Here is a 108654-nt window from a genome sequence, read left to right on the forward strand (position 1 = left end):
ATACAACTGTGAACACACACCACAGCCCTGCTATGTGCACATGTCCACACGGGTATCCTGTACACACAGCCCACATGCATGAGTCACCCACACACCTCGGTGCTGGATCAGCTGCATGTAATCCACACAGACACATGCATCATTTACACAGAACCAGGATATCCACACTACCTGTTCCCTATCCACTTCCTGCGCACGTGTCATTCACACATGGCCAGTGTACACACCCTCCTTAACCTGTGTCCAGGTTATTACACACACCCAGCACGTGTCACTCACGTACCTGTTCCTCTTTCTGCCTCGCACAGGCAGCTTGGGAGACCCAGGCCAGCCTAAGGTCTCTAAGTGGGTCTGGAGGGGTGGAGGCCAGAGATGCAGGACCTGGACCCCCATCGCAGAGGAGAAAAGGTGGCCTCTGGCTTCACGGCTGGTGGCCAGGAAATTATAGTCGACACCAAACCAAAGCGGCCCCTTCTCGGGCCAGGTAATCAGGCCTTTCCCGGATTCGGCCTGACAGCTTAAATGTTCTAATTCCGCTGCCAGGGGCCCAGCTCCCCACTCCGTCCACGGCTCGGGCCTCGGCCCTCCACCATAATTGGACCCATGTTTTCATTACCCTGAGATTAGACAGGTCCCCTCCGGGGCCTGGGGGGACGCCTGCAGCTGCACGGGAACCATCCCCTGCACGAACGCATTTACCTGATTATGAAGTTTATTTTACAACAATTGTCCAGAGTGCTGGAGGCCCCTTCCCCCCGCCCCCTGCTCCCTGGGCTCCAGAGGCCTCTACCAACCCCGGACAAGTGGTTTCTGCCTAATGTACTGAAGCCGCCTCCCCCCCAGCCCTTCGATCCTGGGGGCCCTGCTGGCCCCCGGCATGGATTGGGTCCCTTTTAAAAAAATCATTTAAGAAACCTGGATGGGTGGGGGAAGGGAAGAACATTCCAAGAATCTTCTCCTGGGGTACATATGGGGGTGGGATCCTCCCTCCAGAGCTGTGTTTCATTTATTCATTCAGCAAGCACGTATTCAGTCCCCGAGTTAGTGGCAACACCATTGATGGGTGAGGAGGTTCATTCATTCACACAAACTGGATGCCAGAGAAGAATGTGCACATGGTCACTGCTTTCCCAGACATCACAGCCAGCAGAGGAGACTGGCAGTTCTCCTGTCATGTGACTTCTGCTTAGGTGAGGCTGTAAGACTTATAGGATGAAACAATTAAGAAAGGGTGTTTGTAAGGGGGACATTTCAGGCAGAAGATACAGCAAGTGCAACAGCCTGCAGAGAGAGAGAGCCCAGTGTGTATGAGGAACTGAAAAAAGCTGATGAAGCTAAAGTTTAGGGTATGCAGGGTCTGCCCTGAGGCTGGAGTTAGGGCTCCAATCACAGAGGGCCTCCCTCGAAATTGCTTGCCCTTTACCCTGAGGACATGGGAGCCATGGGAGGGTTTGGAGCAGGGGAGGGACCCACTGTATAGCATGTGTGAGCGCTCACGTGTTCCAGGCATGGTTCTGAATACTTTGTGTGTAGTAACTGATCTTATCCACACGTCAGCCCCGTGAGGCAAACACTCCAGGCCCACAATCCCTTCTCCACAATGTTGACATCCTACAACTTTCAGTGATCAAAAGATTTTACATAGGTTTGGCGACCTGAACTAAGGAGAAACTATTTTGGTCTTCATTTCACTACCTGGTATGAATATTCACACATTTTGTTGAAAAAAAAATGTGAATAAATTTCATCATAAGAAATGCCCCAGACCCCATGGGGAGGTTGTACAGTATATGGGGGTGTGTTCTGTAATAGACTTTAGAATCAGAAAAGCTTTGAAACCCTCCGACTTCACAGGTTTTAGATAAGGGCTTCTGGGCTTCTGGTATAATCTTTATTTTATAGATGAGGAAACTACAGAACTAGGTGAAGTATTCAAGTGCACCTTGCAAGAAAGAGGCAGGCAGTCTGGCTTCAGAGTCTGACCACAGCAGCACACACCCTGTCTTTTGGCTTTTGATGCTCTGAATTGGGGGTCTGGGGCTGCTCTAGGGGTTGGGGGCCCTGGGGAGGGGGTCAGCAGCTGACATGGCTCAGCACTTCCTCTGCACCTGGCCCTGTGCTAGCTGTGCCCGTGTCTCTGACCTGCAGCTGCACTCAGCTTGTGGGCACAGTTACTCCCATTTCACAGGTGGAGAAAGTAAGGAACAGAAAGGGGAGGCATCTCAGCCAAGGCCCTGCAACAAGAGGGTAGCAGAGCCGGGAAGGGGGCTCGGGTCTGGAGTAGTCAGAAACCTGCCCTTCCCACTCTCTCGGGACTAGCAAGAGGAGGGCCCAGCCGGGCCAAGTGGGACCAAGGACACGGACTCCAGTAGAAAGCAGATCCCGGTCAAGAGCCCCATGCTGTCCGGTAGCAGAGCCCCTGTGCTCTAGTGTCACCCCTGTGTCAGCATGCCCACACCCCCAGCAGGGCCACCTCAGTCTCACTTCTGGGCCATGACTCTTGCCTCTGTGCTCAGCTCCTTCCAGGAAGTCTTCCCTGATTCACTGGCACCAAGCATCTATTTTCTGGATATCTGGGCCCTCCGATTATGCCTTCTTTACTCTCCTTCACTAACCAAACGTGTTTTTAAGCCTTTTTATTCACCTGGCCTCACCAGGCAAGAGATTGTAGGGGGCGGTCCTTCCTTTGGAAGGGGCCTAGGGACCAGCTTCGGAGGCAGACTAAGCCACAGTTCAAATCCTGGTGGGGACTTGATACAGCCACTATGGAGAACAGTATGGAGGTTCCTTAAAGAACTAAAAATAGAATTACCATATGACCCAACAATCCCGCTACTGGACATATACCCTGAGAAAACCATAATTCAAAAAGAGTCCTGTTCCACAATGTTCATTGCAGCTCTATTTACAATAGCCAGGACATGGAAGCAACCTAAGTGCCCATCGACAGACAAATGGATAAAGAAGATGTGGTACATATATACAATGGAATATTACTCAGCCATAAAAAGGAACGAAATTGGGTTATTTGTAGTGAGGTGGAGACTGTCATACAGAGTGAAGTAAGTCAGAAAGAGAAAAACAAATATCGTATATTAACGCATATATGTGGAACCTTGAAAATGGTACAGATGAACTGGTTTGCAGGGCAGAAGTTGAGACACAGAAGTAGAGAAAAAACGTATGGACACCAAGGGGGAGAAGCAGCGGGGGTGGGGGTGGGGGGGCAGGTGATGAATTGGGAGATTGGGATTGACATGTATACACTGATGTGTATAAAATGGATGACTAATAAGAAAATAAATAAATAAATAAACATTAAAAAAAAAGAAAGTTAGGGCTTCAACATATGAATTTTGAGGGGACCCAGTTCAGTTCATAGCAAGGAGTATTAAAAAAAAAAAATCCTGGCGGGGACAATTGTTAGCTGTGTGACCCAGGAAAGTCACTTCTCCAGGTCTCAATTTCCTCATCTGTAAAGTGGGAATAATAATAGCATCTCCTTCACAGGGGTGTTGTGAAGATTAAATGAGCTGATGCTTGTAAATGCTTCAGCCCAGGGCCTCTACTCCTGACAGCTGCTGCTACAGTTACTCTTAGCTGCCTGGTGCATCACTGACTCTCAGCAAGTTCCTTATCCTCTGACCATTCCCGTCCCTGCTACCTGACACTTCCCTTTGGGGTTTTGGACTTTGCATCCGTACTGAGCACTCATGGCTCCCTGGTCCCTCTCCAAGACCTCTTACCTCCATGCCCTTGCCTGTGCCATTCCTGACACCTGGCATTCCCTCCCCACACCCCACTTATACAGGTCTCAATTCTACTATTCATTTGTTATTTACACATTTGTTTTTTCACAACAAATGCTTTAGCACGTGTCTACTTTGTGCCCAGCTCTGGATCAGGTACTTTCACATAAATTATAAGTCCTCATGCCAGCCTTGCAAGGGAAGGAGTGTTATCTGCATTTTATGGAGGAAGACACCGGACTCAGAGAGGTTAAGTCGCTTGCTTGAGACAACCCAGCTGGCAGGTGGCAGAGCTGGGATTTGGCACCGACCTGCCAGCCTCTGGAGCCCAGCCTTTTCCTCTCTGCCCTGCATGTACCGAGGCACAGAGTCAGAAAGCAGGTCCATCAGAGGAAAGCACTCCTCTGTGCCTGGGTGAGACAGAGGTGAGCAGGGAAAAGTGGCAAGGTGGGTACAAACCAGATTTCCACTGGGTTGGTGGACCAGGTACATTCTGCCAGGAGGACCTGGAGGGAAGATGGGTAGTCATGGAGCTTCCACGGGGGGGGCCCACCAGAGACGGCAGCTGAAAGTTGGGGGCCTGGATAGGATGACCCCCACCTGACTGCGGAATCAATGGGAGCCCTCTTCAACACTGCCTAGCCCACCTCCCAGCCCCCTCTCCCAGGCTGGCGTGAGAATAGCTCTGTGATGAAAGAAGGATGGCTGCTTTCCTGCTGTCCTTGCCTGGGAGAGAAAATGAATGGCCCAGTGCTGGCCACTGCAGGAAGGCCCCAAAGAGTTCAGACACCACCACCCTCCCCCAACCTCCTCCTTCCAGGGACCACAGATCTCAGGGGGACAGCCCAGGGGGTCTCAGATCTTCCAACCCCAGACAGAGGCCAGCTCTGGTCACACAGCAGCTGAGAGCAAGGAGCAGATGTGGCCTGGCAAAGGGACCTGGCAGTCAGATGTAGAGAGATGGGAAGAGGGATGGGGGCAGAGAGAGAAAGGGGAGGAAGGGACATAGAGACAGACTCAAGGATGAAGACAGAGAGAGACAGGGAAAAAATGCACACAGAGATGCAAACAGAAAGAAGAGCCTGGGGAGACTGAAAAGCAGCAGACGGCAGATGGACAGGCAGTGAGGGGTGGATCCATTCAGCTGGGAAGAAGGGCCCTTCGTGACTGTGCACAGGACAGAATGGCAAGGGACTGGTCCTCAGGAGCAGCCAGAGGGAGCAGGGAAGCAGTCTCAGACCGTGTCAGGAGGCTCTGGCTTCATGCTGTGTGGCTCTTTGCCTGACCTTCCCCTCTCTGGACCTCAGTGGTCCCACCAGCAACATGGGAGCAGTACAGGGCTCCCCTGCTTCTGTTCAGACTCCTGGATCTCTCTAACCCCACTCTGGGGAGTAGAGGGCAGTGATAGGCAAGGGCCTGAGCCTGGGGCTGTGGTAGCACAGATGTGTCCCATCCATGCCCACGGGTGTGGCTCTGGCTCTATCCACTTCGAGGTTCCATCGTGTCCATGAGGAAGACTGAAGCTTGGGTCACATCCCTGATGGGATGGGAACCCGACCACTTGTGCATCCACATGCCTCTCTCTGGGTCCCTGATCGTACACTGTCTGTGCCATGTCTGTGTACATGGGAGCTTTGAAAAAAGAACCTGCCTGAAGGAAGTTAGGTTTGAGATGCACAGACCCCTGTCCTGGCCGACCCTCAGGCCCGAACATCCTGTTCCCTTCCTGCTTCTCCCCTACCCCCAGCCCGCTCCCTGAGAGGTGCACAGCTGTTGGCCCTGGGTCCCCTGACCACACACAGAGCTTAATCCCCACGTTACCCTCCAGCCTCATGCCTGGTGTTGAGTCCAGGCCTGGACTATGAACCCTGACAGCCACCAGGAGCATCTGGAGGACAGACCTGGTAGGAGGCTGGAGGCTACCTCCTGGGAGGAGACACTGCAGGAATTGAGAAGCCCAGCCCTAGAAAAGGTGACTCAGCAGAGCACAGTCCGCACTGTAGACCTCAGGGGGTGCCACGGGTCAGAGAGAGGAGGGAGCAGAGGTGGGCTGTGGGCCCAGGGTACGGGGTCAGGTTCACCTGGTCAGCAAGGAGCTGAGAAAGCTGGACCAGGCTTGCTGCAGGCAGGGAGCTCCTCAGCCCCAGGGGAGAACAAGCACAGGCTGCCAGATGCGTCCACAGGCAGGTGGTGGAAAGGATTCCATCACCAGATAAGGGAGAGACTGGGAGCCTTCCCAGGCCCAATTCCGAGAATATCCTGCCCCTTCACCCAAAAGAGAAGGAGAGAAATCAAGGAAGTGAGGCAAGGGCAGCTGCCCCAGGCTCCCAAGTTTCCTGTGTGCCTTTTTTAGACTTTTGCTGATCGCCCGCCCGCAGGGCAATAGCTCGAGGCCTCCAGGAGAAATGATGATGATGACTATGAGGATACTATGACAACCAGCAACAGCAGCGGCCTTCGTCGGGTCAGAGCTGACATTCAGCTGGAATGCACTGTTAAGGTCCTGCCAGTTGTAAAAATATTGAAACACGTCCACACCAGTGGTCAAGTAGACACCTCCCCAAGCATCCTGAGGGCACGCCTCCCCGCCCAGACGCCAGGCCTGAAGCTCCACATTCCATTCTTTGCCCGGCTCTGAGCATCCCAGTGCCTCAGTTTACCTGCAGGAACATCATCCGAAGGGGGTGCCCCGCCTTGGCCGCGGCGGCATCCCCTCCCCCCAGGCCCCTTTCCCAAACCTGAGCCATCCCAGCTCCCTCCCGGCTCCCTCCCGGTCTGGTGTGAGTGCCCCGCCTCCTGCAGGCCCCTCTCCGCGGCTGCAAACCCAGCTCATTTGCATGTGGATCGTGCCTGCCACCATGGGTGCTGGGGTCAATTGAAACTCAAGAAAAGAGAAGAAATTTATGCAAAACTGTTGATTGCATTTGTATGTAATGAAATCATCCAATATTCATCTGACTATAGAATCTAATCTGAGAAGAGAACTGAAGGACATGAGTGTCACTGCAAAACCGTAATGAGCCACTGTAGTGATTAAAAAAGCTCTTGAGCCTTCTGAAAATCCAGGCAGAAATAGCGTCTAATCAACTCTGAATATAGGAGGCGAGATTGGGCTGCCGCGTTGCGCACGGCCCGCCGCGGGGCTGGCGTGCGCGGTAAACCCTGGCGGCCGCGGTCTGTGGGTGTCAATCGCCTGGCCACAATCAGCCAAGTCCTTGGTGCACAAAGCAATCGCCACCTCTCGCCATGCAGAAAGAGCCCAATCATGGCTGTTGTGAAGAGCAGCTCTGGGCTTCCACACCCGCCTCAAAACCTTGGCCAAAGTCCTCTTCTGGGTTCCTTTTGCTTCCGCCCTTGGGAGGCAGGGAGGGTTTGGGGATCTGGGACTGTCATGCCTGGACACACCTAGGGCCCAGCCTGACCAAGGGAGGCAGAGGCTCTGTGTTTCTCAGGAGCCCTGGCTCAGCACTGAAATGTCACCTCCTCCATGCAGCATTCCCTGACTACCCCATCGAAACTGGCAACCTCCCACCAAACCTACACACTGAGTGCTTTCCCCTTACCCCTGCTTTATTCCCCTTCATAGCACTTATGCCTGGCCTTGTGTTACTTCTTTATCTCTCTAATGTCTGCCTCTTCCAAGTAGACTGTAAGCTCCATGAGGGCAGGGACTTTGTGGTGGTTTATTCACCACTGTGGGGTGTGGAGAACCATGCTTGACACGTAGTAGATGCTCAATAAATATTTGTTGAATAAATAAATCAATTTCAACAAAGAGCCAAATCTACTTTTTCAATCATTCATCAAATACTTATTGAGGACACAGCGTGTGCCAGGCTTTGTTCCGGCACTAAGCCGGGGCTGGTGAATAAGACAGACCCTGCCCACTCGGAACTCACAGTCTGGGCAGAATATAGGCATTGAAGATGTTAGGTATAATCAAATGGGATGGTGCAGTGCTGGGGACAGACGACTGGCTGTGGGGAACCGCCAACGGAGAGTATGAATCCCATCTGGGGAGGTCAGGGAAGGCTGTCTGGAAGCGGAGACATTAGGTTGAGATCTAAAGGATGTATAGGAGTGAGCCAGGTGGCGCAGGGTCTGGAGTGCCCCAGGCAGGAGGAATGGCATGTCCCTGAAGCCACAGGCACGTGTGGGCACCTGAGAGAAGTCACAGCCAGGGCCAGCTGGAGCCAGAGGAAGGGAGAGCCTGCTGTGAGGTGGGATTGGAAAGACGGTCCAAGTCAAACCTTGCAGTTAAGACCTGGGGGTGAGAATCTGGGGCTTTTGTCTGGAGGTTATAGGGAGCTGTGAAGGGGAGCAGCATGATCTGCATTTTGAACAGGTCACTCTACGGACAACGGGTCGGAGGGGCCTCCACCGTAATGAAGGAACGAAGGAGGTGATTCAGTTATCCAGGCAATGGGGAGCTATCCAGCTCTTGAGCAGGGCCACGTCATGGCAAAGGCTGGTTTAAGATGATTAATCTGACAGAGGAAGGAAAACCAGGCGGGAGGCAGAAATCAGCCTGGCAGCCATTCATTCATTCATTCATTCATTCATGTATTCAGCATTTAACAGATATCTCGGTGTGGACGATGCTCTCCTCCACATTCTAGTTTATAATTTCCAAGCTGCTCCGGGTTTGGCTACCAAGGTACCGATTATTAAAGTGGGCTTTAAAGTTGGGGTCAATATGTTCTGAGAACCCAAGGGACTCCGTGGGTCAGGAGGCTGGTTTCTTTGGCCTGGACTTCCTGACATCAAAGAGGTCCTGTGAGTCACTTGCCTTCCTTCGGCCTTAAATTCCTTATCACGACAAAGAGGGAATCAAACAAGATGATCTCCAAGGTCCCTCCCTCCTCCCCCAAACCCTACAGTTTTATGTCCCATGAAGGCATAATGACACTGCCAAGCCCAGTGGATTAAAAATCCTGCTATAGGGCTTCCCTGGTGGTGCAGTGGTTGAGAATCTGCCTGCCAGTGCAGGGGACATGGGTTCGATCCCTGGTCTGGGAAGATCCCACATGCCGCGGAGCAACTAGGCCTGTGAACCACAACTACTGAGCCTGCGCATCTGGAGCCTGTGCTCCGCAACAAGAGAGGCCACGACAGTGAGAGGCCCGCGCACCGCGATGAAGAGTGGCCCCTGCTCGCCGCGACTAGAGAAAGCCCTCACACAGAAACGAAGACCCAACACAGCCAAAAATCAATCAATCAATCAATAAATTAAAAAAAAATCCTGCTATATGGTAGACTCCACTGGGCAGCCTGGGGCAGGTGAGCGGGTAAGCGGTCGCAAAATCTGGAATCAAGTCCCAGCTCTGGCATTCACTTATGCTGTTAATGCATGAGTTCTTCCCTCTCTGGGCCTCAGTATTCCCTTATACAATGTATCCCTTATACAATGTATACAATCCCTTATACAATGTATCCCTTATACAATGAGGGAGCTGCCTAGAAGTAAGGAGCCCTGCCACCCAGACACGAGACTGGAGTCTCAGCTCTAACCCTTACTGCCATCCTGTGACCTTGAGCAAGTCAGCCTTTCTAAGGTCTCTCCTGTAAAACAGGGGTTACTGTGAGAATTAAATTAGATAATGTAGCTCGGAATAGAGGAATCGCTCAGTAAATGGCGCTGCTGTGATGGATGGGCCCATGTCTGCCCGGGTGAGTGGTCCAGGACTGGGCCTTCCTGCCACCTCCACAATGGCTCCATTTTACCAGCAACTGGGATTCACTGGGTTGAATTCAGGGGCTTAGTGGGTAGATTTGGGTAGAAGGAGCCAATGCGTTTATGCCCCACTGGGGATGTAGGGGGGACTCTGCTGGGACTCTAGCTTGAGGCTCTGTTAGCAATGGTGCCACAGTCAGCTGACCAGGGTGGGAAGATTTTCTGGTCACAGTAAACGAGACCTCCTCCTTCCTCCGTGAACATTTTTGAATGGCAGCTGCTCCCCTCCCTAGATCCACATTCTGGAAGCCATGTTTTGACTTTCAGGACCCCCCTCCCCCACCAACACCAACTGTGTGTTGGGTCTAAGATGTGAGCAGAGCTTGGTGGGCTGCCTCCTATAGCAGTGGGAAGGAGAGTGAGTTTCAGTCTCACAGGCATCCCTGGGCACTACCTCCGCGCCGGCCTTGTGCTGACAGGAGCCCGGTGCAGAAGACAGTCCATGGGAAACACAGTCACAAAGGGAAACACAAGAGGGAAAGTGCTGTGAGCCTTGAGAGTTTGGCACCGGGGCAAAGGGAGACCACATCTGATTGGGAGGTGAGTTCCTGGAAGGCTTCCTGCAGGAGGTGGCATTGAGCTGGGTCTGGAGGATGGCCAGGATGTCTCTGTCTCTGTCTCTCTCAAAAAAAATTTTTTAAGTATAGAAAAAAAAAAAAGATAGAGAAGAAGGTAACAACCACTTCTATATTCACAACCCCAAGTTACCATACTGTCAAGTGTTCAGCTATATTTATATATGTGAGATGACATTAAGTATCCTTTAAGCCATCCCCCCACCCTCCAGTAGCAATCTACCATTATGAATTTGGAAAGTATCCCTTCACAACCCTCCCTTTAAAAAGACAATTTTATAATGCAAAATAAAGACAGGCATAGTTTAAAAAAGAACTGCTTTGTGCTCCAGTCATTCTAATTTACATAAGTGGTGTCACACTGTTTATATGACCCCATTTGCTTTTTCCACTGCCCGTTAGAATATGTTTCGGGAGCCCTCTTCTTATTGAAACATATGGCCCTGACTCATCATTGTATTGGATGGATGCACCACATTTATTTATCCCTGGAATGGGTAGGGTTTCCAAGGATGCGGATAATCAAGGGATAACACTCGAGGTAGAGAGAGCAACAGCAGCAGAAGCATGGGATACGGAGGCTGGGGCCACCTCTGGGGGCTGGCAGGGGTCCAGGGTGGGGGAGCACAGGGCACTTGGGGGGGAGCTGGGGGGGGTCCCATGCCTCAGGCTGGGAATCTGCAGTTGGCATGCTGGACATCTGGGACTGTGGGGACAGGCCCCCCCCTTAGAACCACCCGCTCGGCCTTCACAATAACTCCACTTATCCACTCTCCAAGTCCTCCCTGGGGAGGCCTCTGTTACGCTTTCCATTAATTGTCTCATTAATGACCCACTGAAGTCAAGTACCCATTGTTCTCCCGGGCCTGGGGCAGCCTCCCTGGCTTTCTCCCCCCCGGGGGTTTGTAAACGTCTTTCCTTCCCCTGCTTTCTTCTGGCGGGCGTCCTTATCTGGTCCCTGCAGCCCTGGCCCGGCTGGTGCTGCCTCTTCCTCCACCCACACCCTGCGCTGCAAACCTGGGACCCCCGCACGGCAAAGCCGCCCGCCTGGCTCACTCTCTCCCCGTCTCTGTCTCTGTCTGCCTTGCTTAGCCTGCGTCTAGGTGTGTGTCTCTTTCCATTTCTCTTTTCTTTCTTTCCTTTTTATTTTTTTTAAACCATCTCTCTGTGTTTCTCTCCCTGGCTTTCTGTCGCCTTCTCTCTTTGTGTGTATTCCTCTAGCTCCCTGTGTGTCTCTCTCTGCCTATCCAGTGTCTCTTTTTAGGAATACTTGTTAATGGTCTCATTGTCACCGTGTGTTGCTGTTTCTGTGACCGTCTCTATCTGTCTCTACCTGCCGATCCCTGTGCTGTACACGTGCACGTGTGCACGCGGGCGTGCGTGTCTTTGTCTCTGATTCTGCCCCTCTCCCTCCCTCCCTCTGGCCCTGCGTGCATCTCTCTGTCTCTCCCTGTCTGTCTCTGTTTCCCTCTCTCCTCTCTCTGACTCACCTCTCCCTGCTCATCCGTCCTCCCTGGAGGGTCTCTGAACCCTGCTGATTGACTATTGTCCTGTGCTAACCCCTGCCTCACTGCCACTGCTTGCTCACCCACCGGGTCCCTGACACCCACAAAGGTCAAACCGCCTCCCTCCCTCGCTTCTCTCCCAGGTTACAGCTAGGGCTTCCCTGGGATGACAGCCTCGGGGGTATCAGCTCTAGGAGTAGGCGGGAGGTCCCACAGCTCCCAGACTTTGGAATTCATGCATCGGTATTGTTAAAAAAAAAAAAAAAATGGAGGGGACCAACAGAAGGTGACCAACTGTTGAGTTTTCTAAGCGAGGATTTTTTTTTTTAGTATTACCAACTTCTTACCATTCCATTAGAGAAAGAATATTTTAACACCAAAAACAAAAGTAGGAAGAGCAAGATGTAAGAATACAGAATAGTCCTTTAAGTTAAATAAATTTAACTTCATGGAAACATTTGCTACATTGCCTTTGTCTTACTTATTTTGCCTCAAATGGGTGCAAATGTTGTCAGGGGGCAGCAGCGGTTCTCTGGCTGAGGTGGAAACCACTGATCTTGTCCAAGCCCTTCCTTGGTACCCATAGGGAAGTGGCAGGACCTTTACTGACGGTGGAAAGGGCAAAACTGGGACAGCCCACGAGCTCTCACTGGCCACTTCAGCACCTCACAAGGTCCTTTCTAGCCCCTCTGGTCTCTTACTTAAAATAATGTATTGAGGCGGGCAGACACCAGACTCCCTGTGTTCTAAGTCTTCCTCTGGTCTGTGTGTCTTTGAACAAGTAACTTAAGCTCTCTGTGCTTCATGTTTCCTCATTTCTAAAATGAGCAAACTAATAATCTCTAGAGTTGCCTAATACATAGCAAAAATCCAGGACTTGTTATTCTTAACAGCAAAGAGGGGGTGATTTCAGCTGATCCCGAGGGCAGCCTGGGATTAGGGAAAGAAACTTCTCCCCCTTTCTTCAGAGACCCCACCTAACATGCTCAGGCATCCCAAGCCCGGGAGCCAGCACTCTTGTCACTGAAGCTGACACTCCCAGTAGGAGCACAGGCGAGCCCGATACAGTGGCATTCGTGGCCACAGGCGCCAGCAAGGCTAGCCTGGGCGGGAGAGGAGTATGGTGGGTGCCGGGGATCCTGGACGCTTGGGAGGAAGCCGTTAGGAGATGCCCAGAGACTCCCGAGGCCTACAGAGCAGACGAGGCTGGAGGGCTCAGCAAGCAGGTGAGAGTAATTAGAGAAACTTTGGGTTACTGATATAAACTCACTTCATTTGTATTCAAGGCCTGGCAGGCCCGTTACAACTGGACAAACATCTCCTTAACACCTGCTCTGCGCCCAGCACTGTGCTAGTCAGGGGACCGAAGGTTAAAAATCAGGGCACTTCCCTTCAGGGGACTTACACAAGGCTCATCTAGTGCCAGCGGTGCTCTCAGAGGCAGGGCCAGAGACCCCAGCAAGGCCCGCCTGGGACACGTGCCACATCTGTTCCCGGGGTCGCCCCACTCAAGGGTGGTTCACACCACTCAAGGGTGCACCCAGAAAGGAAAGCAGAGCGCTTTGCAGCCAGAACTGACAGGACCTGGTGACTTAACTGGATGAGGGGGTGAGGGCCGGGGAGCACAGGTGGCTCCTGACGTCCCGGCTCGGCACCTGGGTGGAGGTGATGCCACTCCGAGGAAACGCAGGACAGGGAGCAAGCCTGGGGGCACGTGCCATCCAGGCAGGGCCGGCGGAGTTCGGGTGCATAAGGCCCATCCAAGTGGAGATGCTCAATATGCATACGTAGGTGTCAGGATGAGGAGGAATAGTTAAAGAAATGGATGGGTTGGTGCAAGGAAGGACGTGGGACCAAGGCCTTTAAAGGTTAGATAGAGGGCTTCCCTGGTGGCGCAGTGGTTGAGAGTCCGCCTGCCGATGCAGGGGACACGGGTTCGTGCCCCGATCCCGGAAGATCCCACATGCCGCGGAGCGGCTGGGCCCGTGAGCCATGGCCGCTGAGCCTGTGCGTCCGGAGCCTGTGCTCCGCAACGGGAGAGGCCACAACAGTGAGAGGCCCGCGTACAGCAAAAAAAAAAAAAAAAAAAAAAAAAAAAAATAAAGGTTAGATAGAAATTTTGCCTACTGGGTTGGGCAGGGATTTAAAGGAGCACACACCAGGCAAAGAAGGCACTAGCTGTATGAATAGAGTAGTCGTGGGAGGTGTATCACAGCTAAAGAGAGAGACCGCAGAAGTTACTGAATGCCAGGGAGAAGAGTTTGGACATAATTCAGCAGGCAATGGGGAGCCATGGAAGGTTCTGGGGTAGAAGAGTCACATCATAAAGGCTATGTTTCAGGTTGATCTAACCTAACAGCACAGGACGGATTAACACAGAGACCAGGGACTTCCCTGGTGGCGCAGTGGTTAAGAATCCGCCTGCCAATGCAGGGGACACGGGTTCGAGCCCTGGTCTGGGAAGATCCCACATGCCGTGGAGCAACTAAGCCCGTGCGCCACAACTACTGAGCCTGCGCTCTAGAGCCCGCAAGCCACCAACTACTGTGCCCGCATGCCACAACTACTGAAGCCTACGCACCTAGAGCCCGTGCTCCACAAGAGAGGCCACCGCAATGAGGAGCCTGCGCACCGCAACGAAGAGCAGCTCCCATTCGCCACAATTAGAGAAAGCCTGTGAGCAGAAACAAAGACCCAATGCAGCCAAAAATAAATTTTTAAAAAACCCCAAAAAACAGAGACCAGAAGAAAGGAATATAACAGACAAGGATCATCACTGCTGTATTCATTCAACAAACAGTAACTTCCTCTCTGCAGAAGCAACCCTTCTCAACCTAATGCTAATATGTATAAAATAGATAACTAATAAGAACCTGCTGTATATTAAAAAAAACTAAATAAAAAAAGCAAAAAACCCCCACCAAGTCACCTAGTGTTAATATTGCACAGAAAGAAAGAGTAAATGGGTTCTACTAAACATATCAGTATTATCAGTAAATATAAACGGGTTGAAGTCACCTATTGAAAGGAGTCTCATATATACAGACAATAGAACATTTTTCAGCATTAAAAAGGAAGGATAGGGGCTTCCCTGGTGGTGCAGTGGTTGAGAGTCTGCCTGCCGATGCAGGAGATACAGGTTTGTGCCCTGGTCCGGGAAGATCCCACATGCCGCGGAGCGGCTGGGCCCGTGAGCCATGGCCGCTGAGCCTGCGCGTCCGGAGCCTGTGCTCCGCAATGGGAGAGGCCGCAACAGTGAGAGGTCCGCGTACCGCAAAAAAAAAAAAAAAGGAAGGATATTCTGACACATGCTACAACATTATGCTAAGTGAAATAAGCCAGTCACAACAAGACAAATACTGTGTGATTCTATTTATATGAGGTACTTAGAGCAGTTAAATTCATAGAGACAGAAGATGGAATGGTGGTTGCCAGGGGCTGGAGGAGGAGGAATGGGAGTTGTTTAATGGGTTCAGAGCTTCAGTTCTACAAGGTGAAAAGAGTTCTGGAAATTGGCTGCCCAACAATGTGAATGTACTTAACACTCTTAACTGTATACTTTAAAATGGTTAAAATTGGCAAATTTTATGTAATGTGTATTTTACAATTAAAAATAAAGATAAAAATAAGAAAGGAGTTTTAGAATGGTTGATAGAACAAAACCCAACTCTACAAAAGAAATACACCTGAAACACTGATTCAAAAAAGCTAAAAAGAAAGGAATGGGAAAGATACACCAAGCAAACTTAAACAAACCGAAAGCAAGGGCTGTGATCTTGATATATGACAAGACAGAACTCAGACTCCTGGCACTGAATGGGGTGAAGAAGGTAAGAGTCAGACTATCTCTGCAGCACCACAACACACCAGCGCTTTCACAGAGCAGAAATGATAGGAAATGCAAGAAGAAATAGAGATGCTCGTTAACAGAAGGCTAAAACATACCACTTTCAGTCCAAGTCTCATCCGGGGTCAAAAAATCAGTAAAAATACAGAAAATCCAAACAACATAATCTATAAGATACATTCCCTGTAGATGTAACAAAACTTGTACTCCCCTACCAAAATAGAGAATACACCTTTTCATACACATCATGAAAACTGACCATTATTAGAGCGAAAGAAATTGCAAAGCTTCGTCCAATGGTTTCTATGGGATAAAGGATGTAGAAGAACTTTGAAAATGAAAAAGCACCTAGCCAACATTGGTTACTGATGCTGTCAATACGATTATTGTTGTTATTATTATTATTCACTGCTGGGTGGTCGTTCCGCGTTCTCCCTGGTTCTATGACACGTTCTAGAGGAGTCTGTCAAACAGGGGAGGTATAAATGTGTAATCTTTACTGGCTCCATAAGAGCTACCATTTCTTCATTGTTTACTATGTGCCAGCCACTGTACTGTTTTACATGCAGTCCTTTACTAGAAAGAGCTTTCTGTTTTATCAAAGCGAGCTTTCTGCTTCTCTTATATCACCTTCAGGGCCCAGAAGAGTGCTGGGTGCATTCTGAGTAAGTGCTCAGTGAAGACTTACAAACCGAAGCACACTGATCAGGAGCCCACTTTGAAGTCAGATCTGAGTCTCAAACTTCACTTTGGCACTTACTGTGTGACCTTGGGCAAGTTAAATACCCTTTCTGAACCTCAGTTTTCCAATATGTAAACACAGATAGGAGTAATACCTACACCAGCTAGGATTGTTCTGAAGTTTAAATGTAGTGATGCATGTAAAGTGTTCAGCATGGTACCTGGTCCACAGAGACACTTAATATACATTAGTCTGAGGCTGACTAGAATCTAGCAAAGAGATAAAGAGCAGAACTTACCAAAGAGATAAACTTAGACTAGGGGTTCTTTTTCCTCAAAAAAAAAAAAAATTTCTTTTTAAAGTAGAAACATCTTCCAATGCATGTGAAATTATTTTTTAAAATATCATATGAGTGATAGTAAAATAAGTTACAGTACATCCTTATTGTGGAATACCATAGGAACACTGTATTACAATGAAAAAGGATGAATTTTATCTACTTGTTCACACACGGCTATGATATGGCCATGATATGTTGGGGGAAAAAAAAAGCAAGCTTCAAAATAGGAACAGAATAATTCCCATCCTTGTTTTTTTAAAATTATACATGCATAGAGAAAGGTCTGGAAGTATACACATCTAATTGTTAAAAGGGAGTACGATTCAGGACTTGTGATAAGTGTCTCTTTTAACTTCTCACATACCTTTCTTTTGTAATTTTAACACACACACGTAGAAGAAAGAAGAAAAAAATAAACAGAAAAAAAAAGTTCTCAAATTCTCTTTGGCCTGTATTTTTCATGGGACTTTGAAAGCCGTTGAACTGAATAGAGGAGGTGGTTTGAACTGAATAGAGGAGGTGGTTAATTCTTCTGGCAAGTGTGAGAATTTCCATAGCCAGCTTTCCTTTTTGAAAGAGAGAGACTGAAGGAGGGAGAATGAATTGCTCCAGCATTACTCATTCCTCAGCCCATCGAAACAGGTAGTCTCACTCTTGTCCCTGCCACCACTGCAGGCCTGACACACAGAGTAGCAGAGAAACTCTCTGATAAATGTCAACTGAAATAGAGCAATCAGCTGAAAGCCATTTGCTGAGCTGTCTGACTGCCCTGGGCTCCAGGTTTTCCTTTATTCATTTATCATGATATACGGCTTTGGCCAACATACACACAGGAGAGAAATTGTTGACATGTGGAACCCAAGTACAGAAAATCTTTCATTCCCGCCTCCTCCCACCCCCTTACCCCCCTCCCCGGTCTGTTCACCAAATAAGTTTTTGTTTATTTAAAGACTACAGAGGATTTGGCTGTTAAGAACCAAATGCCTTTGGAGTGGAGTTACAACATAATTTATCATTTCCTCTGTTTATTAAAAAATCCTGCATCTTTGAGAAGCACATTTGCAGTGATTGGGGGATTTCGGCCACTCACAAAAGACTGCTGCAAAGCCCCGGCCATGTGGCTTACTCCAAAAAAGGCTCCTTGATTGCTATTTCTATCCCTGTCCCTCCCCCAGCTGACTTCCGATCGTGTGATGGCTGCTCAGGGCGGGTGAATGGGGTTGGACTGAGGACAGGTAAGAGGGGCAGGAGATTATGGTTCGCTTCTTTCATCTTTGACCTAATTCTGACCTTGAATCCCGCTGGCTGTCCTGCAGCTGCTCTGCCAGTACAAGCAGAGAGAGAAGTGCAATCCTTATTACCTCGCGCACAGGACAGAGTCTGAGAGGAGTCAAACAGCAATGATATCTTGGATGCTGCTTCGAAGGAAGGCAGCCGGGCCCTGCTGCTGCCAGAGTGGGTTCCTTTCTCAAGGCAGACATCTGGCAGAACTGGAATAAACTTCCTACCTTCCACCCAAGACATCATAGACAGCAGCTCAGGCCAGTGACCATGCACCTCTCAAAGACAGGGGTCAGGGTCACATCTCACCCATCTTTGCATTCCCAGCACAGAGCACAGTACCTGGCACAAAGCTGGTGCTCACCGTTTGGGACAGCAGGACGAAGTGGGAGGAGAACGACTGAGATCAGGCCTCAGTGTGACCCCAGGTCTGCCAGCTGCTAGCTGTGGAACCCCAAGCAAAAAAAACGTAACCTCTCTGAGCTCTCCCCTCTCTGTAGAATGAGACTGACGATGAATCATGAAACCCTCTAACACTGTGGGCAAGTTATGTAATATTGTCAAGTCTTAGTTTTCCTATTTGTAAAATGGAGATAATACGCATCTTGTGAGTTTACTGTGAAGATTAAAAATATTACCTAGGGGCTTCCCTGGTGGCGCAGTGGTTGAGAGTCTGCCTGCCGATGCAGGGGACACGGGTTCGTGCCCCAGTCCGGGAGGATCCCACATGCCGCAGAGCGGCTGGGCCCATGAGCCATGGCCGCTGAGCCTGCGCGCCCGGAGCCTGTGCTCCGCAACGGGAGAGGCCACAACAGTGAGAGGCCCGCGTACGGCCAAAAAAAAAAAAAAAATTACCTAGAACTGTATCTAGCTCATGATGGCTATATTATGAATGAATGAATGAACAAAAGAACAAAGGAAAAAAAATGACTGGGGGGGAGAAACTAACTTAACCTAGTACCCAAAGATGAGCCACAATAAACCACTTGTCCATCAATAACAGGTAGGCCCTGGGGACAGGGATCTCATTACCAAGTAAATGTTTAGGACAAAGGAAAGAGTAGAAAATGACAGAATAACTGTGTTAAGACCAGAAAGAAAGGAAGAGAAGCCAGCATTTGTTGAGTAGCTACTATGTGCAATTCATTCACAGCACATTTGAATGCCTACTATGTTCCAGGCATTATGCTAACTTCTAAGGAAACTAAAAGTATACAGACTGATTATCAAAAAGAACAATTAAGGTTCAGATAAAAGCAGTGGACAGTGCTAGAAGAGCCAATAACAGGCGTCCTAGGTTGGGGGAAAAATGAAGACTTCCTCAAGGAAGTGCTATCCAAGCTGAGAGCCAAGGATGAACAGGACCAGCCAGGTGAGGAGTGGGAGAACGGTCCAGGCAGAGAAAAGAGCGTGTGTGATGACTCAGAGGCAAAAGTACTGCTCTGGATGCTTTACACACAGGTACTCAGAGATCAGTAATTCAGACTGATGCCATCCTTTCCTTTGCGGTTGTTATTCTTTCCAATCAATTTATTTAGATTTTATTGTTTGGTGAAAATGGGCCTCTAGCAAAGGTATCCAGGCACAGGTGAAGGCCCACATTGGCCCAAGCAGAGTTCAAAGGTGGGGACAGGGCCTGACTAATTGTTTGAAAAGGAGGCTACCAAGATGAGGAGCAGGCAGGGCTAAGCCTGCCAATGGTCCTGACAGCTCGGTGACGTCACAGTCAAGGCAAATGGCCCAAGTAAAGACCCTCTGTCAGCAACAGAGACTCTCTGAGGGCCACCAAGGCCAGAAGGTCCAGAGCAGATGGGGTGGACAGGGGACAGGAGGAAGAGAATCAACAGTGTCCCACTGGAAGGCTGGGCCTTCCAAGGACTGACAAGTGCATGGTGACGGCCTTCCGTGTGGATGGGGTAGAGAGGTGCCAATTTGCCACCCATGGGATCCACTAGAAACTGGGCTTGGGAGCACTGCTGGCCCCTGGGGGATTTTCATCCAAGGAGTTCTTTGGTTTTCACTGCCAGATGTCTGTCCAGCTCTGCAACTGTGTCGTCGGCCATTTGGCTGATCTGCAGAAACACAAAATGAGACAACCTGATAACTGGGGCTGAGAAGGGGAGGGGAAGAGATATTCCAGAACTATGAAAGGTTATCTGGGGAATAATAGTGGTGACAAAAGCTCACATGAATTGCCTCCCAGCCAGGCACTGTACTAAGAACTTTGTATACATACTCTTATTGACTCCTAATGGCAAGACATAGATACCATGAGATAGTATTATCATTCCCATTTCACAGATGAGGAAACTGAGGCAGTTAAAATCACTTGTTCAGGATACACAGCTAGAACGCAGCAATGACAGACTTTAATCCCAGGCAGTCTGACTGCACAGCCCAAAATAGTTAACTATTATTACAGAGTGCAGAGAAGCCAGTCTTATCTGTCCCTTAATGAACATCTAGAATTTCCTACACCTCAGACACTCTGCTATATAAAGCCCTCATACCAATTAATAAGGAGAATATTAAGATCCCAATAGACAAGCAGAAAAAAAGTACTGAAAAAAGATGAAGTACCTCTGGTTAACAAACATGGAAAATTCAATAGACACTGAAGAAATGCAAATTAAAACAAGATATAATTTAGTTATCATAGTTAACAAAATTTGATGTTGTGGTTTTTAATTATAATATTCAATGCCAGAGCTATGGTGAAATGGATAAACTCACATATCACCGAAAGGAATTCAAATTGATGCAAATGTTCTTATTACCATTTTTTAACCCCAAACTCTCTCAACTGGGAAATTACCACATAAATGGAATCCGAGAAAATGTTCTTAAGTTCTATATGCAAAGATATATACCAAAGCTTATAATCATAAATCAGAAAATTTAAAATGACAGCACATGTAATTGAATACATAAACCCTTAAAAAGGGTTAAGACTGTCTATTTCTCATGGAGAGGGTATAAATATAAATAACATTCCAGTATATACCTCTGAAATGTCTGTTTTATAACAAGCCTGGATTGCTTTTGTAATCAGAGAAAAAGAAATAATGTTTCAAGATATTATTTATAATATCATGGAAACACACTCATGTTACCCTTGAATTAAAGAAAAAGCAGAATATAAAATGTGCATATACATAGTAGAAATGATCTCAAATACGTTAAAAATACACATATTTTTTAAACTAAAAGAAAATGTGTCAAAATGTTAATAGTGATTATCTTTTAGTGATGGGAAAACAGGAAATGTATTATTCATGTCGGTATCTGTCACATTTAGCATAAAACTTAGTACATAGCAAGTGCTCAGGAAATATTTGCTAAATGAATAATTATTAGTTTTCTGTGCTTTTCTATATTCTCCACATTTTCTGCAATAAACATATACTCCCTCAAAGAATGAAAAACAAAACACAGTACAAAATTTAGTGAGTGTTGCAGCCTCCCTCTCATGTCTAAAGGGACCTCAGGCAGGAAGCCTCAGGCAGGAAGCTTTGAAGGGGGCTGCGTGGTGCCCAGGATCTGTGTGCTCAGCAGCACAGCGGCTGTGTGACATCTTTATTTGCAGATCACAGGCCCTGGCCAGGAACTGGGAAATAAATGCACTGGAAAGGATTTGGAGCAATTGGTTCCAGGCAGGGAGACAGCCAGGTTCTTGCCATAGCAGCAGCTGCATATTTTGTAGTGGGGAGAGCAAGGCTTTCCACTGGGGCTGCTGGGCACTCCAGAACAGGACCAGCTTGAAACAGCCGCTTGGGCCTCCTCACTCAGCCGACACAAACCCTTGGCAGGCTTCTTGTGCCCCCACCCCAGCAGCCGCCTTGCATGGGGTGTGGCGTGGTGCCCAGCAGTACTTCAGCCCCTGCCGGATGGCAGCCTGGGATGGCCAGGAACAAGGGCTGCAAGCCTCCTCTGGAAAAATGGTGTTTGGGGACAGAGACTGGGACTGGGGGGAGGAAGAGTACCTACAGGAACAATCTGATAACATGCGTCATGGGTTAAATCCTCAGTGGGGTGACAATGTGCAAGTTCCCACTCTGAGTCTCAGTTTCCTCATCTCTCAAATGGGGATGCTAGTCCCTTCCTCAGAGAGTAACTGTGAGGGTTAAACAAAATCATGAATATACAAGTATGTTTAAACTGGTTATTTGCTATGCAAATGTTGCTTGTGTTACTCTGATTTTTACTATCACTTTCTGACTTCTTTTCAAATTAATCCATTGATGAAAATAGTGACTAACCCTCTGCCATATTATAGGCACAAAGTGCCCTTGGGACAGTCCACCTGCAAGTTCATCTTTTCCATCTTACAATAAGGATGATTAACAACAACAAGGACACGAACAACAGCATCTATTTACTAGGAGCCACACAATGGGCTAAAAACTTTACATGCATTATTTCACATAATCCTCAAAATGTATGAAATATTATTATTCTCTCCCTTTAATATACTGTGAATATTAATGATTTCACCTGACAGCTGCACAGTAGTAGTTCACACTATGCAGAAATGTTTTGTCCTCTGTTACTTCGTTCAAATCCAACAACGTTACATACCTATACTATAAGGAAGGTGGGACAGGTATTATCCCCATTTTACAGAGGAGTAGATCGAGGCATAAGATGTTAACTAACCTGCCCAAGATCACATAAGAAGTCAGTGGTGTGACTGAGCCGAGAACTCACCTACCCCTGATTGCCAGTTTAATGCTGCTGCTCCCTTTGGGGAGCCCACAGAACCTGGCCTAGTCCTTTCTCATTCAAGGGAGGCTGTGCCAGACTCATTAAAGCAGTTAATCCCATTCCCATATTCAAAGCCATAAGGCTGAGAGAGAGAGGAGGAGGATGGACAAAGAGGGCAATTACTGAAGACCAGCAACCATACTAGCTGCTTTAAAGTATGTTGTGTCATTTGGTCCTCTTACCAATCCTGTGAGATAGGCATTACTTCTCCCACTTTACAGATGAGGAAACAGGCCCAGAAAGGTGAAGCCATTTGCTGACCTTAACAGCTGAGAAGTGAAAGAGCTAGAATTCGAACACAGCCCAGTCTGAGTCCAGAGCAAGAGCCCTTTCCATTACAACATGCTGCCTCATAAAGATGACAATGTCACCATCAACATCATCATCACCGTCATGGTCATGATCATCATCATCATCACGCTGGCTCCTTATATGTTCAGGAAAATGAAAGGCAGAGACAGAAAAGGGAGACCGTTAAGAGCACACAGTGCACCCCTGGGGCAGGCCTGGGTAGCAAAGCTCAGAACGCCCACAGTGCCAGGGGGTGCTGCTCCCACCCACTGCCTCCCTCAGTCCAGCCTTCCTGCCTGCCTGCCTGCACAGTCTGCTAGGAGCCCTTCAGCCCCACTAGCACCCAGCTTCACTTCAGAGCAGCTCTGTTTCTCAGAAAAAAGCGGCAGTGAAAGGATCTTGGCCAGATTTACTGGTGGTTTCTGCCAAGTGCTTTAATGTTCAGCAGACCCATTTATAGCAAACCAAAGTGAAGGTGAAACAGCAGGCTGACAGATGTCAGAGTCCCAAGTGGGAAGACCCCGGTCCTTCTTCAGCAGAGCTGGCCTGGGCTGGGGGTTGGGAAGGCTGTAGAGGAGAGGTGGGGATCAGACATGACTGCAGGAATAGGACCTGCAACTGAATCCTTTTATTCTTATATACCAAAGATGAAACACTTTTATAATACAGTTTAAAAATATCTGACTCAAAAGAATTTTGGAAATTAAAAGAAAAAGAAAATTTCACAAAGAATAAAATTACAATTGTTCATAATCCAAATGACCACCATTAACATTTTTTTTTTTTCCGGGTATGCGGGCCTCTCACTGACGTGGCCTCTCCCATTGCGGAGCACAGGCTCCAGACGCGCAGGCCCAGTGGCCATGGCTCACGGGCCCAGCCGCTCCGCGCATGCGGGATCTTCCCGGACCGGGGCACGAACCCGCATCCCCTGCATCGGCAGGCGGACTCTTAACCACTGCGCCACCAGGGAAGCCCCACCATTAACATTTTGAAGTAAATAAGCTGCCAGCTTTTTCACATACATGATACTTTTTCATTATAAAAATGGGATAGTATAGTGTAACCTACCTTAAAAAAATACATTCCAAAAGCATTTACTGTATCTGTAAAGTATAACTGTCTATATATAGAGATTCCAGCAAATGGATGTAAAACAAGCTATTTTCCTACTATCAGAAATTTAGACAGTTTCCAGTTTTCTATTATACATAATACATCAATGGACACTGCTGTAGATAAGATTCTCGATAACTTATTTTAAATAAATCCCTAAGTCAACGAATCAGAAATTGTATGGGTTTTGGTATATACCACCATATTATCCTCTAGAAAGGTTATGGATTTATAGAAAGAATAATTAAATCTTTTCTGCAGAGTGTGGAAGTAAAAACAATACTTCTAAGATGAGTAACATTTTAAGTTCACATTAAAAATTCTAGGTTCAAATGTTAGGGATTAGAAAGGCAAAAAATTTTTTAAATACACATATTCTAAACACCCTGCAAGTGATTTAGACAGCATGTATCAAGAACCTTAAAAATATGCGTTCCCTTTATGCCATAATTCCACACATGAGACTCTACCCTAGGGAAGTCATTTCAACAAAGATTTATCTATAAAAATATTCACTGCAACCTTATTTATAACAAAAAATGTTTAAACAAACTAAACGTTCAACAGGAGGGCTTATGAAAGTGAATTATGGTATAACCACAAGATGGACTGTTTTGCAACCATCAGAATGCGGCTGTTTACAAAGAGTTTTTTGAAGGAAAAGAAAATGCTAATAGTCAATGCTAAACAGAAAATAAAAAGCTGGATACAAAATTGTATGTAAACTATAAGTTTTCAATCATGTTAAAAACTATGTAGTTAAGAAAGGGGGGGGAAGGAGAAATATCCCCAAATGTGGGACTATGGGGTGAATTTTTCTCTATTTTTAAGAACAGTCTTTTGAATTCTCTACATTTTCTACAATGAGCCTACACTGCTCAGAAACAAAGTAAACAAATACATTTTAAAAAACTTTTTGATAAAGCAACAATCAGCAACAATCAGCCCCTGCCTTGCTTATTTAAAAAAAATAATAAATAAAAAAACAAAAAAAAATCACACCCAAAACTCCAGATTGGTGCCTTCTGTTGGGGAAAAAGAACAAAATGAAGTGCACAAAAAGACAATTAATATTTACTTTACTCAAGCTTTTCTGTAAGAAGTTAAACAAAATGATCCCCATTTGAAGGCATTACCAAAAATGTTAACATTGTTTCACATACCCCTTCAGTGTGGGATGAAGAAAACACTTATCTGAATGAAAGAATAAGAATGACCATCATTAGAGTGGCTTTACTCAGATACGTGGAGAAAAAAAATCCATAAAGGTTAGGCATAAAACAGTAATAGTATTTCCTCCCTCCCTCCCTCCCTCCCTCCCTCCTTCCTTCCTTCCTTCCTTCCTTCCTTCCTCCCTTCCTCCCTTCCTCCCTCCCTCCCCCCCTCCCTCTCTCTTCCCTTCCTTTCTTGGCCACACCACATGGCTTGCAGGATTTTAGTTCCCCGACCAGGGATCGAACCTGGAACCTATAAGTGAAAGTGTCGAGTCCTAACCATGGACCCCCAGGAAGTCCCAACTGAGTATTTTCTCGTGCAAACTTTTAACTATATGATAGTAAGTAAAGTTATTAACAACAATGGTAAGAACTAATATTTAAGTGATAATATCTTAAATAATAAAGATTATTGCACTGGATATATCATGTAATATATATAGTATGATCCTTTTTCTTGTAATATTACATATGTGTTTACAGAGATAACTTGAAGGCCTGCAAGAAAATGTTAACAAGGGTCATCTCTGGGTGATGAGATTGCAATTACTTTCTTCTTAATTTTTTAATGTACACTAAACATCTATTAGTTTAGTATAAGAAAAAAACTAATAAAGTTGTTTTCATTTTGGAAAATAATAATCATCAACAGTAATAAGCACGGAATAAAAAAGTCTAATCTGAAGAGGAAGGTGAAAAGGCAGGTGCTAATGAGTGAAGGCTTTCGGCGAGACCTTTGTCAAGTAGGTTTTATGAAGAGTGCTGGTATAGGGGCTTCCCTGGTGGCTCCGTGGTTAGAAATCCGCCTGCCAATGCAGGGGACACAGGTTTGAGCCCTGGTCCGGGAGGATCCCACATGCCGCAGAACAACTGAGCCTGTGCGCCACAACTACTGAGCTTGCGCTCTGGGGCCCACGAGCCACAACTACTGAAGCCCGCGTGCCTAGAGCCCGTTCTCCACAACTGGAGAGGCCACCCAACGAGAGGCCTGCGCACTGCAACGAACAGGAGCCCCCGCTCGCCGCAGGTAAAGAAAAGCCCGTGCGCAGCAGCGAAGACCCAACGCAGACAAAAATAAAAATAAATAAATTTAAAGAAAAAAAAAAGAGTGCTGGTGTAAAAAAATAATAAAACTAAAAACCCAAAAAACAAAATCAGCGAACAAATCAAACAAAACAAAAACAAGCACACAGATAAAGAGAATGGATTTAGTAGTTACCAGAGGGAAGCGGGGTGGGGGAGGACAAAATGGGTAAAGGGGGTCAACTGTACGGTGATGGGTGGAAACTAAACTTTTGGTGGTGACCACACTGTAGTGTGCACAGAAGCCGAAATATAATGTTGTATACATGAAACGTATAGTATTATAAATCAATGTTACCTCAATCATTTTTTAAAAAGTACAAGAAGACAGATTACAAAAAAAAGAAAAAGGAGACTGCTGGATATCTGATCATTCTTCCTTTTTTCAAGGAGCGTGGGCTCTGGTCCCTGAGGCAGATGCCCAGACTTGCTGAGTGAGGAGTGCCTGACAGGGCCCAGAGGTCCACAGGCTCACCACCAGGAAGCAACACAAAGGCCAAGTGTCAACTGCAGCGATGGAATCCCCTGGGAGACAGACAAGGAGCTGCCCCAGCTAGACTCTTACAAGGCCTGGGCAGTGCTCAGAAAAGGCCGGGCTAGTCTCTGAACCTCTGTGAGCTAATGCAGGCAAAGAGGTGGGAACAAAGAGGTCAGGAAGGGCGCTCCGAGGGGCTAGGTGTCACCTACTCTAATGGTGCTTCTAGCATCCCAGGGCAACCCTTCAAGGGAAGAATTACGAATCCCTTTGTACAGAACAGACTCCAAGGAGTCAAGTAACTTCTCCAAGGTTATAAGACATCAGTGTGGAACCCCCTCTTTCTAACACTGGTGCCATTACAGGGGTATGCTGCAATGCTTCCAGGTCACTACCTTTCCTGTCTGCTTTCACGTATCTGGGAGTTCTTTAAAAATGCACATTCCTAGGCAGATCTACTGAATCAGAAAATGCAGGAGCGGGCCGGGCATCCATCTAAAATTCTCCCCTGGGTGACTGCTGGGCCTAGTCGACGACTAGCATTCTAAGTGCGAGTCTAAGAGAAGGGAGTAGTTAGCCAGTTTACGGCCTCCTCCTGATGAGCCCCGAGTGGCTCTCCTAGCCTCCCGCATCTTCCCTTGTTACTCCCCATCCTGCCCACACTCCTCTTCAATCTTCCTAAGATAATGCTTTTATTGTGGACGAGGAGGCTTTGGGAAAGCCCTTTATATTATGCTAAACATTAAAAATTCTATCTCCTCGGGCTTCCCTGGTGGCGCAGTGGTTGAAAGTCCTCCTGCCAATGCAGGGGACACGGGTTCGTGCCCCGGTCTGGGAGGATCCCACGTGCTGTGGAGCAGCTGGGCCCGTGAGCCATGGCCGCTGAGCCTGTGCGTCAGGAGCCTGTGCTCCACAACGGGAGAGGCCACAGCAGTGAGAGGTCCGCGTACCGCAAAAAAAAAAAAAAAAAAAAAAAAAATTCGATCTCCTCAAGACTGGTAAATTCATCTTCCTGTCTTAATTCCACTGGTACCACTCAAGTTCAGGCCACCATCATTTCCTGGTTGGATTTCTGCAACAGCCTCCGGGCCTCCGGTCTTGCCCTTTACCATCCGTTTTCCACCCAGCCACCGCAGTCATCTTTTGAACACAAGTGTGAGGTCCCACTGTCTGAAAAAATAATTGTTCAAGGGAGCTCCTGTTTCAGAATTACCTGGGGAGCATTTTAAAAGGCATACCCCTAGGCCCCACCCCAGAATCACTGACTCAGTCTCTGGGAGTGGAGGGGGAGGGGAGGGGAGGATATACATATTTTTATTAGCTCCTCAAGTGACTGGAATGCTGTGATGATAGATTAGATTAGATTATTGTTCAACAAGTATTCACTGCTTCCCCCGGACCTCCATGAACATACTTCCCTGCCCCAGTGGTGCTGGGCTTGGCCCGTGAGATCTGCTTGGCCTGTGGGTTGTGACAAGAGCAGGTGCTTAAAATGTACTCGAGGAGCCGGGCTTATGCTCTTGGCATCTGCTGTTGCCATGAAAAGATGCCCTGGGAAGCTTGTTGACTCCAGAAGATTGGAGAGATGTACAGCAGACTTGAGCCCCATCCAAGATCTGAAGGCAGGTACACTGAGCCCAGCCTAGAACAGCTACATCCCAGCTGACCCACAGAAACAAGAATAAGAAATGATGCTTGATATATAAATCACTGAGTTTTGAGGTACTTTGCTACATGGCATTCTTGTGGCCACTGTGTCTTCTCTGTCCATTCCCAGCGTCATCCCGGGTCCAAGCCTCGGTTATCTAACTGAATGGTGTTCTTTTCCATCACCATACCTTTACACATGCTGTTCAACATTTCCCCCTCGCCTCTCACTATTTTACTCCAGTAGCTCCTTTAAGACGTGTTGAGGTGCCACTACTCAGCACACTAAGAACAGTGCCAAGTCCCGAACTCTCCACACCCAGACAACCAAGCATAGACAGGAGAGCATCAGAGTATAGCCTCTGAGATCAGTCTGCTGGGTTTGGATCCCACTGCTGCCATTTACCAGCAGTGTGACCTTGGGCAAGTTATCTACCTTCTGTGGACCTCCGTTTCCTCTCCACCCACCTCACAGCTTTGTAGTGACGAGGATGAATGAAGTGCTGTAAAGCGTTCAGCTTAGAGCGTGGAACACAGTGGAAGGTCAGCAGCTTCCTCTCCTCCTCCTTAATCCCAGGGTCCAGTGAAGGGCCAGGCCCAGAACAGAGACTCAGCCAATACCGACCACATCAGTGAAAGAACTAGGAGTATTCCATTTTCATTCTCCTCACTTCAGACATGAACGAGGGATCTTCTGGGTCAGATACATAAGCACTACATCTGTTGGCAACAGTACCTGTTTCTCTATGAGCCTAATGGTGTCCTCCGAGGCCTTGTCCTTTGATTTCTTCAGCTTATTCATTGCGTTGGTACGAACCTTCCGTAAAGAGTCTTTGGCCTTGTTGGTGTTCTGTTTAGCCAGTTTCACCAGCATTTCCCTGTGCTCCCTGGTTACTCTGATAAAAGAAAAAAGAACGTTCAACAAAATCATCCCACATGTTAACAGCCAGCCAAGAATTCAACATCACTTTGCCCACTAGCTCAGCAGTTTGTAACTTTACTCTCTGCCGGTGGAGGGTCTTCACGTTCCTGACACATGCCCATGGGGATGCTCAAGGTCAAGGAAAATTCCTGCTGAGATAGCTGATAACAGCCAGTAAGAAGAGTGTTGCTTAAAAGCATGAGCCAGGGAGTCTAGGCAGGTCTGAAGTCAAATCGTGGCCATGTCCCTTACCAGATGCATAGCTGACTTCCCCTCCTCAGAGTTCCCATCTGTACAATGGGGATAGTCAGTACCTGACTTAAATGGGTGGTGTGAAGATTGATTATGCGATGATGTGTGTATATTGTTTAGCACTGACCTTGGCACATTTTAAGTGCTCAATAAAAGGAAGTAACTATTAGCTATAATTCCACCCCTTTGTCTCCAGCTAAAGAAAGCGGTGCCAATGGATGATGATGCTACAGAAATAGCATCATCTCTATACCTCTAAATCACCCAAAACAAATAAGCAGCAACCTTCAGAATCTTAACTATTATTATAGCAAATTACTTGTGAATCACCTCAACACTGACCCAGACACAACATGTGAGAACCACTGCACCCGTTAACTTCCATAAAGTACCCATGAGAGTGTCTGGCACATTAAAAATGCTTTATGTCAGTTATTTTTACTGTTAATATCCTCATCATAATAACAAAGAGCACATTGAAGGCCTATTATAAACACCTGCGACAGGCACTTTATAAGTTTTTGTAAGTTGACCCTTACAACAACTGTATGAAGCAGTTATTATTCCTATTTCACATTTAATCATCACAACAAGCCAGCAAAGTAGTCTAGCATGTTTGTCCTGCCTTCATTTCTTGGTCGTGTACGCACTGAGCGCCTGCTACCTGTCAGAGTGTTGGTTGTACAGAGTGTGCTACGATGAAGGTGACAGACCTCTGTCCTGTTCTGAGGGAGCTTAGCTAGGGAGAGAGTTAAGTAAACAGACCTTTACAATAGAGCGTGTCTGAGTTCGGGAAGGGGTCAGTTTGGAGAGGGAAGACTTTCCTGAGGAAATAATATCTAAGCATGGCAGTCATTAGGTTTGTTCACTAATATCCTGGTTCTTATTCCTTCCAGTAGGAATGCACTTCCCCATCCCCTCTGAAGTTCGGTGTGGCTGTGCAACTTGCTTTGGCCAATGAGATGTGAGCAGAATGGCTGTTGCCTCAGGGAAGAAGGTTTATAAGCCAGCGTGCACTGCACCACATTTGTTTCTGCTGGCTGCAGTGCAAGTTGGGAGGGAGCTTCCATCAGCTTAGGCCCCAGAGAGACTAAGATGAACAGTGCCCCATGCATCATGAGCAAGAAATAAATTTCTGTTGTTTTAGCCATGGAGATTTGGGGGTTGCTTGTTACTATAGCACTGCCCATCCTATTCTGACTAATATACCACAAGGATCTAAAGAATGAGGGCAAAGTTGCCAGTACAGGTAGGGATCTCCAGGGGGAAGAAAGAGCATTGTACAAAGGCTTTAAGTTACCACGAAATCACGTTCATGTGAGGAACTGACTGGAGCACAGATAACAGAGAAGGGAGTAACAAGAAAAGAGGCTGGAGAGCTGTATCACAGAGGGTCTTGTAAGATCATGAACTCCATTTTATGGATGAAGAAAATAAGGTCCAAAGAAGTTTGGTTATCTTACACAAAGTCAAACCTAGGCTGGCCTGTCTCAAAAGCCAATGGTCTTGGGCTTCCCTGGTGGCGCAGTGGTTGAGAGTCTGCCAGCCGATGCAGGGGACGTGGGTTCGTGCCCTGGTCCGGGAAGATCCCACATGCTGCGGAGCGGCTGGGCCCATGAGCCATGGCCGCTGAGCCTGTGCGTCCAGAGCCTGTGCTCCGCAACGGAAGAGGCCACAACAGTGAGAGGCCTGCGTACCGCAAAAAAAAAAAAAGAAAAAAAAAAAAAGCCGATGGTCTTAGTATGAAAAAAATTCCCCTGCCTCCTGGGTCCTGAATTGGAGATCACTGGCATATGGTTCCTGATCCTCATATCTACGTGGTTTTGGTTTAGTAAGGATAATCGCAAGTTCTGGGTATATGTTCCGTGTGAAACAGTGACAAACAGGTGTTAAAGATTTAGTGGCATTTACCTGGTATTTTTTTCCTGATAGGATGAGAAAAAAAATTAAAGAATTTTGAGAAAGAATAAGCTCTGAGGACAAAGTGGACAGCTATATGATAAATAAATCCTTCTGGATCCAGCTGTTTGAATTCTCAAAATTCTCAAATTCTTAAAGCATTCTCAAAATAAAAATAATCCTGATTACTACCATTACTGAGCCCCTCAATGCCAGATGAGCACTTTACCTCACTGAGCCTCACAACTTATCAAACTAGATTCTAAAACCCCCATTTTCCAACGAGGAAATGGAGGTACACAGATGGGCTTGAGTGACAGAACTGGGATTCAAATCCAGACTTTTCTAGCCTGTATTCTTCCCACTACTCCATGCTGCCTGCGCCTTGCAATCTATTTCAAATAAATTATGCGCTGTTGCCGTAACTTCTGCTTCCAGGCACAAAGCTTTTTTCAAAGTCAGTAATACGAATCTTGGGACTGAAAAGGACAAAACCACCATGTCAGGAGTTTAGGGATTTGGATCAGATCTTGTTACTTTTATGGTTTTTAATTCATTGAACAAAAATCATGCTGACATGTTTAGGTCTCTTTTTTGTTCTGCCAAAGCATATGTCAGTATAAGGAAGGAACAGGAAAATTAAAACTTGATCCACTGATTCAAAAAACTTAATCCTGCTGAAATACTAGGAGAGGCAGAAAATAAATGCATCTAAGTCTGTAAGAAACCTTTTAACTTCTCTACAGAGAAGTATTTCAATCTTATATTTCATATGTAACTTGAAATAGGTAGCCTGCTTTTTAGATAATCTTTAATAAAATAAAAAAATTATCCACCAACTTCTTTTTCAATACATTGTTATATTTATATTTTACATGGAGAAAAAAAAATCACACATTCAAAAATACATAAACTGGGGGCTTCCCTGGTGGCGCAGTGGTTGAGAGTCTGCCTGCCGATGCAGGGGACACAGGTTCGTGCCCCGGTCCGGGAAGATCCCACATGCCGCGGAGCGACTGGGCCCATGAGCCACGGCCGCTGAGCCTGCGCATCTGGAGCCTGTGCTCCGCAGCGGGAGAGGCCACAGCAGTGAGAGGCCCGCGTACCGCAAAAAAAAAAAAAAAAACCACATAAACTGGGACTCAAAAAACCCTTAAGAATAAATGGCTATATAAAGAAAACAAATTCATAATATAAGTAATTTGGCCTTAATAAAGTGTATTTTTTATATTTATTAATGTAAATGTGACCTCACTACACTATTAACACCAGTTTCCATATATAATAGTATTCAATTATTGACACTGACAAAAATATTTCAGTTTCAGGATGCAAATACAGAGGCAATATTCTAAGGAAATGGAGAGGGGAGTGCAGTAGCGGGTGGGGGGGGGACGGCGGGGGGGAGGAGGGGGAGGGGACGCCAGGCACAGGAAGGGCTGAGAAGAAGAGAGGCATCTCTGCATGCAGGTTCCGGGTGTTGAGCTGAAGGTGTCCAAATTACAAGATCAGAAGCGGTCAGGATGATGGAAAGGCACTGGTTCTGAAGTCAAGACAGACATTTTATTCCTGTATCTATCACTCAGAAGCTGACTATCCCTGGGCAAGCTAATTAATCTCTCTGAGCCTCAGTTTCTTCATCTCTAAAATGAAGATAATAAAAGCACCTTACAGGGTGATTGGGAGATGCACACACACAACATTATATAAAGTACCAACGATAAAGGTAGCAGCATATAGTAGCCTTGAATAAATTTGATCGTGTTTATGAATGTTTTAATCAAACACACTTAATTACTTCCTCATGAAGCAATGAGGGCACATCTGTTTTAGAAAAGAAACATACTATATTACGGAAATATTTTAATTCCTTTCCAAACCAGTGATTAATACATCTGATCGTCTCCCTCTCGCACTCACAGGGTTCTGTGAGTACAGGTTAGCTGTATTCCAGGCTCTGGGCTCAGCCGGTTGGTTCTGAGCACCGGCTCTGCACTTGGCATGCATTCACTCATCAAGCACTGGCTGAGGCCCCGGAGTTCCCTGCCAGATCCCGGGCTGGGCTGAGGAGCACCAGAGACGAGGCAGGCCTGGTCCAACTTCTCCAGAGGCTCAGTCCAGCAGTGTAGACAAACTTGTCAACCTCTACTTAGGAAGAGCACGACTGCTGCTAGGACGTATGGACAGGCCTTCAGCAGGAGGAGCATGCAGAGAGTACAGCTCATTCTGTCTCAAGGTTTGGAAAATGTCCCAGAGACGCAGAATAACTCATGAGCTGCAGAAGAAAGGAAAGGGCACTCCAGGCAGAAGCACAGTGGGAGATGTAATGGCAGGAAGGCATGAGGCTGAAAAAAGTGCATCAGGGTCAAATTTGTTCTGTAGACCTGGAGTTTCCAAATTCTTCTTTAGCCACAAAACCGTGACTTCAAAGAAAACCAAGGCAGACGCCCCATTTATAAAACAGATAAAAAGCTCTTTCAGTTAATGAGGGGAAGGGCACTAGGGGAGGGGATGGTGCTCCATCCCACCCTGATGCCCCTCCACTTCTGCACCTGCCACTTACTGGCTGAGTGACCTTAAGCAAGCGATTTAAACTCTCTGAGCCTTGGTCCTCTCATCTGGAAATAGAAATTGACAATAAACAAACAAAACCCCCAGCATCTACCTTTCAGAGATCTTGTGGGGATTAGGTGAGATAATATATGGAAAGTACACAGTACAAAGCCTGATAGAAACAATCAGAAAATGTAAGCTGCCTCTGCTGCTATTCTTGTTTATGTTTTGGCAACTGTGGAGGCATCTTCAAATAATGAACAGTTTATTCATGGAAGTTTTTATCAACAGAGAGATGACAGGGCAAACAATCTGTGCTCCAGCAAGATGACTTTTTGAGATCTGACTAGTAATTTAACATCTTGTGTACATTTAAAAATCCAAATGTTCCCAGCGTATAGCCATGAATTTTTCTCTTTCTGGTATTAATTCATTCACTTCGTTTGTAGTTTCATTCAGCAGCTATTTACTGGGCACCTACTGCAGTCCAGTCACTATGTCAGAGTGAGTTTACAGTCTGGCATGGAAGGCAGTCATTAAACAAACACATGCACAATTAATCAATAAGTTACAGTGGTAAGAAACCTAATAAAGACATGTTGAGCTCTATGAAAATAAGCAGGGGAAAGGAGGCTAAGCAAGCTCTCCTGTGGGACTCCAGAAGAAAATGTGAAGATACTTAAGTTAAGGGATATTCAAGTTAAGATGAAGAAGAGTGGAGAAGCCAGGGAAGATCATTCCCACTAGAAGGAATGGCCCGTGTAAAACGAAGGCCTCTTTCCAGGTAAAGTTCTGGGGGAACTGAAGAAAGGCAGCATGGCCGCAGCACAGAAAGCAGAGGAGAAAGACTGTGCCCAGTGAGGAGGCCGGCAGGGCTGGCAAGGGCGAGACTAGTACGCAGGCCCTTCAATGCCGTATTCAGGCTTAGTAGATCCACTGATGGATGAATGGACACATAAATGGGGTAGGTACACACAGTGGACTACGATTCAGACTTAAAAAGGCAGGAAATTCTGGTACATGCTACATCATGGATAAACCTTGAAAAGATTATGCTAAGTGAAATAAGCTAGAATCAAAAGGACAAATACTATATGATTCTGCTTATATGACGTACCTGGTATAGTCAAATTCATGGAGACAGAAAGTAAAATAGCGATTATCCCGGACCTCGGGGATCGGGGAACAGGAAGTTGTTGTTTAATGGGTACAGAGTTACCGTTTTGCAAGACGAAAAGACTTCTGGAGATTGGCTGCACAACAATGTGAATGTACTTAATACCACTGAACTGTACATTTAGAAATAACTGAAACGGTAGATTTTTAATGTATATCTCACCACAATAAAAAGAAAAGAAAAAAAGGAGAGAAAAAGAAAGAGTCTTAGTAGATTGTTTCTAAGAACAACGTGGGATATCACAGACGTCTGAGTGAGGCAGAGGAAATGTGATCAGACTTGTATTTTGTGCAGAAACCAATGTACAAACCAGATCTAAGGATATGGCGAAAGTCTGCCCAGAAGCCTCTAGGCCCGCGAGTGGGGAGCTCAGGGCCTAGCCTGTAGCGGCTTCTCGGCTGGGTGATGAAGACAGTAGCCTTTTCCGCCAGGGTCAGAGAGCCTCCCCGCATAAGGCAGGGGTTTTGGCTGAGCTGGGAGGGTCACACTTTGTTTGTACAAACTCCACCAGGCGGGTCTTCCAGTAACATCCTGGATGGGGGCTTCTTGTAAGATTCCTTGAGCATGTTCCCGTGAACAATAAGCCGAGGGGCATGCCCCTCTGGTAACTCACAAAGCAGAGAGTCCCCCGACTGAAATGATACTTCCTATGGCTTCAATGAGAATGGGACATGTGCAAAGCCATGCATCAGGCATACATCAGAGGAAGCTATGCTCAGCGTGGCAAGTGCAGTAAAAACCAGTTATTGGGCTTTGCCAAAAAGTTTGGTTGGGTTTTCGTTAACATCTTACCGAAAAACCCAAACGAACTTTTTGGCCAGCCCAATATAATATGTCAGACTTCAAAAGGATCTTTGGTCACTTAAAGGGGACTTAAAAAGGTAGAAAGGACACGTGTTAGAGCCAGGAAGACCTAAGTTGGCATCTCTGTTCTGCCACTTGTTAGCTTCAGACCCGTGAGCGTGCTGTTCAACTTCCCCTGACTCAGTCTCCTCATGTGTAAAACAGAAGTAAGAATGTTACTAAGAGGGTGGAAGCAAGGATTACATGACATGATGGTGGCAAGGGCTCGGCACATGGCCAGTGCGTATGCACTGCAGCAGCTCAGTGCGGGGTGGCCACTTTCCTTACTACAGAATCTCCAAGGCTGGGGGACGACAGGATGCGAGCGTTCGGGGAGAAGGCAGTCAAAATGGATTCAGTCACTAGGAACTTAGGCTACTGAGTGGCTGGTGGGCAGCGGGGGGCAGAACAGGAAGAGTGAGGGCAGGCATGGGGGCCACGGGAGGCAGGAGGCTGAGGGAGAAGGGTGCCTCACTTCCAGGGAACAAACAGCCTGTGGAAGCGCATCTCTGACAGCTCCACCAAGAGAAAGGCTGCTGCCCACCTCCGCGCTGGGCTGCTGGGAGACTCCCTGCCAACAGCGCATCGGCCTGCAATCAGCAGCAGACACATGCCCTGCTTTATTGTTTGCTGGTGGGCGCTGCCCAGTGCCTTGGGGCCGCTGGCCCCGAAGGAAATGTTTTTGTTTGTGTAGCCCAGCCAGACTTCCTATGCTCCTAGGGACACAATTCTCCCTCCCCTCTTTCCTCACCACCCCCCATCCCCACCCTACCCCACCCCCCCAGCTCACCAGCCTGTCTTACATGTCTCATAAAGACACGAGATGTCCTTCTAGCCCAAAGGAAATCATACACACACTTTGGAAGGACTTCTACCATCAGCAGTACCTTCGGTTTTCTCTGGGGACACAAGTGGGCACCACCTGCTTTCAAAGGCCTGTCCTGTGACTGAGGCCTGGCTAAACCAGACATGCCATCCTGAAATACAGCCCAGCATGATGGAAAGAGAGATGAGGTTGAGGTCAGGGGTCACAGCTCCACATTCCCAGCTGAGTGACCTTGATGAAGTCACTCATGTTCTCCTTCCCTGTCACCACAGAAGGCTGGAAACCCAAGTCCAGGGATATGTGGAGGTAACTCTTACCTCAGCTCTCGTGTACAGGACAAAGAGCACAGGTTTGGTGGTCAAGGCAGACTTGACTTCCACTCCCAGCTCTGCCACTTAGAGGCTGGGTAACTGTGGACAATTAACTTATCCTCCCTAGATCACAAAGAAGGGTGTTTACTGAAGTGTTTAGGAGAACAGTCTCTGAAGCTAGACTGACAGGGTTTGAGGCCCAGATCTATCATTGCTTAGACAATGGGCAAGTACTTTTACCTCTTTGCCTCAGTGTTCCCATCTGTCAAATGTGTATAATACCACTAAGTTAATGGGATTGTTGTAAGGATTAAAGGAGTTACTAAATGTGCCGGTCATGGTGATGCGCTCAAGAAACACTATCTGTTATTGTTTGCTCACCTGTAAATGGGGGCGGGGGGGAGTAATAAAAATGTTACCTTTCTTCTTCCACAGTTCGTGTTAAGAGCGAATGACAGATGCTGGTTAAAGAATTCTGCATGTGTAGGTACTATTTTAAAAGCTGTCAATCAGATCAGTAATAAAAATAACAGTGAAGTCTCCCACTGGAGAGAGAGGGCAGAGCAGAGTGGCTACAGGCCCAGGCTCTGAGCCTGTCCTTCCCCTTACTAACCGAGTAACACTGGGCACGAAGAACCCCCCTCCCCTGTGACTCAGCGTCTTCATCTGTAAATCGGGGTAATGACATACCTACCTCAAAAGATTGTTATGAATAGAGCAGTCAGTATACCAATAGCACCTGGAACCGCAGTGGGCACACTGACCGCAGTACTGTCCTCACTACGCACTAGCTCCTGTTTCAGGGTCTAGGGATACAGCGATGAACCAAACTGACGAAGCTCCACCTACTCACATTCATTTTTTTTGTTGTTTCACAAACACACACTGTATTTTTTTTTAACAAGAGATAAATAAACTTGCCTAGTCGCATTCTAGTGAAGGAGAGAAAGAGTACACGTAAGTCTATAAGCCAACACATAAGTGCTATGAAGAAAATAAAGCAAGATAGGGAGAGAAGGAGGAAACATTATGATCGCAGCAAGGGCCCGCGGGTAACTGCCTAGTCCTCTAGCCCCAGTGCCATCCGCTCCCCTTCAATCAGATTAACAGTGACTAACATTTGCAGAGCTCTTCCCACGTGCCAGGCTCTGAGGTGACGCACACTTTGTGCATTAGCTGAGTGAACCTTCACATCATTCCTATGACATGAGTGGTCTTATGACCTGGTGTTTGCAGATTAGAAAAGGAAGGCTCAGACACACCAAGTAACCTGCCCAAGGCCACACAACAAGTTCCTGGTAGACCTGGGATCTGAGGCCAGTGCAGCCTGACTCGTGAATTCCAGGTCTCCCTGCTGGTGCTAGACAAATCTAAGCAGCTAATCTTACTAGCTGCAGTGACGGGGAGAGCACTGCTCGTTCACTAAGGCCTGCTTAGACACACAGTTCACTGCTACTCCGCCAGCTTCCTTACAAGTCTAAGCACAGCGGGGAGAAAGGAGAAAGCGAGTCCCTACAGGTGAGCAGTAGAACAGTGAGCTGATCTCCAGCGGCCAACCGCCAGGTTCTGTAAGTAGGTGCAGGACACAAAGGGTGACAACAGAAGAGGGGCAGGGGGAGGAGGAGCCTGTCCTTTTGGGCGCAGCTTCTGCACAGGTGTTGATGACAACTTTCTCCACAGCCCATGCTCCACTCTTGATTCCTGATTGCACTTTCTTGTGTGTTTCAAACAGAACATCTGTGCACGGAGGGGGCCCTCATTCCACACACTTGGGACCTGAACAGTAGGAAGCTCTCCTAAAAAGCCACAGGCTGGGTGAAGAGAAAGCAGCCATCCTAAAACTGCACGGAGGCTCGCCAGGCTTGGAAGTCGAGAGAAACAATGTACTGTGCTGGAAGTCCTCCAGCAGAATGAATGAATGAACGGTCCTGGAAAGCAGCGATGGCGAACAGGCAGCGGGCATGGAAAGGGCTGGAAAAGCAGCTACAGATGCTCAAACGCAGTTGGTGGCTGCCCCAGCCCAAATGAGGTCATTGGGCGGTCTCCTCTGATTTTTTTTTCTTTCACCATGGCTAAAGGTTTATATGTATGCGACTTATGGAAGAAAAGGGTATTATCAATATTTCCTAGAATGTGCACCTTATACACACTATCCCTGGTACGAGATCCACAGAGCGATACAGCAGCTAGACAAAGAGGCCACTGAGCTAGGAGGAGGGAGGTTCCAGGTCAGCAGCCCGAAAAGCAATGTGATAGTGTGGCAGGAACGTGGGCTTTGGAAACAGATTCGATTTGAATAATGACGCCTCTGCTTTCTAATCTGTGACCCTGAACAAAGTACTTAACTTTCTGAACCCCAGTTTCCTCATCTGTATTATACCCATGTCAAAACGGTACTTCTCTGCAGGCACAAAAACAGTGAGATCGCCATGAAAAGATGCATAGAAGATTCTGTTAAGACAAAAAAAGCAAGTTGTGGTACTGCAGATACTTAATCCCATTTATGTAAATTAAATATGTGTGTGTGTGTGTGTGTCTGTGTGTGTGTGCATCTTTTCAAATCTGGAAGGATATATATTAAACTTACCGACAGTTACTTCTGGGAAGAATATTTGGGGAACAATAAAATAACTTTTTATTTTTCTGTAGGATTTGAATTTTTGCAATAAATGTGTATTATTTTTTATGATTAAAGAGATGAAAATCATATATCTGATAAGAGTCTAGTATCCAGAACATATAAAGATCTCCTACACCTCGACAACAAAAGTACAAACAACCCAATTTAAAAAGTGCGCGAAGGACTTGAATAGACATTTTTCTAAAGATGTACAAATGGCAAACGAGCACATGAAAAGATACTCAACATCATGAACATTAGGGAAATGCAAGTCAAAACTACAGTGAGATACCACTTCATAGCCACTAGCCTGGTAATAATAATAACAATAACAGTAACAACCAGAAGTACTGGCAAGGAGATGGGGAAATTAGAATCCTTAAAGATTACGGGTAGGAATGTAAAACGTGTGGTCCCTGTGAAACAGTTTGGCAGATCCTCAGAAAGTCAGACTTATCACATGACCCAGCAATTCCACTCGTATGTATATACCCAGGAGAACTGAAAGCATGTTCACAGCAGCATTATACCTAATAGCCAAAAAGTGGAAACAACTCAAATATTCATCAGCTTATGAAACGATAAATAAAATGTGGGCTTTTAACTGTCATCTGGTGAAACTGCCTGGTCCGATCCCAAGGAGAATTCTCCTCCATGCTGTCACCTTGGGACAAAGTCTGAGGGCAGGAGCCTGGCCTAGGCATAAGGTCTATCATCACGGACAATGCCTGAAGGAAAAGTGGGAGCCAATGATGGCAATTATCCAACAATGGTGAGGCCTTGGGGAGCAGTTCAGTGGGCTGAGGGTGTCAAGAAGAGCCAAGGTCCCTTGGCCTTTCCAGAAATACTATGCAAACCTCACACCACAGGCAGGACTAGTCAGGGGATTTGCTTCTTTGGGATATATCTTCCAGGAGGTCTTGGTCACCGTAATTCATATTCAAAGAACAAACCAAGTACTCATTAACAAACAAACTACAGTGTGTTCCTGAGCAACTTAAATTCCAAGATAATTACAACATAATGACTCAACTCCTCCCACCCCTAAAAATGGAGGAAAAGATAGAAAAAATGAACATGGGGCTGGGGGAGGGTGTTAGTGAGGAAGAGAGGGAAAGAGAGCGTTAAGGACTGAAAGAGCAGTCAGCAAACAGAAAGAAAATATCGTTGGTTTTACTCCCAAATAATCAGAAAAAGAATGTTTCCAAGAACTCCTTAACCAGGAGAATTACATAATAACAAATACTATAAGAAAAAGGAATTAAAGTTTATGACACACCAGGCCTCACACTAGGAGTATCACATATAACATCCCATTATTCTTCAAAAGAATCATAGAAATAATGCCCATTTTACAGATAAGGAGGCTGAAGCTTCCAAAATTTACTGACTTGCCCAAGGTCACCACAGTGAGCACATTCCCCAGGCCACTGTCAGCCAATGGCCACTCGTGGCACAGGGACTCCTTTGATGGGCAATCTTCGCTCAGGAACGCCCCATCAGCCCGGCTGACCTTCTCAGAAATGCACTGCAGTGTGAGGCGTCTTCTACCCAGTCCTCCTCTTTTCCTTTCTTCACCAGTGGCAGACCCGCACCCTGTCTCTTTCACAGGCCTTTCTGCCCATAAATCTCTTGAACATCTAATTCTGTCCTGGCATCTGTTTTCAAAGGACCCAAGCTGATATACCCAGAGAATGAGAGAATGGGGATTTGAACCTAGGTCTGTCTAACCCCAAAGCCCTTGTGCTTTCCTTTATACCCAGAGATTAACTGATAAATAAATCATGTTGCTAAATCCAATGATCAATTCTTAGACCTTCTCTTCCTTGACCCGTCAGCAATATCTGGTGTAGCTGATGAGTCCTTCCCCTTTAAAACAATTCCTTTGTTTCCAGGACCCCACACTCTCCTAGTTCTCTGGCCACTTATTCTCAGTCTCTCTTGCTGGTTCCTCCTTATCACCCTGACCCATAAACCTTGATGTGGACTGTCCAAGGCTCAGTTCCCAAACCCTTCTCTTTGTTATCAGTATTTACTCTCTAAAATAATATCATCTAATTTCATGGCTTCTTCTACATGTTCATGCTTCCCAGATTTCTCTCTTGAGCCCACACCTGTCACCAGAACTCTAAACTTACATAGCTAACAGCCTACTTGACCTCTCCACTTGAATGTCTAGTAGAATCTCAAAATAAATATGGACAAAACCTGCTCTTCCCTCACACCCAGCCTGTCCTCCCACATCTGCCCTATCTCAGTAAATGGCAACTCCATCCTTCCAGTTGCTCAGGCCAAAAACCTTGAAGTCATCTTTGAGTTCCTTCTTCCTAAATTTACAACCAATCTGTCAGCAAATCCTGGCAGCTTTTCCTTTAAAATGTACCCAGAATCTGACCACTTCTAACCAACACCATCACCACACTAGTCCAGGCACCATACCTAGATTACTACAATAGCTCCTAACCAGTCCCTGCTTTCACCCTCGCCTTCCTACAGTATAATTCTCAAAATATCAGGCAGAATGACCCTTTCAAAACCTAAATCAGATCATGTCCCTCCTCAGCTCAAAATCCTCCAGTGACTTCCCATTTCACTCCAAGTAGAAGCCAAAATCCTTTTAAGGGTCTATTAGGACTATGATGGTTAATTTTATATGTCACAAGTGTGCCTAGATATTTGGTCAAACACTATTCTGGGTGTTTCTATGAGGGTGTTTTGGATGGGGTGAACATTGAAATCAATATACTGAGTAAAGCAGACTGCCCTCCCCAATATAGGTGGGCCTTGTTCAATCAGTTGAAGGCCTGCATTAAAACAAAAATAATAGGGAATTCCCCTGAATAAGAAGGAATTCCTCCTGCCTGACTGCCTTCAAGCTGGAACAATGGTTTTTCCCTGCCTTCGACTCAAACTGAAACATCAGCACTTCCTGGGTCTCAAGCCTCCTGGCCTTTAGACTGGAACTACACCATCAGCTCTCCTGGCTCTCAGGCACTTCAGGCTCAGATCAGACCCACACCATCAGCTCTCCTGAGTCCCCAGTTTGTCTCCCAAGACCGCAGATCTTGGGACTTGTCAGCCTCCATATTCACATGAGCCAATTCTTTATAATAAATCTCTTTATGCACACATACACACACACATATACATCCATCCATCTATCTATCTACATATATGTATGTATATATGTGTGTGTGTGTATGGATATATATATATATCCTGTTGGTTCTTTTTCTCTGGAGAACACTGACTAATAGAAAGACTTTACATGATATTGGCCTCTCCATTTCACTCTGACCTCATCTCCTGTTTCTCTCCCCTCCCTTGCTCTGCTACAGACACGAGTGTTCTCACTATTCCCTGAACACCCTAGGTGGACTCTCACCTCAGGGCTTCTGCACTTGCTGCTTCCTCTGCCTTAGTGCTGAGTATAAGCCTAGTCTGCTCTCTCATGTCCTCAGTTCTCTGCTCAGTTATCACCTTCCCCCGAAGCCTTCCATGAACACACTACTTAAAACTGCACCAGCTCACTACCCCCATCTATGACATCCTTTATTTTTTTTCACTGCCTTATTTTTCTCCACAGAGAGAAAACTATGGCCAGCTGACACACACACTGCATGTGTGTGTTACTGTCCATTTCCCCAGTAGAAGTTCCACAAAGGCAGAGGCTTTGTCTAGCTTATTCACTGCTGTGTCCTCCCTGTCTAGAACTATGCCTGACACATAGTAGGTGCTAATAAATATCTGCTGAATAAATTTACAAATACCCTAGAAGTTTCACATTTCAGCATAAAAACTTTATATTCTCATAAACACAGTTAAGTGGTCACCTGGGGCCAGAGGACTTGCAAAGGGTCATGGGGAACTTTCAGGACGACCGAACTGGTCTATATCTTGACTGAGATGGTGGTTACAGTCAAGATATATATTTGACCTATATTTGTCAAAATTTATCATCATGTACACTTGAAATGGGTTCATTTTTTATATGTAAGTTACACCTCAATAAAGTTAACTAAAAAAAAAAAAAAAAAAAAAACAAATACTTTATATTCCAGAGTGCTTCTCACACCAAAAAGTGGCACATAAATTTACTTCAGATTATGCATCCTGATTTGAGCTTTGGCAATTTATGCTCCACATGCTTTGGGTTGGTATATAATTAAATTTTAAAGTACCAATTACTGCCCCTTATTACAAAAAGAAAAAGTGCTCTCAGAGGTCCACAGACGTTAAGAATAGACTTTGATGTCAAGCAGACCCATATTTAAATCCTGCACAACTCTATCCTTACTAGCTAAATGAACTTGAACAAGTTATTTAACCTCTCTCAGGCTTACTTAGCTCATGTATAAAAAATAGGGAATAACAGAATGACTTAAATAATATAGCATAAGGCCTAGAATATAGTTTGCACTCAGTAAGTAGTCACTTTGTTTAATATTATTATTGCCATGCAGTGAGCCAGGAAGGCCCTTCAAATATCAATGGGGTTTCCTAAGAGACTGACGTCAAGTTTGGCTCTGAGGACCACTGGAGGGGTCACTCAGGTGTGCTGCAGATGGTTGTCTGGCCCTGAAGTGTCCATGCCTCCAAGAAGCTCAGCAATATGCAGCACACTGGTGCAAACAAGCACTGAGACAATCAAGGAACAAAAGCTACACCAAGGCCCCCCACATTCCATTCACTTCTTCCCCAGTTATGGTCCTGCCTCTACCACTTCCCACTCCCAGCAGAAGAACAGGAAGATCCTTAGGAGATCATTATGACACTGTTAGTAAAAGAGAAAAAAATTTAAACAACCAAGATATTCAACAATTGAGAACGATTTAATGTTATACGTAACATGCAAGCACTACGTATCCCTTAAAAAGAGTAAGGAAGAACTCTCCTCAGAGAGAGCAATGACGCATTAAGTTAAAAAAAGGAACTGCAGGGACTTCCCTGGTGGCACTGTGGTTAAGAATCTGCCTGCCAATGCAGGGGACACGGGTTCGAGCCCTGGTCCGGGAAGACCCCACATGCCGTGGAGCAACTAAGCCCGTGCGCCACAACTACTGAGCCCACGTGCCGCAACTACTGAAGCCCAGGTGCTTAGAGCCCATGCCCTGCAGCAGGAGAAGCCAGTGCGATGAGAAGCCCATGCACCGCAACGAAGAGTAACCCCTGTTCACTGCAACTAGAAGAAAGCCTGCGTGCAGCAACGAAGACCCAACACAGCCAAAAATAAATAAATAAATAAGTTTTTTAAAAAAGAAAAGCAACTGCATAAGAGTGCATGTAATATAATCCCATACCATTATAAGAAAGATGGAGAAGGAGATTTACACATGTCTGAAGTTGCACAGAAAAAAACCTGGAAAATCACGGTGCTAAAAGTAGTACCCTATGGAGAATAGGATGGAGGTACTTTTTTATTTAATCCTACTTAAAGTAAAACCAACGCAGACACTGACGAGAAATAATGAAAGAGGAGGACAATCCAGGAAGGATGCAACTTCACTGGGGAATGAGCCAGTCTTAAGCACTTTCATTTCTTTGGTGAATTCATGATTCCTTACAGCTTTCTTTAAAGCCAGACATGAACCCTCATTCTACTTTGTGTGGTTTTCTCATCGATACTTGGTAAAACAGTAAGTAAGGGAGTATTTGTTTGTTTGTTTGTGGGCATAATAAAGATGTGAATGGGGTGGGGCCTCTGATCAAAATAAACTGCTCAAAACGTTTCAGGGTCCCTGATTAAGAAGTGCAAGACTGATATACCAGAAAAAGCTGCTATCCGGAGAAAAGAACAGGGAAAAAGGCAGTAAATAAGACCTGAGTTCCATCATGCTTCTTCCCCTTGGTAGCCCTATGACAGCGGGCACTGACTCCTGGGAGCTTCAGGTCTTCCATCAGGCAAGTAGGCAAAAGAGCAGTCTCCCAGCCTCAGAGCGGTGGTGTGAGAATTCAGGGAGAAACCCTCAAGCATTCAGCACAGTACCTCCAGGCATTATACCTGCAGCGCAGGAGGTTTGTAAATAGGACCCAGAACTTGATTACATAAATAAGAAAGAAAAATAGAAGAAACTATTTCAGTGAATCTTGATTAACAGGAATGTTCAAAGAATCCGTCCAGTTGACGGACTGCTCTAAATGGAAGAACACTGGCCAGAGAAGAAAACAAAAGCTATGTACAGTGTCACTGCGGATGAATGTAACCCAGAGCCTGTAAGGTCCAATGTCATTTTACTGAGGACAGCCAGGAGAAAAACTTGCACACAGCCCCACACACAGCTGGATTTGCAGAGGCTTTGAAAAGAAGGCTTGGTGATATGCACCACCCAGGCTCCAAGTTTGACCTGTTACGGCTTTAGGATTTATTCTCCGCCTACCTCCCAAAATGATCAGAGGCAGATTATAGGAAGAGTCACGTACTCAGTAGACTCATTTAAATAAGAATATAAGAATCAGAGGAGTGTGATGAGGGTGAGGTACCAGCTGAGATCTGTTGCAACTGAAAATACAACTTAGCTCTGGGCATCATCCAGAGTGAAGGCAAAAAAGCAAACTTGCAGACTATCATTAGGCAGAGGAAGAATCACAATCAACCAGGAAAGGTAAATTTTTTTTTTTTAGATGTTGGGGGTAGGAGTTTTTATTAATTAATTAATTTATTTTTGCTGTGTTGCGTCTTCATTTCTGTGTGAGGGCTTTCTCTAGTTGTGGCAAGCGGGGGCCACTCTTCAATCGCGGTGCGCGGGCCTCTCACTATCACGGCCTCTCTTGTTGCGGAGCACAGGCTCCAGACGCGCAGGCTCAGTAGTTGTGGCTCACGGGCCCAGTTGCTCCAGGGCATGTGGGATCCTCCCAGACCAGGGCTCGAATCCGTGTCCCCTGCATTAGCAGGCAGATTCTCAACCACTGCGCCACCAGGGAAGCCCAGGAAGGGTAAATTTTTATAGAACTAAACTTGAAATTTTAGCATCAGAAACTGATCATGGGAATTTATGTTTCTGATTCCCTCCCACCTCCCAAACTCCTAACATAAGCTTTAGTGTGTTATTTTCCTCCTTGCAGCTTTGCCAATTACCAGCTGCGTGACCTGGAGCCAATGCCTTACCTCTTGGAATCTCAGTTTCCCCATCCTTTGAAGGGAGGGATGCACCTATCTATTTATGAAAAGGAATGAAGGAACATTTGCTAGCATTAACTGGGTGCTTGCTAAACATCAAAAGCTTTGTGCACATTATCTCACTGGAATCTCCCAATAACTATATAAGGCCAGTCCCATAAATATTTTACAGAAGAGCTCTCTGAGATTCAGAGAGGTAGAGACAGTTGCCATTGTCACACAGCTAAAAAGCAGAAGAGTCAGAACTCAATTTCATGCTTTTGTGATACAAGGCACAAATTTAACCGTTAGACTTTTCCACTTTTCCTGTATATGTCAAGCACCTAACAGTTCCTGGCACATAGTAGGTACTCAACATATCCGTCCCCTTCCTCACTCCTTCCTTTTCTCCTAAAGTCAAATTATGTATATATGGAAAAATTTGTCTACTGAGATAGTATTAGTATCTTACATTTATATAGCTTCTTTCCTCTAAGGAGATCACGCTACTTAATCTATTTTCTCTGCTAATCTCACCAAAGCTCTAGCTATCATTATGTATTATTTCATTTATTTTACAAATAAGGAGCTAGAAGGCAGCAAGCTGTTAGGGTGACGTGCCCAGAGTCATATGGAAGTTACTGCCAAAACCAAATAAAAACCTTGGTCCCCTTTACATCTAAATCAGCCTTTATCCTCTCACATGACACAGCCTCCATAATAAAGAACAGATCATTCATTTTTTATCTGGAAAACTACCAAACGTATAATTCAGTGAGGGGCCTCATGACCTTACCACCTTGTCAAAGGGAAGAAAGTATATAAAAAATGAGGTTTGCAGGAGCAGGCGGTTTTGGTCCGTCAACTTTCTCTTGGATTACACCCATTAACCAACATAAAATAATGCAAAATATAATGTAACAGATCCCCGTGTCTTTGGAAATTCAAGTTAAATTCACTGATCTTTCAAACTTATATACAATGCACAAGGGCAATCATTAACTCATGTGGGGCTGCAGAGGTGCACGTTATATCAACGAGCTCTTTGAAAGAAACATATGATCTACAATGGGCCACTCTAAGAAGAATCCAAGTCAGCAACGAGCATTTAGTGGCATAAATTCACAGCATCACAGCATTCTGGAGCTCCAGAAGGGACCTGGCAGACCACTGAGAACAACCCCTCCATCCTGTGCATCAGGAACCCGAGGCTCAGGGAGGTTAAGTGGCTTTTCCAAGATTTCACAGACAGGAGAGCAAGAACGAAAAAATAAAGCTGCTGACTACTATCCATTCCACTTGCAAGTCTTGCTTCTGATGTCCATGAGTACACTTGGCACTTTCCAGAATTACCCATCTATATATAGAGAGTGCAGGAGAAAGAGCCTGGACTTGGTAACAGAAAAACTCAGGATTCAAATCCTGACTGCTACTAACTGGCCATGTGATCTTCAGCAAGTCTCTTAACTTCTCTGAATTTCAATTTGTTCATCTATAAACTATGGGTAACAGTAAAGTCCACAAGTAAGCTGCCGGTAATATAAACGAGCGGCCCGGCACAGCCTTGAATTCCACAAAGGCAAACATCAGGTCCACGTACATCCCCAGCACCCAGCACAGAGGCTGGAACATTACACATTTGTAGAAAATTTGCTAAGCAAATCAATGAACTAACCAAGCAAACAGGTACTGGACTTGAACTCAGGTTTATCTGCTTCTTAAACACTAGGTTATATTGCTCCCAAATAACATGATTTCAAAGCAGAGTGTTAATTCTGACTTACAGAGTACCGAGTACACAATGGAATAAGGAGGCCATTTTCTGGCCATAAAGCAAGAAACAAGTTCAGTGGGAAAGTTCCTGGGCTCTCAGTGTTGGTATTAATTCTTGTTGCTAGCACGGGTACATCATGAGGCGTTAGAATCAACTAAACCTGCATTTAGGCCTAGCTTCAGCATAAGCTGTGTGACCTCAGAGATATTACTTTACCTCTCTGAGCCTAAATTTCCACACCTGGGGAAAAACCTACTTTACAGAGACTGCGTGACAAATGAGGCAATCTATATAAAGGAGTACGGGATGATGTGTGGCACACAATGACTCAACAAGTGTCACACTCCACTTCTAGTTATTTGGAAGCTTCATTCATTCATTTCACTTAGGTCTCTGCTCCAACGTCACTTCCTTCCTGAACCTTCCTGCCTACAATAAAACCCCCAACTCTCTCTATCCCCTTAGCCTTATTTTTCTTCATAGTCCTTATCATCACCTGACATTACATTACGTAGTTATTTGTTTTTCTTTTTACTGTGCCTACTCGACAATAAAGAAAGCCCTGGGAGGATGGGGACTTCTTGTTGTTTGTTTACTGCCCTATCTCAACAACTAGGAAAGGGCCTGGCATGTAGTTAGTGCTTAATAAATATTTGTTGAGTGACTGAATGAATGAATTCAACACTTATTTGGGACTTGCTAGATGTGGGGCACTGTGTAGGAACAGGGGTTTAGAAACAATTAAGAAATGAGATTACAGAAGGAGAAACTGATTCTGCCTGCTATGGAACGTGAGAAGATTTGTATCTCACCTGGACTACTGCAGTGGCCTCCCGACTATGCTCCCTGCGTCTGCCCTGTCTCCCTACATTCCACTTGTTAATTGGCAGCCAGAGAGACCTCTGAAAAGTCAACATCAGATCATATCACTCCTCTGCTTAAGTGCTTCCAATGGCTTCCCACTACAATGAGAGCACAGCCCACACTCCTCACCACAGCCTGTAACGCGTGAAGCACCGTCCGCTCACCAGCCCATCACCCCCAGCCCCACTCTTTCCCTCCCTCACTGTGTTTCAGACACAATGGCTTTCTCTTCATCAAATATACCAAGGTCTTATCATTTCTTTTTTAATTTAAAAATAAACGTACATTTGATGCATTTGAAACTCTAAGTTCTATATATTTACGTAATTAACAATATTCTGTTCTTATGCCTAAAATTCTTCAACAAGTGAGGATTAATGGGAAAATGACTCTTCAAGGAACTTGGGTTAGAGATTACAAGTGTCGAGATCTTTCGGACTCCGGGCCTTTGGGCTATCTGTTCACTCTGCCTGGAAAGCTCTTCCCCTAGGCTGGCTCTTCCTCATTATTCAACTGTCAGTAAAAATGTGACTTCCCTTAGAGTCCTCCCCAGCTAAAGCTGTCCCTGCCACCATCACTCTCATCAAGGCACTCTCTACTGGATCACATTGCCTTTTCTCTCCTCACAGCATTTCATTATTTGGAATGACTTTCTCTATTTATGTGTCCTATCTTCCCAATCAGAATGTAAAGTACATGAGGACAAGAACTTTGTCAGATTCACTGCTGCATCTGAATAAGTAAACCGGATCTCAAAAGATGCTGGAGTCTGCCAGGATGAGACGTACAGGTAAAGTACGCTATCAGTCTAAAGGATCATGGAGTGTTGGTTTCCTTCCAAAGACAACTGCCCCATTACGTCAAAATATGTGAATTTCAGCCAGACGTACTTGGGAATGGGTACCCGAATTAGCGTCTCTTCCACTTCTGGGTTCAGATTCATTCCACTTTCTCTTATAGCCTTGATAGCTGCAGCTGTACACTGAAAACCAGATCAAAAGGTAAACAGAATTAGTAAATAATTATTACCAGATGCAAGCCCTCCATCGATAACTGGCAACCCATCTTGGCAGAACATGGAAACATTTAGTTCTGTTACCAGTAAGATCAGGAAGTTACATTGGTGTAGAGTGCTTTGATCAAGCTGAATAGCAAACTATGTCCACTCCTGGTACTAGTGTACTGCGGGAGGGAAAAAGCAAAGAAAAAGAAAAAGAAAACAGCTCTGCTTCTTTGAAAAGATTTCAATGGTTTGAGGCAACACAAATCAAAACCACAATAAATCCTCAAGGGAGGAGGGCTGATCTGTGCAAAGACTGGTGTAAAGACAGCTGAAAGATTTTATACATTAAAAATTCCAGTTGACATTTTACACTCAAAATATACCAGTGCCGATTTGAAATGAGTAAATAAATTTAACTCATTCGCATCTATGCTCACACCAACCTCACTCATGTTTTGGCATGAGCAATGAATCTCTGCTGGTGTGTGCACCAAGAAAGGTAGCGTGAAAGATCTCAGCTCAAATTCCAGCTCTGCTAACCATGTGACCCTGGGCAACAAGCTTGACTTCTCTGAGCCTCCATGTTGTAATCTGAGACCCTGCGGTACTGTACCTCAAAGAGGAATAAATGAGGTAACGTGAGCCATGCATCTTGTTCTGTGCCTGGGTGCCTGTAACACCCAGGCAAGGGGCGCTATTATATAAACGTATTCAATAAATGAAGAACGCACAAAACCCCCAAATAACGACGAGCTGATATCATCACTTAGCTGATGCACTGCTATCTTTTTTTTTTTTTTTTGGTGACTGCACCACGAGGCATGCGGGATGCAGGATCTCAGTTCTCCGAACAGGAATCAAACCCATGCCCCCTGCAGTGGAAGCGCAGAGTCTTAACCACTGCACCACCAGGGAAGTCCCTCTTTTTTTTTTTTTAATTTATTTTATTGAAGTATAGTTGTTTTACAATGTTGTGTTAACTTCTGCTGTACAGCAAAGTGATTCAGTCATACATATTCTTTTTCATATTCTTTTCCATTATGGCTTATTTCAGAATACTGAATATTATTCCCTGATGCACTGCTGTCCTGACATCCTCCAGGGTCTCTCTGACACAGCCTTGCTCTCTAACGTGCCAGGTGGCACACTGGTACACTGATTTCCCCCAAGTGCCTCATCTCACCTCAAGCAACATTATAACCACACCTGGCTTGCAATCCTAAAGCATAAAAGAAAGCAGTGTGGAAGACAGATAATTTCACTGGCATGACAATGTGGAATTCATGAAAACAAGGCCTCTGACATTTTCAAAAGAATTTTAGGTTTGACAAGAGCCAATCCACATTGCTTGGATTCACAGAGCCAATTCCCAGCCTTGAGCTCCTCCCTAGACTTTCTGGTTTAAATAAATGGGGTTTGCTGCACACCTATTTTACTTTTCCAGGTTTTGTTTTGTTTTTTAAGGGAGTGCCTAAAAACCACATCCATTTCATTTTTAAATGACCTGAATTCTACAGGGACATGACATGTTATCATAAGGGCAAAAAGACAAACCGGCATTCCACATGCAGACAAATCATCCCCTCGGGCTACAGAATTTAATAGTGTGTCCACTGCTTAAAACTGTAAATTCTTTTTTGCGGTATGTGGGCCTCTCACTGTTGTGGCCTCTCTCGCTGCGAAGCACAGGCTCCAGACACGCAGGCTCAGCGGCCATGGCTCACGGGCCTAGCCGCTCCGCGGCATGTGGGATCCTCCCGGACCGGGGCACGAACCCACGTCCCCTGCATCGGCAGGCGGACTCCCAACCACTGCGCCACCAGGGAAGCCCAAAACTGTAAATTCTTAAAATGTACCTCTGACCATAGACTACTGGAGCTGGAAGGGACCTTGGACATAACCAGGTACAGTCCCTTCCTTACGAATGCAGAGACCTGCTGGTAAAGGTCACATCCCTCATACAAGAGATACAGTCCCTGAAAACCAAGAGCAAGGGAGTGAAGACCTCGCCCATCATGCCTCCAGTTACCTCTCCATCCAGTGATGTTACTTTCTTTGTCTCTGTTACCTTCCAGATCCCCTAGTTCAATGTATTCAGTAATTGTGGCACAGGGAATTTGATTTTTTTCTAATAGCCAGAAAGAATTTGGAACTAGGTCTGGTGTATAAAGGGTATGGCCAAGGTAAATAAAAGAGCTGGATGAAGAAATGAAATTTTCCTCTGCAAGAAAACTGCCATCTTCCATAATAAAATGAAACACAGATTTCTAAAGTTAACAATAAAAGGAGAATGACCACTTTGAAGGAGCGGCCTGATTTCAAGTCTCCTAATCTTCCTTTTCTGAAGCTTCTCACTGGCTGACTGATAACTCAGCTGGATCATCCCACCACCACCACCCTCCTTTCACCCTCTGACCCAAGTGTTGCCACACAGCCTTCCCAGGCAAGCAAGGGAGTACCCACTGCTGCTTCCAAGCTGGGCAGGAACTATGTCTCAGTATTTACATATTCCCAGTCCAAGGCTCAGGGCCTAGTGTGTGGTAAGTGCTCAGTAAAAGCTTGTTGAGTAAGTACATTAATGCACTGACTCAGACCTGCTAGAAAAGCTCATCTCCTTACTTTTACTTCATGTTTATAACCCCCCCACACACAAAAAAACCCTTATTTTATACTATTTTATACATGTTCTGTGTCCTTTCACATGCATAAAAAATGTGAACCAAGAGAGGTTTCATTTGCAAAGAAATCTACTAAAAGAGGTAGTTCTAAAATACTCTAAACATGTATATTTTAGTTTGATATGGAAGGATACAGAAACTCAGGGAATTACAGTCATTTTCCCAACATGACTTCTGAACTACTCGTGGTTCAGACAAAAAGGCATATACTTCTATCGCATTTCCCTCTCCTAGCTTTTATCCCCTCACTGAAGGGATGCCCACAAGTAGGCTGTTCTCCAGTGATCACACTGACTCACTGGTTGCAGCTGCTTGGAGTACTGGGTCGAGAAAGATCACAGACCCCACCTGGGGTCAGGCAGGCAAGCGTGCTGCGATCAATTAGCAATGTCTGCTATTACTGTTCTTAAACTAATAAATCTAACTCATTCGCGTCTATGTGCTTGTCTACGCTACAGGACAAAAGACGATGAAACTTTTGTAGACAGCTGAACAAATCCTTGACAATCTGGGTTCCAGTCAACAGCTGACTTGCAGGGACTCAAAAAATATTTGTGGAATTAACCAATGGATGGTGAAAGGAGCACAGCCTTTAGAGTCCAACAGACCCATGCTCAAATCTTGGCTCTACCACAACAGCGTGAACCTGCAGAAGAGGTTCTACTTCTCTGAGCCTCAGTTCCCTCATCTATAAAATGGAATAAACTTTAATTTTAAAGAGTATCCGTAAAAGCTTTTGTACAGCAAAGGAAACCATAAACAAGACGGAAAGACAACCCTCAGAATGGGAGAAAATATTTGCAAATGAAGCAACTGACAAAGGATTAATCTCCAAAATTTACAAGCAGCTCATGCAGCTCAATATCAAAAAAAACAAACAACCCAATCCAAAAATGGGCAGAAGACCTAAATAGACATTTCTCCAAAGAACATATACAGATTGCCAACAAACACATGAAAGAATGCTCAACATCATTAATCATTAGAGAAATGCAAACCAAAACTACAGTGAGATATCACCTCACACCAGTCAGAACGGCCATCCTCAAAAAATCTACAAATAAATGCTGGAGAGGGTGTGGAGAAAAGGGAACCCTCTTGCACTGTTGGTGGGAATGTGAATTGGTACAGCCACTATGGAGAACAGTATGGAGGTTCCTTAAAAAACTACAAATAGAACTACCATATGACCCAGCAATCCCACTACTGGGCACATACGCTGAGAAAACCATAATTCAAAAAGAGTCATGTACCACAGTGTTCATCGCAGCTCTATTTACAACAGCCAGGAAATGGAAGCAACTTAAGTGTCCATCAACAGATGAATGGATAAAGAAGATGTGGCACATATATACAATGGAATATTACTCAGCCATAAAAGGAAACGAAATTGAGTTATTTGTAGTGAGGTGGATGGACCTGTCATACAGAGTGAAGTAAGTCAGAAAGAGAAAAACAAATACCGTATGCTAACACATATATATGGAATCTAAAAAAAATAAAATGGTCATGAAGAACCTAGGGGCAGGATGGGAATAAGGACGCAGACCTACTAGAGAATAGACCTGAGGACACAGGGAAGGGGAAGGGGAAGCTGGGACAAAGTGAGGGAGTGGCATGGACATGTATACACTACCAAATATAAAATAGACAGCTAGGGGGAAGCAGCTGCATAGCACAGGGAGATCAGCTCGGTGCTTGGTGACCACCTAGAGGGGTGGGATAGGGAGGGTGGGAGGGAGGGAGACGCAAGAGGGAAGAGATATGGGAATATATGTATATTTATAGCTGATTCACTTTGTTATAAAGCAGAAACTAACACACCATTGTAAAGCAATTATACTCCAGTAAAGATGTTAAAAAATAAATAAATAAATTAAATAAATAAAACCACTTTTTAATGATAAAGATAATAATAATAAAAAAATAAAGAGTATCCGTGTTGATCACATGAAGCAAAACATGAGAAAGCAGTGCCTGGTCACACCGTAGACGCTCAGCACACATTTGCTTTCTTACTGCCACAAGAGCAATAAGGGAGTCTGCAGAATTTTTTTTTTTCATTTGCCTTTTCAAATTATGCTGTGGTTTTTTTACTCCCTTCTTTTTTTCCAATCATTAACTCTAGCTGCAGGCAAGTTTATGGAAGGCAGCAACTGCATCATTTATCAAGCAGGACACATGCTTAACAAATGCAACGCAGTTTTCTGTCCTTGATGCATCTGAAAAGATTCTGCATGTAAATCTTCATCATGTCTCTAGGGCATGACACAGAAATGCTCAGGTTTGAGAAGAAAGCCAACCACATATGAAACAGAAAGGAATTATATAAACACAGTGAGGATTAGCTCAGCATTTTGAAGCTATAAACCTGGGTACTGCATGGACAGCTTCTAAACTGGAGGAAGGAAATGTTTAGTTGGAGCTATTTGTTTAATATATACACCAGATGAGATAAAGGAATTCAAAAGACAATGTAACTCACACTTCCTCACTCTGGCCTTGGAAAGAACCTCTCTAGTGAGATGACTGTAAATGTTTTTTTTCAAAACCCACAGAATTTCAACTTGGAGAAATGGCAAAGATGCTTTGCTTGAAAAATGAAGATATACTCCAACTTCCTAAGAAAAAATTAAGCTGTTAATACCTCCTCCTGCCTCATAAGATGCTCTGGTGGCCAATCAGGTGCTTCTTCTGTGAATGCCATTTGCTATTTAATAACAGAAGTGGCTGGCTCTGAAAAGCAATCTGCCTGATGAGGTCTTCAAACTGTGTAATTAGGAGGCTATTCCCTAAATTGGCCCGCAGTGCCTGTGGGATTAGATGAACAAGGCAGAGAGGCCTCAGTGGTTCAGAGGGGCCAGAAAGGGAAAGAGCTGACAGTTCCCTTTTTGTCCATTACTCTGTTCCTGGGTGACACCAGGAATGAGTGTCTCCCTTCCATCAACCTAATGACACATATTCATCCATTTGAGGAAAATTTACTGAGTGCATCCCTGTGTCAGGCACAGTGCTAGGCGTAAGTTAGAGCAAGTTAGATATGAGTCCTACATTCCAAGCTTACAATCTAGTGAAAGTGAGCTGGAAAATTAAGATGTAAATAACGGTATAACTATTGATAATGACAAGTACAATGAAGAAAAAGAACTGTGCTGTGTAAAAGTGGTGAATGTGGAGGAATAATTGAGATTGGGTAGATTAGGGAAGACTTCCCTGAGAAAGTAATATGTAAGCTCTGATCCAAAATATGAGTGGCAATTAGCCAGACAAGAGCGTTCCGAGCAAAGGAAAGAGCATATGCAAAGGCCCTGAGGATGCAAAGGGTTTGAGGAGTTGAAAGGCTAGTGTGGCTAGAGCCGTGTGCAAGGGTGGCAGTGGCACAAGACTGGAGGATCTGCAGAGACAGGCAGGGGCCATGTCATGCAAAGCCTTCTAGGCCACAGTCATCTTTTACTTAAAGATTACTTGAAGCCACTGATAAACTCGGTGCCTGGGAAGGACATAATCTGAGAGACATCTTTACAAGTTCGCTCAGGCTGCCGTATAGAGAACAGATTGGTGGAGTAGTGAGTAATACCCCTCACAAATGTGCCCAGCACATCAGCTACAAGAGCCCTTGTATTTGAAACAGCCTGCTCATAGCAAGGGCTTTCTCTTACTCATGTCTCTAACCCAGTTTGTCAAATCCAGCAGTTTCAACTTTGGTCTCTGTCTTTGGGCTAGAACTACTGAAACAGACCGTCGGAATAGGGAGAGACTTCAGATTCCTTTACCTCATATTAACAGATGAGGAAATGGGAGACCCAGAAAGTGATGCAACCTACACAAGGTCAAACAGCCAGCTGGCGGGACAGGTGGGACCCGATTCCAGGTCCTCAAGGATTCCCAATCCAGGTCAATTCTTACTGGACCAATAAGGAAAAACCCATTTACCTTCCTCAACCAGACTTAACATCATAGCCTCCAGGTTGCAATGATCTAATGCAACCCACCTTCCAGCCTTGGAAGCACTGTGCTCTGTGCAATATTCTGCAGTGGTCAGTCCAGTTTGAAAGGAATGTGAATTCCTGGAAAGGTGTGCTCCAAATACTAATGCAAAAGTCACAGACTGGTGGCCCACAGAACAAACGTGGCCCATTAGGTTTTGTCATAGTCTTAAAACAAAACACACAAAAAAGGGAATTAGTTATCAACATTTAACAAAGATCTTATATAAAAATTGGGGTTACTGGCTTCTTCTGTAAACAAACATCTTAACGCCTGGTAATATCTAATTACCAGGCCTGCATTTCTGCCTGGGAAGGATCAACAAGAGCTGGGCAAAGGCTGCTCCCTTCAGACAGGGCACGGGAGCTACAGTTTACCCCGGCCCTTCCCATCACTGCACTGCCACTACCGTTTGTCTTAGGTGGGGCCCGTGTCAGTATCCCAATTACTCGCCTGGCCTCTATAGTGTTTGAGTTAAACAGAAAAGGAATTTACAAACAGGAAGAGAGCTTTTCTTATCCTGAAGTTCCCTTTATTATGCTTTCTCTCTTGTTTCATCCCAAACTAGAGGGAACACGTTCTCCTGACGACTCAGCCTCCTGCATTCCAAAAGAGACCATGGAGAGGGACCCCTTTAGCAAGGCTACCTTACCTCTGGGAAGCTGGCCATATTCACCAAAATCAGCTGTGGCGACTTCATGGAGATCTGGCCAATCTGGTTTAGAGCAAGTTTCCCATCAGCAGTTACCACAGTGATATGATCAAGGGATCCTAAAAGAAAAATGAAATAAAGGGTCTTCGAATTCAGAAGGACTTTAGTAGCCCCATATCTAAGTCTCTATCAATTCCGATTCAACTGATGGTTAGGGATCCCTTACTAATGTGGCAAGATGGTTCAAGGGGCTTCCACAGGAGCAGTGGCATCATGTGATGGAAGGAGCTTTGAAAGGTTGACAAAACTAGGTTGCAACTGCTTACCAGCACCAGGGCAGCCAACAGTCCCGCTCTGCCTGGCCCTGAGCGGTTTCCTGTGACACGTGACTTTGAGAGCTGAGACTGGAAAGGGCTGGTCACCCCTCCAGCAACACTGCCGTTTACTAACATGAAACCTCAGGCAAGTTAGTCATGTTCTCGGTACCTCGGTTTCCAACTCAATTAAAAAATACTTTACAGGATTAAAGTGAGGATTATAACTAAATATAAACAAGCAAGTATACCATAGGCACCAAAAATAAACATAAAAATAGTCACCACTTATTAGGCCTTTTAGTTTTCACAACTAGTCTGTAACACTATCACTGTCTCCACTTGACACCAGAGAAAGAGACTTGGGGAAGTTAAATGGGCCAAATCACAGAGCTAATGAAGGAAAAGGAGCGAGAGCCAAGCTCCAGCTCAGGTGTGCTTGCTTCCAATTCTCATCAAGGCTCTTTCCCGTATCAGTGGAATTCAAATTTGGTTGTGCGTCAGAATCCCCAGGGAGCTTTTCACGTAGATTCCTGGGCCCCACCCCCAGACAGCCTGATTCTGCAGGGGCTTGGGAGCCTGTGATTTTGGGGGAGCTTGTAGCTTTTTAAAGATTACCACATGATTCTGACATGCAGCCAGGTTGGGAGCTGCTCCCTGATACCACCTTGATTTCGGCACTTAGATTCCCTTTAGGAAGAAAAACAAACAAAAAACATAAAACAAACAAAAAAAACCCCTACCAACTATGACCACTTCTCTGTTATCCTGGATCTGATCTTTGTCTCTATCTGAATTATGGAAAACCCTGGGCAAAATTTTCTTGTCAAGAAGGCAAGTATATAGTTACAGATGGAAAAGGGGTGTTATTCAAACTCCCTGATTTCCTATGCAAATGAAAACTAAAAGGAAACATTACCATTCACTTTAAGAACCACTCACAGATGGCTCATTCTGATACACAAAGAGTAAAGGGTCGGGGGCTGGAGGTCAATTTTTTTAAACAAATTGGGAGTTGTCCCAGCAAATTGTTGTTAGAATAATGCAGTACCATACCACGGTCCAAAGATCTGATTTGAAGCACAGTACTCAATTCACCATCACAAGATAGAAGGCTGTTGACACCACTGGCTTCAATCTGGAAAAGTCCATGATTCTGAAAACCAGTGACCTGGGTTCAAATACCAACCCTGCCACTTCCTGACTGTGTGACCTTAGGAAGGTCCCTTCAACCTTTTGGGCATCTGTTTCCTGATTTCTAAATGGGGCATTAAAATCATACTTCTCTCACAGAGTTGTTATGAGGGTTAAATGAAAGAGTTTATGGAAAGCACTTATAATTGTGTCCTGGCATATGTAAGTAATAGCCCAATAAATGCTAACTATTATTATTACTTTTCAACTTTCTCCTATATTTTAACCAAACTAACCTACTTACAATTTCTCTAATACAGCCTGTTCTCTCTTGCCTCAGGATCCTTCTACTGAGGATGCCCTTCTCTGCTCAGGTAACTCCTGCTCACTCTTTAACACTCAGCTATGATTGTATCTAATCTCAGAAATCCTGTCTGACCTCCTAGGCTGGATTACAAACCCTTTATGAGCTCCCGAGGATCCTATGCATACTTCTACAATAATGGCAACCAATATTTACTGAACACTTCCCATGGCAAGACATGGTGCTAAATGCTTTCTGTAATTTATTTGCTTTCATTATCACAATAACCCTATGAGACAGCTCCACCATTTTACAGATGCGGAAACTGAGGCACAGAGTATAACTTGTCCAAGGTCACAAGAGCTCTTAATAATGGAGCCTGAATTCAAACCCAGGTGTGATCAACTCCAAAGCCATGGTCTTCACCACTCTGCTTTGCTATATGGTTTTACACATGTTGGTTTACTTGTCTATCCCTTCACATTAGGATCTAGGCTCTTGGAAGGTGGGGACAATGTCTTTTCTCTCTGTATCTACAGCACCTATTAGTCAGCACAGAATAAGTGCTCAATAATGCTTTGATGAATAAATGAATGTATGGATGGATGGACGAATGAATGAGAGGACAAGAATGAACAAAGAAATAAACCTGTATTTTAGACAACTATTAAAAGCAATCAACTATCTTGGAGACAGAAACTGCTGGTAGATGGACATGTAAGAGGGAAAGTGCCTGCTGGTTCAGATAGTAATGAAAGATGGTATGGAAGAATCTGGCAAAAAAATAAAATAAAATAAAAGACTGGCTAAGTCTTTAGCCAGTCTTTAGCCTGTTTCACCCAAGTCTCTTCATGGCCCAAATTTCTACACAGAACATTGCACAGACATAACCCTGAAGAGAAAGAAGCAAAGAGGAAATACCAATGGGAGGCCTTCTGAAAACGGATCTTAATTCAGCCTTCCTGATTTGCCATAAGATCCTTTGCCACAGAAGTCCCAACATGGGCTTTTCAGTACGCAGTTGTGGTGGTTCCCATTCCCTAAATCCGTATCGACATAATGCATCAAATCCTTTTCCCTCAATCTGTCCCCAGCGAGAATCTCCCTCAGCCTCATTCCTGCCCCTCATTTTCGCAGAGGTTAACATTTAACAAATTACACTCCCAACCTCTTTCCAGGCCCATCATCTTTTTAAGTTCAACAAGAGTGGAGCTTGCTGGCTAATTTTAAGTATCACATTTCTCCCCGAGCTCCTCTCAAACCGCTCTCTGGTTTCGGCTGCAGAATGTTAACAGGGCAGAAAGCACAGGGGAGACAAAGCACTTTATCAGCTTCATACCTAAAATAATAAGCAAGTTTAAAATAAACAGTTGGGAGAGATTGAATGGCACGCTCTACTGTCAGCAAAGGCAGAAATGCCCCAGTCCAGGGCTGACAAATGACGGAATGGTCTTCTGGTTTCACACTGGATCTCGTCTCTGAACTCTGTATGTTTCTGCTGGTGTTTATAAATGAAGCCGTATACTTTTCACTTGGTTTTCTTAAGAACAAGTTCATGAAATACCTTCTAGTTTCCTTGTGAACTACCCCAAGCAAGATGTGAGTGGGAGCAGTATCCCACAGATACTTTCCGAGGGGGTCCCGGGCTTGACTCTAGGATGATGACAATTTCCAAAAGGCCAATTTAACAGCAATTGGATTTTTCCTGCCTGCCTGCACCATTAGCTGACAACTCACTTCTTCCATCACATCTGCAAACAGTTCTCTTAGACAGTTCTGACATTTCCCACTTAGGAAAGCCACTTTCAGGAAGTTATTAACCCAAACGGAATCTTCCTGGTCAAGCTCAGGGGTACAGAAATGCCTCAGGTGGGCAGGTCTCCAGCCAGTTGGTTCCCAGTACACGATAAGAACGGCCAAATAGGACAAATTGGAAAAATCAGACCAAAGATGTCAGTTACTATGAGACTAAATACCTACAAGTGTATAGAGTACAGCAATAATAAAATTTCCATTTTTTGAGAGTATTATTCCATGAGAACAAAGACCATACCTATTTTGTTCACTGTATACCAGCACAATGCCAAGTTCATAGCAGGTAAGTATTTGCTAAATGGATAAATGTAGTGTTAGTATGTGCTGGACACTGTTACCTGGACACATGTTACCTCATTTATTTACCCATCCCAAAGCTAGAAGGTAGGAATTAGACAAGGAAACTGAAAACCAGAGAAGTAAAGTAACTGCCCGTGGTCACCAATTAGTAAGTGATAAAGCTAGGACTAAAACCCAGCTCTGCCAAAGCAATGTTTTTGCCACTATGCCCCTCTCCAAAACACAGGTTCAGTCACTAACCTGGTGAGGTCCTTATATTGACAGTCTTATTGAAATTTTCCTTGAGCGCTTCTATCACCGACTTCATTTCTTCATCCACCTCTTCCAAGCTGATTATATCTTCAACCAAGGTACTGTTAAGATTCATTCTGGTTTGGGACTGTCCTTTCCCTTTGGCTAGAAAGTCAACATTCAATGAACAAAAAAAAAACAGCAGCATAAACAGAGACAATAAACAGTGAGTTAAGAAATACCTACTATGTGCAGGGAAAAAAGCCAAGTGCTAGAAAATTACAGAACACTGTCACTAAGTGTAGGCCCTAAAAAAGAGCCTACACTTACTGTCAACCTGGGACCCAGCATCACACAAAGCACTTTCTCAGATATTAGTGAAGGCACAGGTTTTATAATGAGACACCCAGGTGAAAATATGGGCTATAATGCATACGACCTTTATGACCTTGAGCAAGTTACTCTATTTCTCTGATATCAGGTTCCTTTCCTATGAAACAGGAATAATATCTATACTGCCAGGTTGCTGCAAGGATACAGATTAAGTAATTCAAATACCTAAAAGAGCACTATCCACATGGCAGACACTCCATAAGTGAATGAATTCCTTATTTTTCAGAAAAATAAACAGAAGATGAGAAAGGTAGAGTGACTTTGCCTAATGTCACAAGGTCATGAAATAGTAAAGACAAGGTTTGGTCCCAGATGTGCCTAATTTTAAACCCATGAACTTTCCATTAAATTGTCTTCATAAAATGTAATTGGAGATACATAAAATATATTAATTCATTTAAAAACGAATCATAAGACAAGGATATGCAAAGTATCTGACGGCTGGTACAGACAATAAAAACAACAGTGGTTTAGCAACATTAAACACCGCTGGTAGTAGTGACAATGGCGTATATTTTGGAAAGCAACAATACTGAGAACTGAATAAAATTCTAATTTATATCTAAACCAACATAGCGATTTTTCATATGCATCTATAATGTGTATATGCATAGATCACTCCCATGAGTATTACAAATAGTCTTGCATTTCTTTAAGGAGGGTGTGGGAAGGAGAAAAAGAATAAAAATATTTAAATAATATTATCCTACACTAGTTTATTTATTAAGTATTCAACAAACATTTATTGAGATCATTCACAACAAATTTTATTGAACATCTACAGTGAGCTAGATCCTGAGCTATTTGTATACCATATTACAATTTGCAATGCAATTTCAAGTACATTCTTCTTTTAGCTATTCAAAGCAGCTCTCTGACGGAGGAAAAACAGAGATTATTATTGTCCCCGTTTTACAGATGAGAAATTTGAGGCACAAGACATTTAAATGTTTTGCCCAAAGTAACCAACCAGTTAGCAGCAGAGTGATTTATTTTTTTGAACATTTATTTGCTTGTATCACCATCTTGCTTGAAATCTCACTGGTCTTAAGTTAACAGGCTAATGGCTTAGAATTGTCAGAACTGATGAAAGAGGTGAATCTTCAGATTTAGAAACACAAGTTCCAAACAGGATAATAAAAGCAAATTCATACCTAGACATTCTGTGAATGCAGAAAACCAAGGACAGAGATTGTGAAAACAGCCAGAGAAAAGACAAATTATGCATAAAGGATCAAAATTTAGAATAATAGCGACAATAGAAGCTAGAAATAATTTCCAAGAGCAACAACAGAAGCAAGAAACAATGGAAATAATATCTTCAACTTTAGTGTTAAACCAAGTATGCATGTTAAAAATTTTAAGTTATGCCCATCAATATTAGAATGGATAAATATTCTTTATGAATGAAATACTATACAACTGTAAGAGGAAAAGATCTACAACTACAAAGAAGAATTTAAATGAATCTCACAAACATGATGTTACGCAAAGAGGCTAGACACAAGAATCCAGACTGTACAGTGCAAAATCCATATACAATAACATATACTAAACAGTATAACAGATAAAACTATATCATTAGTAGTTAGAATAATAGTTACCTGCAAAGGGTAGAAGGTGGTAAGTTACTAAAAGGGAGCAAGAGGGCACTTTTGACATGCTGGGAATGCTCTGGTTTTTGGTTTGGGTGCTGATTACATAAGTAAAAATTATATAGGTGAAAATTATCAAGCTATTTTCTTATGATAGCTGCACTTTTCCATAGGTGCTTTTTTAAAAATTTTATTTTATTATTTTTCTTTGCAGTACGCGGGTCTCTCACTGCTGTGGCCTCTCCCATTGCAGAGCACAGGCTCTGGACGTGCAGGCTTAGCGGCCATGGCTCACAGGCCTAGCCGCTCCATGGCATGCGGGATCTTCCCGGACTGGGGCACGAACCTGTGTCCCCTGCATCGGCAGGCGGACTCTCAACCACTGCACCACCAGGGAAGCCCTAGGTGCTTTATTTTTATAAAAACATATAAAAGAAATTAAAAGTAACCACCAAAACAATAATAGAATGTATACCTTCCAAATCAGCAGAGATGAAAAAAGAATAAAGAAACTTGATTAATCCAATAGAAAGGAGAAAAGAAGAAACAAAGAAAACCTCAATAAAGAGGTAGTATAGGGCCTCCCTGGTGGCGCAGTGGTTGAGAGTCCGCCTGCCGATGCAGGGGATACGGGTTCGTGCCCCGGTCTGGGAGGATCCCATATGCCGCGGAGCGGCTGGGCCCGTGAGCCATGGCCGCTGAGCCTGTGCGTCCGGAGCCTGTGCTCCGCAACGGGAGAGGCCACAACAGTGAGAGGCCCGCGTACAGCAAAAAAAAAAAAAAAAAAAAAGAGGTAGTATAAAATAACAGAAATACAAGTACCCAGACCAAAGAACCAGTTAAAAGTTAGAGACTCTCAGTAAGATTTTTTTTTAATCTAGTCGTATATAATATATACAAGAGATTTTACAAAAATATAAGATCACAGAAAGTTTAATGTATGGGCATCAGAAAATTATAACCCTAGCAAATATTAATCAAAAGAAGGCTGATGTAGTTATATTAATTTAAGACAAATTGATTTTACAACAAAATGCATTATTAGAAACAATGAGGAGCACTTCATAAAAACAGAAGAAATTCACCAGAAAAATATAACAATTCTGGGCCTCAAAACTACTTATGGACTGAAGAAAAATGCACAGTGGAATTTAAAAATATTTAAAATGACAATAATAAAAATACTACACAACAAAAACTTGTAGGAAGTACCTAAAGTTGTATTTATAAATTTACAGCCTTAAATGCTTACAAGAAAAGAAGTCGAAAATTAATGAACTAACTGTCCAGCTCAAAGGATATAAAAAGAACAAGAACATGGGAGGAAGTAAACAATATAGAACAGAAGTCAATAAAGTTTTTTAAAAGAGAGATCAAAAAAATTAACAGCTCTTTTCCTAGAAAGGTGTATAAAATTGACAAACTTCTGTCAAAAATAATTGATTAAAAAAGGGAAGTAGGGACTTCCCTGGTGGCGCAGTGGTTAAGAATCCGCCTGCCAACGCAGGGCACATGGGTTCGATCACTGGTCTGGGAAGATCCCACATGCTGCAGAGCAACTAAGCCTATGCGCCACAACTACTGAGCCTGTGCTCTAGAGCCCGCAAGCCACAACTACTGAGCCCACGGGCCACAACTACTGAAGCCCGCGCACCTAGAGCTCATGCTATGCAACAAGTGAAGCCACAGCAATGAGAAGCCCGCGCACCGCAAGGAAGAGTAGCCCCCACTCAATGCAACTAGAGAAAGCCCGCGTGCAGCAATGAAGACGCAAGTCAGCCAAAAATAAATAAATAAATAATTTTTTTTTAAAAAGGGAAGTAGACAAATAAATAATACTAAGAAAGAAAAAGGGGACACAGTCATCAAAACAGTAGAGATTTTAATAATCTTAAGAGACTATTATGGACAACTTTATGCCAAGAACTTCCTATAAACATATAATTTACTAATACTAACTCAAGAACAAAGAGAAAATTGGGGAGTTCCCTGGTGTCCTAGTGGTTAGGATTCTGGGCTTTCACTGCCGTGGCCTGGGTTCAATCCCTGGTCAGGGAACTGAGACCCTGAAAGCTGCATGGCACGGCCAAAAAAGAAAAAAAAAAAAAAAGTATTCCTATTCACCAGCAACCAAATAGAACACACAATTTTTAAAAAGATATAAACTTAAAACAATGAATCTTGTATAAAATAATACAGAATATATTTATGACCTTAAGGTAGGGGGAAATTTCTTAAAAAGGAAAAAAAGAGCACTACTCGAGAAAGATTGATAAACTGGTCTACATTAAAATTAAGAACTTCTGTTCATTAAAAAAACACTGTGAAAAGGCAATTATTATCAGCAATACATATATATATGCAGAAGTCTTATCTTTAGAATACATTAAAATTCTTACAAGTCAATTTTTTTAAATGGGCAAAAGACTGGAAAGAGGATATCCAAATAACCAATAAACAAATAAAAGGTGCTCACCATCATTATTCATCAACGAAATATAAATTAAAACCATAATGAGATATAACTGCACACCCATCAGAATGGCTAAAATTAAAAAGGCTGACCATACCAAGTGTTCACAAGCATACAGTGGGTATTTAGCAAATAGAAAGCTAAAACACTCTGGGAAGGAATGTAACCTGACATGACTACTTTGGAGAATTGTATGTTCTGAAACTGAACTGAAACTTAATATATGCATAACCGAAGGCTCAGCAATCCTCCTCTTGTTATACACCCAACAGAAAGTCATACATATGGGCACCAAAATGCATGTTCATAGCAGCATTATTTATTTTAGTTCAAAACTGGAAGCAATTCAACTATAGAAAACACACATAAATCGTGGTGTACGCATTCACTGGGGTACTATAAAGAAATAAAAATGTACCAACAACTACTACAGGCAACAACATGGACAAATCTCACATGTAGATTGCTATCAAAAGAAGCCAGGCATGAAAGAATACATCTTGAGTTCAAAAAGCGCAAAACAAATCTGTGGTGGTAAAGTCAAGAGAGGGGGCTGTCTTTTGAAGGGTGACAACTGAAAAGGACACGAGGGAAGATTCCAGAGTACAAGTGACATTCTATATCTTAATCTGGGTGATGGTTACATGCTTGTGTTCACTTTGTGAAAATTCACTGAGCCATACACTTACAATTATATATGCACTTTTCTGTGTACATCACTCAAAAATTTACTTTAAAAAACATCATATACAAAAGTGACAAAAATGATGATAGCCTAGAAATAAACCTGATTAAAGAACTGTGCAAGATCTTTATGGAGAAAACCTGACAATATAAGTTTCATAGAGAAGAGCAAAAGGCCAAGAAGAAGAAAAAGAAAAAGATAGCGTGTTCTGAGGGGAAAGATTTGTACCACTAGATTCAAGACTTGTGATTCAGGCATTAAGGAATTTAGTGCAGGGAGAGATGAGTAGTTCAACACATCAAGAACTCAGATATAAATCATACACATAAAGAAACCTGACATATGACAGAGGAAGCATTACAAATCTGGGAGTAAAGAAGGGCCACTCAATAAGTGAGGTTGACACACTTATTACCCGTTTTAAAAAGAAATAAAATTAGATTCCCTGCCTCACATCATATTCAGAAATAAATTCCATATGGATTAAAAACCCAAATGTGGAAAGTAAAAACCTTTAAAAGATTTAGAAGAAAATATAGAAGAATAGCTTTATGACTTTCAGATAGTTGAGGGTTTGTTAAATAAGACAGAAAAAGCACAAATGATAAAAGAAAGAACTGAAAAATATGACTACATTGAAACTTATATTCAATGAAAGACATCATAAAGTAAAAAGGCAAAGTAGATACTTGCAACATATACAGTCAACAAAGGATTAGCATTCCTAATATAGAAAGAATCCAATAAATCTAAAGGAAAAAGTCAAACAACCAACTTTTTAAGAGGCAATCAAAGAAGACAAAAACTGAATAGCCAATGAAATATGAAAAGATGCTGCTTATGTGCTGCAGCTAAAGTCTAGTGCACTAGAAGACTTCAATGCTGTGGACATCAGGAGACCTGGATTCCAGTTCTGCCACTAACTCGATATGATCATGGGCAAATGTCTTACATATGGACCTCAGTTTCCTCATTTGCAAAATGGTGAAATCTGTGCTTCACTAGGTAATTAGAAGAATTTCTTCACTGGATAATTACAATTCCTTCAATGGATAATTATAAGGATCAAATTAAATTATTAAATGTATGTGAATTTAAAAAAATATAATGCAACCTATAGATCAAAAGTTATTAACTGACTATAAGGCTTCTATGCATTAAAGCTCTTTTGGCAACTTGTTAATTTTCCTATTAACAGAAAAGGAAAAGGTCTGCATGAAACCATAAAAGAAAAGCAGTGGGAAAAATATTCAGTAGGGTATTTCAAGCACCGTCCTTAAGAGTGGAATCCCTGACCCACCACTGCAAATAGCAGGTCTGCTTGACAATTTTCTGTCACTCATTCATTCCTTCAACAAAATTTTTTGATACATACTATGTGTCAGGCTCTGTTAGTTGCTAAACAAGAAAGACATAGACCTCACAGGGTCCAGTATGGAAGACATAACAAACAATAATTAACTAATTAATGAGTGCTGTGCTTAAGTACATTAAAGGTAAAGTAACAGTGTGCACAAATGCATGTAACAAGGGACCTGACCCAGCCTAAGAGGTCAGGGAAGGCTTCCCTGAGGAAGCGACATATAAGCTGAGACCTGAGTTGTATCAAGGTCTCATTCTTGAATGACACAAGCCATTAAGATCATCCATCTAAACCCATGGCTCTAGTATCTCCTCACCCAACAACCTTCTGCTTTTAATATTATTTCCAATGCAGATCTTCCTATAAGGAGAAGGCAGGTTGATCCCTGCCACAAGTATTCTGATTTGCTTGGCACCTATACCTGCAATTCTAAATCTAAAAGAAATTAGGCATTTTCTGAGCCATAATAACAAAAAGGTGGCATGGCAATGACAAAACAGGTTCTAATACCAACTCTGTCACTGTGACCTTTTAAGCTAATCAACTGAACCACCTGAGATACCATTTCCTCATGAGGCATGGGGAGAAATTCAGAACATCTCTGAGATCCCTTCCAGCTATGATAATTCAAGGGCTAAATATAAAACAGGGGTGAGGAGGTCATGCCTCTACCTTTGGCTTTCTTGGTAGCGAAATGCCGGATTGGTACAGCTGGATAGGCCAGGTGTTGCCCGTGGTCATTCTGTCTTCCACTCACTGTCTTCAGCGTCACTTCCGCAACAGGTCTGGTGAAGGCTGCAAGGGAGTTGCAAAAGGCAGGGTGGACCAAGCGGAAGCACCTTAAACCCAAGGCCATGACTGAAGACAATTCTTGTGAACACCCACTAAAAAGAACAAGACACAAAGGAGATCAAAGTAAATCAGACCCTATTACAACTTCAGAAAATAATCGGTACCAGTTAGCAAGCAAATCCTCTCGAGTCTATCAATCAGTTTTGAGTATGTGCTAGGTAACTTAAATACATTATCTCTAATCCTCCTCCCAACATCTGTACAACTTAATATGATTAGCCCCATTTTATACTACGAAGAAACTGAGGCTCATGGAGATTTAAGTAACTTGCTCACAGTCTGTAGGACTCCAAATCGCCATGCTCTTTCCACTACAGCAAATGCCCCTTAGCACACAGGGAACAGAGTTAAGTAAACGTAGAGCAGACTAAATCCCTCACGATGGTAATTAAACCCTTATAGGAGAAAAAGGCACAAAATCTTGATAAAGTTATACTATAAAGAGGAAAGGCAGAGCACTGGAAGACTTTAAATGAAATAAAATCATTTCAACAGGCATAAAATGACTGGAAAATTCACACAACAGCATTGAATTAAAATTTTCTTTGGTTCCTTATGCACCGATTACCAATTAGAATGCACTTTACTGTGAGTCTGAAGCATGGCTGAGGTTTGAGGTCTTCCATGTTATAGAACTAAAGCTCTGGGAGATGCCACCCTCCTTTGGTGTTAACACAAGTTACACATTATACTTCTGAGGGCTCTGACCATGGAAAAGATGCTAGAGCCTACAGCTACCTCTGGGATAGAACACAGTTCTAGCTTACTGGCAAATGTAGTATTAATAGCTTCTGCCAGAAACCTGGCTATTATTACTCAGCTAAAAATTAAGCACGCTTAGCATCAAATACCTGGAAGATACCGTCTCTGAGAAACAGCCCCACACTTCATTAAAAAAATTAAAAATCTCATCCTAAAATTTTGATGCAGTGTAACAGACGGAATAAGAGCATGGGGTTTGCAGCCAGAAGGCCTGGAATCCAATCCCACCTCCACCACTGACTAAATGCCCCTGAGCCTCTCCGCACCTTGATTTCCTCAACTGTAAAACAGAGATAATTATAGTTATTCCCTAGGTTTGGGAAGAATAAATAGGTTAATGTCAGTAAAACGCTTGGCACAGTCTCTAGCAGACAGCAGGAGTTTCCCAAAAGGGTACCTATTGACAGCTGTCACCTTTCCTTCCAAAGACTTCCGTGCCAGGGTCAGACACAACAAAGAAATCGCACAGGTCATTACTAAAGTACAAGGAAGCCTAGAGTCAGTCACATCTAGATATAAATTTCAACTTTGGGCAATTCATTCCACTTACTGGGCATCACGTTCCCCATTTGCAAAATGAGAACAAAAATCCCGTTCTTAAAGTAAAATGAGATAGTGAATGCATATTAAAAACCTAGTAGAGTGCCGGGAATATAGTACCTGTTTAATAAAAGCTGGCTATCACTATCACTATTTTTTAAAGAAAAGCAAATGAGTTGCACAAAGGCAAATAACTTCTCCTGATGGAATTTTTAATAGCAAGAGATGCTAAATGTCAGTGATCAGTGCGTGGACGTCAGTAAAGACAGAGCTAGATAAAAAAATAAAAAATTTCTCCCCTTTTACATTATTAATACCTACTATTAATGGGCTGCCTGCTTTACCCATATTATTCATTTAATCCGCTCAAAAATGCCACAAAGAGAGTATAATAATCTCCTTTTTATAGATGTAGAGGCTGAGGCTCAAAGAGACTGTCACTGACCAAGGGCATGGAGTTAATAGTTCTGCCCTGTAGCAGCAAAACTGTTCACAGAAATGTGCCTCTAAGTGAGGTTTCTATATCTAGTTTTTTGCCTAATACAGCCAATGGCTAACCCACACTTATATCCAAATATGGCTGTATAATATAGTGTGTTTTTTTTTAATCTACAGGGTCTCAATCTGGCTGTTTCACTAAGACAGGTTTCCTGGTGTTCCTGTTGCAGGTCATAATACCAATCCACAAAGCAACAGGAAATCAAAATGGGTTAGAAATAAACAACCTTTGACAGAAAACTCACCCAAAAGCAGACCCGGTACACGTGAACCGGAAGACGACTCTATAAATAAACCACACTGCTGAAATGCTTAAGGCGTAGATTTTAATTGCACAGAAGTCAGGAAACTTCAAAGTGGAAGGTCAATAAAGGCAATCCCTTGGACCCTTTACCTTAAGAACATGCATATTAACACTCAGTTCAGCAGAGAAGTAAGGTCGAGGAAAGGAACCATTATGGGAGCCCAAGTATTATACAACAAAATTAACCTACACTCAGAAAAAAAATATGCAGCAGGAAATATCTGACCTTTGGATGCGGTCTTGAACTGGAATCTCAGTTTGCCCATTTACTAGCTGTGTGACCTTAGGGAGATCATCAGCCTCTCTGAGCTACAGTTTCCACTGCATCTTTCTCATGGTGATATTAATGAGCCTTTAAAAAGGTAATTATAACAATAATAATGAAACAATAGCTTATAATCATATAGTGATAACTATGTGCCAGAAACAATTCTAAGTGATATATTGCATATATTAATTCATTTGAGCTTCACGATAACCTACTTATTATTATACTCATCTTACGGATAAAGAAACAGAGGCACAAGATAAATAATTCGCCCAAGATTTTATTTCAGGCACTTCTGTTCCAGAGTCTGTGCTCTTAAACACTATCCTAGATTGTGTACATAAGGCAGTATAATTACTGGCATTATTTTTCCAACTGTTGAAATATTTTTTAAAACCACTTGAAGCACATATTCTTTATCCAAAGTCGAGGTTCTCAAAACTTGAATTTTCCTGTTTTTTCATAGAAGGTGCACTTTAATTTTGTAACGAAATAGATGAGGAACACAAAGTCCTAGTTTATCCACTGTCCCAGCAACCCCTACCAATCCAGCTGTATATTAGCTTATGATATGTAGACTTTTATAAATGTGGGTGTGCACACACGCAGGCCCTTGCTGTTTATAAAATACTTTCATGTGTTACCTGGTTCTCACAGTAACCAGGGTTGCGATAATCACCCACATTTTACAAATAAGCAAATTGATCTTTCATTTCCTTGAATACTCTTCCTGCTCCAGGGTCTTCAAAAATACTGTTGAATCTACTTGGAATGATCTTTCCTCACCTCTTTAATGAACTACCTCACACTTTTCTTTCAGATTTCAGCTTAAGCATCAGAGGATGCCTTCCTTGGCTATCTCCTCTAGCTCAATAGGTCAAATGTCCTATAGCCCACTTTCATAGCACCCTGTACTTTTTCATAGCACTTACTTTAACAATACCAGTTAGTATTTGTGTAGTTATTTGACCATTGTCTAATTCCCTCCATAGGACTATAAGCAGTACAAGGACTAATCTATGGTTGTCTTGTTCACGGCTGCATCCCCAGTCCCTACCACAGTCCTGAACATAGGAGACACTGAATAAATATGAAGAATCCATGAGCGAAAGTCTAAAAAGATTAAGTCCTTCCTCGAGGTCACAATGCTGGCACCAAAACTGAAATCTAAGCCTCAGACAGTAGGTCCTAGGCTCTACTTCCCACTGCTTCCATTAACTCTTGGTTTGCCAGATTTTTCACTTACAGATAATAGGGCATGTTCTCTAAATCCAGTGCCATGTGAAGGCATTTATAGTATCTGACTCTATGCAGGATCATGTCCCTGGCACAGCCAAAGGAAGGATGAGACACTTTAACAAGTGGAGAAAGAGCTTTTGCCTAAGAGCTAGGAGGGCTGGATTCCAATATTCCTATCTCATCACTCCCTGCCAGCCATCCTTTTTAGATTGATAACTACCCTGTATTCAAAAAGCATTTGTATAAGCTCTGCTGATGACCTGAGACTTGTATCAAGTCATTTTTTCTACCTAGGTTTTCTTTCCTCAACTACAAAACGAAGGGTCAGACTAGGTTTTCCTTCTTTCTAACTATAAAGCTCTCCAAGATTCTGAGAATGCGAGAGAGTGGGGTGACAGGAAAAAGGCATCAAGCTTAGAGAAGACCTGGGAAAGAGTGCTGATTCCAGCACTTCCTAGGTATGTGACCTTCGATAGGTCAAAATCTCTGGGCCTCAATTTCAGCTGTAGATGACAATAATATTTATCAGGGTTATCAGGACGATCGAATAAGATAAGAGCTGCAAAAGCACTTTATAAATATAGAAGGGCTATTCAAATGACAACTGTTTTGCCACTGAGCCGCACAGAGTAATGGTTAAAAGTTGAGGCTTTGGAATTTGGGCGCCATCACTCACTAGCCACGTGACCCTGATGAAGTTATTTCTCTGAGCTTCCCTTTCTCCAGCATGGGGGATTAAATATACCTACTCCCCTGGGAGTAAGGGGCGTGGGTTCGATACTTGCTTGGGGAACTAAGATCCCACATGCCACGCGGCCAAATAAATAAAGGGTCTGGACTTAATTCTATTAAAAAAAAAAACCTACCCCTAAAAGATTGTTATGAAAATTAAATGCTCCAGCCAGGTGGCAAGCTACTAAGTAGCTGCCCCTATTTAGTAAGCCCCGCCTCCCATCCTGGAAGTTCCTAGCTGATGAGATGAGCCCCGCCCCCAGCCGTAAAGGTCAAGCCGGAACGAATGGAACGCGTCCGGGTGTTCAGTCCCCCAGAGGTCCTCGAGTAGAGATCTCTGGCACCCGAGCCCCGCGCGCGCCTCGAGGCCGTGCCGAGGCCACTCACCAGCTAGCGCCCAGTCTACTAGGAAGACTCGCACGACCGCAGCGACGGCGGCGTCGCGGCGTCTTGACGTCACGGGGCGGGGCGGCGGCGCAGGCGTAGTGCGTCACGGGCGGCCTGGCAGCTGGCGGCGCTGAGGTGGACGCGTCTAGAGGGCTGTCTGACCGCGGAGTCGGGGCTTGCTTTGGGGGCATGAGCCGAGGGGACTACGCCGAGGTGACGAGGTGAGTCCGGCCGCGACGCGCCTCTGCATTTTAGCGCCGGCCCCGCGAGGGACTCCCAGAGGAGGCTGCCCTAGAGAGACGGCTTTTCAGGCCTCGCCCCGGATTGTCCCGCTCCTGGCCCGGAAATAACAATCCGAGTAATGACCCATCGCATCTGGGAATTCGCGGCCAGGGATCGGAAAGCCGGGATTCCAGGCTTGACCCCACCGTTACCCTTAGCTTTTAGGAACAAGCGCCTGCTTCTCTGCTCCTCAGTTTCCCCAAATGACTGTTCGTGGCTTCCAGGGTCGTTGTAGCTCAGCGGGGGAGGGGGTGTGGGCGGGAGCGTTTTGTGAATTCTGTGACTATAAGAGGTTGTCGCCATTGCGAACCCAAAGGATTTTGATTGTCATATGGCATCTTAATCACTTACCACACTTTACCGTTCCTCAAGAAGTGCTGTGCCGAGCTGTCACGTGTATTGTCATATTTAAGCCTCATAATAACCCTTGAGATAGGGATAATTATGCCCTTTGTAGAAAGGAGGAAGAAACTGAGGCTCCGAGTGGGGAAGTGGCTTGTTTCATTCATTCATTCAGTAAATACTGAGTACCAACCAGGAGCTAGGCAGTGTACTAAGTGCGGGGAATAGAATCATCAAAATGGGTAAGGCCCTGCCCTCCAGTAACTTACATTCTAGTGAGGGAAACAGAAGATAAAATAGTATGTGATACATTGAGCTGGTATTATGTGTAAAGAAAAAGGTAGCTGTCATAGAGACTAACAGGATGCTGTGCTCTATTAGGGAAAGCTTTTCTGAGGAGGGGACACTTAAGGGGCAATCATGACTTTCTAAAGTCACAAAATAACTGGGTGCAAAAGCCAGGATTTGAGTGCCTCTCTTTTGGCCCCATATCCTGCACTCTTCCCACTAAAAATGGCTCCCTCGTGTGATACTATTTCCTGTTGGCATGAGTATCAGAAGATTTTATCATTCAAGTCTCACCTCAAATGTCATCTCCTATAGGTCTTCCCTTTCCACTAATTCTAAAGTAGCCCATCCCTAGACTTTGTCAAATCCCCTTGCTTAACTGTGTTTGCAGCACTTATCACAAATTACATCTTGATTATTTATTTTGCTTTTGTCTTGTCCTGCCCCTCTTCCAAGTATAAGCATCCAGAGGTCAGAGACCTTGCTTGTTCACTGCTCTGTCCCCAGTACCTACACACTGCCTGGAAAATAGAGGTTCTATAAAAATTTTTTGAATGAATGATCTGTAAGTAGAAGGGAAGGACAAAGTATTTCTCCTCTCCAGTTTCCACACCTGGGATTCTTTTTATGCCTGTTTTACCTTTCTCCCAGGAAGTAGGAGCAAGAGCTATGGCTTGTTCATCTCTCTATTTTCAGCACATTGCCCAGGGCTTAGCAGTTATTAGTTGCTTGTCTCACATTATGGAACAGATTGAACATGTGAATGAGAGAGGAAGAAAAATACCCTCATGTGTGGAGGTAGATAAACACATTTAACAAACAATTACCTTAGGGGCTGCTGTGTGCTAGCCTGTATAAGCTGTGCTGAGTTGAATAAGAGGTAATGGCAGTGTTCAGTATGTCAGCTGTTGTTACTAAGACACAGTTCCTGCAACACTGATCTCGGAGGCACTTCTGGTTTTACAGAACATGTTTTCTCTAGCAGAGAGTTCTAAAGTCTGTCACAGCCTGCCATCTTCCCAGCCCTTTTATTTTTCTTCCTCTACCACATCATACATTAAAGCTTTATTTTACATCTGTTGTGTCATTTTTGGTCTTCTCAGCAACTCTGAGTTATAAGCAGGGCAAGGTTTATTATGTAGAGGTGAGGAGACTGAAGCTAAGAGTGAAGTGACTTCCAATGGAAATGCCAAAATTTGAAACCAGGCCTTCTGACCGCAAGGTTTTTGGTCTTTACGTTACTGTCTGCATCGTAACCCTCATCCTCCTTTTGTGGCTGTGAGATGAAACATTTCAGGACCTAAGTCGGTAATAGTTTAAGCTAACATTAATTGAATGCTTCTTAGGTGCCATGCATTTATTGTTCTTCATGTTTTTGGTGTATTAACTCAGTGAATCTGCATAGCTCTTTATTATCCCCATTTTACAAATGAGGAAACTGAGACACAGAGTGGTTAAGTAACTTGCCCACCGTTACAGAACTAGTAAATAATGGAACTGGAATAACTACGGAGCAAGTTAGTCTCTTCTTCCCAGTGTCTCCCAAAATATTAGACATGATAATAGCTAATTGATTACTTATTATTGTTCTTCCCCACCCATACCCTTAAGTGTCATTAGGACTCACTTTCTGGTGGTTTCCAAGGCTTACTTTGGGTGGCGGTTGTTGAATTGGAGTACCATGTAGTAGTAGAGACTTTGGCCTCCTGCCCAGTCAGCCTCTGGCTTCAGAAGAGAAACACTAGTTTCTACACACAGAACCACACCCCTTTCACCTTAAATGGAAGCTTTTGCTCTCTGGCTGCTGGAGGAGCTGTCCCAAGGGAACTGGTGCTGGGGCCCTGTTTGTGGAATAACTGAAGCCTTTGAAGGACTGCCCAGGGCATGCCCTCCTTGAATAAATGTTTGTTGAATTGAATTTGAAGTCTCATGTTCACAACATGTTGCTCCTTTCCTGTCTGAATGTTCACATTTCCTTTAGTATTTCGTAGAGATTGATGGAAGCAGAAACCAAAACTCTTCCCCTGGAGAATGCATCCATCCTTTCAGAGGGTTCCCTACAGGAAGGGCACCGGTTATGGATTGGCAACCTGGACCCCAAAATCACAGAGTGAGTCTAATATATTTTAATTCATTACCTACAAAATTGGGGTGCTTGTGGTGAGGATGTTCAGAAGAATTTTCAAGGGATATAGGCTATATTTTGGCCCTTTTATTTACGTTTTAATTATCTTTGAAGGGAATATGTTGTTTTAGCCTGTCATCTTGTCATTTTTCTTACATTTGGACTCTTCTACTGCATAGACACGGACTTGGATACCCTTTAAACCACATATTACTTGTTTTTCCTGCTTGCCTAAGGTGTTCTCCTAATTTTCAACTCTTTCGAATCCTTGTACCCAGTGACTAGGAAATTATTTCCTAAAACCAGCCATGGGCATACTTTCGTTCCCCAAAATGAAGGAACAAGCAGAAGAAGTATCAGTATTTTCACAAAAAGGCAGAGAGGTACCACTTGTCTCTAATTCATGTTAAGCAGCCATGGAACCAAGGAAAGTCAGAAGGAATCTTAGAGATACCCCAGTCACTTTGGTTTTCATTCATTCATTAAATGATTTGAGTGCCTACTCTGTGCCAAGTGCCATGCTAGGCAGTTTTCAAAGTTTCTAAATCTGAGGAGCCTTGTCTTATTAAAGTACAGAACCTAGGTATAAAATAAAAGCTCAGAGTTGCTCTGATTAAAGGGAGGACAAGATGTACCCAGTGCCTTTGGGCCGCAGTCACCCTTTCTTTGGCAATCACTTATAGGACTCGTGGAGCACCCTTGAAAGACTCTGATATATTCCAGCTGTTTTATCCTACAGCAGAGGAAACTGAAGCCCAAGAGATAGAAGTGCCTTGTCCATGGTGACAAAGCTCATTGAATTGTCTTGACTCCCCACTCTTTCCTTAGTGGAGTGAAATTTCTTAGCAGAGAGAATTGAGAGGTTTTTCCTTCCCCCAGTCGTTTGGTAGGGGCAGGTGGTGGTTGGTGGCAGGATAGCCAAGCGTGAGTGGATTGAGCCGTTTGGGGTCAACACTTAAAGCAAGCATGGGTTACAGCCTCAGTCCTAGAAGTTACTCCCTGTGGAATAGTGTTAAAAGCAAGGAGAGAGGAAACAAGGGAATCTGCTTGTTGGAGTCTGGGGTGAGAGGAGGTGTATAACGGAGTTGGGATTCTGAGAGAGGAAAGAGATGTAAACTAACATATCAGGATCATGACAGAATGTTCAGTTGCTTAAACCTGCTCAGGCTCAAATTGGCTAAGTGTAGACACTGTTGGGTCCTTCTAGAAATTATGATGGTATTTAAGGTGTGTTGCCCCCTAATTATGTTACCTTGGTCACGAGGGCCCTTAAATATAGACTGTGCATTTATTTCGGCTCTCTTTATGGCTTACGGCTTTGAGGATGAATGTGTGAACCTGCCCGAGCTCTCAGTTAATGAGGGAATTAAACAGAGAAGCTGTTTCCATCATCTAAAACCCAGGCTGTGAGAGGATGCTTCCAAGAGTGGTTTCCATTCCCACCTCTTCTTGTCTGAATGGAAATCTGGAGTGTGGAAACAATGTTCATTGTTTCAGCTGCGGTTCCCTGTAATGATACTCTTGTTATAATTGTATCCTGCTGCTTGACAGGAAGGTTCAAATGGGCATCTGCCACCTCAGTTTATGTCATAAGTGGGAGTATGTGAATGTTTTCTTTAGTTAGAGCATTAACAGGAACATTGAATCAAAAACTCTCCCACTGGTATCTCTGCTCTTCTCATACCAGGACAAAGGTGGACATCCAGTACTAGACTACAGATCAGGGCCTGGCTGGCTCCACCTGTGACTTCCCGCCTCTGTATTACCAGAGATCATTTCTACTGTATTTCATCTATGGATTCCTTGTCTTAAAATATTTTCTCGATAAACAAACTGATTTATTAAATACCTTCTTAATGACATAACTACCAATTGTAGCTTATGGTTAGCATGAAATGCATAGTGTTACTTCATTTAATTTACTTAATTACAGCAAAGAAACCTAACATTATAGTAAGGTAGGTCTCATCTTGTAGAAATATGTGATTTTCTTCCAAGTTTTTGAAATACATAAACTTCTAGATCCTGTTCCTTTCAAGATGTAGGTAACGATGGACCTAGACTAATTTTTTTTTTTTTTTTTTTTTTTGCGGTACGCGGGCCTCTCACTGTTGTGGCCTCTCCCGTTGCGGAGCACAGGCTCTGGACGCTCAGGCTCAGCAGCCATGGCTCACGGGCCCAGCCGCTCCACGGCATGTGGGATCTTCCCGGACCGGGGCACGAACCCACGTCCCCTGCGTCGGCAGGCGGACTCTCAACCACTGCGCCACCAGGGAAGCCCCTAGACTAATGATTAAAATACAGTCATTCCCAAACATTGGAGGGCTGCATGATGAAACTTGTGTGAACATGTGGTACCCAGCTTATAGTCCAATCTCAGAAAATATTATTTGAATCCAAACCTCTAAAGTTCTAATGACTCTTGACAAAAGTTTTTTAAAGAAAAAAACCTTTTCCACTCAGTTTTTCAAAGTTTATTTTATAATAATTCTATTCATCTTATGTGCGTGTGTGCCTGTTACTAATCTGAGTTGTGTTCAAGTTATAGTAGGATGTCCATCAGCCTCTTCTCAACAGAATACGCATTGCTGACCGACTGTCTAGCACCCTGGTACTCTGTTCACTTTGTAGTTGCAATACTGACCATTTTAGGACCATGTTACATGCCAGGAATATCTGTATGACTAAATAGATCTTAGAGATCTGGATTTAAGGGAATGATGACATACTCTTATTTATGGAGGTAGCAGATTCCAAGCCTATGTTCTTTCCACTATATTTGGATTCCTCTCAACTATGTTGTATCTCATAATTCTTACCTATAAAGTGAGACTGTTCAACTAAATGCTCTGGAAATGTCTCTTAGCTCTAATATTTCATTAGTTCCTCTTATTTAAGCTTGCAACAGTCTTGTGAGGCAGGTAGAACAGACAACATTTCCCTACTTTATAAGTAAAGAAAGGTAGAGGGAGTTGACTCAGTTCACTTAGGTAGTTAATGATAGCACTAAGTTCCTGGCACCTAATAGAGGGCTCTTTGCACAAATATTCTAACAACCCCTGTAACTGGACAGTCATAACCTAAAGTATTCTATTCTAAATTTTTCATTGTAAGGACTTCCTTTAAATGTTATGCGACCCAGTCTAACTGTAAGAGTAAAAACAACAACTTTAAATATCATTACTAGTGCCTTCAATAGAAGAGCTGAACAAATTAATGTCTTTAGACATCTATTTTCCATACCATGGTTTCTTCTGAGAGGGTTAATACTGCTTTCTTTTTTAAATATTAAATGTGCTGTATAGAAAGCCAAATTAATAGCCACTGCGTTATGCATAAGGAGAAGCATGAGAGAGGACAAAGCCAGTAGAAATTCTAAAAGAAAGAACATTCTGGATGGAGGGTGAATCATAAATAAAGGAATATAAGTAGGAATAAGGAGTATTGTTACGGATGAGTCGAATATCGGGAAGACCTTTTTGACTAAAGGGGAGGTTGAATACTAAACGATAATGAAAATAGTAGTTGGAGAGAGAGAATGCTATCAGATTAAGACAGGATCTATAAAATTTATTCAGACAAGTTTGAATTTCACGTAGAAGAGACTCGTGGGTGTTTGGCGGGAGACCAACGTCATGAAAGTGATGTTTTAGTAGGCAAATCAGACATCAGTATTTAGGATGAATAGGAGAGGCAAAGACTGAAGATGAAGATTAGCTGCGGACCTGCCATTAATATCACCTAGAGAGAGACAGTGAGCTTGGAGGCCACTGGGTGGAGTCAGCGAGATAAAGAAGGTGACTTAAGAGGAGCGGAGAGCTAAAGATGATCCTGACGTTTCTTGCCTGAGAAATGGAAAAGAATCATGTCCACACGGGCCAGCGGAATAGCTGGAAAGAGGCATAGTTTGTGGAGAGGAGGAGGTCAGGCCTGGCGTTATTAAGTAAACTTAAAAGCAATGGAGAGCCACCTGGGTGGGAATGTCCTTCTAATGTAGACTTTCAGAGCTAAACTCAAGGGATTATAAATGCATGAGCATGTAAGAACAGAGTGTTTCCCCCTGAAGACACGCCCGCTTCTCTCTCAGCCCACTCCTTGTTTTTCCTCCATGACGTGTGCTGCTTCTCATGCTTTGGTTTGCATAAAACAGCCTTTACTATTTGCTTTTTAAAATTTGAAACAAAGTAAGACCATTTATAAACATATCAGGCATAGAACATAAAGACCCACCACATAATAATTTCTGTACGTTTATGAAACAAATTGTCTCCGAAACAAATTGTGCATTAAAACGAATCTTAAATGTCATTTCATTGGCTTCCCAGTGCCTACTGCATCACGTTGAAATTCCCTCCCGCACACGACATCTCTCCCAACCTGTCGCCTGCCTGCCTTTCAGCCTCTTCTCTTACTGTCTAAGAGCCCCCACTGTCTGCCGTTGGGTCAGTCTTTATGTCTTTACACAGGGTATTCACTAACTGCCACCTTCCCTGCCTAGTTGCTCCTCTTCATCTGTGTCCTCACATACATACCTCTGTGTGCAAGCTTCACGCTTTTAAAATTGTTTGATTACGTCTCTTTCTCCTCGAACCAGAATGTCAGGTCTTTGAAGACAGAGACTCAGTTGTATTCATTTGGATAGTCCAAGTACCTGATACTACAACACTTGACACGTTTGTAGGTGTCTGTCTTAACCTAATCTAATTCATATAGACTAATTCCCTCTGTGCCATTAGGCAGGAAGGCCATTTTAAAGACCCATTACAGAAAACACTAATTATGTTGCAGAAATATGTATGGGACTGGTGTACTAATTCTCCGGCTCCCGAAGGCTGCAGGGCCCACATTTCATTAAGTGAAGCAAGGCTCTGATGAGTAGCGAGCTCTCCCATACTTCAGCAGCAGATGAAAGTGCTTGCAGATGTGAAAGCAAGATTCTTCAGGCTTTTTTCACTATCAGAGCTTGCAGTCTCCATCTCCAGGAAGCAAAATAGTAAACATTTCATTCCTTTTGTTTCGGTGTTCCGATAATTTCAAGAAATTATCAAACAAGGAAAGAAATCCTGGAGAAGTTGAAAGACACGGACCTAAGCAGATGTTCCTGGAATCTTAAGGTCGCACTTCTCGGGCAGAACGCATTTGTTAGCTTTTCAAAGAATAATCTGTCGGAGTTTTTTTTTTTTTTTTCCCTGAGTAAATTAAAATTCATTTCCTAGGAAATGCCGATCGCCTTACCTTCCTGCTATTAAGCAGAATGGAGTTAATGAAAAGATGACCGGCCCACAGTAGCCCTTAGGTTGTTTTTTTAAAAACAGATATGACCCACCATTTATGGCAACTGGTGCAGTGTTGAGGTTTGAATGGGTATAGTAAGTGGAAGATGCAGCTGTGAATTAAAGACCCTGAGAGAGATTCTTCTAGCCCATCTGTGCACTTGAGAGACCCACCCTTGCTGTAAGCATATTCAGAAAACCAAGTAAAACCAGAAATTTGTACTTTAGGTGTCTCCCTTTCCCCTGAAGAATCACCTCATTCATTCTCACCAGCAGTTGAGGTATCGTGATAGGATTTGAGAGTTTGGAAACTAGAGGGTTATGGTTGTTTTTTCTTTCAAAACAGATCTAAAGACCAGATTAATATCCACTGTATGCCTTGGGATCCTTGCACCCTGCCCCAGTATAAGACCTGTGTTATGTCTTCCTTGCTCCACTGTGTCAGGACCTGATCCAGGATAATGGGCTTGCTTGTTGATGTGCATTAGTCTCAAATTTAGTGTAGCTTATGATCCATTTCATATCTTTCTGCCTCCCAAAGGAGATTCTTACTCAAGAATAAAATCTTGATGAGTTTTCTCCTAGAAAACAATGTGAATATAAATGTGGCTGTAAAGACAGCTTTACTGACTCCCTGTGGGGTAGAATTCCCAGTAATAACAGATTTAGCATGTGGGCTGATACCTTTTTAGTATCACAGGGACAGCATTGTTTAGAGAAAGCCTTGACTCCATTTGAATAGCGTGGAGGATGCCAGGAGGAAGGCCAAAGGAAAAGGAAACGGGAGAGCTGTTGGTTTGTCTCACCCTTACATCAGATGACAGGAAGTCGGAATTGAGATTGGCCACAGCAACCTGTTAAGGCCACATCTGTTTGAATAACTTAAAAGCTCTATAGAAACCAAGTAAGTTTTAGAGAAAGGAATCCAAGAAGAGGGTGAGGGGCAGAGTGGCAAGCTAGAGCTTGGGATAAACCTCCTGTCGGGAGTAAATGCCTTCCTTGGCCAGCTAGATTCTTTTTTTTTTTTTTTTTTTAAGAAGATGTTGGGGGTAGGAGTTTTTATTAATTAATTTATTTATTTTTGCTGTGTTGCGTCTTCATTTCTGTGTGAGGGCTTTCTCTAGTTGTGGCAAGCGGGGGCCACTCTTCATCGCGGTGCGTGGGCCTCTCACTATCACGGCCTCTTGTTGCGGAGCACAGGCTCCAGACGCGCAGGCTCAGTAGTCGTGGCTCACGGGCCTAGTTGTTCCGCGGCATGTGGGATCCTCCCAGACCAGGGCTCGAACCCGTGTCCCCTGCATTAGCAGGCAGATTCTCAACCACTGCGCCACCAGGGAAGCCCCAGCTAGATTCTTTATTCAGCCACACTCCAGAGCATAAATCGTATTGAAGCAACTGAGGTTGGATAGTTACCTGCAGTGGGGTGATTTATAGGACCGGCCAGGTTCCCCTGCCTGTGTGAGACCAGCCTCCGTCACGTTGCGGTTCCACGTGGTCCTGTCATTCGGTCACATCAGGGATGGAAACTCTCAAGCACTTATGGAAGTGCCACTAGCTGTGGTTTGGCTTTTGGCAGAATTTGTCTCAAGTGCAATTTGGGGCTAATGATTAACTGTGAAAGCTAATGGGGAAGTCTTCCAGGATTGTTTTTTTGTTTGTGTGAATGTATATGTGTTACTTTGTTTATTTTTGAGGTAGGGTTGGCTTTTGCATTTGGAGTGTGGGTGTGTGTTTCTGATGGAGTTGTAGTTATTCACAAATACTATTTCATTGCCAAGAAATTGAAAATAAATAAATCGACACTATTTTTGAGCTGTTCTCCAAAAGAAAAACAAATGGTGCTTGTGGGCCAGACAGCTGTTTGTTAGGTGTGGTTTTTTTGTTTGGTATTTTTGTGTTGGACAGACACATAGCCATGACAATTCTACTTCCCATTCCAAATAGAGGCAAACAACTCTGTTTGCCAAATAAACTAACACGGCAGTTTGGAGGAAGGCAGGGGGCAGTGATGTGAGATTTTATCACTGGGGTAAATTATCTCCTGCTTTTATCTCGCAGGCTGACCAAATTCCCAGAGTGTCTCAGGGGCTGTTCTTTCTCCATAGATACCACCTTCTCAAGCTCCTGCAGAAGTTTGGCACGGTGAAGCAGTTCGACTTCCTCTTCCACAAGTCAGGTGCTTTGGAGGGACAGCCTCGAGGGTACTGTTTCGTTAACTTTGAAACTAAGCAGGTAATTGAACTTCTCCCCCTTTCCCAGTACTTATACTCTCATAATTATCTGTGCATCCCTCTTGACTACTAGAATAGTGGTTCCTTGTGGGCAGGAGCCATGTCTGATTCATCTCTGTGTGCTGTGCTCTGAGTCCTAAAGGAGATCCTCGGTAAACAACTGAATTAGTGAACAGCTTTCAAGGTCTACCCTCCCCAGGCTGGCAGTCTCAGGCAGCTGACCTACTTTTCTGTCCAGATGCTTTGGGATGCCCACATTAAGCACATGGACATGCCCCTCCCTGTTCTCTTTTGTTTGTTCCTTTAGTGGCTGGCCAACAAAGCCTCCTTTTCTTTCAGTAGTTTTGTCCCGTGGTGCAGAAGCCCTCCCTGTCTGTGGTGAGCCGCCCACAAACTCTTTTATTTTTATTTCTTAAAAATGTATCCTTCTTCTCAATGTCTCAGAATAAATGTGGACAAATTTGAATTTATACAGAGAAAGAGAACCTCCAGCTTCAACCATGATGTATCCATGGATCCGTATTAAAATTTAGTCCTTGGAGGGGACATGCATTGATAAAGGAATTGAATTTGAATGTTATTAAATATGGGGACAGTGCTTATAGCTCTATAACTTTATTAGTTATGTGTGAGAACATTGCCTAGTTATTGTTTTATTAATAATAATTGTATTTGGATGTTTTTCTTACTGTAAAAGTGATACCTGTTTCTTACAGATGAAAATATAGATAAGTAATTTCATTTATTAGCCTAAAACCCAGAAATAATCAGTTTTTAATATTTAGTTGTATATCTTTGTAGTCCCTTCTTCTTTCTTCACATTCATACACACATACACACACACACGCACACAAACACATGTACACAATTTAAAAAAAAAAAACATGTGCAGCTTATAACACAGAAACAGAATCATATCCTATTTACCACTGAAAGAAAATTAAAATTTTTTCTGTCATCTAATACACATCAAGATAACATTCTGTATCATATTGTGGTTTCACTGGTGTAGCTGTAGATATATGTAAAAATTCACTGATATCTGTATCTATAATACATTTTATTATTTAGACCTCAGTTTAAGAACTAACCAGTGGGGCTTCCCTGGTGGCGCAGTGGTTGAGAGTCCGCCTGCCAATGCAGGGGACACGGGTTCGTGCCCCAGTCCGGGAAGATCCCACATGCCGCAGAGCGGCTGGGCCCGTGAGCCATGGCCACTGAGCCTGCGCGTCTGGAGCCTGTGCTCTGCAACGGGAGAGGCCACAGCAGTGAGAGGCCCATGTACCGCAAAAAAAAAAAAAAAAAAAAAAAAAGAACTAACCAGTGTCATCTTTGATGACGGCATAATATTTTATTCTGTGAACATATGGGAATTTACTTAACTAATCTCCACATGTGTCAGCAGTGCAGTGAACATCTCTTTAGCTCTATGTACATATTTACTATATTCATGGAAATGGAGTGGTGTCACATAGGCCACAATTTTTTTTTGTAATATGACTGCCAAATTGCCGTCAAGAAGTGATGTGTCAGTATGTTCTGAAACTGAGAGTGTCATTTGTCCTTACCGGTGCTGGGGATTTTTTTTTTTAAATTTCCCCTAATTTTTGCAAATGTGATAGGCAGTAAGTGATTCATTATTGTTCTAATTGTTCAAGGTTTGTTTTGAGGGAACTGAAAATGTGCTCTATATAGTTAGCATTTTTAAATACTTTATTCTTTCCTAATTGAGGATTATTCTTTCCACATTGAGGATTCTTACAGACAGCTAAAATCAGTGGTCATGTTGAGGACAGGTGCCGGTTTAAAGACACTAAACTCGAAGTCACAAAGCCTGTTATTTCTGACTCTTTTATTTATTAACTTTGGGCAAGTCTCTTTAACTTATTTTGACCTCAGTTTTCATCTAAAAATGGGGATTAAAAACACACACCCTCCTTACCTTTTAGGAAGTTGAGAGAACAGGTGAGGGTTTATATGAAAACACATTTGGCATTTAATAATATTGTTGGATACATGAATTTTGAAACAAGTTACAGAGACGGGAAATTATTTTTTAAAACATTTATCACCTGCTGGCATCTTAGGACTGTTGATGCTACAGAATTAATGGAGAGTGTCACGTAAACTCTAATTCACTGAGTGAAACTTAAGAATAAAATGTCTCGGGCTTCCCTGGTGGCGCAGTGGTTGAGAGTCCACCTGCCGATGCAGGGGACATGGGTTCGCGCCCCGGTCCGGGAAGATCCCACATGCCACAGAGCGCCTGAGCCCGTGAGCCATGGCCACTGAGCCTGTGCGTCCACAGCCTGTGCTCCGCAGCAGCAGAGGCCACAACAGTGAGAGGCCCGCGTACCACAAAAAAAAAAAAAAAAAAAAAAAGAATAAAATGTCTCATCTGTCCTAACTTTGCATGCCATAGTGAGGCAAGGATGCCAGTGGTGAACACTTGACGCATAGTAGGTACTCAGGTATTTGTTGAATGTCATGCCGGCAGGATCCAGAGGAATAAGAGAGTCACTGGGAAAACCAGACTGGAATGTCCTACACTGAGCCTCAGACTCTCCTTGTTCCTCTTCCTGTTCCTTAAGGGCTTCTTCACTCCCAGTAAACGTGGGTTACACTTGGCCGAATGCCTCATGGATACAAATGGAGCAGAGAAGGCTTGGCAGGATGGAAAAGTACAGCCAGGCTTCCTGGGAATGTCCTAGAGTGCCTATTACCCAGCCTCAGGAATTCCTTTCAACCTCGTTGCTCCTATATCTGATGGGGAAAGGGTCAGGGAAGTTGTGGCTCTGAAAACCAGGTGCAGAGATTAGCCCACAGAGGTACCTTGCTCGTAGTCTCTTTGACTCACTCCTGCTTTTTCCGGCCTGGTTTCCTTCATTCCCATATCCTTTGAAGCCATTACTGTTTCTCACTTTGGATTCAGGGAGTATAAGCCCTAGTCCAGGATATAGTTTCAGAGTCGCTGGGGGAGTACAGTTTCTTGACATAGTAGGTGCTACTCTAACTAACAGAAGTATGTAGAAAAGTATCACCCAATAGGCAACACAATGGTCAGCTAATAAGCTGCCGTTGGTTGAGTGCTTACCATATGCTCCATGCTCTACATGTGGTCTTTGACTCCTCACAACCACTGAGGAACAAGCAATGTCCATATTTTACAGGTGAAAAAGATAATATCCAGAGAGATTAACTGACCTGCTAAATATTACGCTGCCAGTAAGTGGCAGAGCCAGGATTTGAATTTTTGTTTGACTGAGATTGCAAAAACTCATACCCTTTTTACTATTCTGCCTTTTTTTTTTCTTGTAAACCCTTTGCCCCTTGTTTAACAAAACAGTTAGAAATTCAGCCATCAAAGCTGGTGAGGCATTTGAATCTTTGACTAACATTAATCCCTTTCCTGAACAGGAAGCAGAACAAGCCATCCAGTGTCTCAATGGCAAGCTGGCTCTGTCTAAGAAGCTGGTGGTGCGATGGGCACACGCGCAAGTGAAGGTAAGTCTAACAGGCTAGAAAGACAGCATCAGCTCATCCTAAATGAATCTTCCGAAAGACAGTTGTCCACTTGCCCATTTGCATCCAAGCCTCTGCACATCTGGAACAGTCATACTCTGGTCTCCTACTTGTATTTACCATGTGTGTTGCCAGATTTTTCTTTTGAGAAACATCTCAGGAGGGATTAAGTTCCTTCGTCGTTTCTCTCCGCATACCCACAGATTCTGTTTTTGATTGATTCTTCCATATGACTGATATGTATACTCAGACCTCTATCATTTTTTTGGTGGGGGTTGTTCTTTGGAGGAAAAAATGTATTTATTTTTAAAATTAGTTGCTTTAGGCATTTTTAGACTCTTCCCAGCCTCTCAGTTCTTTGGAGAGTTTAAATTGTTTATTCTAAATGCTTGCGAAATGGGTAGTTTGTAAGAGTGCTTAAAGCACTGACATTTCCTTACTCCAGAGATTTTAAGAGTTATTTGTGGGACTTTGCAGTGTCTGTATTGACTCCAAGGCCCAAGCAGTGGTGAACTGCCGTGTTCATCTCCTAGTTGTTCTTTTGGGAAAATGCACTGGAAAAGCTACAACCACTTTAAAAAAAAAAAAAAAAAAAAAAAGAGTCTTCTGTTACAGCCAGCACAGGTGAAGTATGTGCACTGGAGTAATCCCCAAAGTTGATTCTTTTCCTCCTGCAGTGTGGTCTTTACAGACCTGCCTGCAAAAAGATTTGTGACAACTGGATTTGGAGCCTCAGTCTTTAGCTAAATGAGCATGAGTTTTGATCAGAGACTGTACCCAACAAGCTTCCCAGTAAAGAGTCACAGAAATAAGACATATGAGTTCAGTGTCCAAGCTGAAAAACAGAGCTCAGACCCTTTGGATCTTTATGAGTATTCCAGGTAATCACAGAGCCTTCTCAATTTCTAGGACCCATTGCCTTAAAAATAGACACAGCAAAGAGAATTACCAAATGCTTTTTTACTCAAAAGAAAATCAAGTCTCATTTGCCAGACTGGCTGTCATTTTCTCATTCTGCATCTCATTGAAAAGACACGCAAGAGAAATAAATCATCCTTCGTTCTGTCTTTCATTTGAGAATCTCTGTGCCCTGCAGTTCTCTTCTCCTACACGTCTTTTCGACCAGAGGCTCCTGATTGCTCTTTAATATTGTATTTACCTTTTAAAAGAAGTATATAATTACCTGACATCAAATAAACTACTCTTCCTGGAGAATGGTTTCTATATCAGTGGCTGAAAGCTGTTACTACTTTTCTTCTCCACTTAGATCTGTTAAGAGTTGAATGTTATGGTTGGTACTTTGCAAAAATCTAGCAAAATTGTAAAGTGCTTGGAATAAAGCAAAATAAATATTGTAAGAGGTGATGTATGACAGAGTAAGAATGTGAGAGGGCAATCCTGCTGTGTGTCTGTATCATCTGCAAATCTAAAGGCTGAAATTCTTTCCCTACCAAATAAGGAGGACTAATGGCTAGATGGGAAGCCTCTTCTAAATTTCTCAGTTTATAACTTTTAGGCCAAACCTGTCTGGACGTCTACATTAATTCTAAACATAGAGCAGTCCTAAGATTGTCGAAAAATAATCTAACGATACACCGATGGGATTAGGATTTCTGAGCACATGCACTGCAGTAGAGGGCTGGTTTCTGCCCAGGTGAGGTAATTTGCCTTTTTCTTACTTGCAGAGATACGATCATAACAAGAATGATAAGGTCCTTCCAATTAGTCTTGAGCCATCCTCAAGCACTGAGCCCACCCAGTCTAACCTAAGGTAAGAAAGTGTACTCTAAGAAGACGCAAGCAGGTATGCAAGAGCTTGAGCCATCTCTTCATTCTAAGCTTCATTCCCGTTCTAGTAAACCTTCGGACTCTTAATTTAGAGTGGAATCTACTAACTTTTGACACGCTGAGAAGTGTGTTCAGTTAGTCTCCAGAATATATACATTTCACCTCCTCCCGTACCCCTAAGAGTGTGTACCAGCCATTTACAGAATTCATACACTCAAAAGAGGCTGGGTGTACTTACCATGTACCTGCCATTATACTTGGCACTGGGAATACAAAGGTAAAGTAGATTCAGTTCTTGCCATAAGAACAGGCATTTTAATAAGGCCTTGATTATCTTCAGCATTTGTCATTATACACGAATTCCTCCCCAACTATGAGTTCCTTTATACACAATTTGGGTTTGTAGCACTTTAATTTTATCTACCATTTCAGCAAATATAACAGTTTTGGTTCTAGTAAGTACAAATTATCATTTCCTTCCTTGGAGTTAATTCAAAACAGAAGGAATTGAGGGTTGAGTAGAGAAAGCGGAAGTTAAGTAGATGGGTGAGCAGAAGTAGAGGGGTTTACTTTGCATCGTAGCCTAGGGAGAAATGTTAACAATAACAAAAGCCAGGAGTTATTGAGCTCACTGTGAAGCAGGCTCTGTGCTAAACACTTTACATGCCGTATGTCACTGAATTATAAAAATTCTGGTAAAAGTACAGTTGTACTCATTTTACAAATGAGGAAACTGAAGTTTAGAGAGGTAAAATATCTTGGCCAAGATCACGCAGGTAGCAGATAGCAGAGTCCAGATTCAAAGACAGGTTTACTGGACTTAAAAATTCAGTCTTTTAATTACTGCTTTAAAGAAACTCCAGGCTGTAAATGCAGGACTACTGTTCTAAAGCCTGTTCCAGGGGAGGGGAAGAAGATATGTGAAAGATCATCAGTGTTCCATAAGGATCAGAGATCAACATGTCTATATGGGGAAAGAATCTAAAAAAGAGTGGATATATATATATATATATTTGTATAACAGATTCACTTTGCTGTACACCTGAAAGTAACACAATATTGTAAATCAATTATACCCCAATAAAAATGAAAAAAAATCAACAATGTCATAAAGTCAGGAAAATGATGCCTATTCGGACAGAGGGCCAGACAGGAAAAAAAAAAAAAACTTTCCTGTATATTTGCACCAAACAAAACAGATGTACAAGCATCTCATTAAACTGCAGGGGAAGGTGATCCTGAAATGTTTTCAGGAGGGATAAAATTGGTAAATTAAAATTAATTTTATAGTTACTAATTTGTCTAATATCATTGATATTTCTTAATTTCGTGCTGCTTTATTTTATACTCCCAATTTTTTTTCCCCCTAACCAATGACTTCTGTAGATTCATTGGGAACTTACTTTGGCTATCCTATTTTCCCCATGAGATTAAACCTCCTTGATCACAGATTGGTTTCATGGAGGTTTTCATAAATCTAACTCCTGTTAGGAAGGGACGACTGCATCTATGCTTGGTGATCTCCGTGGTACAGTGAACATGTCTTTAGTTTCTTATTTTCACTGTTTGCTCTTTTTACTAGATAATCTAGCCTGGTGTTTTCCATTTATTTTTTAATCCAGAGAACCTCAGTTTACATCTTTCGATTAACATCTATGCCTAATTAGAGAAGGTTGTTTTCCCCATGACTCATACAGAATGAATGGTTGGCTGTTAATTTTCCATTAATGGAAAAAGGTGCTGGAATGCATCTCAGTGAGACCTCAGGGTTCTTTTTTTTTTTTTTGCGGTATGCGGGCCTCTCACTGTTGTGGCCTCTCCCGTTGCGGAGCACAGGCTCCGGATGCGCAGGCCCAGCGGCCATGGCTCACGGGCCCAGCCGCTCCGCGGCATATGGGATCCTCCCAGACCGGGGCACGAACCCGTATCCCCTGCATCGGCAGGCGGACTCTCAACCACTGCGCCACCAGGGAGGCCCTCAGGGTTCTTTTTTATTGCAACTTAGTTTTTTAATTTTACGTTGCCGACGTAAAGTCATGAGTATGTGCAGATGTATGCCTTTTGAGGATCTCTAAAAGGCCATGTGCACATTCCCTCCCAAGTTTCTGTCCTGGACTGTAGACCATTGACAGCATCAGAATGGAAAATAAAGGGAGTCGTGGGCCAAAAAATACTCTGCCTAAGTGCTTTGCATTCTGGTCCAGGGATAGCAGTGACCTTGATCAGAAGGGAATTCCTCACAACTTCTGCAGTGTCTCCTCACCCCTTCTCTCTAATACATGGCTACTCAGCTCCCAACCTAATGGAGAGGAAAAAGCAAGGGCTTTGATGATAAACTGGACTTGAATCCTGGCTCCACAGTTTCTTAGCTGTGTGAACCTTGGGTGAATCCCCACCTCTGTGCATTTATTTATCTGTAAAATGTGGATCAAAACCCTTGCAATATTGTTGCAAGGATTAGAAACAATATAAGTAAAATGCTGGACCACTGCCTGGCTCATTGTAAGCACTCTAAATGATAGCCTAAACACACATTTGTCAGTAAACAGGGACTTTTTAGGAGTTCCAGGATTTTTTTCCCATTATTATTTAGTGATTCAGAAGGTGGTACAGTATAATAACTCATAGTATGGCTCTGGAGTCCAGTTGTATTCAAATCTCAACTCTGCCACTCACTAGCTAAGTTAACCTTTCTATGCCTTGTTTTCTTTATCTGCAAAGTGAAGAATATAACGTACATGAATCATTTCTTCCATTTTTTCTAATTGTGGTAAAATATGCATAATATAGCATTTACCATCTTAACCATTTTTAAGTGTACAGTTCAATGGTATTAAATACATTCATAATTTACAACCAGCACCACCATCTGTCTCCATAATTCTTTTCCTCTTGTAAAACTGAAGCTCTACACCCATTAAACATTAACTCCCCATTCCCACCTCCCCCAAGTGCCTGGCAACCACCATTCCACTTTGTGTCTCTGTGATTTTGACTACTCATTTAAGTACCTCATGTAAATGGAATCATACAGTATTTAACTTTTTAACGTTTGTTTAACTTAGCGTAATGTCCTCCAGGTTCATCCGCATTGTAGCATATGTATATACCATATTTTGCTTATCCATTCATACTTCGATGGACACTTGGGTTGCTTCCACAGTTTATTGTGAATAATGCTACCATGAAAAAAACAATGCTACCATGAACATGAGTGTACACATCTCTTCCAGACTCTGCTTTGAATTCCTACACAAATTATTTTTGAGTGCCTACTATCTACAGACACTAAGGTGCTGATCAGTGTTGGTGTCTGAGGTTTAAATGTAGCAATATGCAAAGTACTTCTAACAGTGTCTTACAGAAAAAACTTAATAGATGGACCAGACTTGATCTCTTTCCTAAAATGAGAACATTAATTGTTTTTATATGTGTTTTCTTTTTTTTTTTTTTTTTTTTTTTTTTTTTGCGGTACGCGGGCCTCTCACTGTTGTGGCCTCTCCCGTTGCGGAGCACAGGCTCCGGACGCGCAGGCTCAGCGGCCGTGGCTCACGGGCCCAGCCGCTCCACGGCATGTGGGATCCTCCCAGACCAGGGCACGAACCCGTGTCCCCTGCATCAGCAGGCGGACTCTCAACCACCACGCCACCAGGGAAGCCCTTGATATGTGTTTTCTATGAAATGCTTGCATGTTTGTGTTTGAGTATCTTGTTGCTACTCTGATATGCTTAAGAGGCACAAAGAAGATGAAAGACACAGGTATTCTCTGAATATACCCACTCTGATCCTCTGCTGTCCTTTTTCCAGTGTCACTGCAAAGATAAAAGCCATTGAAGCAAAGCTGAAAATGATGGCAGAAAACCCTGATGCAGAGTATCCAGCAGCACCTGTTTATTCCTACTTCAAGCCACCAGATAAAAAAAGGACTACTCCTTATTCTAGAACAGCTTGGAAATCTCGAAGATGATGGTTATGAATTACCATAACAGCAAAAGCAAATTGGTCTCCACACCTGAAATCCTCTGCCTTTGTGCTTGTAGCTGTGAATGGTCCTATCCGACAGAGCACAGTCACGTGTTAGAATTTGGTAACATAACGTCTTTGGATGTTCTTATGGATGTTTCTTCCCTGAAGTATGTGTGGAATTGAGCATCATCCAGAATAAATAGGATTGTATCCAAAACTGTGATTTGAACACTGGGATGCTCTAGTTGGCTGGTTTGTTTGGATTTGTAACTCCAGAAACATTATATAGTGTGCCAGAGAGAAAGGCAAGCATAAAAAATGTTACTATTTAAATCAGGAAACTTAAGTTATTAATATCCGTCTTAAAAAAAAACAAACAAAACATTTTTCTGTACTCAAGTGTCTTTACAACATAAAGAAGAAGTAAAAGACAGGGAGGGAAGTGAGAGATATTTGAATCATGTTCAGAACTGCTGTTCCAGAATTCTCTATGGAAATCCCTCCAACTGGACTAAAAGAAAAGGTTCTTGGCAAAAAGAGCTGTTTCTTTGAGCAAATGTTGTGGTAATTTGTTTAAGAATTATGCTTATTGTTTCAAAATCCCAACTAGGAAAACATGGTGTATATCTTAAAAAATTGTTTGCATTGACAAAACTGTAAAACGAAATTTAGCTTTTTTTTTTTTTTTTTTTTTTTTTTTTGCGGTACGCGGGCCTCTCACTGTTGTGGCCCCTCCCACTGCGGAGCACAGGCTCCCGACGCGCAGGCTCAGCGGCCATGGCTCACGGGCCCAGCCGCTCTGTGGCATGTGGGATCCTCCCAGACTGGGGCATGAACCCATGTCCCCTGCATCGGCAGGTGGACTCTCAACCACTGCGCCACCAGGGAAGCCCCGAAATTTAGCATTTTATACCACAACGGAAGTTCTGTTTGGAAATCCAGTTTTTCTACTGGGATCATTTTTTAAGAATCTAAATAATCCTGCCTCTATAATACCAAACGTCATTATTAATATGGGACTTTTAAAACTGCATTTATTGCATGAGATTGTTTTTAATAGCATGAGGGTGTTCTATTTGGAATTGTATCATGGTCAATCTAAATAGAAAAGCAAAATTTCTTTGAAAACTCAAACATTGCTATATTGATCTCTAACAAACATATTATTTATGAATAATTGTGTAGAGGTCTGAGTAGAAGAAATCAAATTCTCTTATGTGGGGTGAGGTGGGGACATGCAGTGGACACAGAAAGTCAATGGAGCAGGCACTGCTCTGGCACTGAGATTGTAATGACCTCATGTTTTATGTGGTTTTTAAAGGCTTGAAAGACTGCATGACTTTAGAATGATTCTTCATTTTTAGAACCTCCTTCTCCCCAGATATTTTTTGCCTCTGTGAACATTTTAAATATAACAATAGAGAAAGAAAAAGAAATCAACAGATTTGGGAGTGTGTTTCTGTCAGCAGTGTTGGTTGGTCATTTGGGTGCAAGGTTGACAGACTGTTTCACTGGGCAGCACCATTGCTTCTTTACCAGGTAAATCATTTTGTTACCCAACGTGCCACTCTTAGTGAGTACAGACCGTTTACCGTCATTTTTCCTAGCAAGAGGAAGCCTTCATTATAGGAACTTAAGTCTTCCTATGAGCATAAATGAATTTAAGACACTTGAACCAAAACTGCAGCATAGTGAGGCTTCAGAATTCACAGAACTGGTTCAGAGAAATTCTTATCACCTTTCCCAAGGTAAAACTTTTCAGATATCTTTAAATGTTAAATACTTCCTGCGTTTATGAGCTCAGTCTAAGATGCAAGTAATTCTCTTTCCATTTGGGGGATAGGTCAGGGAGGTAGGAGCATTATCTCCCATTTTTCTGGTGACTTCTGAGAGCATACAATTCACCATTTTATCCTTAAGTCCTCAGAGAGTTATGGTGGAGTAGGACTTATTTAATGCAAAATGTCTTCTATTTTTAATAGGAACTTAGAAAATACTTAACATTGAATTATCTAGAGTTGTTTCCTTTAGAAACCAGAGCTATTTATTTGTATTTAAAGCAATGTTTGTTATTTGTACCGATTCTTATTCCTCTGTGTGAATAAATGCAAGACAGTGTCTGCGGTTGTGTCTTCTCTCGTCCACCTCCTGCGGTGAAGACCAAGGCCCTCGGGGAGGCTTGTTTCCCCTCAGGACGTGGGCCAGTGTGTCCAGGCGGGGTGCTGTTTCTAAGTGCCTTCTCAGACCTCAGAGGCAGTTCTGTCCCCCTTTTCTGCCTGCCTACTTCTGTTAGAGATGAGAAAAGAGACTAGCTGTTCTCACTATAAATCTATTTGAAAAGAAGTTGTTAATGGAAGTCCCCTGAAGTGTGATAATGTGCTTAGGCCCTCTTTCAAAGTAGGGGTTTCAAAAGAATAAATGTGTGTGTCATAAATATGCTGAAAGCGGTTTGATGAAAGGCTTGTAAAATGTAACTGTTAACTTGGTCAACTGTTATGAAGTTACCTGTACTTTAAAATTATTTATTGGTTTACTGTTTTGCTAAAATTAAGTCACAATTTTGATTTGTACAAGAGTGAAGAAGTGAGGGAAATATCTTCTTAATCTCAGCTCCTATTTTATCAAATGCAAACTATAACCCTACCCTGTTGATTTTCTATAATTGGCATCTCAGTATTAGGGAAAAGAATCACATGAGGAAAGATTCTTCAAAGCATATCAAAAATCAACAGCCAAAGTTTTTAAAACCATATATTCTAGAGCTGTCCCTTGTCTATTAAGGTATGTACGGTTAATTTCTAAATCACCAAGTACATCTGTGTTTTTTTAATACTACTATATAAAAGAATAGGATTAATTCTTACCTTACAAGTTAATGTTAAATATTTCCTTTATGTAATCATTATGTTCCTGAAATATGATTTGATTCCATCATATTTTTCCTTGATTTCGCTTTTCCTCTTCTGCTCCTCCTACCCAGTCCTCCAACAAATCCTGCCAAGTCTACTTTCAAAATACATCTTGAAAAAACAAAAAATCTTGAATCCAAGCACTTTCACCACGTTTCAGTGCTACCATTTTTGTTCAAACCATTGTCATCTCTTGCCTGGGCTGTTGCAGTACCTTCCTAATTATCTCCCTGCCTCCACAGTAGCCAAAGCTATCCTTTCCAAATCTGAGTGTGCCATTCCCTTCTCAAGGGCTTTCCATCACACCTAGAATAAAATCCAAAGACCTAAATCCGAAGGCCCTAAATGACCTGTCGCTGACAACCTGCCTGACCCTACAGCATATTTATCCCTTTTGTTCACTGTGCTCCAGCCACACTGGCCTTGCTATTCTTTGAATATAGGGAGCTCCTACCACGAGGCCTTGGCATTGGCTGCTCACAGAGCCCACACTCCCTCATTTGTTCAAGTCTCCATTCAAAGGTCAATGTCCAAGAGGCTACTTGACCTCCCTTTCTAAAATCACAGCCCTGTCACTTCCTAATCCTTTTCCCCTTCTTTATTTTCTAAATAGCCCTTACCACTGCCCAACATCATATACAAACTCATTTTCTCTCTTTTTCTTTTTCTTTTTTTTCCGTTAGAATGTAAGTTCTATGGGAGCAGGATTCTATTCACTGCCCTGTCCCCAACATTGAAAACAATGCTAGGTATGTATAGAGGCTTAATAAATATTTGTTGATGAAAAATCAGAATTGTGGTACTTGAGAATTGAAGGACCTTGAAAGGCCATCCCAAGTAGCCCCCTCACTGTCCAGATGGAAAAAACACAAACCCAGAGAGACAAAGTGACTTGGCCAGGATCATGTAGTTAACGGAAGAACGTTAGGTCGAATCCTAGTCTGGTGTTCGTTGCATCAGCAAACTGGGCTGTGCCCTCTTCATACAGCCCACAGAGCTAAGAATGGGTTTTACATTTTTAAATGGTTGAGGAGAAAGTCAAGAATACTATTCTGTGACACATGAAAATTAGATGAATTTTGAATTTCAGTATCTACAAGTCGTATTGGAACATAGCCATGTCCATTCATTTACATACTGTCCATGGCTGTTTTCCCACTACAGTTACAGAGTTTAGTGCAACAAAGACTGTATGGCTCACAGAACCTAAAATATTTACCATCTGGCCCTTCATGGAAAATATTTGCCAACCGCTGCTCTAAAGTATATTCCATTTGTGGAAACGTCTTTCTAAACCTTTGCAGTGTCAACAGTTCCGGTGTTAAAAGCAGAGAATAAAAGCAGCACAGAGGCGAGAGAATGGTGTCAGTTCCTTATCACATCTCTGACCCCCTAACTGGCCGTCCAAGTCTAGTAGCATCACTACTGAAAAAAACTATACAAGCGCAGGCTAAATTCCCTCACTGTACAGGAGGAAACTTAAGACCCAAAGAGCTTTGGTGTTTTAGCCCCAGCTGTGCAAGCAGGTTAGTCAGGACTCAGTTCAAGTGACAAAAACCCTACTCCAGCTACCTTCTGGTAGGAAATTTATTGGCTCAGGGAACTAAAAAGCCCAGGTGTTCGAATGATATGGTCAGGAATCTGTCTATCTCTTGATTGTGTTTTCCTCTGGGTTAGTTTCGTTCTCAGGCAGGCTCTCCTTAATGGTCTCTGGAGAGAGACTTGAATCCCAAGTTAAAAAAAACCAGACGTCTCAGAATTTCTCCCAGGACATGGGGCTGCATCTTCCTTCCCCTGCTTTCAGTCTTACTTGGCTAGGATTTCTGATTATACAGAATGGCATTTTATTTTTGATATGCCCTGTGACCTTTCTAAGGTAGAAATAGAATCTAAAATTTAGCCTTAAAAAACAAAATTAAGTTTACCTTCGCTGAAAACAGGCCTCTCCCCATTAAAAAATTCTGGCCAGCGACCTCAGCAAAAGGAAAGTGGTTCATTCCTCAAACATCTACACACGGCAGGCGTGGAAGGTGTAAAGATGAGGGGAGGCATGGTCCCTGTGCACTATCGTGTGCCTTGAGAAAGGGAAGATTTGGGAGCTGCAGGAGCGCAGAAGGCGGGCACTTAACCAAGCCGGAAAGGGAGGTGAGGGCAGAGGTGACTTCCCAGGGGAAGCCGCAGGTGAGCTGAGCGCTGAAGGGTGTTTCAACACTAGCCAGGCAAAAGGTTTAAGAAGAGTGTCGGAGGGAGAACAAAGCCCAGTGAAGTGATCACAAGAGCTAATTATAAGGGGAGTTAAGACACTTCTACCCACAGGATAAGCCAGGAGTATGCGGCCTTCTGCAGTGTGCCCCAATGTACATTCTCCCCCTAACCAGACAAAACTGCTTGTACACCCCAACACCATAAAACCTCCAGTTCCCCGTGTCCTTGTACAAGATGTTCCTTCTACCTGCAAAGTCTCTTCCGTGCACCCCGACCCCATTTGTCTATCAGACACCTCCCTACCCATCCTCGCACACCCCCCACAAAGGCAGTTCACTGCCTTTCTGCTTCTTAAGTGCCTGGTTCTGCTTTAGGACTCATCACTCTATCTATATAGAGATTTATTTATTTATAATTTAAAAAATGATTCTCACTGAAAATAGACGAGCCTTGAGGACAAGCTGCTTCCCTGTGAACTCGGAAAGTACACCAGTCGACTCTCTTCTGTATGTGGAGTTAATCCTGGATGCTGGAAATTTTCAACTCCTTTGGCTTCAACTGCCATCCCTGCACTGATGTCTCTGAAGTTCCTTTCTCTCTTCTGAGCTAGTCCCAGCCTCTCCTCTGAGCTACAGACCCATCTGTCCGGTTCACCCCTGGGCACCTCCACCTGAATATTCCCCTGGTACCCGAACCAAAACCGAGCTCGTTACTCCCCCTTGCCGCTCCCCAATTGCTCCTGTGTTCCTTGTCTTTGGGAACAACATAATGTTTATTAAAAATAAATTAAAAATTAGAAACCTGTGAGTTTTCTTTGACATTTTCCTTTCCCCCACTCCCCAAATCCAGTCTCCTAAACAGTCAACTTTATATATTAAAATTATATATGATGTTATATAGAATCATATATTACATCAATATTTTATATAGGATCCTATGTAATATCATATACAGCTTAAATATATAAAGATTAGGAAACTGGATGTGTTACTGTTATATGTATAGTTATAAATGTATATAATATATGATCATATATAACATAATAAAGTGACATATGATAGTGAGCTTTTCATTATATGCCCTTTTTCCATCCTTGTCCCTGAAGCTGCCTCATCACCTCTCCCTTAGATTATTGCAGTATCTTCAGGACTCAGGGAAGGACTCATTCCCTTCAAATCTGTCCTCAAGCCACTGCTTAAGTCATCTTTCCAAGGCCGCAGTTTGACCATGGCCCTTCACAGTTTATATTTTGAAGTTGAAATGCCTTAGCATGTTATACAAGACTTATCCCAGGCTAGCCTACTTTTAAGCCTCATCTACCCTCTGCTGGAAAAAGATTAATAAGAGAGATTCATTTTGAACAGTGTGGCCAGGGCAGAATTCTCTGAGGAGGGGACATCTAGCCCCTTGAGGACACCCCAGTTAGCTAGAGCCTCCTGTGCCCCATTACATCCTCTTCTTACAATGACTATGGCACTCGGTGACTGAGTGCTTACTGGATGCCAGGCCAGTGCCAACCTCTCAACTCAGAGATTCATCTTTCTCTCTTGGAATCATCACAGCACTTGTAAATCGGTTCTCTGTTAAGGCCTATTTTGTGGTTGAGGAAACTCAGGCTCATGGAGTTTGTCACCCACCTTAGGTCCCGCAACCAGTGTGTAATAGACTCAGGTGTTAACTCAGGCGACCCGGCTCCAAACCCAGATTCCCTAACCACTGCACCATGCTGCGTCTGCAGGGACAGGATGCTGCTTCCTGTAGAACTGTTGACTCGTAGACCCATAGCTTTCAAGAGGAATCCCAGCTCCTCCACTCAGTGCTCAGCCCTCCCCGATCTGGCTCCTAGCCACCTCCCCAGCTCATCTCTCAACATTGCCCCCGCAAACCACTGTCTGGGCTCCCACCCTCCATCCTGATCCAACCCCTCCCAGCCCTAGCCTGCCTCAGACTTACTCATCCCTTAGGACTGCACTGAAAGGTCACCCCCTCTAGGACGACTTTTCTAATCCCTACCCCGTGAGCCAGTTTCAATGCCCCTCCTCCTTGCTTCTCTAGCACCTGTGCTCCCCATTGTGTAGCACCTGTCCTACTACACTGCAAATGCTGGCTCTCTTCTCGCCCTGCAGACTGGGCTCCTCATGGTTTACTGTTCCCTGTGCTTCATCTGGAGCCTGGCACAGAGTCAGCGCTTCATAAATGTCTGCTGACTTGAATTGACACAGTGGACGTCAGAACTGAAAGAGGACTGAACAACTTTGTGATCACAGCTGCTCACATTTGCAATATACTTTGAAGTCTAAAAGCCCTTGCACACTGATTATCTCATGTACCCTCTGAGGTTATTATCCCCAGAGTTTAGGAAGCTGATAAGTGACTTGTCCAAGTTCACTCAGCCAGGAAGTGACTGGGCTGGGATTTGACCTCAGGTCTATCTGATTCCAAAGCTAGTGGTCTCTCCATCACTTCCACAATCATCTGATTCAAATAACACACACACATTTTACCGATGAGGACGCCGAGGCCAGGAGAGGTCAATTGCTTGCCTAGGGTCATGTGGTCCGTACCGCATCCTGTGCTCTTTCCTCTACTCAAACAGGAAGTGCCCAGGAAGGTGACAGGTGAGGACTGGGTCCTGAGCCAGGGAGGGGAGCTCTGCCCGTGTCTTTTCCTGTCACCTCCTCCCATTTGTCACAACCCGTATGTTTAAATATTGTATTTAGTATTTACTCTGAAATGCCTTTCATCTGATGTCCCCCCGTGCTCACCAATTTAGCTGTCAGAGTAAATAAATGTGAAGTTGGGTCTCCAGCCTCCCCCAGCTCACATTACCTTCCTAGAATTACTCCCCGGTGGGGCGGAACCGCTGCTGGGGGCGCTCCCACAGAATTCACCAGTTACTAATGAAGCCTCTTTTTAAACCCAAATCTTGGACTGTGACTCAGGTGGAGGAGGATTGCAAAACTCACCCCAGGGGATGGGATGACCACATCCTATTTCATGACCAGGAGAAAGACTGAGGTGAGAACTAGAAGACATTATACATGCAGGGTGCTTAGGACGTTGTACATGTAGGATGCTGATGACATTATGTATGTGGGCTACTGATGGCGTTTTACACGTAAGGTACTTACACTGTGCCAGAAGTAGAGGCAACACTTTTAAAATATTAGTTTTTAATATACGGCTAATTGTCACCACAATCCTGAGAGGTAAGTACTGTTATTCCCTTTTTGCAAGTAAGGAAACTGAGGCTCAGAGAAGCTAAGTGACCTTCCCACAGTCTCCCATAGGAAGAACCCCAGGATTCTGATAGAATGTACTGAATTTGCTAATCCTGGTTTTGCCAAGGTCACTCCTATCCGGACTCTCTTTCCTGCTGGAGTCAGGAGTTGCTGGAAGAGATTTCTCTTTCAGATCAATTTCACTTCTGTCCTCTTTGAAGTCAGGCAAGCCCTGGGTTGGAATAATGGTTCTGCAGTTATTCAGGAGAATATTTGATTCTTTGGTTGACTTATGCCCTGCCTTCCTCCATAAAAATTTTCTTTGATGTGGCACCTACTAGAATAACAACTGGAAAAGGCAGCCAGTCCATAGTAAAAATGGCTAATATTTACTGGTTGCTTTCTGTGTGCTAGGCACGGTTCTGAGCCCTTCTACATGAATCATTTGCTTAATTTTCACAAGCATAAGAAGTGCACTCTGCTATCATTCCCACTTTACAGATGAGGAAACTGAGACTGAAGAGTGGCTGAATAACTTGTCCAGGGTCCTCCAGGTAGTAAGGGGCAATGTCAAGACTGGCACCATGGCAGTTCGACTCCAGAGTATTTGTGCTTCCCTACTGAGTTTAATGCCTGTTATTCTAGTTTTGATTTTCTGGGTGCCATATCAGAATTCAGGAGCAGAACTGCATAGTAGGTAAGAGTTTGGGTTCTGGAGTCTGAGTGCTAGAGCTTGAAATGAGGCTTCTGTAAGCTTGTTTCCTCAACTATGAAATAAGTATAATAATATAACCTCCATGGAGAGTTATTGCAAGGGGTCAAGAGGATAATGCATGTAAAACAGTGCTTGGCACATAAGTGCTCAATAAACAGTTGTTTTATTATTATTATTATTATTACCATAATAATAATTATGGTGTGAATCCTTCATGTTCCTTCTCATAGGACAACAACAGCTTGTTTGTCCAGCCTCTGAATCTTGGCTGTCATCTCTCTACCTGGAATACTTTCTTCTCTCCCATGAATGCATCCATATTTCATCTGCCCTTTCATTTTAGCTCAAGCCTTCTCCGCACCTCTTGCCTGCAAAGCCAGTACCATCCTCATGGCCTCTTCTTTCCTGGAGTCCTTCTGCACTCACACATCTGACATATGTGCAGCTTCATATAATGTTCAATGACCTCCCGCCTTCCCCAGCTACCCAGAGGGGAGGAGAACAAGGAGATAAAGTCGCCCGACCATTATTTCCATTTTGAAGATGACAAAGCAAGCTTAGCCCATAAATGATGAGGCCAGGAGTCATATCCAGGTCTTTTGACAGATAATATGGAAAATGTGTGTGTGGGGGGGGGCACATGTGTGTCTGTGTGTATGCATAGAGTGGACATGGTCATGTATGTAGCCTAGAAATCAGGAGCATAAAGTCTGATGTCAGATGAATCTGGTTTTGAGTTCTTGGACCTGACAATTATTAGCCATGTGGCACCATTTTGGACATATCACATGATCTCTCTGAACCTCAGTTTCTTCATCAGTGAAATGGGTACAAGAAGAGACACTACCTCATAGGGTTATTGTGAAAAAAAATAATAAAATCATGACTGTAAAATGTTAAGCCTGTCCTGGAGTAAAGTACCAAGGAGTGGCTGCTGGGTTTATTATGTTCAAAAAAGATATTTGAGGAGGAGGATGTTGTTCGTCTGTGGTCATGTGGATGTTTGAGGGTGCGTGTGTATGTGTGTGCATATGCACCAGCTTTCACATTGCAATTATGCTCTTAGTAGAAAAGATTAGGGTCCAGGGACTTCCCTGGTGGCACAGTGGTTAAGAATCCACCTGCCAATGCAGGGGACACAGGTTCGATCCCTGGCCTGGGAAGATCCCACATACCCCGGAGCAGCTAAGCCTGTGTGCCACAACTACTGAGCCTGTGCTCTAGAGCCCGCAAGCCACAACTATTGAGCCCTCATGCCACAGCTACCATGCCTCAGGCATGCGTAGAGCCCATGCTCCACAGCAAGAGAAGCCACCACAATGAGTAGCCCCCGTTCACCGCAACTAAAGAAAGCTGGTGCACAGCAATGAAGACCCAACGCAATCAAAAATAAATAAATAAATAAAATAAATTTATATATTAAAAAAAAGATTAGGGTCCAAAGAGAAACTTTTCACTCTGAATGTCTGTATCTGAGAGCAATAAATGGCTGGAAATGCAGCAGTGGGAAAGGCCATTGGCTGAGGCTGGGGCCATTTTCGTGTACCTTGGTGTCTGTAAAAAAACAGATATTTGTCTCTTTCGAGGATACAGGTGTGAGTCTCTAGTATTACACTGGAGGGAAGATACCCTTGTCTGCCTGTGTCTGTTAGGAAGTGCCTGTGTGTGTGCATGACTGAAGCCGTGACTACTGGGAATCCTGTGTCTGCAGAGGTGTGTAGGCTGTTTCTTTTTGTTTGTTTGTTTGTTTTGTTTCTGCCTATAAATGGTTACCTTGCCATCTGTAGGGATATGTGTGTATATCTGAGGGTGTCTGAGTCGAGGACACGGGGTTTTCCATGGGTTTGGAGCTCCATGGGAGTCTGTGCTCTCTTAACTATGGATGTGTGTACACATGTAAGAACAGTCGTGTGGGGAGTTTACATTTGTAAATGAGGGCAGTTAGGGAGGTGATGGTATGTGCGACTTGGCAGAGGTGGGGTGTGTAGTGTCTGTAGGGCCAGATCTAAGTGTGCATGTTTGTTTTCAGAAGATGATGTATATTTACATGTCTCCCTAAGCTCAGTTTGTGTGGGAAGGGCATTGAGGCTGTGAGTGTCCACTTGTGCATGTATGTGGTATGTTAGTGTGTGTAAGGCCTTGTCTTTGAGTTTGAGGCTTTTGTGTCTGAGTCTTTGGGGGCTGTGTCTCCTATCTAAATGCCTGGGCCTCCTCGCTTTCCCCACCTCTCTCACTATCAGTAGAGCCCTAGAGAAGGCGAGATGGCATTAGACTGGATAGCTCAGCAAATTCTGCAAAGAAGGGGGTGTCCCAGGCAATCCCTCCCTGGAGAATTCAGGGGAAGCCCCCCCCCAACCGAGCCCAATCCCATTTAGGATGGGATGTAGCCCAAGCCCTGAGGAACTGGTGTGCTCTTTAGTTGTTATGGAGCAGAGGCAGCTGCGCAGGTGTGTGAGTATGTGTAGATGTCTTGTGATCCTGTAAATGATGCGAACAGGTCATCATTTGCATCAGATGTACACAAACGTAGGAGGCATGGATTGCATCAACGGAGTATAATGTGTGACTTTATATGAAAACCAACTCGGCCCAAGGTGTGACCATGGGTCCCTCTTGTACAGTAAGTGGGGCTGTGCCTGAGGTCTGTGGGTGCCCCTTGAGGGAGGGGCGGTGGTGAGAGCTGGGTGCGTGTGTGCCTGAGGGTGCCTTTGTATGTCAGCGTGTCTCTGAGTCTCTCCGTCAGCAGCTCTGAGTTTCTGTGTGTCTATATGTCTGTGTGTGTCTCTGGGTCGCTGCCTCGCTGTGTCTCGCTCTCCCTTGGCGGGGAGGGGATTGGTCACGCATGACTCATCTTGAACCTAGCGGGGCTCCAGCGGCAGGGCAGCCGCCGCCGCAGCTGGAGGGGGAGGAGGACGAGGAGGAGGGAGAGGAGGAGGGAGAGGAGGAGGGAGAGGAGGAGAAGAAGGAGGGGGCGGGGGCCTCTCTAAGTTTGTCGGGACCTTCTTCCGAGACCGCGGCGGAGGCAGCCAGGGAGGCCAGGGCTGCGCACCGGCCGGGGATCGGGGCGGGGGCGGGGGCTGCGGCTGGGACCGGGCCCGGGGCGGCGGGGCCCGCGCCTCCGCTCTCCTCCAGCTCCTGCTTCAGCCTTTGCTCCCGCTGCGGCCGTGGCCCCCCTTGGCGCGGCTCTCCGCGCTGCGCGTCCGCTGAGCCCGCCGCTCCCCGGCCCATGTACTGGAAGCATGAGAACGCCGCCCCGGCGCTGCCCGAGGGCTGCCGGCTGCCGGCCGAGGGCGGCCCCGCCACCGACCAGGTGAGCGAGCGAGAGAGCGAGTGGGTGAGCTGTCCGGGCCGGGGTCGGACAGGGGCCGAGACCCAGCCGGGCCGGGCCGGGTGGCGGGCGGCCGCAGAGCGGAGGGGTGCTGGGGTGCGCTTGGGAGTGTGTGTATGTGAGTGTGTGAGCATGCAGGAGCGCGGGGGGGGGGCGCGGAAAGCGGGAACACATTATGCAAATGTTGAAGGAATTTCTCAAAAAGCGATTTAGCAAAGACACAGGCGAATCAAGAGGAGGCGAGGCGGGTATTGTCCGTCTGAATAGGCGCTGATAGCGCCAATGCGCCGGGGGTTGTGCGGGCGCAAGGCTGAGAATCTCGGCGCGGGGCCGGTCCCGGGCGCTCCGAGGGGCTGGAGGGTGCTTTTTCCTCTTTTTGGACGCCTCCGTTTTCTCTTTTTGGTCCCGTTTCGGCCCCGATCTAGCCCCTATTTTGCTCTGGGTTTCCCTCCGACTGGCCCGCGAAAGGCTCCTGGATCCGAGTCGGTATCGCCGCACCAATTTCGCCGCGCGCGCGGGGTGGACGGGCTGATGCTCCCAACGCTCCCGGTTTTATTTTCCTCAAGCGCCCACCCCCCCATCTCTTTATTTTTTTTCTTTCTCTCTTTTCTCCTTTTTGCATTTTGTGTCGAGAGGAGGAGAAGGGAGCGAGGAAGGGGGTGGGTGGAGGGAGAAAAAATTCGATTTTTAATTACTACCATTAAAAAATCAAATTTGCAATTCTTTGGGCGGCCTGATGGATCTCACTGATTGACAGTTGGAATTGACACTCTGGCTACCTCTTATCTTGGGCATTCACGACAATTTCTAATTGCAGGTAGTTTGTATGTGTGCGCGTGTTTTTTTTCCCCCTCAGAGGCTTGTATTGCAAGGGAACTAAGCGATTACTTCAAGAGCCACGGGTTAAGTGCAGGGAGAGGGGGAGAGAGAGGGAAAAAATCCAATCCAAATTCAAATTGCTTCATTAGAGAGACACCGCTTTTGTGGGGAAGGGCTTTAAATGCCCACTACAAAGTTAGGACTCATTGTTCCGCGCCGGTTTATATAACAGGCGCGGGGAGGCGCTGGGCTCAGGCTGCGCGGAGCCAGTTCTGCAGCCGCCGCCGCCTGCGTTCCCTCCCCCCTCCCCCAGGTGATGGCCCAGCCAGGGTCCGGCTGCAAAGCGACCACCCGCTGCCTTGAAGGGACCGCGCCGCCCGCCATGGTGAGTTCGTTCGGCCCTGCTTTCGGTCCCCGGTCTCCCGGCGGCCGGGCCCTGGGGAGCTGACCCGGCTTTCCGGCCCCGAACAGCTGCCCGTGCGCTGGGGGACTGCCGGAGGGCGCCGCCCCTCTCTGAGCCTCGGTTTTCTGGCCGGGAAGGTGAGCTTTGACCGCTCCTGGCATCTAGGAAGCGCGTGCTAAAAGTTGGAGCCGTCCTGTCCTCTCCAGTAGGCCCTTCCATTCCTGTCCTGTAGCCCGTGGCTTGTCGTTTCGGGGGCATTTCGTTGTTAGTTGGTTCTCTGAGGCCCCAGATTTGTCTCCGAAGCAGCAGCAACGCTGGGCACCAGGCTTAGCCCTCAGCTCAGAGCGCGGCTCTCCCTCTTTCCCCACTGCAGGCTCAGTCGGACGCTGAGGCCCTGGCAGGCCCTCTGGACAAGGACGAGGGTCGGGCCTCTCCCTGTACGCCCAGCACGCCATCTGTCTGCTCACCGCCCTCTGCCGCCTCCTCCGTGCCGTCTGCCGGCAAGAACATCTGCTCCAGCTGCGGCCTCGAGATCCTGGACCGATATCTGCTCAAGGTGAGACAGGCGCGGAGTGTTGCGTGTGTTGGCGGGGTGTGGGTTGCAACCCATAGGACTGCAGGGAAACGATGCCGGCGCCAGGTCCACTAAATTCGAAACCTGGCTCAGCCCTGCCTGACTGCGTGGCTTCGGGCAAATCGTAGCGTCTCTCTGCGTTCCCGGGTTCCTGTCTGAAAAATGGGCAGAGTTGATTTCTACCTCCCTGAGACTGTGTTACAGAGGAAAAGTGGGGAAGTGCCGTGTACCTTCAGAGCTCCGCGTATCTGTCTGCAAATGGGGCCGGGGAGGCTGGGGCCGGGCGTGAAAAAAGGCCCGCGCTGAGCCGCCCCCCATCTCCACCCCCTCCCCAGGTCAACAACCTCATCTGGCACGTGCGGTGCCTCGAGTGCTCCGTGTGTCGCACGTCGCTGAGGCAGCAGAACAGCTGCTACATCAAGAACAAGGAAATCTTCTGCAAGGTGGACTACTTCAGGTAGGCTGCGGCCGCTGGGCCAGCAATGTCGCCGCAGGCAGGCCACCGGCGCGCGGAGGCCGCCTTTGCGACGCGCCGTCTCTGGCTCCGGAGCCCCCGCGTCCCGAAAGCTCTGGCGCGCCGCGAGGGCCCAGCCCACCGGCTCTCAGCGCCACGAACCAGGAGCTCCAGGCCGAGCGCGGGTGCCAGCACAGGTTCGGGCCGGTGATCCGCCTCCGGTTGCTGTGGCCCACTCGGGTTTGGTCGCGTCTCTGGCT

At 44.3% G+C, this 108654-nt stretch overlaps 3 protein-coding genes across 7 annotated transcripts in view; 2 read left to right on the top strand and 1 right to left on the bottom strand.

The window, feature by feature from the left end:
- Positions 1-19210: 19210 nt before the first annotated feature.
- On the bottom strand, positions 19211-74140 carry MRRF (mitochondrial ribosome recycling factor; the record flags this gene model as incomplete). Of its 3 annotated transcripts, none has more annotated exons than XM_082615010.1 (8): positions 19211-19785; positions 29040-29199; positions 50331-50422; positions 57114-57275; positions 57761-57879; positions 61868-62023; positions 69040-69251; positions 73950-74140. In XM_082615010.1, 8 exons carry the CDS (start codon positions 74138-74140, stop codon positions 19708-19710), a joined length of 1170 nt encoding a protein of 389 aa, XP_082471136.1. In that variant the 3' UTR covers positions 19211-19707. The 3 variants fall into 3 exon arrangements, with proteins under 3 accessions (XP_082471136.1, XP_082471138.1, XP_082471137.1); XM_082615012.1 differs by lacking the exon at positions 73950-74140 and adding an exon at positions 71550-71675; XM_082615011.1 differs by lacking the exon at positions 57114-57275.
- Positions 74079-97463, top strand: RBM18 (RNA binding motif protein 18). Of its 2 annotated transcripts, none has more exons than XM_082615045.1 (6): positions 74079-74170; positions 76843-76971; positions 84318-84491; positions 87908-87994; positions 89698-89783; positions 93608-97463. In XM_082615045.1, the coding sequence occupies exons 2-6, from the start codon at positions 76939-76941 to the stop codon at positions 93765-93767; spliced, it is 540 nt and encodes a 179-aa protein (XP_082471171.1). In that variant the 5' UTR covers positions 74079-74170; positions 76843-76938; the 3' UTR covers positions 93768-97463. The 2 variants fall into 2 exon arrangements, with proteins under 2 accessions (XP_082471171.1, XP_082471170.1); XM_082615044.1 differs by having other exon boundaries at positions 84365-84491.
- Positions 97464-105963: 8500 nt separating this feature from the next.
- Positions 105964-108654, top strand: part of LHX6 (LIM homeobox 6) — a gene marked incomplete at its 3' end in the record, with an annotated part of 23339 nt that continues 20648 nt past the window's right edge. For both annotated transcript variants that reach the window (XM_082614203.1, XM_082614202.1), the window contains exons 1-4: positions 105964-106126; positions 107277-107348; positions 107740-107922; positions 108276-108397. In XM_082614203.1, the coding sequence (XP_082470329.1) occupies positions 106043-106126; positions 107277-107348; positions 107740-107922; positions 108276-108397 (461 nt within the window). In that variant the 5' untranslated portion in view covers positions 105964-106042. The remainder of the gene's footprint in view (positions 106127-107276; positions 107349-107739; positions 107923-108275; positions 108398-108654) is intronic.

Source organism: Mesoplodon mirus (assembly GCF_964341445.2).
Source record: "Mesoplodon mirus genome assembly, chromosome: 1".
NCBI lineage: Eukaryota > Metazoa > Chordata > Mammalia > Artiodactyla > Ziphiidae > Mesoplodon > Mesoplodon mirus.

What these genes read in the sequence shown, in the direction of transcription:
- RBM18 (XM_082615044.1), top strand. Translation starts at nt 76,859, where the DNA reads ATGGAAGCAGAAACCAAAACTCTTCCCCTGGAGAATGCATCCATCCTT. An exon ending in TTAACTTTGAAACTAAGCAG is followed by an intron (nt 84,492 to 87,907) that starts GTAATTGAACTT and finishes TTTCCTGAACAG; the next exon opens with GAAGCAGAACAAGCCATCCA. An exon ending in CCCACCCAGTCTAACCTAAG is followed by an intron (nt 89,784 to 93,607) that starts GTAAGAAAGTGT and finishes TCCTTTTTCCAG; the next exon opens with TGTCACTGCAAAGATAAAAG.